Here is a 137697-nt window from a genome sequence, read left to right as displayed (position 1 = left end):
TTTTTGTGTCCGTACTCAATACTGTTAATTTTGATGGTTGAATGGTTCAGTAATCACTGAAACCAAGGTCTTTGGTTTAGTTAAAATGCATAAAAATAGCAATGCAAGACACTTTGTTCAAAAGCATTTGTCAAATGTAGTTGTAAATGTAATCCACATTTTTTGTTGTTGCATGTGTGCAGGTCAAGTTATAAAGAAAGTAAAATATATGTTATTACCTTTGTTAAACAGCTTGAATGTTATTCTGTAAAAAACACATGCACACATGTGCTAAAGTCATCTGCCTGTGCAGTGTCTTATCTGATTGTTGTCGTTGGAGAAACCCCTCCTCCTGCCTCCCCCTGAGCGGGGCCCCGAGCCAGCAGCAGCGCCGCAGAGTGTAGTTCACTTGGGAAGAGGAATCAAGAGGGGTGCGGAGCTCCTCCAGGACAAGAGCCGACAATAAACTGACTCGGGATGGATACTCACGACACATATTTACATCTCCGTAAGCCGCTGTCTTTCTTCATTTCCTTTTGCTGCTCTTGTGCGATATTATTTACGCAGCTGTCCGTGTAGTTTGCCTTAAATGTCCATGCCCTCGAAAGCGTTAAAACAACTTGGCTGATGAACTTCAGACATATTATAGCCCTATCAATCCGCGTGCTTTGACATCGGTCAGGTGTTCGCGCGGTTTACAGGCATGGTTGGCACTTTAATTGTGTTTATGTAATCGATCGCTCTCAGAGCATGGCTGTTGTGCCTGATTTGTTATTTATTGCTTTTGAGACGGTTTCCAGCCGAGTATAGCATGGACACTTAACATAGGAATGAGTATGGCTTGTATTTCAAAGCAAACTTTGTATTTGAACTCTTGCAACTTGTTACAGGAGTGAGTGCGAAAAACATTATTCTAAGCAAAGTAAGAAACAACTCTTAACAAGTTATAGTTTTATGGTGTTGAGTGGAAGTCATAAGACTCATGTAAAAAGTTGCCTATCTGTGACATATATTTAAATAGCTTGATGCTGTTAATTGAACTAACATTACATTTTAAGCCAAGTTGTAATGAATTTAATTATTTTGATTAAAAACTTGACTGGAAAACGATAGATAAACAGCACACTATTGCATGATAACCTAACCTTTGGGAATCTTAAGCTAATATGACCAATTGGTATAAGCTGGTCCAACATGGTATACCATTTTACACTAGCCAATGACCAGCTTGAAACTATCCACAGTTCCACATCTACTAGCTTAAGCTGGATTTTCCTGCAGAGCAAGAATTCAACCTACTGTACATATGCTTTAGAGGTAATATCAGATGTATCACTTATTGTCAATGAACAATATGTACCCAATACAATGTGTTCACTCCTGGTCAGTAGTTTTGTGCAAACACACACACACAAAAATAGAATGTTGTATTAAAGGGGTCATATGATGTGATAACAGTGTTACAAGCTTTTGGTGCATAAAGAAGATCTGTGAAGTTGCAAAGACTAAAGTCTCAAATCCAAGTAGATATTTTTTATAAAAGTTAAATGTCAGATACGCCCTCCTAAAATGTCTTGTTTAAATATGCCCCCACATGTCTATGTCATGATGTGGGAAGATTTGCGTAACACCACCCAAATGTTCACGCAAAGTGAAGTGACAGACACAGTGATGAAGCTTTTATGTGTTTGCAGTACACAAGCCACGGATGGTTAAGACTCCACTGACTCCAATGTGTGACCATCTCTCTCTCTCTCTCTCTCTCTCTCTCTCTCTCTCTCTCTCTTGCACACACACACACACACACACACACACACACACGTGCACTCGATGCGCAAAACTCTTCATTTGGACATTCAATAGCAAATACTTTAACTAATAACAAAATATACTTAAAGTAGCTGATTCAGAAGTGCCAGATTGTCGTAGCAAAGTCAGAATGTCCTCCTCTCCTAGGTTCATGAAACAGTCATCCATAAAATGCATTGCTGTTCTGTTGGAACAAGATTCCTTAAAGATTCCTAAATGCATCTATACTTTCAGAAGCACCAAATAAAGTGCTTTTGCTTTCGCCCAGATACACATAGCATCTCCCTGACATGGCTGCTTCAAAACTAACTGCGTTTATTGAAACCACCTTAAACTGCATAAACACATTACATCACACCATTTAGCAATGTCATATGACCCCTTTACTAAGTAGTGTTAAAGCTGTGAATAATATAAAGCTGTATTAATGCATGATGTAATAAAAATGTCAACTAACAATTAATAAATATAGACTTACTGTTAACATACGATTTATTCATGTGCCACCATGATGCCTGGGTTTCTTTAAGAACCAGAAAACACACTAAGAGTTTTGAACTTTGAACGTTAACCAGGTTAACAAGGTTAGATGAATCACAGTTAATCACGTTTTGCTTTCGTAGTGAACAGGTATACACATTCAATTCCTTTTTAATTGCATGCACAGTACACTAAAACTTTTGGCAGAAGTGACTTACATTGCATTTAAGGTATACATTTTATTCACGCATTTCCTAGGAATTGAATCCATGACATTGGTGTTGTTAGCACCATGCCCTACTGTTTAAATTACAGAAATCTTTTCAATGTCAGTGAAGGGGTCATTGAGTTCTTCGTTTTTGTATCTCTGAAAAGTGCCTATAGCTGACAACATTCCTCCACCTTTAACAATGCAAACTCACTCTGCAAGTCCAAAGACACAGAAAAAAAAAATGTATTACAGTCGTCAGGCAGGAGTGGCTGGGAGACCTTTGTTATTGCCAGCTGTACACATGCTTTCAAACAGCTCACAGTGTTTCTGTAGATTTCCGATATGTGCTTTAGGCTTTCAACATGTGACTCACTATGCAGCCTTGCCCTTACCATCACTTTCATGGCTAGGAGAATCAAAGAAGCTCAACCAGGAGAAACAGAGGATATGTAGTCCACGAGAAAAGAACGTATAGGAAGAGTGAGTGTATACTTTTTGCTAAAGTTAGCCTGTTAGTCATTAGATGGTCCAAGTTAAACCCTTTCAGGATGATACAAAAGCCACACAAAAATCGAATCTTATCTTTAATGGAATTAAAATGAAATGATTATTGAGATTAGACCATTTTAGCAGCAGTTTAACAAGTCTTACAAACTGTAATAACCCTGTATAGCTGCTGTAGATGAATGAACTAAAAGAGATGCTGTTCTGGCCTTCAGCTTCTGTTAGCTCCGTGTTCTGGATTTATAGTCCTTCTGGGGTAATATAATTCTGGGGTAAAGTAGACTGGAGCAAGGGTGGATATCTATTTTGATCTGTGGATGCGTTCATGCCCTGACTGCTTCCCAGAGGACATCCTGCTTTGAAATGTTAGATGTGGACCCTTATATCACAGTGGCGGGGTTGAACTGTGAACATTTCGTTTTTACGAGTCTGTAAGATTTTTTTAATATAAATAAATAAAAAATAATATTTTGTGTTCATCAAGACTGCATTTATGTGATCAAACTTGCAGCAAACAAGCAACAAACTGTTTTCTTTTTGAATATTTTAAAATATAATTGATTCCTTTGATGGCAAAGTTGAATTAGCAGCAATCATTACTCCAGTCTTCAGAACATTTATTTTATATAGAAATCCTTTGCAACAAAGACTTCACTTCTGGTTTTCTAAACCAGGGGTTCTCCAAACTCTCCATGAAGTACCCCCAGCACTGCATCTTTTGTATGTCTCTGAGAACCACTGTCCTAGACCTTTGAACAGCAATGTAGACATATTGAGGCTGAAGGCTTATTATAGATGACAGAAGATAATAATATTTAATGAATAATGTTTTAACCTTTACTGACACAGATTTTCTTAAAGGACACATGGTTAGGTTTATGGAAAGAATAAGTTACTGTAAGAGAGATATCAGTGATTGTTTTGTTAGCAAAAGAAATGCATGAAGATAGAAAACCCAATACAGCTGTTTTGGTAATGTGGCTCTTAATATTTCTTCAGGCAGCTCCAATTGTGTCAATCTTCTGTGATCGCATCTCTCGTTTCAGTCTAACTGATCCATGTGGGGCATTGCTTTTATAGGACGACATATTAAAGAGGCTTTTTTAGGTTCACCCTGAAGGCATTCTGTCATGAAGGCAGCTCTCTCTACTGCTTGGCTGTCTTTCAATGAAGCTGTAATGGCATCAGGATTGATATATTGTATATGATTTTAATGCATCACTATATTGAAATATCTCAAAGCTTCTTTTTAATCTTTTCTGCACGATTGATTTGGCTCAAAATCCCCTTTAGTGTGTGTGCATGTGTGAAAGAGAGCTGTTATTGCCACTACACTGCTTTAATAGAAGCACTGATGTGCCCATCATTCTGTGATATTATGGTCAGTTATAGAGTGTTCTTGATAATCAGATGTACTGTAGATTTTTTTAATCTAAACAAATAGCTTTTTTATATGTTGAACCTCATATTCACTGAAGTGCACTTCATCCCACTTCAACAGGTGGCTCGCCTGGGCTGATAGATTTAATGACACTCAGAGCCTCTGTCCGGGCAGACCGTGGCCTTTGCAGAAGGAGTTTTGTCAAAGGCGAGAGAGGCTGATCTTTGTGGCAGTAAACGGTTCCTGCTGGATTCAGTGGTTGATAATCCGAGTAATCCCATAAACCAGCAGACTCCTCCCTGCGGATCCTCCTCCTACGGCCGTCCTGTTTCACTCATATCCCATCTGTTCCATCAGCGGAGTGAGTCTTTGTGCTCTGCTGTGCCTGGTGAGGTTTGGTCGAGTGGTGCTCGCAGTCATGTGGCATCCGGCGGCGTTGCCTCTTCAGGGTCAGAGTCACGACAGAGAGGGTGGTCACTACAGCCACTGTGAGTATCTGATAAAAAGATACTCCTGTAATTCTTACTTCCTGTACGTTCCCAGGGACAGCATGGCTGGTGCATCGTAAGGGAAGATCAGACGATTGTGCTGTTGGAAACAGCTGGATAAAAAAATATTTGACTGATTTCAAAACTGTCCATACATATGTGCATTTTAGAGATGTGTTGGTGTGTCTTGTGGTTCATTGTCATGAGTAAAGAAGCTGTCATATCATGTCATATTATTTCTAAGCAAGGGAATACACAGCTCAAATTCTTAACTGGAATTCGTTCTGGAATTGTTTTCATATTTCCAAATGGAATTGGGAAAATTATTTTTAAACAGGTTTCCTGATTTTTTGGTCTGCAGTTGGTTTGACAAATGGATAGTCCCACCCCAAATTCATGCTGGAGACATGAGTATTTCTAACTGCCAAATCTAACCTATAAAAATACTTTTGAGTGGCATATCTAATAGTCAGGTTGATTCAATCATCTTTAATATTTTTTTCACAGTGCACATGGTGAAAGTTTACCAAGAATGCATTAATTATTTTGTAATTAAAAAAAAAATCAAATCAAATTTATTCCTGTGGTGTTAACATTGAATTTCCAGAAGCCAATACTCCAGTCTTCAGTTTAACATAATACTTCAGAAATCATTTGAATATCCTCTGTTTGTGCTTAAGACATATTCTTCTATTATTATTATCAGTGTTGAAAACAGTTAATATAAAACCTTATCTTTTTGTTGAAACTTTTTTTCCAGGATTTTGATAAATAGAGAGCTCAAAAGAACAGCAAGAAATAGAAATCATTTGCATCTTTATACATGTTTTTACTGTCACTTTGATGCATCCTTGCTTAAAAAAAAGATAAAAGTATTTATCTTTTTCCAAAAATGTCATATATGTTATGAAATCTATTTGTTGATTTGACACTTTAAACACTTGCTTTGCATGTCAATTGTAGCTTGTGTGTAATTAATGTGTACCCTCTGCTCTCAGCTGTTGGCAGTGAGAGTAATTGGCAAGGCTCTGTTCTCTAATGCTGTTCAGCTGTTATAGATCAGGGTAAGGTGGCACTGGAGAATTGCAGATATTTTAGGAAAGTCTGCTTGGATCAATCTATTTCAGTATATCCCTTTATATCTCACACACTCGGGGTACTTCACCCCCTCGCTTCTTTGCTTTTCTTCTGTTTCTCTGTGACAATAGTTCTGTCGAGGGACGTTTGTGTGTGTGGGTGTGTGTAAACTGACAAGGACAAACTCCCATTTGATCACACAATAGAAAGCGGTGACGGAAGTTGTCGCCGCCAATTGACAGTCACTATCTGTTGTTCTTTCTCTTTCTGTTTCTATCTTTCTTTAAGAGGTGTCAATGTAATGTTTAAAACTTTAATGCAATAATGACATAGCATGTGAGCCTGCATAGAAGTTTGCATGTGTGCCTCATTCTTCAAATTAATGTAACATATGATTACATTAATTAAGTTTGAAGTACATCTAGGTGTCTTTAATATACCATAATATGTTGTTTGGTAAATTACAGCTGAAATAAAAGTATTTAGACATGCTTTAACGGATTCATCAAGGCCTCTTAATTCTAGCGATGATAAATCTTAAAGGGATAGTTCACCCAAAAATTTGAATTCTGTCATAATTTACTCACTCTAATGTCTTTCTAAAGTTGTAAACCTTCCTTCTTCAGTAGAACACAAAAGAAACTGTATTTCACCATACTTTGAAAGTCAAAACAACACTAGACCACATTGACTTTAATTGTATGGACAAAAAAAAGAAGAATCTTTTTGGGATGAATTGAAACACTGACTCTGAGCTTGACTCTATCATCAGTACCTGACCTCACTGATGCTTGTGATTCCCTGTAGCTTCATTCCAAGGTATGTAAACACCTTTCCAGAAGAGTGGCAGCCGTTAGGGAGGACAAGTATTAATGCCTGGTTTTGTGATAAAGAAGCACATATGGGTGTGGTGTCTGGATGCCTTATTCAGTGTGTTTAATTTTTGTATTGGTAGTTATGCAAAACAATAGTCTGGGTTGTGATTGGCTGTAGGTTAGGGTTAAGTTCAGTATTAAGGAAAACATCTTTTTAGGGTCTTTGATCATTGCTGAGATTATCTGGATGGTCTTTCAACATTGTTCAATATATTTGATGTAAACACTAGAGACAGAGCCCTCTTCGTCTTAATTTTTCATCCTAATCCTTCCTTTTCCAGTTCTCTTTGATTTCTTTTCACCTTCCTCTTTTGCTGAAGTTACTTGAGGCTATGTGTAGGGCTGACTACACTGTGGTTTCTCACATGTCTTATGCTGCTAGATCCCATTTGTAACCTAACATCTAGTCTCCTTTGATAACATTTTTTATGTGTGTAGGCTGGTTGTTGCATTAAGGAACTTTAAAAACGATTTCTTTAACTTGTTAAATCAGTTTAAATGTTACCACATTTTAAGGGGGGGGGGGGTGGTGAAATGTTCATTTTCACTCAATTTCCTGTTAATCTTGAGTACCTATAGAGTAGTACTGCATTCTCCATATCTCCAAAAAGTCTTTAGTTTTATTATATTTATAAGAGAAAGATTGTCTGTACCGATTTTTTCCGGAAAAAACACGAGCGGCTGGAGGCGTGACGTGTGGGCGGAGCTAAAGAATCACGAGCGTGCGTAGGCTTTTGCGTTTAGAGCGTCTGGAAGCTGTGACATTTCCGTGAGGAAAAAAAACATGACATTACCTTGAGGAAAAAACCATCATCCAAAACAAACCATGGCTAACAGTCAGATTCAGCAGTACATTTATGATCCAGAATCAGATCCAGAGGCTGAAATTGAACAAGAGCAGCAGCAGCAACGACTACAGCAGGACGTCTCTTTGTAGTATGTAAGTTATTGAAACTGTATATATTTGCTTAGCGGTTTTGAAAAATGACAAAGTTCCACTTTATGTCATTTTTTTTTTTTTTTAAAGGTTTACATGTGGGAAGTGCAGTTTGATGCCAACTGAGGCGGAAAACGTTTGCTGCCAAGAAATAGAACCGGTTATACTTATGTCTTGAAATGCATTATGTGGCCAGCTAAACAAATGTTATTTAAATACACACACACCATACATAGCATGTTGTTTACTTGATATGCTTACGCGCCGATAGCGAAGTTAACAACACAGAGATATTTGAAGCAGTTTTACTCACCTCCTGGGGTTCCAGCACACGATCGTGACCCTTTTTCGTTGGGACTGCATCATCCTTAAGTAATAAACGATGTGCAAATCCGTCTGCAAACTGGGCCTTGTTTGTAAAACAAGCATCTTCGAAATGCAGGGAACAAACAAAAACACTTGCACAACTCCGTTGATGCTCTGTTAAAATAAACTCTGTCCACTGGTCCCTTAATGCTGTTTTTTTTGGTAATCTGTGCAGGGTTGTCTTGCCCTGGCAGCCGAAAACACACTTTGGTGACATTTCGCTCTCTCGCTCTGGTCAGTGAATGGCTCTGCTCTGCTCTACGGGTGCGCGCTTGCACTCTTCCGGGAGAAGTGCCCTTAGGACCCATATAAGGAAATTCCGCTCCATCTAACGTCACACAGACCCATACTCAAAAGAAACTTTCCGAAACTTGTGACAAACCGGAAGAGGTATTTTTGGAACAAAAAAACTCCTTCAAACGTACAACTTAATTTTTGAAACTTTGTCCATGTTTAGCATGGGAATCCAACTCTTTAACAGTGTAAAAAACTCAGTATGCATTTCACCCCCCCCCCCCCCCCCCCCTTTAAGGTTTCTCTTTTAAGAGGCCTCTCAGAGTAAAACAGAATGGATCAATTGTCTTATGTTTTGATTGATTTGGCTTCAAATATCCCAAGACAGCTTGTTTTCTAGGAAGTTTATTTTGAAAGTTGAGAGTGAGAGCTGTTCACGTGTATTGGGGTGGATGTTTGTGACTTTATCTGTTTCTGTTTCTCTCTTGACTCTCTCATGGGTCCTCTGTTAAACCCTCAAGCTTCGAACAAGTTCAGTTTCAGGAAATTTGGAACAGAAATGGATGTTGTCCTTGGTACATTGCTTGACTGTTAAGCTGGATAGTGTGATCCTTAATCAGTTTTCTGTATGATTTAAATGTATTTTTTTATGAAATTAGAACTTTTATTTAACAAGAATTTATTAAATTGACCCAAAGTTACAGTAAACACTTTTAAATTTGAAAAAATATTCATCATTTCCATAAAATTAAACTACTGTTTTCAATATTGATAATAATAAGAAATGCTTCTTGAGTAATGGCTGCTGAAAATTCAGCTTTGCCATCACTGGAATAAATTCAATTTTGAAATACATTCAAATAATATTTCACAGTAGTACTGTTTTCCCCTGCAAAGAAATTCAGCATTGATAAGCATAAGAGATTTCTTTTTCAAAAACACTTAAAAAATTTAGACCAACCAATCTTATACCAGTGAGTTCATCCAGTAAAAGACTGTTCATGCCCATTAAAAACTGACTTTAGTGGTCTTTTTGACCAATTTACATAAAGCACACTGGAAATATTTTTTTTTCTATTTTCCAAAAAAAAGTTTTAAAAAATTCTTAAATCAAAAAGGATTTTCTAGACAAGTAAAAATTATTGTCACGTTTCAGAAAAAACTAATCAAAATTAAGTGAGTTTTTACTTTATTTTTTTTACTTTAAGATTATTTTTTTCTGAAAACAAGACTTTTCTGAAAACAATAACTTTTCTTGTCTAGAAGATCCTTGTTGATTTAATTTTTTTTTTATATTTTGGCTGGAAACAAGGAGGGAAAAATTAGCTGGAAATTATTTTTCATTTGTCATTTAGTCATTTGTTCATAAATCTGCCGCATGTTGTAAGTATATTTTAGCAGCCAGTGAAGACAATGAATGGAGAGATGTGTTGTCTTTACAGCATCCAGCTGCTGCTTTTGAATAGTTTTCACACTAACTTAGGATTTAAAGTATTCAGAATCTGTTACTTTTAAGTTTATTTTGATAAACAAGATGTCTGGCTGAACACAGTTACTTCACAAACTCTTGTGCAATGTTCAGTGGAACAGTCCCTACTGATTTCTGATTGTGACATTAACTGTGGTCATCAAATGTAAAATGTCACAAACATTACTCAGATTTTTAAACAAGTTTATCCTCAGTGCTTCAGAATATCAGCTCTCATATGATATGACACGACACGACACATATGATATGAAACGATATGTTTGGATGTTTTGAAACTGATTAATGTTCTTTCATTTCCTGTGACATTTGTTTCCAAATATCAGCTTATCAACCCAGTCAGCATTTTTCTGACTAGTATTTAGTGTACAGTATCTGTCCTTATTTTACTTCACTTTTTTGTGTGACTAAAGCAATCGTCAGCAAAAGTTATTTTAAATGACTAATGCATGTGACAAAATGTGCTTGTATTGAACACAATAATAGAGAGGTTACTACAGGACACATTCAGAGTTCATTGACTTCATGCCTAGATGTCTCTTTACTTGATACTCTATTATATTCTTTAGTTTTCAGTTCACTCTTGCCTTTTCAAATACTGATGTTATTCACATACAGCAGCAGTTATAGGCCCTTTTGCAATAGAACCCACACATTTAAACCAAGCCCTACAAAAAACACTGTACATTTCATCATTAAAAATGCACTCAGTACTGCCATAAAATAAAATCTCAACATATCCCAGACCACCTGATGCCTGAGTCCAGCTCATTTTCACCTTTGTCAGCGATTCTAGGTACACGAGCATGAACGTAATGCTTTATTACAGCAGCTCTGATAAGAAAAACATGAGCTTGTGTGTTTTTTGTGTGCAGAATAATTCATGCTTATTTAGTTAAAGCATGGTGAATGAGGTGTTTAGGTAGTAAACATAATATTGTTGCCAACTACATCATTGAATTTAAGTGTTTGTAGGTTAATTATTCACATATAAACAACTTCATGTGCTGATAAACTAGTTTAAGATAGGGTTGATTAAGCGATGTTAGTAACTGAAGTGTGAGGTGTGTGTGTGTGTGTGTGTGTGTGCAGTCCTGGGCTTTGGAGGATTATGGACACATGGCGGTAATCAGGGTTGATTTAATGTCCTGCAGCTCTCTACGGCAGACTGGGATAGAGTGGGACAGTGTCCCATTTCTCCATCTCTTCTACCCCCTTCCATTTTTTTTGTGTCTGTTGTCCTCCCCACAACCCCTGTCTTCTTGACAGGTGGTTGAAAATATTTGTCAGTGATGAGCAGTGGGTATAGTGTCATTATTGATCAGATGTCAACTTCGTTTAGGACAGAATTAAGTGATTCAAGAGATTTATATTTAAAATTGGGGGTTGGAACCTGTTGTCGTAACCACTGTTTATTTCACGCAGTGGGTGTGTGTTTGTCTGTGTGGTTCCAGCCAATAATATGCTGCTAAATCTCCAAACCTACTTTTGGGAATATCCTGTTATTTAGTATTATACAATAACCAGCAAAGTCTAGTTTAATGCAAGTTTTGCAACTTTTTTGGACTGACATTCAAATGCTAAATGTTTCTTTTAGCAATAAGGCTTGCATTTTCTGTAGCTAAAATGTATGAATAATTCTAATAAATAATATGTTTTAATTGTAATTTCTCTTATTGTTTTTCTCAATTTCATGTTTTGCATTTGTTGGGTCACTGGAACAATATCAACAAATTATCAGTTAATAAACAGTGACAGAACATTTTAAATAATTACTGTATGCAAAACAAAAAATTATACAAGAAGTGTATTAAAATATCAAACAAAATAAACATTAAACAGTAGTTTGTGATCTTTCTATATCATGTCGTTTCAGTCAACATGTTTTACAAACTCGTGTGTGAGAGGCTTAATGAATTAGAGCCCTGCTGGAGACTCCACACCTCAGCTGACCAGTAATTAACAATTAAAAGATTTTAACTATCCCTCTCCAAATCCTGTTGTGTTCCAGCTCATGGAACTGATGTCACAGGTCTGCTGTTCATTGAAACTATACAACCCTTTCTTTGTTTTTAGTGTGTAGAGTATCTGTGAGGATCTTGATTACAGTTTGTTGTATCGAACATGCTGTGGTGGTTTATGCATGTGATTGTGCCCGCATTGACCTGGGTGATTTCATGTGGTCTCCACTGAACTTGATAGCATTCTACCAAAGGCTGCACTTTGGTCCCAGACAGCTGTACAAAGGTCATGGGCACTGCCGAGAGTCATTGTGAAATCCTGATGAATGTCTGGCACATGGACCATCTCAGAAGAATAAGATCTGAATTATCAGCTAAAGGTTAAAGCATCTAAACAAAGTTTTTTATAGACCTTATGAGATGTAAATCTGCAGAGATAGAGCTATAGCGACCTTGTTGTATATAGGGTGTCAATTATACTTGTTATACTTGTAGTCAACATAAAACTAAAACTTTGGAGTGAAAGGTTGAAAGCATATATTGTGGAGAAGCCTTTACGTCCTTCTCTACCTAAAAAAAACATTGATGTGGATTTTACCATGAAAATTAATGTGCAAAATTATGTTTTTTTTTTATCTCTGTTTAAAGATGCAGTACCAAAGCCTTAAAAATTCTGTGTGACGGCCTTGTTTTCAGCCTTAGGGAGTCTGTATTAAGCATTGGACTTCTATGGTCTGTTTTATATGTAATGGATCAGGTGGCTCATTTAAGGATAGGACGACATGCGGACCACAGTATGACCATGTTTCCGCCCTACCGAAGGCATCTTGGCCATCTGTCACCGAAATTCCCCCTTCTGCCCAGAGTCTGGGACATACACACATGCAACAAATGCAGTTTGGAAGAATAAAGCCATTGCAGATAACATACTACAGTGTTTAAGTGCTGAAATTGATGATTATGCCTGGTTAATAAACTAGAAATTGTGAATTTGGTAAATTTTAAGGAAAAGAAACAACAAGATAGAGATTTATATTACAAAAGAAGCTAATTCCAGACACTTGTAGTGTCTCCCTACAATAAGGTGCAAAACTGTAACTGGGTAAGTATGCATTAAAAAGGTACTAATATTTACAATTCAGGTATTAATATGTACTTTTCAGTACTAATATTTACCTTTAATGTAATGATATGTACCTACCTTCTCATTTAGCAAGTTTTATGCTATTACATTTCCCATCATTCTCAGCATTAAAATGATAAAAACCTGTATGACTTGAATTACAGATAATGATTTAATGTTTTTGTCTTTATCGTTGTATATTATGTTATTGTACTTTAGTTTTTAGCTCGACAGCCATTTAGTAAAATACAAGACCTAAAAAAACTATATTAATGGATTATTTGGACTGCAATTGCTAGGGTCTTGATCACCATGTCTAGGTTTATTTAGCAATATTACATTAGAAGTAGTTTATATTGAAATAACCTGCCAGAGATAAACCGTTACAGTCACCTTGTCAGAAGATCTGATCAAATCATTCATAAAGCTTTTTTGTGTTGCACATCTTGATAAAAGCAACTGCTTGAAGCTGTGTTCATGTTAATTTAGTCTTAGATAAATTTGATTTAATCTTCATCTTGATGAATGATGAAACAAGGTAATGGATTGCAACACCATCAGTATTGGCAAAAAAGGTGCAACCTTTGCCCTGTGTGTGTCCTTGTACTACGTTAGATAGATTATATGTGTTTGTGCCGGTACAAACTACCATTAAGAGGTACTCTTATGTAGCACTCCATCAGCTGTGCACTGAAGGGTTACAGCAGCAGGGCTTAATGGATTCTCGTAGTGAAGTGTCCTCTTACATTTATGTACTTAAACAACATGTTATTTCATTTTATGCCTTAATAAGAGGTAATTGATGTTCTGCAAAATCACATGTTTCCAAAAGTACTTAATGTTCCTTTGGGCATATATTTACCCTGTTCTCTGATGTCTGCACATGCTAAATAAAACAATATATATAGTATGTGTCATGATATATTTATAGAGACCTGTTACACTGACCAGTATGATTGTTTGGTTTATACATTACACGTCAAAGATTTGGAATAATTATGATTTTCAATTGTTTTTTAAAAACAAAGTCTCTTATGCTAGCCAATGCTGCAAAAATAGATTTGATAAAAAAATACCAAACATTAATATTATGAAATATTACAGTTAAAGAAAACTGTTTTCTAATTTAATATATTACAAAATGGAATTTATTCCTGTGATGCAAAGAAACATTTTCATTAGACATTACTCCTGTCTTTTTAATCCATAAATGCAGCCTTAAAGAGCATAAGAGACTTTATTCAAAAGCATTAAATATCTTAATCTTTTTATTTTTTACCAGAAGTGTGTCTTTATGATCAATAATGTCATCAGCAATCGTTTCAGTGCTACATTTGAATTGCTCTTGTCATGTCTAATATTAATTTCTCTTTTTGTCCCTTCACAGACACTAGTGCTCTTAATTCACCCCACTCTCAACCACCACCCCTGAGCCCCATGGTGGGTCATCCGTCTGTCATCAGTTCGTCCCGCCCTCTGCAGTCGCCCATGAACACCCTGGCCTCATCCATGAATGGCCTAGCCTCACCCTACTCGGTCATCTGCCCTTCTCTGGGTTCACCATCAATTTCCTTGCCCTCTACTCCCAGTATGGGCTTTAACACCCTCAGCAGCCCACAGGTAAGACTAGGGGCGTGAATTTTGTATAACAGTTGAGGGGGCACAATAAACATAAAAGCGATTTTTGAAAGGGACACAAATAATACATCTTAAATTGTACGTGTAAGGATATGTATACACAGATGAAATCCTTACTACTATTAGTGCAGCAGGGAGACCGTTCCCCCTCGAAACACGGTTAGTTTGGGCTAATTTTGGGTAGCAATTGGGAGGGTTTTGTTGTAAAAAACAAAAAACCCTGGCAACCCTTTTCATCAAGCATTTTTTTTTTTTTACAGTATTTCAATTATTTAAAGTATAATACACAGACTCATATTTTTAGGGTAATGTCCCCATCGACCCTCCCAGGATTTCTGCCCATGTGTAAGACGCTTATAATTCTGAACTCTCGCAGACTGACACCAACCAAAGACAATAAGATCTGTCCTGAAAAAACTGAAATGTTACCCTCTTTCATAAATTAAAATTTGCCTCTTGGCAGTAATACCCTATATGTACCATTTAGAGACACGTGAGCTACAAAGATGTACCTTTTAGCTTTTGTACTTTAAGGTGCAGATCCAGTGACAGCTTTGTCCCTTCATTTTCTGAGAGTGTATGGATGCCCTGGTGTTAAAAGAGGTCAGCTTATGTGCGTCTGGATGTGCGTCTCATTTGTCCCTGGAGGCCAGAGAAAGCCATTGACTTATACAAACGTTACAGGCTTTTAGTCCAATGAAAGGACATCAATAACTATGAACTTACAGTATATGGGATACGTAAGTGAGTGTGTGTTATAAATCATGATAGACATACAGGGTCTAAATGTACTTGAAATGATATTGAAATTAAAAGAAAATGTGTGTAGAATCCTGTAATGCTGGTAGCATGTGGCATTAATTGTGTGTGCATGGTGATTTTTATTCTGAAATCCTTCACATGGGTGTTTCTTTTTTTTTGCCCCAGGTGGATTTCAATCTTACCAAAATAAAGGCAAAATGTCCTCAAAATAAAATTAAGTTGTATTAGTCTTTATAAAACACTTGATCAAAGAGTGAAAAAAAATCACATTTATTGAGTGAAAATGGGTTTTTACTTGTTACAGCAGAAGGTAAAGAGAAAAACCAAATAATTTCAGACAGTTTTGTTGTATTATTATTATCCAACCAAGCTGTAATTTTGTCAAGTTATACAAAAGTGAGAAAGTTTAATTTTGAAAAGTGTTTAGAGTTCATAGGCTTTTAACTTTGAAATTTGTGTGAAAGTGAAATAAATTTATACAATATTTCAAATGTAATTTCCATCAGTATCATTTCTGTCAAAGAATGTTATCAAAACCATTATTTAATATAAAATGTATATGCTTGTTTACTATTACAGTATTTAATATTTTGAATTAGCTTTTTTCAGTTTTTATTTTAAAGTATATTTTGATGTGCTTTTGTCATTTTATTATATTTATTTATTTCTGAGTCATTTTAGTATTTCAACTTGTTTTCGTTAGTTACCAACTCAACATTTCTTATTTTCATTTAGGTTTAAAGTTTTCCATGTAATATTTGTACTGTCTGCATTCTTTTTTCAGCTTTATTTCAGTAAGCAAGTTTTAACTTTTTTTCATTTTTATTTTTTTAATTAGTAACTTTTTCAAAGTTTTAGTTTGTAAGTTTTAACAAAACACTGTAACCATCATTTATATGGTGGAAAAACAGTGTGAAAAGTAAGTTAATTTTTTTTTTACCCCACAAAAGGAGCAGCCATATACAAATACATAAATCGACAAACATTTATGCCAGTAATTCACTGAAAATAAGGCTCACTGAATCCTATTCCTGATTAGTCTTTCTTTCTGTATGCCTGTGGTATGGCCATGTACTGCCACCTACAGGCTCAATGCTGCAGTGCAGAAAGCAACATGTGATGGAAAAATAGTGAATTCTCCTGAGAGGGAGAGGACACAAATCTCCCCTCCCCTTTGAAATGTTATATCAGCGCTCTCACAGCTACTTGTGTAATGGCTTTGCAAGGGTGGAGTCTGTTTTGGTGCATTTGTGAGTGTTTTCTTGGGTTTTTGTGGTTTGTTTGTGTGTGTGTGTGTGTGTGTGTGTGTGTGTGTGTGTGTGTCTGCTGTGCTGAAGGGACACAAACAGTCTGCTGCTGTATTGTGACATAAAGTCTTTTCCTGATTACACTATATAAGCTGCTTCTGTCTCTCTTCACTTCTCTTCCTGTCTGACAGATGAACTGTTTAAATGTGACAAGCTCAGAAGACATCAAGCCTCCACCAGGATTGGCTCCGCTGAGCAACATGAGCAGCTATCAGTGCAGCAGCCCTGGATCGCTCTCCAAACACATCTGTGCCATTTGTGGGGACCGATCTTCAGGTACAACACAGGGATCGTTTAGGTGTTGCATTTTGTTTTGGTTTGGAAGTTAATGCAAGATGCATCTCTATCCCTTCTGAGGTTCAGCATGGTTGTGTTTGCAGGAAAGCACTATGGTGTTTACAGCTGTGAAGGTTGCAAAGGCTTCTTTAAGAGGACCATCAGAAAAGACCTGACCTACACGTGTCGAGACAGCAAAGAGTGCCTGATAGACAAACGCCAGCGCAATCGCTGCCAATATTGCCGCTACCAGAAGTGCCTGGCCATGGGCATGAAGCGGGAAGGTTTGTATTTGTAGGTTTTCTGTGCATAAATCAATGTTTTTTCAATTGCTTTTACATTTTGTTTTATTTTATTTATTTATTTATATTGTTTTGTTTCTGTTTGGTGTTTTTTTTTTTTTTTTTCAGTTTAGTGTTTTGTCTTGTTTTGTGCTTTTTGCAGCCTTTGTGGTCAGAATAGATTTTATTTTCTACACATTAATAACATACTTTAACATTATGCTAAATAACATAAATATTAGTACATACATATATATGTATATATATTATTATTATTTTATTTTATTTTTTTCTTCATAAAATTAAAGGCATTAATGTTTGCCTACAAAACCCCACTGACTCTGCACCCCTTCACCTAATTTCATTACTTCAGACTTATGTGCCTCAAGTGAACATTGCTTTATTCTGCCATCCCAAAGAGGCACAAAATCACTTTCACAGACTTTTAAATTAAATGTTCCCTCCTGGTGAAATGACCTGCCCAACTCAATCCAAAGAGTCCTTAGCCATCCCCAAGAATCGTCTAAAAACACATCTCTTCTATTTTTTTTTTATTTGACCCTCTAACTCTAGCACTCTCTTTTCTAATTGTATTCTTTAAAAAAAACGTCCTCTTTAGTCTTGTACTCTATTCATTTACAGCTTTAAAAACAAAACAAAAAACACCTGTTTTTCTAATCTTTTTGTATTCAATCCATTTGTTTTTATATAATAAAAAACTTGCTACGTGTAGGCCACTGTGTTAAGCTAACTGACACTTGTTATAGCACTTCCATATCATTGCTTTTTTGTTGATTTGATTGCTTTTCATTGTCCTCATTTGTAAATCGCTTTGGATTAAAGCATCTGTTAAATGACTAAATGTTATGTATATTATATCATATTTCTATATATTCTTACATTATATTGAATACATTATTTTGTACATTTGTTATCTTATAATATCTCAAATAAAATATCAAAAAAGTACAATATCTATTATTACAGATAAAAGTTTAAAAAAATTGGAGATTTCTTAAATTACTTTCGATGTCATAATCATTACCGGTAATTACAATGATTTATAATGTACTCCTTTCCTTGCTCTGCTGGACATCACAGCAGTCCAGGAAGAGAGGCAGCGTGGGAAGGAGAAAGGTGATAATGAGGTGGAATCAACCAGCAGCTTTAATGAAGACATGCCTGTGGATAAGATTCTGGATGCAGAACTCGCAGTAGAACCTAAGACTGAGACATACACAGAGAACAGTCCAGTCAACTCAGTAAGACAAAGATGTTTATATTTATTCATGTACAATTTGCACAGTACATACATGTATGGCTTAAGCATTCTTTGAGAAAGTAACAACTCAAATACTCTTTTTCTCTCTGCTTCGTTTTCATCTGGTCTCCTCCTTCAGACTAATGACCCAGTCACTAATATCTGCCATGCAGCTGACAAACAACTGTTTACTCTGGTGGAGTGGGCCAAGAGGATACCTCATTTCTCTGATCTGCCTTTGGATGATCAGGTTATTTTGCTTCGAGCAGGTATGTGACACTCATACACATGTATAAAACATATAGATATATATAAGTTGCTATTAACAAACAAGAACTCTATGACTACACTTTGTTTCTTCTGTTGCCCCTATAAGAGCTGTTTTTGATTAGCACTTCATTTGGACTTTCCGTCAAGGTTGTAGGATCTGGAAAAACGAGGGAATTGACACAAAATATGATACATTTTAATGATACATGTTCTTTAATGAACATGCAATGTTGGTGTGTTTGTATTATTTATGTACTATTGTTGTATTTATCAGCATTTTAAATTTTTCATTTTTCAAATGCTTTTCATTTTCATTTTAGTTTTGAGTTTTAGTAATTAATTTGCTTCTGTCATCTTTTATCTTTTATTATTTGTAAAAAAAAAAAAAAAAAAAAATCTGTAAAACTTTTTATTTTTATTGATGTTTTAGTACTTTTAATATTTGTCTTGAACCTAAAGGTCTTTTTTTCAGTTAGCTTCCAAGGTAGCAGTTATTATTTAAAAAGTATTTCAAGATGAAGGGTTTCATCTAATATCAACGTTTTATTTCATTTCAACTTAATTTCAAGCAATTTTTATTATTATTTTTTTTAGTTTTGTCTATAATAACTGTAGGTCAAAGGGTCAGACAGAACTGTGTTGGTTGTGTAAGTGGGAATGCTGCCCTCTGCTGGTCAAACACTTCACACGCATTCATGAAGTAGCCACCATAATGCATCACAAAGCCTTGCTAATGATGTTTTCTTCCTGCTATTCGTGTCATTTATTTTCTTCATGCAATCTTTTTTCTTACAGGATGGAATGAACTCCTCATTGCTTCATTCTCTCATCGCTCAATCACAGTTAAAGATGGCATCTTGCTGGGCACAGGCCTCCATGTCCACAGGAGCAGTGCTCACAGTGCAGGTGTCGGCTCCATTTTTAACAGGTGACTATTTCCACCTTCAACATTTTTGTTTGTTTAGAGAATGATCATAAAATATGCATCTTTATTTGAATTACAACTAATGAAAGCTTTGTGTGCTTGTGTGGCAGGGTATTGACAGAGCTGGTATCTAAAATGAAGGATATGCAGATGGATAAGACAGAACTAGGCTGCCTTAGAACCATTGTCCTCTTCAACCCTGGTGTGTCGCTCATTGCCATTTCTATACACTTGTCTACAGCACTGATAAACAAAGTTATTTTAAATTATGCCATTATTTACATTACATTGCAACCCCCCCCCCCCCCCCCCCCCACACACACACACATACATGTTATATAATATGTTTTATATTATAATAATAGATTAAGAGACATGTTTTACCCAAAAAATGTAATTCTGTCATTACGGACATTTTCTTTCTTTCGTGAAACACAAAAAAATACTGTAATTTTTTTTGTATGCCTTTATACACTGCAAAATGTAATTACAGTGAATAGGAACATTAATATATTTGATGTAAAGACGTGTAAGATGTTTTGATAGAGTGTATAGTTAATCATGCAGATTGTCTCTTCTCGTAGACGCCAAAGGCTTGTCTAACCCAGCGGAGGTAGAGGCACTGAGGGAGAAAGTTTACGCCTCACTGGAGACCTACACTAAACAGAAATACCCTGACCAGCCTGGCAGGTAAAGTCATATACATGTTTGTTCAGTAAATACTGATCATATCTGTTGCACATACTCTTTTTCACTCTATGTCTTCCTCCCTGCCTGGTTTACAGGTTTGCTAAACTTTTGTTGCGTCTTCCTGCCCTCCGATCCATCGGACTCAAGTGTTTGGAGCACCTATTTTTCTTCAAGCTGATTGGAGACACACCCATAGACACTTTCCTAATGGAGATGCTGGAAGCACCCCATCAGATCACGTGACACAAGTTCCAACAGACCATTTTTTTTGTACATATTCTTATGTAGCTAATATAATAACCAACTTGATTGAAGATATTGCAGTACACTGCATATTTTATACCAAGCACAAATTATTATTCTTTTTAAAAAATATGAGCACGTCTCAAAATATACAGATGAAATTAAGTTTACTGGTATGGTTTCGAGAAGAAATGTTTCTGTAAATAGCTAATGTCAGGTATTGTAAGGTTTTTAGAAGAATTGTTTCTGTAAATAGCTAATGTCAGGTATTCGTTGTGGCAATGCAATAAAGAAATTATATTTTATTCAAGGAATTTTTATCTACCCAAACAGTAATTTCTAAAACTAAATTTAGAATTCTGTTCAAATAAATATTTAAATATGATGTCCTTTTCTTTTGTGTGTGTGTGTGTGTGTGTTTTGTTGTTGTTGTTTTGTTTTGTTTTTGAGTAAAAGATAATGAGGCATTATTGTCTGTCCTTATTTTACTGGAGCATCCAACTTTTTTTCCCGGTAGAACCAAAAGCCTTTAAAGAGCAGGCCATTGTTTGAGATGTGGTGTTGTCCAATTTTAAATATCTCAATCTCAAATAAATGAGATTTTAGCAAAACACTGCATCATATACCTTATCTGGCGCAGTGTGTTCCGTCCGCTAGATGGCGCCACTTTACGAATCAAAACATCGTGTGGCTGTGGTGGCTTTCTCATTTCCAGCGCGGAAAGGGATCTGAACCTAAAACCAGTTTGAACTGTCATGTGGGAAAGTAGAGTATACGATTTTTTCCCCCCATTTTTTTTATATCTTAAAATCTTTTCTAAATATATTTTCTAAACTTAAAAAATAAGACCATTTCAAATGATATAATCTTTATGTAATCTGTGATCGTTGCAGGCTATATGGTCGGTTCTGGTCATGACACCATAATATGAACTCCAAACAAATGTTTAAGATTTTCTTTACTGGTTGTCTGTTTGGGTTGTATCACAGAGAACCAAATGATGCGCATGTAAAAACCATATTCATTTAGAAATAACCCTCTTTTTCAGACTATTTTAATATGTTTATTTGACTTAGCAAAAACAGTATAGCCGGAAAGTTATTATATAAGCTTAACCCCATTTTTTTGTCATATACTACATTTCAGAATGGCTATCCAGCATGCAGAAGAAATTGTGGAAAATGCAATAAATCTAAGTATACAATAAGCAGCATTGCACCCCATTGTGAATCTGTTAAATGTTTTTTTTTTTTAATTATGCACATTTCTATGGACCCCAAGCAGAATTAATGTAACTTTTTTAGGGCATGTTTGAACCGTCTTTATCTATAGTTTATCTATAATATATTGTATAAAAACAATAATAATTGTAATCACTGTTTAATCAGTAAGAGTTTTTTTTAGCAACTGAAATTGCCTTGGGGTCTCTTAAACCCAAACAGGGCATTATTGTTCAAAATTCATGTTTTTTTTTTGTTTTTTTTTATCTTATCTTATTAATTTTTTAGAGTTCATCACAAGTTGTAAAAAAAAAAGGGGGCTGTATACTTTGTACCTGATGGGAGGAGAGAGGTTTAAGTGTGTGTGTGTGTGTGTGTGTGTGAGAGAGAGAGAGAGAGAGAGAGAGAGAGTAAATGACGCACAGGTTTATTTTCATATGGAGCTTTTGTGTGCTTTTACAACTTAAGCATCTGTCGAAAGTTACTCGGAGCGACAAAAGGATATTTTCTCATCAATGGTAGGTGGATGTATGTCTAATCCTATCGCATTTTTTAAAGTTTTGGTAAAGTTTTGTCATGTACAGTATAATAGAAGGCCATAGTTACTGGTCTTGATAAATCTGCTGACATGTGACAGTAAATAATGCTATGCGCACTGACTGTTATTTTGATGTCGCAAGTCGTTTTATGTTTGCCTGAATAATTTTAGAAGTAAATATTTTAATGAAACTCGAAATCTCATTTGTTCTGTATTTCTGATGGTGCTTATAGTTTTCATTTTGTAATGCTCGTGGATGAAGTTTTTTTTTTTTTCAATATTTAGCCTATTTTTCTAATTTTAAATTACATTCAACTTTAATTTATTTTACTTTCACATCTTCTTGGGATAGTATAATTTTAAAAGGATGGCAGCTAAAACAATATACAATTTTGTAAATTACACTTAAGAATTAATATTTTTGTTTAAATACAGTCGCACTATAAATGTGCCTTTTTTGCAGACGTGGAGAAAGAGCGTGTGTGAAGGCTGTAATGAGCTCATCCGGGACAGGTACCTGCTCCGCGTGCAGGACGGACTGTGGCACGAGCGCTGCCTGCACTGCGCATCATGTCGCGAGCCTCTGAAAGACACCTGCTTCCTTCGCAACAAGACACTCTACTGCAAGCGAGACTACCAGAAGTAAGACTCTTATTATTACTGTTTGTCTCAACAATGATTTCGTTTAATTCAAACTTAATTACTATTAGAAGTTCAACGCGGGAAAGTGTGACGTGAGTCCAAGGTAATTATAAGCTTCTTCTAGTGAGATGAAACTAAACTTGGCTAGGTCTTCATATTAACTTAATTTCTTTATTGTTGTTTTTATTTATTTATTCATTGCTTTGCTATTTTCAAATATTTGTTTCTGTCTTCGCTTATATATATATATATATATATAAATAAACTGAATGCTTAAGAAAGAAAAATGGGACGAGATTATTGCGAGAAATATGTTCGACTTTCTCTGTGTATATAATTGACTGCTTGAATTTTTTTTAGAAATGCATTTGTGAGTGCGCTGGATTTTTTTCCCCCTTTGTTAACATTTAGAGCTTACAATGAATAACCTATAGCCTATCAGTTTTATTTCTCAACGAAATTGAGTTGACAGACCTATTTTGAAATAAGAGAAAAAATTAATTTATTATACTTTATTTAAGCACTGCAACAATCACTTACATTATTCTCGAAAGAACATTTTAATGACTTAATGACAGAAATAATCAATATGTAAATATTTCAGTGGATACATTGTAGATAAAGCCAGTAAAATTTTATTGTTAAGGTTTCAGTTCACATATCTAGCCACTGTCTAGTAATGATGCAGTAAATAACTTTAGATTTTTTTTTAAATTCCTGTTTATATGGTAGTGTTGTTTATTTAACTCTAAAGTTTGGATATGGAAGGCTGATTAATTTAATTTTGCAATGCATTACATCAGCATGCAGTTTAAAATTACACATGCACTATTCTGTTAGCACATAATTGTATACCTGTTTACACAAACAATATTTTTATATAGCCCATTTTATGAGTGTTGGTGTTTTTTGAGTGAGATAGAAACTGTGTGTATTGGGGAACTTGGCACAGAACTCCTGAAAGACAAGGTGACTGCAGGAGGAAGGGTCGCGGTGGGCCATGGAATGCGAGGAGGCTTTCACACACAAACACACACCATTAGATCAGGAGGACAGCACTACTGACACGCTGTCAAGATGTGTTAAATTAGCAGGACCCATCGGTGTGGCAACGGCAAGCTGGGGACAGCATATGGCCACACCGACACGGTGCATGGACCCCCTACTACCCCCAAAACTCACTCTGATTCTCATTCACACACTCATATGCACATTCTCACCTCCATATTAAAAAAAAAAGTGTGTGAAGTGACACAGCGCAATGACCCGGAAAATACAAACGAGTGCAGTTATGGACACTATTTGAGTTCTGATCACCATCTAAAGTTCTCAAGTTTAATTTAAATGGCTAATGTATCGTATCTGACAAAAAGTTTACATTTTCAATAAAAAAGCTCTGATTTCGCCAAACCCCATAATGAATACTCACATTTTGAGTCTATCAGCCGAAGTAACAATGATGGAGAAGTGACCACTGTGCTCTTAATAATAAAAAAGCTGAGGCTGTGTGGAGGATCGGGCCATATGTTCTGGGTAGAATATGAGTGTGTTTGTGTGTTGGGCAGGGGGTGTATGTAGAGGGGATCTCTGCGTGTGAAGTATGTCAAGGCATCTGGATAGGTTGGTGCCCAGTGGTGCCCCTGCTTGATGCCCGTCCGACCGTGAGATATCTGACCTGACCAATTAGCCACATACGCAGTGCTTGGCTGGCACTCCTACCCAGTAGCCCAGTGCTTAACTGTGGGCTCAGGGGTGGAGAGCACGCTGACCCAGCACTTACTGACCAGGTTAAGGAGCAGCTTTACTGTAAATGGGTCAGTGATCAATTTAATTTGGATTTAAAGTGATGCTTAGACTTATAGGAATAGTAAGTTAAGTAGTTATAATAGTGATCTCCAGACGAGAAGAGTGCATTTTTTTAGTGATTCTCGATTCCTTTATTACTCTCAAATATAATATGAGTTTAATTTGTTAAACATTTATACTGTTGTTCAAAAGTTTGGGGTTAGTAAGATTTTTTTTTAAAAGAAGGGTTGCTTAAAATAATAATAATAATAAAAAAAGTAAAAATAGAAATATTGGGAAGTATTCTTACAAGCTATTTTTTTATTTTAACATTATATTAATTCATGTAATTTATTCCTGTGATACCAAATCTGATTGGGTAAGCTAAATGGAAAGCAGCCACTATGAGAATAAAATATAACTTACAGTGACTTTTATTATTACTACCAAATGTTAAAATAATTCATTGAGTTTTTTATATAGATCATGTCACATTATCAAAGATAATTAAATTCTAGCATTAAAAATGCTCTTCTGTAAAACATTCCATTTGGTTTCATTTTAAAGAAAAGTTTGCCTTCAAAATGAAATAAAAACTCTTGTTAAAGGTAGAAAACACCTGTCAAATGTGTTTTTCAAAGAATTTTTTTTTGGTTTAAAAGGACATTATTTATAATTATGTAAATTGTGTTATCATTTTAATGATAATGTGAAATTATATAGATTACAACATATTACTTTTTCTAACTTAATGTCCAAAAAGGTTTGAGAAATAGATTCAAGCTTTGATTCAGCAAGTTGCAATAATATATCAACACAAATGCTTCCAGATCAAAATATTTTTTTTTATCTTGTCAATGCAACCATTAACTTAATTGTAACTATGTATACTTTATATTTATCTACTATATCTATAATACACAAACATGCAATTGGCATATTCTGCTATCTGCATTCACATACCACAGATGCTCTTGAGTTTATTGAGCAGCACTTTTTTCTGTCCCTCCTACTGAACCCTAAAGAACTCGCAGCAGTTTCCACAGCAACCCCAGGGCAACACTAATAGTTCTCAACAATGCAAGGCTTTGGGATGTTTCAATTCATACTTATCAGAGGAATTTTTGCTGTCTGCATGTGAACACACTGCAATGCTCCCATGCAACTAGTTGAGATACGCATACCAACAATAACACCCGCTGATCTCTAGCCAAAAGCTTATAATTGGTACAAATTGTAAAAAAGAAACACAGCCGAAAATTTAATGCGTGTACATACAGTAATCAGTATTTCAGTACTGTCTGTGCTTGAAATGGAAACCTCTTATCCTATGTAAATAAAAGTTACTTGACTTTTTAGCATGAAGACATCACAGGTAAACAGGGTAAAATGTTTTACAGATATCAACACTTTCCCCAGTTGATTGATCACAGTACAGAAGGAAGTTTTCTAAATTATTATGTCTAAATATATTTCAATTGATGTGTTATTTCATTTGATATGCACTAATTTGCATACATTTCCAGAACAAAAATCTGAGCATTTCAGTGGCGTTTTTAGAAATACAATCAGACAAATATTATATGAACAAACCTGTGAGAACCTACTAGAAAATTTTTTGTAGTGCTACTTTTTGGTGCATTTTAAGAAAACAACGTTGAAGATATGTATTGTAATTTAAATGTGAACTTTGAAAGTATAATAAATAATGTGTGCTTTTTCTAAAAAAAGATATAGAAGCAAAATAACCCTTAATATAAAAATTGACTGGTACATGAAAAACAGTTGTTTTGCCTCTAGTGTCTTCTATTAAGGAGTAGCCTGTCAGCCCAAGTCTGAAGCTGTCACACCTCTAGGGGTCATTCTCTCTAAGCCTCCCTGTCACGCTCACACCAAACCTTAAACTACAGCTCCACTCTCCACCCCCCCCTCCGGGCGCGGAAATCTCAGGCCAGTTTGACAAACAGAAAATGTGGTGTCTGCCAGGGCAGGACAATGGCAGCGAGGCTCTGGGCCAGCTCCCTCCTTTGTCTGGGTTTGGTTAAGTCGAGTTAAGATCATTCCCTGGACCAGCCTCGCCCACCGGGAGGCGTGATTCTTTCTCTCCGTCTGGAGCCATGGCCTGCCGAGCTCCTTTCTCCCCCCACCCCGGGAGTCCTGCCCCGGACACAGTCGTGGAGCCGGCCGCCTCTGTCTAACCCACTGAAACCCAGCTCTGGTTGCCAGGCGCTAAGATGCACACTCACCATGCTGGGGGTATGCGTCTGCATAGCTTTTTTTTTGGGTGTAGGGGACATGGCAAGTTCTTGTCTCACTTTTTGATGGACGGGGCGACTCAGCAACATTCTTGGAATCTCTGATGGTACATCAACATAAAACATCCCAGAAGAACAAAATCTTTCTTTGTACTCTTCATCAAAAGATTTTAAAGCAACTACGTGTCATTTTGTGTATTTTTGCCACCTTACAGTTCATATATTGTATATATAACACTGTCATAATTACAGCTGTACCAGAGATGGACTTCATCCGAAATCGCACACTCTCTGAGTAGGTTTTCTTTTAAATAAGTAAGTCATAAGTGACCATTAATAAGTATGTTCTTTATGGTATGAATGTGATCCGGATGTACTACATTAGTCATGTTGTCATTGTTATGTGACCTACTAGGGTCAGTTGCATTGGTTCACAGGAATTCACAAGTCCTCTCTCAGGGTGTCATGGGATAGAAAAGTGTCCATCAGATGTGCACTTCAGAATCTCGCAGGAAACAGTAATAGTTTGCCTACTGTTTTATGAATACTGTGAATTTGTACATACTCCTATGTTCACAAACAGTTTTTCACTTCTATATTTCAGATACAGCCATGGTCTTATTATTGGGAGATAACAAGGTCCATGGCTGTTCCATTGGATAATGTGTGCCTTGATAACACATCACAGCCTTGCTTTTCTGTCAGAGTTGTGTGAAGATCAAATATTGTTTGCAGATTCCTTAGAAATGAATGAGAGATCCCTTAACAAAATTGTTCATGTCTTCTCTTATAAAATCAATTGTTTTTTTTTTCAGTGTAGACACAAAAAATGTATCAATCCAAAACTATGTATAATGGCAAATTAGCCTATACGCTGTCGATTCATTAAACGATCTCAAAAGCAGTTTATTCTGTATAATGAAGTCTCTTTTTCAGTATATTAATTCCTTCTTTCTTTTCCTGTCAGGTTGTTTTTGGTACGGTGTAAGGGCTGTGCAGAGGTCATCTCTCCGGCCGAGCTGGTGATGCACGCAGGCACTGCGGTTTTCCACCTGCGGTGTTTCTGCTGCTGTGTGTGCGGCTGCAGGCTGCAGAAGGGAGACCGCTGTGTGCTCACAGGGGACAGGCTTTTCTGTGCCAGAGACTATCACAACCAACTGGCCAGCCTTACCACCTCCGATTCAGGTATTGTTTTAAAACAATCCAGGTCCTGGAGCACCACGGCACTGCTCATTTTGGATGTCTTCCTCATCTGATACATTGAGTAAATTCATGGTGCCTCTGCTAATGATCTGATTATATAAATCAGGTGCGTTAAATAAAAGAGACATCCAAAATGTGCAGTGCTGGAGTCCTTCAGTACCAGGATTTAACCCACTCCCACTGTTTTTACACACATTTCGGGTACACTATACACTCACTGGCGCTGCAGTGCTTACACTAGATTTAAGAATGAAGCATATGTATAAAAATAGTACTAGTAGTAATAAATACAAATATATTGTTAATAAATTATATGAATAAAGCAGAATATTATAATGCTATAAATTAACAAATAATATTAATATATCTGAATATATTGAGAGAGAGAAAGAGAGTAATATATAGAATATTTATATAAAATAGAAATCTTCTGTGACATTGCAAATGTCTTTACTGTCACTTTTGATAAATGTAATGCATACAGTAGTTGCTGATTACAAATATTAATTTATTTAAAGAAAATCCTACTGACCCCAAAGTTTTGAAAAGTAGTATAGATGCCTATTCATGAATCACTATTTTCAATGTATTTCTTACTGTAAGCCTGTTAAATAATTTTAACTGTTCAAACAGATATTGGTTGCTTAATTAGCTTAAGTTTTTATTATTGTTATTATTATTTCTAGTGAAGATCTGTTTGCTGTTAAGCATTACATACCTCTTTTTCTTTAACTACAGGTAAAAGTGAAGATGGTGAGGAGGACGATGACGAAGACAACATTAAGACCACAGGGGAGTCTAACGCAATAGGAGACATGGAACACAAGAGACCTAAAAGGCCTCGTACCATTCTCACAACACAGCAGAGACGTGCTTTCAAAGCTTCTTTTGAGGTCTCATCCAAACCATGTCGAAAGGTCCGCTATTTAAATAATAACGGAACGTAAAATATTTTACAAATATTACTACTTACTTTATAACTACGCTGACTTACTATAAAGTAAACTACTTTAGATACTGTCAATTTGTATTGTGTAATAGTTTAAGAATCTCATTAAAGCATCAAGCTTTGCTTTACTTCTATAGATTAATCTTTTGTTTTTTTAATGTTTCTTTTACTGTAAGATTTGTGAAGGAGGTTTTTGTGCAGCCGCAGCTGTTCTGGACTGCATTGCTGTATCTATCTTTGTTGATCTGATACTCCAGTGTGGGTCAGTTCATCAGTTAGCCTACATGACCCGTAGACCATGAAGGTCACACTATGTCTCTCTCTCTTTTGTAAGGTAAGGGAGACGCTGGCAGCAGAGACAGGATTGAGCGTACGAGTCGTTCAGGTCTGGTTCCAAAACCAAAGAGCCAAGGTAATGTGATGCCCACCGACACAGACAAACACACTCATTGAAAGAGCATCAACTTATGCAATTGATAACAGACCTCTTTCTGCAGTATATGAGCTTGCCAATAAGGAAACAAGCTGTGTTATTGCCTCGTGTAGGAAACTGATGACATATTATATATAGATCACCTTAGATTAGATTTGGATTTCCTTTCCTGTGTGTTTTCTGCCTTCCTTCGCATTATAAAGGGATATTTTCTCTTATTAGTTTTCTCATTACTATATGTGAACGTTTTTATTATGTCAATCTCTTGTCTTTGTAGATGAAAAAACTGGCAAGAAGACAACAGCAGCAGAAGCAAAATGTGTCCCCTCAGGAGAACAGGGATAGCCAATCACAACACACTGGTATATAAATTCATAAACGTTTTATGCTTTGCTTTGGTTAACTTCATTTTAAACACCACTTTTAAAAAAAATGTTTCATACTTGTAATTAGCAGCACTTTTAACCCTGGGTCATGTAATGCATCCAAGATTGTTACAGCCACAGTTACCAAACAACCGAATCTTAACAGTTCATGTTTTATTAAATATTCTTAAGCTTTGTACAGGGACAGAAATTTCCGCTATATTTTGTACCAACTTTCCCAGCTAACAAACACATTAACGTTGTAAGAACGTTTTTTAGGTTCCCATTTTAATGAATGTTAGATAAAAAGAATGGATGAAGGGGATGTTCAATTTTATAATTTTGCATTATAAACATTAGGCTACGTTTGGATGCTTTCTGAACATTCTGAAACGAGTAATAAGTAATGATTTTTAAAATGCGAGAGACTAATAACTCAAAGTTATTTTTTTTAATATGACCACAGCGCCCTCTTGTGGAAGTCTGCCTGCTGAGCTGGAGTGTGCAGGTTCATATTCACTTACCCAGCAGAATATCCGTCTAGACTCACAGGGCTTCAAGCTGGACCCCTTCAGACAAGGGCTCACCCCTCCTCAGATGCCTGGAGACCACATGCATCCCTATGGTACAAAACACACACTAGCCTCACAAAATACAGTAAAAATGCAGTGACATACTTTTTCTCATTCCATTTCTCTCTCTTTATATATAGGTTGTGACACACTCTATGACGATACAGACAGTGACCCTCTGTGTCATTTTGGAGACTGTATGTCATCCAGTGAACCCTCCCTTTTAACACCCATTGACCGGTTGTATTCAATGCAAGATTCATATTTTGCCTCTTGAGCATCATTCAGACAGCTTGGGAAAGATACTGTATGAGGAGAGTGTGTGTGTGTGTTTGTGTGTATATATGCTTGTGTGTGTTCTGCTTTTGCATGTTTTAGGGTAGAAATGGTGGTGGTGATTGTTCAACGAAAATGTACTGTGATAAAAATGTTCTTTGTGTAATTTGTATTTATTATTTTATGCGTGTAATATTTGTGTAACTGAATTACAATAAAAAGGTTACTGGCACAACACTTCTATTTTTAGGCACCTGGTATTTGAAATAGCCAAAGATCTGTCAAGATTGTTTCTTGATTAATTGTTTTTAACTTGAACTGCCATAGGCATAATTTTTACTACAGTGAAATTCCTGCCTTGCTCCAGTAAAATGTTAGTGATAGATCTTTATACTGTCAGTGATGTCAATGCAAAAAGATCTGAAACTCTTTGCTCACTTTGATTCTTTCGGACAGTTCACTCACACAGTGAATCTTTGCAGCAGTTTCTCACACCAAAATAGTAATTGGGCATTTTATAAGACAGAAAACACAAAGACCGCTGGATGAGATGGATATTTATCCATAATCTTCTGCAGAAAACAAACGTGGCAAATGTTTCCTTTTGTGTGTCAGACTCAGATTTAAACAACTCTGTAAGTAAATTTTATTTATTTCCTTTTACATCCAAAAAAGCATAAAAATAAGTGTATCAAATAGGCACACTTTTGTGATAGAGGTCCGACTCCTGACCCTCAATACAGATGAAAGGCTAAAAATGCCATTGTTTCTAATTGCAGCCCAATTTACATCTTTAATCTGAAATATTATATGAAAAAAATTTTTAAGTAAAATTTGGATTTATCTTGCAGTTTGTCCCTATGAGACTGTAACTTTTAATATCCACAAACAATCACACACTATATTGCAGTGTGGGTGAAGAATTTACATTTTCCAAACTCAAGGTCATACCTAGTCTAGGCTTTCATCACCTCGTATCATGATGCATATCTTTATGGCACTTTACCAGAGCCAGATGGTGGTCCACCACAGGGCATAGCATTGCCCAGATCTTTAGATTCACACTTCAGTATCAGAAATACCCATAAATATGCACCACATCTGGTCATGTTCTCTCATGAATAGTGATTTTTATTTAGTAATTTTATTAGATCAAGCCAACATAAATTCTTGTATTTTTATATGGGCTTGCATGTGACCACCCATAAAGCCATGAGGCTGACCTTCTGGAATGTACCCATGTTCCAGTTTGGTGTAGGCCTACTGTAGGGGTTGAGAATAATGTCAGGTGAAAATGTAAGGTATGCTGCAATGATAGAAAGCCCTTCATACTGTGCCTCTTTGCCCTAGCAATGAACCCTTTTCTGTCTGTACCAGGTTCACATTTCTTACTCTGCTATCAGACCTCCAGATGTAAGAGGCACAAGTCACTGGGCAGGAACAATTTAACTGTCTGTTCCTGTCATGTGGACCTGTCAGGAGAGGTTGCAGAGCAGAGATGAGATGAAAAATTTGTTTTCATAAGCAAATGTTCGTGTAACGGTTATTCTAATAACTGGAGGTGTAATATTTATTTAAAAATAATGTAATAGGGCTAAATAAAAATGTCCTCGTAGAACTAGTACTTATTCAGAAATTTGTTAATTTCCATTCGAGGAAACCTGTAGTAGGCTAACATATAATACTATTATATATATACTATTAAATACTACTATTCCTTGATTCAGGAACGAAAGTCTCGAATGGTGAGTGAAAACCGACTCCGACCATTATCGACAATATTTTGTCACATCAGTTGTTTCCTTCAGCTGAATTGTGAATTCAGAATTGTAACTAATTCGAATAGAATCACAGTAATAATCACTCTTTTAATCAAATCGGTTAAACGTTGTAGTCGAAAGTTCTGAAATTGTTAGCGATTCATTTGATTTGATTGATTCATTCGGACAATAGGCTATACTCAAACACTGAATTGTTTGCTGCGGTTAGTGGATTCTTCAGCTCTTTTTTGCGAATACAGCTTGTGAACAATTCTATAGGCCTAATTCAGGTAAATACAATCTCTATATGCATATTAGTAACGTATATAGTAACACTTTTTAATGGGGTGCTCCAGTAAAAGGCTAGAAACACCCATGACTCACTCTCATGATCTGGTTCCTGCTAATCACAGCGGCCACTGAAAAAAAACCGACTCACATATAGTAACACAGCAGTTAGACCTAACAGTGCACAAAACATTTGATGCAATCTGTAAATATTTAATAATAATAAAAAAAAAAAGGGCAACCGATGGGCAACGTGATGGGCAACGTTATCCGCAACTGCACGCGCATCTCCGTCCCTCATGTATTTATTGGCGCGAGACTGGCCTTTGGCAAGCCAAGCAGCCAAAGTAAATGAAAAATAATCAAACGGCTATCATACGGTCACAGCGGGTAGCAATAGTCTCGTTATTATTATGATAGCAGCCAGGAGGCATCCAGTCAGCTGATCAGTTATTTATTACGCATTTCGTGCCAGGATGGGCTGCAGACCCGCTTCCTCTTAAGCGATATAATTGGCGTCACGCTGCGTTAATGCCCGGACAGATGCGACTGGTTAGGCACCCGTGCATCTCTCTCCTTCCAGCTCCTTCTGTGCTTAAATGCTGAGCTCCTACTGACCAGCAATAGAAACAGACGGGCCCTGTTATGCATTACATTTGCACATTCAAATATTTCTTAATGTATGTGTGACCCTATATATATATAAGTAAGATCATTTTCCATTAAGATATTTGGAAAATTTGCTAAGTATTTCAGAACTTTTTTATTTGTAATATGCATTGCTAAGAAGGTGATTTTCACAAAAAAAAATTTCTTATGAACCCTCAGATTCCAGACTTTCAAATACTTGCATCTCAGCCAAATCTTATCCTATCCTAATAACCCATACATTCATGGAAATCTTATTTATCTTATTTATTCAGATTTCCAGTGATGTATAAATCTCAATGTTTTGGTTTTGTGATCCAGGGTCACATATTAACTAAAAAAAGGCTTTTATACATAGCTCATAAAAATGAGTTACTTTACATGTAAATGTAAAAAAAAAAACATTAGACATGTTTTGCCACTTATAGTAGAGACCATAGCTATAGAAACTGCTCATTAACTTCTGACCTCAAAGCCTCTTACATAGAAGGTGAAGGGGCAACTAAAGGCCAGAGTCTGGAATTTGGGCCTGGTTGACAGTGGGCACAGTGCCCAGAGGCAGCACATACTGACCTGGGTGTCTGTTCTGGAGCAGCACATAGGGCAATGCTTAACAGTGGGTGTGTGAGTGGGTGGAACAGGGTGTTTCTGGCAGTGTTCACACTGTCTCTCTCACACCTAGTGAGGGTGTCACAATCATAGGAATGGTCCTACTGATACTACATTATTAGTATATGACAATGCTGGAAACTATAAATGTATATTTATAATGTGCAAATAACTGCCCTACTGACGTGGATATTTCAACACACAACACATAGTTCAGTTCAGTTTTTTATTTATTGCAAGCACAAAACTAGATGGAAAATATCAGTTACTTTACTTAAATGTATATTTATTTTAACAGAATTCAAATGTTGGGTTCAAATTCTCTTCCCATCAAGAGTCAGTCAGACTGTAATTAGCTGCAGTGGAGAAGAATTCATTTAGGTAAGATAACTGAAAAATTCTGTCATACTTGCCCTCATGTTGTTCCAAATCTGTATGAATTTGTATTTTGAGAAATGTTGGTAAACATTTTGGTTAACATTGACTTATATTGTATGGACAAAAAGAACAATAAGAAGTATCGTCTTGTATGTTCCACAGAAGATATACTGTAAAGTCATACAGGTTTGGAACAACAGTTGAACAAGTACGTTTAGTGCTAAATTGTTCCTGGAAGTGATGGGACTGGTCCATGTTGCGATTTATTAGAATAGTACATGCTAAAGGTGGTTGGGGTGGTGTTGGTGCAGTGGATAAGACACATGCCTTTGGTGTGAGAGACCAGGGTTAGAAGAAACTTTACCCCTAGGTACTCCAGAGGCGTGCCACTTCTGACATAAATAGCAATTGTAAGTCGCTTTGGACAAAAGCGTCAGCTAAATGAATAAATGTACTAAAGCTAAACATTTAAACAGTTTGCAAGCACTAAATAAAGTATGTTGTTAAATGTAAAGTATATTGTTAAATACCAACCAACTAATTTAGTCAAATCCCAATAAATGACCATTTTTATTAGTATAAAAACGGTTGTTCCAAGGGTGGAACAGGATCAATCAGTTTTTTACTCTTTTTAAACAATTGGCGCATCAACAGAAACATTAGTCCTCCGAATAGAAGTAGACCAGCGGAAGAAGCAGCTCCCACAGCTGCATACATCAGCATGCCGGCACCCACTGACATCTCCTTTACTAAAACACATAATAGATGTTGTCTTAAAGTTTTGGTGGCCTTCCATTTTAAGTGCGATTAAAATTCAATATGTGCAATATTAAAGTGCAGTATTTTTCTGCTGAATTGATGCACAGATAATGATGGGTTTGAAAGAGTTTGCCTTACCAACACAACTTGGTGGAGAGTTGGTCCAGTACCCACTGGAGGTGCAGCTGAGCTGACTGGTTCCACTGAGCTTCTGGCTCTCAGCACACTGGAACGTACACTGAGATCCAAAGCTGAAGTTTCCATGGGGGTGAGAGCAGTTCATTGAGGGTGGAGTTCCCAGCTCCGGAAGATGAGAGAGTGAAAGGGGATCACAACGAACAGCTGCCATTTCAAAGAGAAACGTAAGGAGAATGTTTAGTGAAGAATGTTTCTTATTTATTTTTTTTTTACATCCCATGATTCTTAATAAGATCTGTCTTAAAGGTCTGATCAAGGCCTTTGTATTCATCAGTGTATAAATAACAGCTAGTTTTTTTTATTTTTTAGAACATTCTAAGAATGTTATTTAAAAAAAATAGAACCTAAAGAGAATATGCCTTGAATGGGTTCCCAAAAAAATAAACCAAATTCAGCATTTGCCAAGACCTAGATACCAGCACAATAGGGCATCTCCTGACTCCAGTTCCCAGAAGCAGAGCATTCCATGACTGGCACTCCTGTAATCTCAAAGCCAGTCTCACATCCCAGGAAGCATCGTGAACCATAGCTAAACGACGAGTGAGGATGAGAACAGTTCAACCAGCCATTTACTGGAGCGGCCAAATGGGGGCACTGTTGAGCTGTGGAAAATATAAATAAATGTCATCAGATAAAATGAACTTCCCTGTTTCATTTCAAAACAGGTTGTTTTAAATTCAATTTCGTTTTTTCTGATTCTCATATCATCAGGTGACAAATGAATATGAGATATCACATGTGTGAGGTGAAATAAGAACTCCCAAGAGCGATTACCTGAGCAGAAGGCTGGGGTGTCTGTCCACTTCCCCATCTCCGAGCACTCTATTTGGGGTGTCCCATGTAGTTTGAAGCCTTCCTGACAGCTCACATTACACACTGTACCGAAGCTGAACTGCCCATTAGGATGAGTGCAGGTTACAGTGCCATGAGAGGGTTTAATTAAGGGGCTGCATTGCCGTGCTATTGAACAGAGAATCAAAAGCTCTATGTCTTGCACTCTTTAAAAATAAATGAAAATAAATAATAATGAACTGATTTAATATATATATATATATATATATATATATATATATATATATATATTCCATGTTATTAAAATGTTCTTCAAACTAATTTTTCCATAAAAAAAAAATTGTTCCATTAAAGGGTTAGTTCGCCCCAAAATTAAAATTAGCCCATCAGTTACTCACCCTCAAGTCATTCTAGATGTATATGACTTTCATCTTTCAGACAAATCTATTCGGGGTTATATAAAAAATGTATTTGCTCTTTTAAGCTACTTAAAGGCACCCAGCTCGGGGGTGGGGGGGGGGGGGGGGGGATAAAGTCCTCCTGTAGCAAATCGATGCGTTTTTGTAAGAAAAATAACCATATTAAAACTTAATAATCAATTTAATCTAGCTTGTGCTCACTGTTGTACAAGGAAGCTGCATTAAAGTGATGATAACATTTTGAATATGGATAATTTTCCTACAAAAATGCATTGATTCGCTACAAGGAGCCCTTCATTCACCCCCCGGAGCCGTGTGAGACAATTTTTTATTATGGATGGGCAAATTTATTCAATTTATTTAACTTATTTTGGACTGATGCACTGCAACACCCGCTGAGTGCCATTAAATAGCTTGAAAGATCAAAGACCATTTGTAAAAATACTCCGACTGGATTCTTTTGAAAGAAGAAAGTCATATACACCTAGGATGACTTGAGGGTGAGTAATTTATGGGCTAATTTTCATTTTTGGAACTAACCCTTGAAAAATTATTTGGGGAACCTTCAATGGTCCCTTCAAAGGGCTCATAAACTAATCAAAATTCCCTTGATCTTCTGATATATAAAAGGTCATTGTAGCTACAGAAATCATAACTTTCTCAATATTCTAAAAATGGTTTATATTGAAGCTAGTCTGCCAAAAAGACAGGTTGTGGAATACACCACTCTATGATGTAATAGTGTGGCTAAACATGGCCTTTGCAGAAGAAGATCAATGCCTGCTTCTACATCACTGCCTGTTAAGCCCCGCCCACTGATTCGCACATGTAGTAGGCAAATGACTAAAGCGGCAAACGCAGGTCTACACAAAAACCAACAAGGCACAATTCAATGCAGGATTTTTGAAAGATTGAAACTAAAAGACGATGCTGTGCTGACTATATTGGATCTGACATCAATGTTGCAACACACAAGTGTGAGTAATTGTTTTTATTACGTGATCGCTTAGCTATCTGTTATCAGCTACTGAGTATTTATGCGGTTTTAAATTAAATCACAGCAGCGTCCATCTGTGAAGGATGTAGGCTGTGTTTGCTAGCCAGTCATAGTAGTGGGCCTTTACTTCCAAGTCTACAATCCGCCACAACCAATTTCAACTGAGCGTTCCAATGAAGGGTCAAAACAGGACAGAAAATAAACTATTACTTATAAATTATGTTTTTTTTAATGTAAAAACCTTGATTACATTATAAGTAAACCTCAGAGTACAGTACAAAATATTAATAAAATAATCAGTTCATGACCCCCTTAATGGCATTTCTGTGAAACCCCATTAATTTTGGAACCTTTATTTTAAGAGTGTACTGTCCATGATATTATACTACATAGTATATTATACTACAATATGTCAATTCTAAATCTTTGTCATTTATTTATGTTAGGACAGGTCTAGAAACTTTGTGATACAAATAACGTATCTATGGTCTCTTAAGTCAGACCTACTGTAGCATCAAAGGGTATTGAGAGTGTTAAGATACCTTGACAAACAGGAAATTCATGGCTCCATTTTCCTTGTGAGGTGCAGGAAGTAGAATTACTTCCATTTAAAGTAAATCCAGCTCCACACTCCAGCCAGCACAGGGTACCATAGCTGAATTTTCCCAGGTGGTCCTGACAGTGCAGAGAGCCATGCTGCCCAGACTCCAGAGCATCACATCTTATAACTGAGATGAAAACAGTGTATGAACAAAGAAAAATATGTTTGCACACACAAGAATTGTGCATTCCCATTTCTAGTTAATGTAGTGTACCTGTGTGCGTCACATTTTTGTCTGCATATTAAACTTTTAGTATCTGTGCAATATTAAAACTATCAGTTAAATGACTTTTTTTTCACTCAGTTCCATACTGTAAAATGTAAATGTAAAATGTGCACTGAACTGACAAAATTTAAGGATACAAACTGAAGAGTTAAACCTACCTTGGCATACAGGTGTTGGTGCTGACCAGCTGCCATCACTCAAACAAGTGAGTGTGGTTTCTCCTCTCAGTGTGTATCCCTCCTCACAAGTAGTGATACAAGAAGAACGAAAAGAGAACATTCCCAGTGGATCAGCACATGTCAGATGGCTCTTTGCAGGGGTCACGAGAGGGGCACAAGCCACAGCTTAAATTAAAATGAGATCAGTGAAGAATTTTTCATCTGTTCTTCTAAATCATTTAAAATATTCTGATGTTAATTATTATAATATTTCATATGTTTTAATGCTAGTAGGGCAACCAAAACTATATGAACTGATGCCAAACCTGTACAACTCGGGGTGCTGTGTGTCCAGTGCCCAGTATGATCACAGTGCGTGGAATTTGCACCTTTAAGCAAAAAACCCTCTTCACACTTAAACTCACAGCTGGAGTTGTAGCTGTTGGTGGAGAGAGGGTGTGTGCAGGTCATGCTTCCATAACTTGGTGCATCAGAGAGTGGCGGACACTGTATAGCTGTAGGAAAACCAGAGGCATCTCATAAACTGATTTTGTTGCTATAACTATAGTATGTACTGAAGATACAATATGTGTACGTAAATGTAAATGCATTAAAGATGCATGTTACCTTGGCAAACAGGAGGGATGTGACTCCACTTTCCCTCTTTGGTACAGTGAGTAGAATTTGTACTATTGTGGGCAAAACCAAAATCACATTTTAACCAGCAACTGGAGCCATAAGCAAACTCCACAGGGTCAGAACACTGCAGCGAGCCATGTGACACGGGCTTCAGTGGATCACACTTTACAACTGCCAAAATAAGAAGAGAGATTATAGACTTAGTAACTGAGTATGTTTGAGTGTAGAAAAGATTGTGTCACTTACATTGTGATGAAAATGTGTATTTAGCTACTCAGTATGACACTGAGAAATCATATAGAAATTCATGTACCTTCACACGCAGGTGTTGGTGCTGACCAAATGCCATCACTTAGACAAGTGAGTGTAGATTTTCCTCTAATTTTGTATCCCTCATCACAGGAAACATTACAAGAAGAACGAAAAGAGAATTTCCCCAAAGGATCAGCACATGTCAGATGACCATTTGCAGGAGCCAAGATTGCATTGCAGGTCACCACTGCGATGAATGCATAAAATATTGATTACTGTTTATTCAAACAGAAAATATAGCTTAAAACAGTGCTTTTTACAGTTTGTGCACTTCTAGGGTGTGCCCAGAAGTGTGTTAATGTTGGGTAGCACTGTTTCCCAACATTAAAATGTTTCTCAAGAAAGGAAGGGAAGTGCCCTATTCTTTTCGTTTGTTTTTTTAATGTAAAAATCTCGATAACATTATAAGTGAACCTCAGAGAACAGTACAAAATAATTTAAAAAGGCAGTTCATGACCCCCTTAATGGCATTTCTGTTAAACCCCATTATTTTTGGAACCTTTATTTTAACAGTGTACTGTCCGTGATATTATACTACACAGATGTCAATGCTAAATCTTTGTCATTTATTTATGTTTATTTAACATTGTGATACAAATAACGTATCTATGGTCTCTTAAGTCAGACCTACTGTAGCATCAAAGGGTATTGAGAGTGTTAAGATACCTTGACAAACAGGAAATTCATGGCTCCATTTTCCTTGTGAGGTGCAGGAAGTAGAATTTCTTCCATTTAATGTAAATCCAGCTCCACACTCCAGCCAGCACAGGGTACCATAGCTGAATTTTCCCAGGTGGTCCTGACAGTGCAGAGAGCCATGCTGCCCAGACTCCAGAGCATCACATCTTATAACTGAGATGAAAACAGTGTATGAACAAAGAAAAATATTTTTGCACACACAAGAATTGTGCATTCCCATTTCAAGTTTCAAGGGGAAGTCGTGGCCAAATGGTTAGAGAGTTTGACTCTTAACCCTATGGTTGTGGGTTCGACTCTCGGGCTGGCAATACCACCACAGAGGTGCCCTTGAGCAAGCCACTCAACCCCCAACTGCTCCCCAGGTGCTGCAGCATAAATGGCTGCCCACTGCTCTGGGTGTGTGTTCATGTTGTGTTTGTGTGCACTTTGGATGGGTTAAATGCAGAGCATGATTTCTAAGTATGGGTCATACTAGGCTGTATGTCACCTCACTTTCAAGTTTATGTAGTGTACCCGTGCACTTCACGTTTTTGTCTGCAAATTGAACTTTTAGTATCTGTGCAATATTAAAACTATCAGTTAAATGACTTTTTTCACTCAGTTCCATACTGTAAAATGTAAATGTAAAATGTGCACTGAACTGACAAAATTTAAGGATACAAACTGAAGAGTTAAACCTACCTTGGCATACAGGTGTTGGTGCTGACCAGCTGCCATCACTCAAACAAGTGAGTGTGGTTTCTCCTCTCAGTGTGTATCCCTCCTCACAAGTAGTGATACAAGAAGAACGAAAAGAGAACATTCCCAGTGGATCAGCACATGTCAGATGGCTCTTTGCAGGGGTCACGAGAGGGGCACAAGCCACAGCTTAAATTAAAATGAGATCAGTGAAGAATTTTTCATCTGTTCTTCTAAATCATTTAAAATATTCTGATGTTAATTATTATAATATTTCATATGTTTTAATGCTAGTAGGGCAACCAAAACTATATGAACTGATGCCAAACCTGTACAACTCGGGGTGCTGTGTGTCCAGTGCCCAGTATGATCACAGTGCGTGGAATTTGCACCTTTAAGCAAAAAACCCTCTTCACACTTAAACTCACAGCTGGAGTTGTAGCTGTTGGTGGAGAGAGGGTGTGTGCAGGTTATGCTTCCATAACTTGGTGCATCAGAGAGTGGCGGACACTGTATAGCTGTAGGAAAACCATAAGCATCTCATAAACTGATTTTGTTGCTATAACTATAGTATGACCTGAAGATGTACGTAAATGTAAATGCATTAAAGATGCATGTTACCTTGGCAAACAGGAGGGATATGACTCCACTTTCCCTCTTTGGTACAGTGAGTGGAATTTGTACTATTGTGGGCAAAACCAAAATCACATTTTAACCAGCAACTGGAGCCATAAGCAAACTCCACAGGGTCAGAACACTGCAGCGAGCCATGTGACACGGGCTTCAGTGGATCACACTTTACAACTGCCAAAATAAGAAGAGAGATTATAGACTTAGTAACTGAGTATGTTTTAGTGTAGAAAAGATTGTGTCACTTACATTGTGATGAAAATGTGTATTTAGCTACTCAGTATGACACTGAGAAATCATATAGAAATTCATGTACCTTCACACGCAAACAGAAAAATAGATTAAAACAGTGCTTTACAGATTATGCACTTCTTGGGTGTGTCTAGAAGTGTGTTAATGTTGGGTAGCACTGTTACCCAACATTTAAATCTTTCTCAAGAAATGAAGGGAAGTGTCCTATTCTTTTGTTCTCAGAACTATTAAAAGCATTCATTCACATTCAGTTCACTTGTATGAACCAGCAACTGCCTGATGATTTAATGAGGACTGTTCTGCAGACATGCAGTACCTTGGCAAGTGGGGGGTTTGTGTGTCCACTTCCCAGTCTGGTCACACCAGGTTGTATTTGAGCCCTTGAGCTCGAATCCTTCCTCACACTTGAAGTCACAACTTGAGTTGAAGCTATGAATGGAAAGAGGGTGAGTGCAGTTCATCCAACCACCAGGGACATCAATTATGGGCAGACACTGGACAGCTGTAAGGGTAAAATGTTTTTAAAACAAGTCTAAACATATCAGCAATCAATAATATATATTTTTTACTTTTTAGTTTATTAGGCAAACTTGAAAATGGTAACTTCATTACAAAATGCACACAATGAAGAATGAAGAAATATTTCAACTTGGATCAATTCTACAGCACCTTCCTCACAGCGTGGCCCCGTGAAACCTGGGAGACACTGACATTCGTAGCTCCCAATATTCTCCACACACTCAGCATGCTCACTGCAGGATTCTTTTGAGCAGGAGGCTGCAAACAAGAAAATAAGATGTTATGACCACAAAGGAAGGATAAGGTTTCAATTAGAGCTGGATACAATGTATACTTATTATTCAACAGTGGTTAATGTGCATTAAACAGCAAATAATCTCTCCAAATATACTGCATATACTTAAAAAGAACTGTTTTTAACTGTTTTAACTGACTGACTGAGACTGAGCTTTAATGACTAGATGTGGCCATATGTAATGTTTCTGCCATCATCCCCTTCCACTTATTTTAGCTGCACAAAAAAATTCTGTCACGATGCCTGATATTAAAAATTGGGTTTGTCTTATCATATTATTTTAATTTATTATCATATTCATAAACACACTGACAGCATATTGACAGAAAATAGCATTACTTTCGTGTTGCAAATTATTTATATATATTTAGTGTCTTCAACATTTTTTAGGTCAAGAACAGCACAAGTTTAAACTAAAGTTTATGTAAGCATGCATATGAAAATATCATATGCCATATGAAAAACATTTGCATTATTGTGGCAGTAAGACCATTAAAATAATCATTAACATTATCATATACATTTATATGTATTACACAAAACTGTATTATTTAAATAATTTCAAATGTATTTACAGTTAAACTTTACAATAATTCATGTTATAAAGTGTGTTCACCTAAATAACAGACAGTTGCTTTCTTTTTGCTGCACCTCTCATCATTCCACTTGGCTGTTTCTTTGGTCCTCTTAATGTAGATCTCTACACAGTCTTGTTCAGATCCCTTGTTATTTGGTTCATTTTCTGCCCAGTTTTCTGCTTCAGGGTCCAAGTTCTTTTTGGTCCCAACCCACATCCAGTTACCATTAATCTTCCTAATGCCAATCCAATAGTATCCTTTATTGAAAGGTAGAACTTGGTTGAGGTATTCAACTTCTGCATGGTTTTGGATGGCCACCATATCAGTGTAATGCTTCTGACACCACTGACGAGCTGTTGTCCAGTCCATATTAATGGTTATGTTGTAATGGTAAGTCCAGGCCTTAACTGTTAAACACAGTTGCATTGCATCAAAACTTTGTTTATTACAAAAAGATCCGTTTATGAAACATGTTGATTAATTGGCCAAAAATTCATACAATGTTATAGAGTAAATAAGTACATACCATTATAAATTCCAGTTACAAGGACAAGATATACAAATAGTCTAATATGCGCCAACAAAACCATCTGAAGGATGAGAAATGCATGTGCATGTTTATTAAGGCATTATTTGTATTCTCATTTATGCATGTCATCAAACCAAATGAGTCCAGAAAAACATATAATCTATAGATGTAAATATTTATATATAAAAAGTAATTCAGATGTTCATCTTACCGTAATTGTAACTACCAGTTTCATTTATTCTGAGAGGATCTCTGAAAAATCACATTCACAGTTGCACTGCATGGGAACTAAAATGAGATGGGAAGTTGTGCAACACTACCTCAGAGGCGGTTTCTTCTCACGCGTGAAAGGGCGACGCACTCACTAAAGTGTAAAAAGGAAGGGAGTTCACAGTGTGAAAGGGAAGAGTTCACCGTACTGAAAATGATAAAATGATAACAAAAGTTCAATCAGTGGTGCAGGAAGTGGTGGTGCTGAGGGTGCTGCAGCACCCCATGTTTTTTTCTGTGGGCAACTGTTTAAAGCTAATATCAGAACAAACGCTACTGAGGTGGGAATCCATTTACCAAGGATTTGACATAGTAAAACTACAGGAACAACTTCATTATGTAGGAAAGCAAACACTTCTTTAAAATTAAAAGAAAAGTATTAATTAACACTGGTAGATGGCTGCAGAGATGTACTTATAGGCCATTTCCACTGTCTAATATATGTGACCCTGGATCACAAAACCAGCCTTAAGACGCTGGGGTAGATTTTTTGCGATAGCTAAAAAAACTTAGTATGGGTCACAATTATAGATTTTCCTTTTTAATGCTAAAAATCATCAGGATATTAAGTAAAGATCATGTTTAGTAATATGCATTGCTAAGATTCAAAGTATTTATATTTTTTTACACCTCAGCCAAATATTGTCCGATCCCAATAAACCATACATCAATGAAAAGCTTATTTATTCAGTTTTCAGATGATGTAGAGATCTTAATTTTGAAAAATGGACACTTAAGATTGGTTTTGTGGTCCAGAGTCACACACACACACACACACACACACACACATATATATATATAAATATATATATATTTGTATTTATAGAATTATATTTGGACATTATGACAGTAAAAGTTAATTTGATCTGCATCTCAACTACCTAGAAAGCACAAGTACATCTGTAAGATGTCTGCTAAATATCTAGGAAACATCTATGTGTAATCTCATTTGTAAGTCACTTTGGCTAAGGGTGTCTGCTAAATGAATAAATGTAAATGTAATGTAATGTAAATGCAATCTGATAAACGTCTCAGAAGTAGTTTTGCATGCATTCTAATAAATTTCAATTTGGCATCTGACAGGAAACATCTTAGAGAAGTACTGCGGTTGAGTAAGCATTCTTATTAATACATCTTGCATATGTAAATGCAGACATCAAATTGATATTTCCAAGATTCACATGTGCGATAAGGCACTCACGCTTTACTGTCAGGTGCTGGGGCCACCTTCTGTAGAACTTAATGGCACTGGTGCTGGTTTTCCGCAAATGTTATTCTGGAGCCCTACAATGTTCCTCGAAGTCAGAAAAGTCACAATAGTGTTAGAAGAATGTTGTTTGTAGTATATTTTCATTGCCAAAACAATAAGAAATGTTGCAAATACCACTGGAAATTTTGAGAAAAGCCACAGCAAAATCTGTTATTTTAGAAAAACAGAAAACAGTTCTGTGAAATCCTGGGGGACTGGTTTAACACAAACACAACATTTATCCATTATTTTGATTTCAAATCCACGGGAGAGAACCACGAAAACGAGAAAGTGTCTGAAATGTTGATACACAGTTTTTAATAATCCATAGATAGAAAGCAGAAACACACATACACGTCGATGAGACCAGACAACCAAACACTGAACTAAATGCAACTTATAAGGGGAACATTAATGAGGGTAATTACAAGACACCTGAACATAATGACACAAACATTGGACACGGAACACATGGAGGGAAAACACAGCATAATGATTCCAGGGGCATTACTCCCCCCTCCCAGAAGGTGCGACCTCGCACCATTGAACAACAGAGGAGAACTGGGTGGGAACCAAGTTCTTTCTGGAGGGAGCCAGCAGACAAAGACCATGGAGGGAGGAGCCAGGTAGGAGAGAGGGAGGAGACAGGAGGAGCCAGATGGGACCATGGACACAGCCATGATGGCGGCCCACGGTGGACCTGACGGAGGGAGGAGCCATGGTGGAGGAAGAGCCCAAGGTGGTGATGGAGAGCTGATGAGCCAGGGCTACACCGGGGAACCGGAGGGCAAAGTGCAGGCGGAGTGAGCGAGGAATGAGCTGAGGCAAACCGTCCGGATTGTTCGGGAAGTGGGTATGGTTGGTGTTTCTGCTCCAGCAGGAGGAGGGAGATGGCAGGATTAAACATGAAGAATAGAAAAAAACATAAAAAATAAAATAAAACAAGAGGAACACGCAGCTTTACACCTTTTGTAAATGCCCTACACTCCTCTTATGATTAGCGGGACATCTGTGGAGAGGGTGAGCAGCTTTAAGTACCTTGGTGTAAACATCTCAAAATACCTGACCTGGACTTCACACATCCAAACAGGTTAATAAAGCCAGGCAAAGACTGTACCATCTGCGACAGCTGAGGAAATTCAGGGTCTCACCAGCAATCTTGAAAACGTTCTATTCAGGGGACATAGAAAGTGTATTGACTCAGTGTATATCATTGTGGCATGGGAACAGCTTGAGTCAGCACTGTAAAGCCCTGCAGAGAGTTGTGTACTAAGCTGAGCGCATCTCAGTGTCTGCTCTCCCCTCTCTGCAGGACATCTACCTCAAATGCTGCAAAAGCAGAGCTGTTAAAATCATCAAGGACTCCATCCATCCCAGTAACCATCTTTTCACTTTGCTGCCATCTGGTAAGCATTTCTGCAGCCTGATGGCAAAAACCAAGAGACTTAGGAGCTTCTTCCCCCAGGCCATCAGGCTCCTAAACTCAAACTCAGCCTCTTAACTTCACATGACCTCACTTAATTATCAGTAAGATACTGAATATACTGACATTGTCACCTGCACAAAGCATTTTTATACTTTTTTTTATTACTTCTATTGCTGCTATGTATAAACTATTACTATTGTACCCTGTACAACCTTTTGGACATTCTTCTCTTGTTCATCCCTGCTAATAATATTTAGTCTACAGTATAATGTCCTGCACATTTTATTTTATAAGCATTATTTTATTCTTTTTATCTTCATTTTTCCATTCTTTAATAATTGCACTGTTCATTTTGCCTCAAACAAGGCATTGTCTTTTGCACAAACGAATCACTCAATGTAACCGGATCTTCTTGAACCAGTTCACCAAATTGAACTGAATCGTTTAAAACGATTTGCGTCTCCAGTAAGCATTAATCCACTAAAGACTTAAGCTGTTAACTTTTTTAATGTGGCTGACACTCCGTCTGGTTCGGCTCAGTGTTCATCTTCAGTTCTCTCTTCACAGCCGTTCAGTCAGTGTACTGTTTGAGTACATGAATTACTCTGGGATATTGGTCTGTTTTAACTAAGAGGGAGTGTCAGCCACATTAAAAATACCATATCATACACTGCAGTGAACGCGCTCACAACAGACCAAGAAGAGAAGAAAATGCTGAATAAAGTCGTAGTTTTTGCTATTTTCGGACCAAAATGTATTTTCAACGCTTCAAAAAATTCTGACTGACCCTCTGATGTCACATGGACTACTTTGATGATGTTTCTCTTACCTTTCTGGACATGGACAGTATACCATACACACAGTTTCAATGGAGGGACTGAGAGCTCTCGTACTAAATCTAAAATATCTTAAACTGTGTTCCGAAGATAAATGGAGGTCTAACTGGTTTGGAATGACATGCGAGTGAGTTATTAATTACATAATTTACCCCATGTAGTTACCTTGTATTACCAGAACTTTCTTTAAGTACACTATAAGTACATGTTAGTACACGTACTGTAAAATAAAGTGGAACCGAAATGTCAAAAGATGACACTTTTTAGAAATTGATGATTAAATTATAACTTATATATGTTCTTTAATCTTGTCAAATCATTACTTGCACAAAGAGGATGATGCTGAGATGCATATAATGATTAGATGACTATGACTGAATGATTAATAAAGACTACACTAATCATAAAAAGAATACAAATAAATAAATGTGGGTAATTTATGACAAGGTTCATTCAGAAGACAGTTTGACCTCTGGAAGGTATTTCTAAAAAAGCAAACTCACTAAAATATATAATAAAACAAACTCGTGATGATTATTTACAGCTTGAAGGACAGTCCATCACAGGATGTATACAGATGAACATGCCCTGGGCTGAATTACTGTAATAGAACAAAACTTTTCAATGCAATAAGTGTGTTATGCACTTACAGTGTAGAGCGACCTCAATTCCAGCCTTTATTTAGGTGTTAAATCTGCGGTAGGGAACCTTTGACGCTCTAGCGGTTAATAAACAGAACTGCTTGCGTCTTGCGGAAGAACATCGTAGCCGGAACTACTTCTCCCTGTTTATGTCTATGAAGAATCACAAAGGTACTGGGTTACTCCGCCACGGTGCCCCCGAAGCAATCTAAAATAGTCCGAATATAATCACTTATTATAGGTGCACCCTAGTGATTCAGGACAAGCTAAAAACACGGTTTGGAAAATGGATTCATGGTGTACTCGCTTATTATATACATTTTTCTACATTTTGAACACAAACAAAGTTACGGACCGCAGCTCTGATTGGTTGATTTCTTACCGGGAGCGGTCTGTAACTGCAAATGGCAATAGGACCACTGGGAGGAGCCAGAGGAGCTTGATTTTTTCTGTCTCATATTCTACTGTCAGGACATAATGACAGGTTTAACAAATATGTAAAAAATATTTACAAAAGTTACTTACTGCAGCTTTAAGATTCAAATATACTGCTGAATGAATAAGATGGAAAGATCAGTCACATAAATATCTATTCATGCTTTGATGTTGAAAAAAATGCTAAATTAATGTTTTTCGTAAAGTTGTACACAAAGTTGAAAATGCACTGAAACACCCGAGTCATGAAATCATAACAGTCACATTATATTGGTTTACGTAAAAATAGTTTAATAGGACCAATACCATTTCAGAACAATAAATAGTACAAAAAGATGTGTATAATAATAGCATCAAAACAAGTTCATTTGTACAGTACAGAACAATATGTTCAGTGAAGTAAATCATAACAGCTTCCGTTGGGAAGTAAAAATCACATTCATCTAGGACTGTTGCCTAGTAACTGATAATGCCCATCAGACAGGATAGTATAAAAAAATATTCAAGTGCCTTAAATCATTTGTGATGACATAAAATTTTTTTATGTCCAGTGAGGCAGTTGTGTGTCCTGTGAAATTAATTGAGTGCTTCAATAAATTGTTCACTGGAATAAGTTACATCGCTATCATTACTCATACTGGCCTAAGGAATATGCAGTGTGTTCACCGTATATACTGTAAGTTATTTGATGCTACTTTGCTCTATATGAGACTGTCAATACTGTTCTTATAAATCTGTGGTGGATCCTCAATATCCAAGGTACTAAAAAGGAAACAGACAAAATCAGATATAGTCCTGTATGTACCAACAGCGATAAATAATAACAGTAATGATACAAGAAAAATATAACTTAAAAAAAAGAGACTCACCTGTTCAGATCAAATTTGTCAGCTGGAAACAAAAAGACATAATTTAGCATTTTAATTCATTTTCAACATATTATTAAAGAATAAGAACATGTTCAGAACATTCAGTAGACTGTTTGACTCACCTTTCCTCCTCAGTCTCTTCAGTATCCAGAGGACTAAGCCCAGACCGGACACGCTGATAGCGCCTGAAACACCAAGAGTCACTACTGTTTCTTTGAGGAGTGATTCAGAGGGATCCGGATGAGCTGAAAATACAAATAAAATGAAATAAGAATAGTATTACATAGAATGTATTTCTCACTTCATCAACCAAATGGCTTATCTGCATCTCACAGTCATTATCCGCTGTTTACCTTGACACACTGCTACTCCCCCTGACCAGCTCCCATTGTAGTTGCACATCACTGTCTCGTTACTGTGGTCTTCAAGTCGGTGGCCTTCATTACAGCTGAAGATGCAGAAGGTGCCAGAGGTGGGTTCTTCAGATGAGCAGTTTATATGCCCGTTGATTGGTTTAGAAAGTTGTGGGCAGAGCACTGCTACAGAGTTGAAAAAAGACAAAGTGTTTAGGATGATAAAATTCACTTAGGCTAACTTATTTTTTTAAATGCAATGAATGAACTTGTAAATTCATAAATTTGTCAAAAGTTTATTGATTACCTTCACAGCGAGGTGGTTCCAGACTCCACTTTGCTTCTTTTGTACAGCTGATTTCTGAAGCTCCCTGGAGGTGGAATCCTTCAGCACAACTGAAGCTGCATTTGCTCCCATATTTAAAGCTAGAAGTGCAGCTCAGCTCTCCACTAACAGGATGGTCAAGAGCTGGGCACTGAACAACTTTGAGGAAATGGGGAAATTTATGAACAGATCAGTTTTCATTAAAGTTTTTTTTAAAGGAGTGATTGTACAATATTCATCAGATGTATTTTTGTTTGCACAATATAAATGCTACTCACATTCACAGGTTGGTGGTTTGCTTGACCACTCTGTGGTAGAAGTGCATCTTGTCGCACTAGAACCCTTTAGTTCATAACCTTCTTCACAGGAGTATTCACACTGAGAGTCATATGAGTAATTCCCATAAGGATGAGAGCAGTTTACACTAGCATGATCTGGTGAGGGGATATCCTCTGCTTTGCATTTTATTACTGAAAATCAGAAAAAGGGGATCATCATTAAACTCCAAGAGCAGAGATTTTAAAGAGTACAGAGGAGAACTACTGCTGAACCATTGTAATAGAAGTTTTAAGTTAGACCCTTCTTACTTTCACAAGTGGGTTGTGTATCATTCCAGCGTCCCGTTGCCCCACAGATCAGTGAAGAGGAGTTGGAGTCTCGGAGCGTGTATCCTTCTTCACACATAAACTCACAGGTAGATTGGTAGCTGAACTGGCCAATAGGATTTTGGCAGTGCATTTTGCCATCCTGTGGTTCGATCAGCTCTGGACATTGAACAACTGTAAAAAGATTCACAGACATGTCAAAGGAGAGTGTAAATAATTTAAGCAGTTTTGAACAGCATCTATAAATGTTTCTCAGCGTAAACTGAACTCACATTCACAGGTTGGTGGTTTGCTTGACCACTCTTTGGTAGAAGTGCATCTTGTCGTATTGGAGCCCTTTAGTTCATAACCCTCAACACAGGAATATTCACACTGAGAGTCATATGAGAAATTTCCATGAGGATGAGAGCATAGCATGCTAGCATGATCTGGTGGGGCGACGTCCTCTCGTTTGCATTTTACAACTGAAAATCAGATAACATTTAAAATGGTTACATTTCACATGTTTAATTTTCAACAAAGATATATTAACAGTATCCAGAGAAATATTACCCACCATGTTCACATCGCTCTCCATAGAAACCCTCAAAGCATGAGCATTTATGGCTGTTTATGGTTTCGACACACTCTCCTTGACCATTGACACAGGAGTCGTCTTTGCAGGATGCTGAGAATGAAACATTTTATAATTACTTAAATTACATTATTGAATGTGTTTATTCAATGAATACAAGAGAATTATCGTTCTTTCAATTTAATAAAAAAATGCATAGGTTGGAACACATTACAACCCATTGCCATAGAGTCTACAAAATAATATTACGGCCATATGATTTCGACAATAGGGAAAATGTGGTCATAAAAAGGAATTGACTTTGTAATGCTGAATGTTATGGAATTGGGCGAAACATGGATGAATAAACAAAAAGCAGCATCATTTTTAAAGTAGAGCACCACTTTGAACTGACAAACAATTATGCTATAGTTAAATAGTTCTTAAAGTTATAAAATTAAAGTTGGTAAATTGTTGTTACATTAAAGTTTTATTATTACGTTTATGAAATCTTATCAAATCAAATATGATTTTTGATCACTACAGTTTAATTTAACCATTAAAGAAAAATTCTGAAAAATTAAAACAGAAAAAAAGTAATGTAGAAATTACTATGTCATCTAAGAGTGCAAATTGTGGTATGCATATTTAATCTCCCTTGTACGTGAACTCCTGCCTTGAAAAACTTTAGAATTGCATAAAGACTACCAACCTGTGTAGCAGAGTGCAGTTTTCCTCTTCAAGCAAGATTCATCATTCCATTTGCCTTCATCTTTCTCTCTTTTAATGTATATTTCCACACAGTCTTCATTATTCATTCCATTATTGGGCTCTTTATCTGCCCAGTTCTCAGCTTCCTCGGTAAGTGTCTTATTAGTTCCGACCCAGGTCCAACTGCCATTAATTTTACGAATGCCAATCCAGTAATATCCACGGACTTTTGGAAGGATACTGTTGAGGTAAGAAATCTCTTCTTTGTTCTGGATGGCTACCATGTCTGTGTAATGCTGCCTGCACCAGTGTCTGGCAGATTCCCAGTTCATAGTGTCCTTTTAGGAATGGTAAGACCAGCCTTCAGTGCCTCTCCATAAGTTTAACACTGCAGAATTAAACCATTGCAACTTTGAGTAAACTATGTTTAGAGGTCGTATATACTCAGTTGAGTTTTTACACTAGTATGGTTTGCTTTTTTCTTACCTGAAGAAATAAGAACAAAGGAAGCCAAGCATTGCAATGATACTTTGTTGAAGATACCCTGCAAAATTAAATAATTATATCAACTGTATGAACATAATAGTTATTATAATTATAGAAATACATAATTTAAATGCTTTACGTACCATTGTCAGTGATGTTATGAAATGGTCCTTAATGGTCGTCTCTGCACTTCTCTACTAATACGATGGTTCTGATTTGAGAATCTGGTCTGGTATTCACTCTGTTGGGGTATTTATTTAGGAGCTCAGCTATGGTTCAGAACTTCCCTTCCCGGATCCACTTGTGACATCAGCCAGTAAATGGAATGGAATTCTACTTTGTGGAAATACCCCTCTCTAACTCAAGGAGGAAACACTTTCTCTTTTTTACACTCTCAAGGCATTAGTTTGCAAGGAAGTGACCTCTCAGGAAATATTGTAGAGCTTTAGGTGCTGATATGACCACAGCCAGAAGAATGCATATTTTATTGATATATTAAGAAATAGAAATAACACTTTCATAACGATTTTACATTTTTGTGTATGCAATATGCAGGGAAATTTAAAGGCAGAAAAACTAACATTTCCTGAATATCTTTAGCTCTGTTTATAAAGGAAAAAGGGATACAATATAGGTCGAGAGGGGAATCAATAGCAATTGTTGCCAGTAATATTCAATTGGTGCCTTTACTGTATCTTCCCGGTTACTTGGAAATACAGTTAATGGTGACTTTTTCTACTCTGTGTTGTAAATGACATGAAAATATACCATAAAAGTCTAAGACAATTAATTAATTTTACAAACCGATATTATGCAAAAGTAATTGTAACAATAAAAAAACTCCATATACATCGGGAAGAAGGAGGCGGGAACCGGCGCACAATCAAAAATCACTTTAATTATTCAAAATAAACACAAAACGGCGCACCAGCCCCTCACGGACGACTGGTGCGCATAAATAAAAAGCAATCATAAAATAATGTCCCAGGCCTGGTCCTCTCTCGTCCTTCACTATAGTCGCTCCAGTTTTATATCCTTCCATCTCCTACGTGGGACTCGATACCGGCGGTGGGGCTCAGGTGCAGCTCATCTTCAATCATTACACCTGGCCTCACTCCTCGTTCCCACGCCTCTCGGCCCGCCCCACTCGCCACAGTAATAATAACAATAACACTTATTATAAATTATTACAAGGAAGTCCCATACGAATATTCACAATTAAGTTTAAAAATAAATATCAAAAGACAGGAATCTTTGTATGTGAAATTGAGAAATATTTGTTTAGTAATTAAAGTTATCAGGGCTGAAATTAGCTTAAAAGCTGTTATTGTACTTAAGATCCCCAGAGGTTTCCTGTTTTGAAGTTTGAGTTTTTTGCACCTAGATTTCTGTGTGACCTTGACCCTTTTTGGATGCCACAGTTTTGTACCAGCTTCCTTGTTACAGAAATAGATGTCATTAGGGCGCCAGGAAATTACTAGTGAGCAAAGAAGAGAAAAGAATAATAATAAATGTGTGTCAAAATAGTTAACGGTAGCACTTTATTTTACTGTCCTGTTCCTCATGTACATACTATGTACTTATTAGTACAATAACTATGCAATAACTAGGTACTAACCCTGAACCTACCCCTAAACCTAACCCAACACCATGTAGTTACTTTGTATTACCAGAATTTTCTTAGATAAATACACTGTAAGTACACTATAAGTACATGTAAGTACAAGTACTGTAAAATAAAGTACAACCGAGTTAACTTATCTAACTGATATAAAACTCATTCAAACATATCCATTTAAAAACAATTCTGATGTAAACCTCTTCAGTGAACGATGATTGTTTCTGTTCTTTTTATTCACTTGAATGATCAGGGTAGAATCATTTATTTACAATGATTTAGCTAGCAGAATTAATTAATCAAAAGTGGAAATGATGATATGGAAACATATTTGAAAAAAAGGGCTGACTTTCTATGTTTCAAAAGTACTAGGAAAAGCTTTACTATATAAAAAAAATTGTTATTCTACATATGATATTTATCATTTTATTTGGGAAAATGTATCTGATAGAAATGATGTCACAACTAAGGGACAGTTGTGAGTAAAAAAAACATTTTCACAATAAATATTTAAAAGGTTAATGATTGTGCTTTGGATTATCACAGTTTTTAAATTGTAGGCTAATAAACATTTTTATTACGATAATAGGCTTATGATAGATTCAGTAAAATGTTCAGTTTATGACTGAAAGTCTGGCTCATGGTTAAAACAATAAAATCTATACATAAAAGGCAATGGAAAAGTAGCAATAATTGTTAAACTGATAACATCAAAGTATTAATAACCGTCATATAACAATAACAAGGAATAAAAATCAAGCAAATCAGACAGACATTTTAGGTGTTGGTGAAAATGCACAACATCCTGGTTATTCCAAGATTATCCTCTTTCATTCATCTTTTATGGATTTTAGGGAAAATTTCCTAAAATAAGAAGCACAGGAATTAGGCCTACTAGGCTATTTTGATTAGATACAGTAACTTGCTGACGTGGGCCAAGAGGGAAAGTCCGCAGCTTTGTAAAAAGGAAGAGGTTGTGAGAGGGAGATAACAGGCACAATGTCACACCGACAAGCTCATTTTTTTCAAACTCCATTTAATTTGCTCCATTGATAGTTTCTGCCCCTTTCTTCAAAACATTTTCTTTTATTTTAAGTTTCTACTAATATTAATCCATTAATTCACTCATTAATTCTAAGTTACATTTTTCTTTGTGTTATTGTTATTGTTATTTTTTATTACGTATTTCCAGGTTTGGAGTCTTTTGATATCTGATATCTGTTCTTGGCGTTTTGAGTCAAAGCCTACTTTTAAAAGAGATTATCTCATGTTTCTTTTCTTTTTCTAGGGATATGAGAGGGCTGACCATGCTCTCACAATACAAAAAGCTCAAATCTGTCTTCAAAGACTATGAAATAAAATTAAAGTCTAAATTGATCACTCTAAATTAATGGGCATGAACATTTTGTGAAAACATACAGTTTGATAACGATTCAGCAATACCTCATTTACGTTTGGATAAAATTAAATTATTGTTCACTGGTCTGTCAGCTGTGTCAAAGTTGAGGTTAGATCGCTGACCCTGAGAGCAAGGTCTAACCTCACAGGAACTCTGCATGTGTTTTGCAGAGTGATAAACATATCCAGTCTCCTGTCTCCATCATGGAATGTGTCGGTGTAGAGATCAGGGACGTGTGTGTGTGATTCATGTCTAATTTGCTATTGGAATTCACTGAGAAATTTGGCATTGAGATAAAAGCATTCAGTTTATGGATTCATATTGGGTGAGAAAACATTTCACTTACTCAACTGCTGTTTTCATCATTACAATTAAATTAGTGTGATTTTCGGTAGAACCCTTAATGGATCTTTTTTTTTTATAGATGGCATGTCTTTTGAACATAAGTTATTTTCCCATCCTGTTTCTCAAGTTGAAACCTTTACCAGTTTCCTCTAGCCTACCCTGAGACCCTGAAAATGACCCTTATTGTCTATTAGCATAAAGAGGTTAAACGAGAGAGCTTGCACAGCAAGACTATTTTTTCACTAGATAGTGTATTAATTGTTCAGTTATCCTAAAAGGTGCCAGTGCCAAGTGTTTCGTTTTTTTTTTTAGCAGAGGCCTTCTCAAAAAGTAAAAAAGGTTTGATATCATTAATGTCAGTGCCACAGCGTTAGTCATTTAAATTCAAGATAAGTAGCCAATTATTTTTTATTAAGAACTAAATATTAAGGCTGAACAAGGTAAAGTGCTGTGATTAATTGAGTTTTATTGTCCCTGTAAAATTCCCAGTTTCCCATGACGTGTCTGTGTAGAGTCTATTTGAACATAATGGGACTGTGTTTGGAAGTTCCTGTCGATGTTATCGCCATCATAGTCAACTGTTAATAGGCTTTTGTTTCCCTTAACATGTGGCTGGCGCATGTGTCTTACACTTACCGTCAAGGATATTAAAAGAAAAATCTGAACCTGTTTCTTTGAAGTAGAAAGGTGTGGTGTATAGCTTAACACAATTTTGGCAGCCACTGTATGATCTCCAGACAGTATTCTGGTAATAACTTTGACGAGTTTGATGAGTCCCTGTTCCTGCACTCACTTACAGGAACCACTGGAGTATTGTCATTCATTTAAATGTAGTCAATCAGTCCTTATTAAAAAAAAAGATATGATTAAGAGCAACTTGAAAATGTACATCCACTCAAAGTAACTTTTTGTGGTGGTACCAAGAGCATATCAATATTTATGATACCTCTATCCCCAAGATAACTATCAAAAACATAGATCAAAAACTGTATATCTTAAAATAAAAGCAACAGAAGCACTAAAATGTTTACTCCGTTTTTTTATTTACATTTGCTTTGTTTTGGGGGTTTGATGAGTGAGCTTCTGCAGCTGAGGCATTGATTCTGAGATTAGGATGGTCCACAGAGCAATTGAGCTTGTTTCGATGTGGGCAGGGATAGTATTCATGACACTATAAAACAGTGCTATTACACCTCACTGCAGTGTGTTTAGGTTGTTAAGGTGCTTCAGCTAAGTATTGAGTTGATACTGATGCAATGTACTTATTTGAGTTTTGTTATTTATAATATGTTTATGAAGTTGTGACAGTTCTGCTTTGTCATTATTATGTATGGAGTGTAGATTGATGTGGGAAAAACAGAAACTCAGAGCATTTTTTATCATAAGGCTGCAGCATAAAATGTGAAAAAAATTAAGGGGTATGCATAATTTTTATAGGCTCTTGTGTGTGTGTGTGTGTGTGTGTGTGTGTATGTATATATATATATATATATATATATATATATATATATATATATATATATATATATATACAGTATATAAATATAGAAAGCATTCAATTTCTATATATATATATATATATATATACACACATTATAACATATATTATAAACATGAGAACATTTTTAATTGAGACACTTACATTTTTATTGATTTTTTAATGTATTTCATATATTTATCATTGAATGATTTTTTTTTATTTAAAAACTCATTCTTCCTCAAATCTGGTGAAGATTTTGTACTTTGCTTTATCAATCATTCTGTGCAGAACAATTCAAAAACCTTTTTTTTTTCAAATACAAAAGTGAACAGTTCTGCTGGAGAACTTTCTGCCCACGCAGCTTTGTGTAGAGATTTAATATGGTTCTCATCTGCTTGTCGGTATGAATCGTCAATTTTATATAAATATTTTATACATGTATATATATATATATATATACCCATATATATATATAATGTTACAATTAATGCCTTAAACTTGTAGACCATTTACAGTAAGCTAAATACATCATCTTTTCTAACATTGAATGCTTTCTATAAATAATATAAATATATTACTACTGTTTTTCGTTATAAAATAACCGTAATAATTGTTTGCAAAAAAAATTAAGAAAATTACACATGATTTTGCATCAAATAAGAGTTATTTTATAAAGTTAAGTTATTACACAATACATTTTCCTACACTCACCATAGTTTAAGCATGCTATCTGTAGTAAAACCGTTATAATACTAATTGTAATTAAAAATATATATATCTTTTTTTAAATTTAAATTATATACATCAGTGAACTGCCCCATTTCCATTCATTACTTTATTAATTTATATGCATTAAATGAATGTAAAATAACCTGCAACAATTTACATAACCTCAAAGCCGCAAGGATCATAATTTAAGATTAATACATTTTTGATGTGTGTTTTTGTATGGCTTCTGCCATCAGTGGTTGCATGGCATCACTCAAGGCAGATTCTCTTTAGAGAGAGAGAGAGAGAGAGAGAGAGAGAGAGAGAGAGAGAGAGAAAACCTTAATGAGAAAGTTATCGCTATTACAAAATGTGAAAAGTGTAAAAGTCACTTGTTTTTATAAAGTAACTGTCCAACAGCGACACCCGCTGGTAAAGTTAAAAAGAGCAGCTGAACATCAGTTGACAAATCAAATATTTGGTTTGTACTGTTACTGCATTTTGTTATTATTTTGGAATAAATGTAAAAATGCGTAAAAACACCAACTTGATGAGATTTTCTTTTCTCAAGTGCCCCTATTTCAGATATAAAAAACATACCCCGTTGCAGATTTCAGTCTCCTGCTCTTCTGGCACTTACAGTGAGGACATGTTTCCTGTGGGAAAAAAAAATGGTTATTTGTAGTCTGGACTGAGAAAAACGTAAGCGAGAAAAAGAGAATGGGGCACCATCATTTCAGTATTAGACGAAAATCAAACTGACAAATAAGAAAAAGCTAATATTAATATATCATCAAATGAATTAAGTCCCAATGATCTTTTCAAACAACAACTTACAGCTGTGAAATCAAAGGGCTTCTCAAGGACCATTTACTGTAGGCCTAATACAGAGGTCAAAAGAAAAAACTTTTGTTTATCCATTTTAACGAAAACAAAGTTATAATAGTATTTAATAGTAATTAATAAAGTCATATCCATATAGGTAACTGTCGAGAGCTACAACTGTAATTTGTAAACAATAAATGTACAACATTACAATAAATATATCAATAAAAAATATTTACATTTTTATTTAATTAAAGTTCTATTTTTACCCATATAGCAGGTTTTTTTAAATGAAATTTGAGGAAGTGGGGCACATCAATACAATCCTGCTTAGAGCAGCCATTTGCCCAGCAGCGGCCTTGATTGTACAGTACTGGTAAAACTTTTGGGGTTGGCAAGAATTTATTATTTTTCATTTAAAAAATGGTGCCTACTTAAATTGAGATTTAGTTTTCTCTAGGTGCAGCATTTTTGGCTCAAGTAAATAATGCAAGCAGATGGTCTGTGTTTGAGGCAGTGGTGCAGAGATTTCGGCAGTGTATGTTGGAGCGTGCCATGCCGGTGTGGTTGCTGGAGGTAATGCTGTGAGGGCAGGCTCTGGGTAGAGTCAGTCTGCACCAGCATATTGTCCTCTCTGTTTCCTTCTTTCAGGAATGGTCACTATTAGCCGCCGTATTGCAGGCAGAAAGACGGCTGTCTTGGCCACAAATGTCTGGTACTTCCTGGCATGGTAAGTGTAGATACACACCCATGAGTGTAGACCAGCGGACATCTATGACTACTACTTTCCAGAGCTGTCACACAGACGCCAAACATTAACAATTGGGACATTCCTGTTTTTTTATATTTTTAAGTATGCATTTCCAAAGTTTTGTCATTGGGGTTTAGGAGTCATTCAATACTTTCTAAAACCCCCTAAATAATATTTATAACCATGCTCTGCTTAGATATGTCTATACAAAATGGAAAAAATTTAAGAAAAATGTAGGAAAATATAAGAAAAACATGCATACATACAATCAGAGTTGTGTTCTTTCTGTCTCTCTTCAGGTATGGCACAGCCGAGTTGTGTTTTCATCATGTTCTCCTTATTGCTCACCTGGTGAGTGGAATGTGCTGGGATTGTGTCCTTTTTGTATGCTTGTGGTATCTGGGAAACTTGTCTGGAATGAGGGACCACAGGGGACCCTTTTTCTCTCTTACACGCTGACTGAGCTGACAATTGGTGTCAGAATGAGCATGGGGAAGAACACACCTCACAACACTTTTGTGCTATTTTTCTAGTGCTTGTTATTCTTGTAAATGTTATGTTGTTAATTATGAAAAGTGTTAATGAACAGCTTATTCTATAGTTTCTATACAGTATGTGCATTGATAAACACACACAAAAACACAAAGTCATTATATGCTTACCAGGTCTGCATTTATTTGATTAAAATTACGCTCAAAAAAATTATGTTCACTTAAAATTAGTTTTTTTTTTTTTTTTTTTTAAAGACATTTTAAGAGTTTTGGAAATTCTTGTGTTTGCCAAGGCTGCATTTATTTAATCAAACATCCAGTGCAACAGTAATGTAATATTTATAGAAGGACTTTTAAAAAAAATAAATTGCAAAGTATAATTTCCAGAAATTCCAGTATTCTTTTATGAATAGACAGTTCAAAAGAACAGCATTTATTTAAAATATAAATCTTTTTTACAGTTAGAAAAAGTATTCATTTCTTTAAAAAATAAAAAAATAAGTCTATATATTTTTGTGTTATCTTTACATTTGACAATTAGAGAAAGTCCAAAAACCTTTGTCTTCATTTAAACCATACAGCTGTTTTGCTTCAAGACTGTATTTGTTCTATTTTGTTTTCTTAAAATTAACTTTTTCTATTTTAAAGATGACTTTTGACTCATTGTAATTCATTTTTATTTTTATTTTTTTGGAGAGTGTTTAGAATTTCTTTGTTATCTTGGTTATATGTCTGAACTAAATGCAAGGAAATCTCAGGTTTTTAGTAATCCACTAATTGCTTCCATGACCTGTATTGTTGTTGTACTGTCTAGACAAGGTCATGTCCTGGTGAGGGTTATCAGTTGTTTCACTTGGCCCTGCTGCTTAGACGTCTGCTATAATGACGCCAAAACACCAGGTTAGTTTCTTTTTCTCTAGTCCAGATAAAGAAAATGAACACAACTCTGCAGAAAACAATTCCTCAGAACATTGAAGAGTTTGTAATATAGTTTATTTCTGTTCCCACAGTTGTTTTGGTTTTGTAAGTAGCAAAATGGTGCATTTTAGAAATGTGATGGAGTGTTTCTTGTAACAGGTGGAGTTTGTGTGGTGCTACCCTTCTACTCAGGAGGAGATCTTGTGTGTGTGGCGCCACACTCATATTTTCAGAATAACAGCTACAGAATGGGAGATGCAGTGACCCAGAGACTTGTGAGAGAATAAAATAACATTGGTGCCACTGAAATCATAAACTTGATTCTTAACTGGATGTTTGCCATCTTTTTGAATTACACAAGCCCTTGATTTTTTAAAAACATCAAAAATACTGACATATTATACAAACAACTTCAGCACTAACAGTTTATTACCCATGCCACAATTGGTTAATGAAGAGGAAACAGACAGACTTCGATCCACAATTAAGTTCCTAGACTATAAATGTGTTTTATGACTCAAATTCTGATGAGGACTGTTTTAGATTAAAGTTTCGATTATGGACACAAAACAAATCCATGCACTTAAACAGTTTGACCATGGGAAACTTTTTTTTATTATTATTGTTATTTAAACACATAAGATTGTATTGTGTTGCAGATTGATGCATCAGCAGTGTGTAAACTCTATCTGACATCCTGCCTTTAAAAACCAGATAGGCCTTGAGATAAATATCTTGCCCAGGCTTGGTTTTAACTTTGTTTCTCCTTGTGATTCAGAACCGGATACTAGGCTGTATGTGCTGATGTTGATGTGAGAAAGCAACCTGCAGGCTGGGTGTGTGATATCCTCTGATAATGTCATCTCTCAGTTGTGGAGCTGCTTGAGTAGATGATCAGATTTCACATACACCTAACTGTTCAAAATTTTGCAGTCAGTACAGGGGACATCAGATGCAAAATTGACTTTGAATGTTTGTATTTTATGCTGAAGATGCAGTGAATTGTTTTTGAAGGGAATCACCCAAGATATTTGTACAAAAGTTTAATTTTTTAATTTTTATTTTTTTTATATGGAAAAGAGTCAATAAAAAAAAACATTATTAATTTATTTATTAAACTTCATTAAAATGTTTTGTGGATTTATTGTAATTGGTGACTTGATTGTGATTGATTGACACTGATTACTGAAGTCTTAAGCACACGGTGACTGAATTGCTGTAATTTTAAGATTACGGTATATTCAATAATTACAGCCCTGGTTTTTCTGGACCTCTAACTTAATCTCGCAATTGTGGCAATTCTATCATGGCTGGAACACATTATATTTATGCCAATAAAGAAGTAGCATTACATTTTTGTGGGGTCATGCATGGAAATGAGAAAAGTATGGTGTTTTGATGAAACATAATGGTGCCAAAAAACAACAATTTACTTAAACATGAATTGTTCACAAGATGTATAAATTGCATTTACAAAAAAGATTGGATGAATTCTTATCTCATGCCAACTTAATAGATGTAATAATAAGGCCCAATTTTTATTTGATACGCAAATAAATGCAATAAAAAGACTAACTGCAGTTAATCCTTTAAATATTACAATGGCTTCATGTCTCCATTAGATTTTGAATTGTGAGCATGCTAATTCAAAGCTAATTCACACTGCACCAATAGACACCAGCAATTATCAGATTACATCAGAGTTTGTTAAAAATTCATACCATACTGTCCAGACATTCCTGACCTGACAAACACAGACCAATGGCAACAGACCAACAGACCTAACACACAGTTCTGAAATCCATCTAACGTGTCTGCTGGCCTCGGTTAGCGTCTGTTGATGCCGTGTGACCTAGCCTTAAGTCAATGGGAGAATTTTTATTTTTTTATTTTTTTATTTACCAAATTTCATATTAAATCAAAATTTCACCCAAAACAAATCAAAGCAGGTCAAATACCGTAAAACCATTTTATTTAGTCAGCAGCTGATAATACAAATAAATTATGTTGAGCTCTCACCCAATCTAATGAACAAATTAGAGTCTATAGATTTTTTCTCAAGTTGAGGCTGTCCTCTATGCCCCCACCCACCCCACAAAAAATAACTCTTTATGGCACAAATAAAAACTGACATTAGAAGTTGGATGTATTTCCAGGTTATGTAGGTGCAACATGACTGAAGGACTCCTTATAGGATCTGGCATGTTTAGGTCCATCATGCCATCTTGAAAAAGCGAAACAAGACCAAACCTTTTTCTGTAGCCAATCAATTTCTATGGCGACAGTAGACTGATTATCTCATTGGACTGGGTGGATGAATCTTAAAATACACACTACTCTCTTAAATCGTAGTTACTTCATTTTTCTGTTGGTCTTTAGTGATAATATCATGATGGCATATGTAACAGTGTTCTTGTATAGGAATCTCTGTCATATGGCTTTCTGTAGAGGACCACACTGATCACCAGGCGTTCTCATCTTCCCAGTTTAGGTCATCGCCCCATCCTTCTGCCTCCGTCTATTGAGGCCAAACAAAAGTACATTCAGTTCATCATACAATTATAAAGCCATGAAATGGATTGGCCGCATAGGTAAGCTTACCTCAGTCAAATCAGCAGCAAACTTTGTAGTGAGGCTCAGTGTATCTATTGATGGGTCTGAAGTGGTGTGTCCCGTGATGGGTTCTCTGACCGAGCTCTCCACGGGGGGCAGAAGAGATGAGGATGACAGCTTTATATCTGGGACCATGTCTGCAAAGAAGTCTAGTTCTGGATCTGGCTGTGGCTTCTTTTTCACTGCAATTGTGAACTCCTTCCCGAGACATCCTGCTTCAGAGCTTTTGATTGTGCTTTTCGGCTTGGACTCTAATGCTAAACTTGTTTCGCTGGGTTCGAGGGCGTCACTTGCCTGGTTCCAACCGGTGTCCCATGATGAGGTATGCTTATGATCTGGAACACTTTTGACACTAGAGTTCAGTTTGAGTGCTTTTGAGTACCTTTGAGATCCGGCGCTAGATTCAGATGGAGATAACACCGTGCTTTTTGTTGATCTCTTTGGTACAGATACTGGTAAAGGAGTTGAGGGAGAGTGGTCTGAGGTCACTTCTGAGTCTTCAAAATCATCCCAGGGTTCTTCGTTTTCATCCTTATTGTCAGCGGAGTTGCTCTGACCTGGGACATCTGCTGACCGAATGCTAATCTGAACTGACTGGGTCTTGTCCTTCTCTGCTTCTTCTGTGTCACTCCAGTTAGGCCAGTCTTCGTCGGATCTCACCGCTCCGTTAGTTTTCATGTTGTCTGCAGCATGTGTGCCCATTCTGTACCCATTCAACGGGAACGACATCTCACTGCTAAATACTAGAGAGATCACTTGATTCAGAAGGGTTGTACATCCCAACACCAAATAGGGACAAGCAAATTCAGTTCAAAATAACTTTTCAAATTATTGCTTCACAATAAGCAGTTCAGAAATGTTACTGTTAAGAGTGGCTTTAAAAATCAGTTGTGGCATACCTGCTCTCTCTGCTATGGTGTGCTGGGCGCCGGTCTTTTCAGTTGCTTGGAAGGAGTACATGTTTTCTTTGTCCTCTGAGCCCTTAGGGAATAGATTAAGGACCTTTGGTGGTTGTGAGACACGGGGATGGATTGGCCCAACAATATGCACAGGTGATGCTGCAGAGGAAAAGAGGTTTGGGATCAGTAAGGGTTTTTAACGGTGGGTTTTAATGGTTATTTGAAAAAATGGAAGTAATATTGCGAAATATTATAACAATTTGATATAACCTCTTTCTATTTTAATGTATTTTAAAATGCAATTTATTCCTGTGATGGCAAAGCTGAATATTCAGCAGCCATTACTCCAGTCTTCAGTGATCCAGACACATGATCCTTCAGAAATCATTCTAATATGCTGATTTGATGATCGAGAATAATTTGAATTGTTATCGAATGCTGAAATCAATTCTGCTGCTTAATATTTTTGTGAAAACTCTGGTCTATTATCCTCCTGGATCTTCTTTTTTTCTTTTTTTGATAAATAGAAATGTCGTTCAAAATAACTGCAATTATTTTAAACAGTAATCGATGTGTTAATACATGTCTTCATATTAGTAGAGGATTAGTAGACAAATAACTATTGAGTTCAATTTGTTTGTAGTCAGTGTGATTAGAATATTATATATTAGTACAGATTTACTTTCTTTCCCTAAAAGAGTAACTAAATGCACTAATAGAAAACCAATATATATATATCAATTGTAACCCTGGAGCACAAAACCAGTCATAAGTAGCATGGGTATATTTTGTAGCAATGATCGATTTTCTTTTATGACAATAATCATTAGGATTTTAAGGAAATATCATGTTCCATTAAGTTATTTTGTACATTTCCAAGGTAAAGATATCAAAACTTAATTCTTGGTTAGTAATACGTATTGCTAAGAACTTCATTTGGACAAATTTAAAGGTGATTTTCTCATTTTCATTTTTTTGCACCCTCAGATTTCAGATTTTCAAATAGTTGCATCTCTACCAAATATTGTCCTAACAAACCATACATCAATGGAAAGCTTAATTATTCAGCTTCCATATGATATATAAATCTCAATTTCAAAAAAGTGTCCCTTACAGTATGTCTGATTTTGTGCTCCAGGGTCACAACTGTATATAAAATGATGCAGCAGTGTCCTCCAGTGGCCTCAAAACATACATTCTTTTTAAGAAATAGAAATTATTCTTTATTTTAATTAGTGAAAGTCAATCAAGCTAACTTATTATGGTCATTAACATATTTAAATACGCAAAGAATTAGCAAACTCCCTCTCACGAAAGTGCATTAACAGACAGACAAGTGTCTTACTCTCTGGGGTGACCTCTGTGGACTTGGTGAAGTTTGGCGTAGTCCGTTTAAAGACTTTGGTTCTCTCCCCACCAACAACAACTTGGGCTCCCAGTAACGGAACAAGCACAGCCAAACTCTGTAGTGTCATAGCGACGAGTGAGTCATTTGTATCTCTCATTCCCCGCAAAACCTGCAAGATAAAAGTGCGGGAAATAACTGACACAATACCAGTATCAACTTGAAAACATCCTCACTTTACTCGAGAGAGTTCAGTATCACTAAGCTGTTGAAACAAACACAAACACGGTCACAGTACCTGAGGAAGAATGTGATTTTTCAGTTCTTCATGGGGAAGGAACTCAGCATAGATATGAATGTGGGAGAGAAGCACGATCCTGACATGTTCCTCATTCACCTTATAGAGCTTAAGAAGCTGAGGAACCACGTATCTCCGATACAAAGACAAAGATAGAAGACACTCCTCACCAGTGCTCACACTCGAGTCTGGACATCAGAAAACAGTCAGTCAACATCATAACTGAAACCAGTGCTACTAAACAAGCGTACACAAATCATCTCCTAAAGTTTTACTGACTAGTTCTACCTTGCTTAGGCCGTAAGAGGTGAGGAAGGAAGCTTTTGACAGCCATGGGCTCAGCAAACACCAAAGAATTTAGCAATTTAGGAGCCAGACGTGTAGCAATTAACTCCTCTGGGAGGTTCTGAACTTGATCCAAGAGAAACCTACAGAAACACTAGTTATTCAAGCACGTCACCCTTCTAGAGTAATAAAATCATGCATTTGAAAGGGAAACTTACTTGAAGAATTCATTCTTCTCCTCTTCATTTTTCAGGGTCAAGCTCTTTAGAAAATTCATGATATCTAAGAAGTCATTTCTATAAGAATTAAATATTGCAAAGTTTAGGTATTTAAATTATTGAATTATCTTACTTCAATAGAAGTGAAATTGATTTCACAAGACGACTATTGATCCAAAAACTATTTTGAAGGCGAACCTGAAGAGCTTGTGAGTCAGCATGCAGTTGAGAGATGGGCGAGACATGGGGTCAGGGGTCAAGAGGCTGGCCTGCAGCATGTTCTTTAGACTCTCCAATAAATCATCTGAGACTGAGACAGAAAGTTTGGGTGGAGGAGCACACAGGGTTTACAAAGATGGGGAGCGGACATGGAAAAATAAATAAATGCGTGGAAGAAACAGGGAATGGAAAAACATACCACAATTTAGTGAGTGAGACTAAAAGAAAAAAAAATAGATAGCACACAAACAACAGCGCATATGTTTTTAGTGAAGCCCTGTTCCAAAAAAACAACAACATAAAAGCCAAAAGGCTGCATCACCATTACAGTGCTCATGTGAATCATTTTGTTCTTTGAAGACTTCATAACATGCCTTGAATGGAAAACTTGTACCCGACATGTAAAAAAGTTTTGCACGCAGTTGTCAGTCCATTAACAATTATGTCACAATGTCTATGCAGCAAGGGCTTAGCAACTCCCACAACAGGATGAGTCCTAGACACACTCAGCCTGCTTTACATGTGTCTGTTGAATTAAGAGTGTTACTAACCATGTCCCGTCAGAAGTGGAAGAAGGGCCTCCACCATCACCCCGAATGAAAAAGCGTCTCGGGAGTGGGCATGCTTGTCGGGAAGAGTTTTGAATCCCTCAAGCTAAAAGTAAAAAAAATAACATTATTATATTGCTGAGACATAATGATCAGGACTGCGGTCAACGTTTAATTTTGTCCCAGGCCTTGTAAATTCTGGGAACAAAACTGAATATGATTATATATATATATATATATATATATATATATATATATATATATATATATATATATATATATATATATATATATATATATATATATATATATATATATACATACACACACACTATCATTAAATTAAGGTTTGGGGTAGGGAAGTTTTTATAATGTTCACCAAGGCTGCATTAATCTGATTAAAAATGCAGTAAAAACAGTAATATTGTGAAACATTATTACATGTATTTATTATATTTACACACCTGTTTTCTATTTTAAACTGTTATTTGTTTGTACAATGGCAAAGTTGAATTTTCATTCTAATATGTTGTTTTGGTACATAAGTAACATTTCTTCTTCTTATCAATGTTATTATAAAACGGTTATGCTGCTTTGTTGTACATTTGTTTTCTCATGACTCTTTGATAAATGGAATGTTTAAAAGATTAGCATTTATTTGAAACAGAAATCTTTGTAACATTGTAAATCTTTAAATGTCTTTACCGTCAATGCATCCTTGCCGAGTCAACGTTTTTATTTCTTTAAAAAAAAAATAATACAAATATGGTCCCTACCTTCTCCTCTGGAGGAATGGCACCATTTTCCCTTACATTCTGGACACTTCTGAGAAACTGGAGAGGAATCACACACAAATAGAGTTACAGTACTTCATTTTGTATATACTTGTTATTAAAGGTATTTAACCAAATAACCAAACCATGCCATTAAAAATGTAATTTCACTTCATCTTTTGAAACAAAAGAGAAATTGAGTCCCAGAGGGTAAATTTTTTTTTATAGTTATGCATTCACTTTAAAGTATGTATAAAGGCATAAATCAACACTTAAGGCCGCGATATACTTCAAACGAAATCAAAGAAAGAACTGATATGACGTCATTTTGAACAAAATCAGGCCATAACGAAGTTCCAAACAGCTGACCAAAGCGAACTTTCTGGGGGAATTCGTTTCGGCTCCCTTTTACACCTTTGAGCTTCTATTGGTCTGTGGCAGTTACGGAATCAGTGGGTGTGTTCTGAAACTACACCTTCTTTGAAGTGCGATTTTGTTTTTTTCCCAGTTTGTTTCTCATTCAACGGAGGTCAGGCAAGAGAGAACAACATCCCCTAGTCACTAGCAACATGAATACACTGGAGTGTCGAATATCTGAGCTGCCACAAATATATCCACATCTGTAAGATCGCTCGCAGAGAATAAAATAAAATAACAGACTGACTATTTCAGTCAAATTCAGTTATTTTTCAATATTTCTTTTTTTCCACATCACGCTAAAATTTTACAGACTATGAGACATTCACACTTCCCGTAAAGGACTGATTATGGTTCTTTTACATTGCAAACATGATACTTGACTCTGAACTGCTGCTTAACATTATTCTTTTGTCTATAATATTCTGACCATTGGTGCTCGTCTCACAAATAGATTGTCTACACTTCATTTCATCGTTGTTGTGTTTAGGGGATACGCGAGAGCGTCCTGAGTGTCGGAAGCAGCAGTAGGTGTTGGAATGTTTGGAAACAGTATACCATCGCTAAGCCTTTTCAAACTTCTTTTTTTCCCCCAAACAAAGAACGAAAATGAACTTCGTTTGAAGTATACCGGGCCTTTAAGAATTTACGGATGTCACCTCTGGTGTTGCCTCTGAAAACTTGCAGACAGTTTCCATCCCTCCAAGTTTCCAGTGGCCATCTTCACTAACAAACACTGAGGATATGCACACATTGTTGTGACTTGATTTGCCCTAAGTGACAAGAGGAAGAGAAATGATTTAGTTGAAGTGTCTAAATATTATTCAAAATATTTAAAACAATAATTAATTGTGTCTTACCCTATCATGTAGAAAGACGAGTGCTTGCAGCAGGTCATAGAGGCCTGCACAGATCTCCTCTGGACTAAGATCATCTAGCAGCCGTTTTAATGGTTGAATTGGTTCTGTCACTAAATGTATACCTCCGTCCTGCACTGAGCATGACAGGAACCGAAGAAGACATGGGTGCCTTAATGTCTTCAGATGCTGTAAAGGAATCAGGTAAATTAATGACAACGAACTGAGAGATTTGGAGATTTAAGAGTGGGTTTTATATATAATTTGTATTAAGTGACTTTACTATTATATACAGGTATAGAGAATTATGAGCAGGTGTTTCCAAACCTTTAACAGGCAATGTATGTCATTGGCGTGGTTACATATCAACTGTTTACTTTTACCTTGGCAGCTTTATTGACTTTATCTTCACTGTCCCGCTTGTGCACAAAGACGGAGGCAGGCTTGCCATCCCGAAGGAGGGCAGAGTATATGGTAAGACCAGATGGCAGTGTCAGCAAAGGCTCTTCCAGCACATAGCTTGGCAGGGCACTGCTCTCAGCACCCATCCTTACACTGAGGTGGTATGGTCTGCCTATCACACTGTCAGTGAAAAACATGAGTATCTGTCTATACTACAAAAAACACCCACATCTTGAATATCTTAGTTATGTATTCTGATGACAGACAATAACAATCAAGACAATGCAATAATCTTTCACTTCTGAAACTGGGTAACTTGAGTATTCATTGACATGCAACGATAAGCAACATGCAAATTGTCAAAAAGCAGCTGAATGTTACAATTTTAATTTGATGCTCTAACCTGGCTTTCAAGTACAATTAGAAAATAACATTCAGACTAAGATGTCACCGTTAATGATTGGCATATGGTTGCAATCACATGCAAGTTTTCTAATCAACGTGTCATTTTAGGGATTCTCGACAGAGCTGTATATACTGTTTATACTCTATCAACACTTCCAGAATCACACTGGACAAGCTCTCATCGTCATACATTAGACTGATTTGCTTCACTTGTTTTTACTCAGTATTCGGGAGAAATTTTTATTTTTTGTGCCAATCTATTCCTTATACAGGACAGATGTACAGCGAGCAGGATACCTGTATGCCGGTGTCACCTCGCAGGAAGCGAATTGCCTAATAAAACCACTTTTCCTTTCCAGCAAACACCATTATAGCAACAACAAAAAAAAAAAACAACTCAGCGTTTGCTTTCCGTTAACTTCGACCAAGTCTTTGAGCCGCAGACAAACACTTTGAATTCATTTTTTTTCTACAACAAATCAGTCTATTTGACAGACTGCGTCGATTATTGCCGACGCACAACTTCCTGTTCGAAAACGGTAAACACCGACTCTTCCTGTTATAGATTTGGACTAAACCATCTGGCTATACAGGGGTGGATATGTCTCTTAATAACGAAAGCGGAAACATCTTTTAAGACTGCTTTTTAGCTCAGGATCTTGCGCAATGATATTCATTTTTTAAATGTTTATTCCGCTCGCTTGCAAATGAAGTTGTGCACAGTATACATGTATTCGACTCGAAAATACTTTCCCGAAATACCGAAATACTGTCAATGGTTTTTCCCTCGGTGGTGTGAGACAACGCAGGTTGACCAAACCGGGCATGAGCGATTTTATTGCTCAATGGCAGCTAATGTTAATTTGATTATGTGAATATGTAATACCTCATGTTCTTGTGGGATCGAATTAATAAAGCATTAAAAAAAAAAAGATTGCTAAATGGTTTTTATTGGCCGAACTACTAAACGTATTATTTATAAGTAGTTGTAGTAGTAGTAATTATTATTAATTATTAATTATTAATTATTATTATTATTATTATTATTATTATTATTATTATTATTATTAATAATAATAAAACTGGACTGGAAGATAAATTAAGGAAAGAAATAGTAATAAATATATGTGTGCAATGGAAACACGGTAAAAAAAGTAAAAAATGTTAGGAAGGTTTATAAACAACTGAAAATACATAAATAAATAATAGTCTTTAAATGTGTTCATTCTGCCATTTCAATAATTTTGTTTACATATTTATTTCTGGAAAAAAGAAAACAAAAGAAAAGAAAAAAGATAGGGCTATATCAGCAGCAGTAGGGAAGAAAACGCGTTAAGGTTCCCCTGGACACGGACACTACATTGACAAAACATAAAAAGCCTAGTCTATCACCATCAATAGGCTATTTGCTATGTCGCAGAAAGCTTTGCTTAAAAGTATTTGAGATTATTTGGATGCTAGAGACGAAAAATGCACCCATAAAATCCTATTGACAGAAATGTATTTCCTTATATATATATATATATATATATATATATATATATATAAGATCTCCAACACTAGCTCGCTCTATTCTTTGTATTCAATCTGTTTTCTTTTTATTTATTATATTATTTAAAAGCCCTTGCTACGTACTGTAAGCTAACTGAGACTTGTTTTAGCACTTATATATCATTGCATTTTTGTTTTTGTTTTTGAGTGCTTCCACTGTCCTCATTTGTAAGTCGCTTTAGATAAAAGCGCCTGCTAAATGAATTAATGTAAACGTAAAAGTTTTTTCCCCATCTGGAAGTTGAAATGTTTTAATTGAAATAGTGTGTGTGATGTCACCCAGCGAACTTTGAGGGGAATGTGCAAGTCCGCTTGCCCAATATGTGAATCACCGCTCACCGTGCAAACGAGACGATTACTAATTCAGCACTGACTGTATAATTGGACCGACAGGGGAACACCAACGCACTCTGCCTCTCTATAAAGGTGAAGATCACTGCAGGTGAAAAAACAGAGGCTCTCTTACTGTTATTCCAACAGTGAACAACCGAGATGGCTACATATCTGTCCTTACTGCTGCTGTTTGCTTATGCCTCCACAGGCTCTTCAGATCCAAGTAAGTCAGCAAAATAGTGCTCAATATATACTGCCAATCAAATGTTTAGAATACATTTTTTGTTGTGTATAACATAATTAATAAAACATAATTATTCAAAACTTTGACCTACCTATCTTATCTATCTATCTATCTATCTATCTATCTATCTATCTATCTATCTATCTATCTATCTATCTTTTATTCTGTAAACATAACAGTTTTGCTCTAAAACATGAACTGATTTCTGTTGACTGTAAATGATTAACTCATTTTTTGTTGCATTTGTCTCTTTGTCTAAATGTGCATATGTGTTTCTAAGCACACTGAATTCTCAGTCAAAGTCTGTTCTCTCTAAACTAAACACTGTTCTCTGTCCAGGTAGCTGTAAGGGTCGTTGTGGAGCTGGCTACTACAGAGGAAGTTTGTGCCAGTGTGACTACGAGTGTCTGAGCTTAAATGAGTGCTGTTCGGACTTTACACAGTTTTGTACTACAAGTAGGGTTTCATATGCACTCTCTGGGGCTGTTTCTGTAATACTGGATTAGCATTTGATGTGAATGTCATAAGCACTGGTGTAGTCTATATTCTTTGTAACAGTTTGTAGAATAAATTTGGTAAAACTACATTGCTATTGCTACATTATTTCTGATCACAGGTGACTCTTGCAAAGGACGCTGTGGGGAGCCTTTTCATAGAAGCAATCCATGTCACTGTGATATTGACTGTGTCTCATACAAACAGTGCTGCCCTGATTATGAGAACATGTGCTTGGTGGAAGGTAATAATGTAAACTACAAAGTGTTTTTGTGTGTAGTAGATAAAGGACGTACAGCATATTTGAATCAAATAAATAAATGTTCACCGATAATGCTGCAAATGCATGTGTGGTTGTAAATAGGTTTGCAATAAATGAAACTAATTGTATGTTTTTGATGCAACTAACATACACTGATTGGCTGCAAAATCATTTAAACAGCATATCACACTTTGGGGTCAGATTGGATTTGTTTTTGAAAGAAATCTTTTATTCTCAAAATGACTTCATTTATTTGATCAAAATACAGTTAGAACAGTAATGTTATTAAATACTATTACAGTTAAAAAATTACTTTTTAAATACCAGCATTATTACTCTTCATGTTGCTGCTTAATATATATATATTTTTTGCATGCATCTAATCTTGCCCTGATTTTACGCTTATGTCTCTGTGACTGTCACAGATACTGCCTTAAAACCAAGAAAAACTGCCACCGCAGCTCAAAGGACTGCTAACTTATGCCTAAACATAAAGAATAAAAAGTCTACAGGTATAATTACTGTAGCTTTGTCACAAATAACCAAATAAAAGTGTACTGATCTTTTGCTTCATGTAACCTGATTTCATGGTAACAATACTCTTAAGGTATAGTTGTGATGTCTTTTTCTTTTTTTAGAAACCTCCAATGAGGACATGACCAATGATGAAGGGACTGGAGGTGAGTCTTTCTTTTTGACTCTCTTTTCCTGTAGGGCACTTGTTGAAAAAGTAATCATAAACTAGGTTACCTTGACATTTGATTATTTATGACAAAAGATAAAGCACATGACTATACAGCAGACAACATTTTTTATCTACTTGGTTTTCTTATGCCGAGGCAGAAACTTTAATAATCCCTAAAGATGAAAGTGAATCCATACCTTCTGAGGGCCTTGGTTGAGCAATAATAATCATAACCTTTATTTGTCAAATATGCAAAACACAGCAAAAAGCAAAATTTGTTCACAAAGATATGTTGATGATTAGAACCAACAGAAGGTCCTCCAAGCACAGAACCAACAGAAGATCCAGCAAGCCCAGAACCAACAGAAAGTCCTCCAAGCACAGAACCAACAGAAAGTCCTCCAAGCACAGAACCAACAGAAAGTCCTCCAAGCACAGAACCAACAGAAGTTCCATCAGGCACAGAACCAACAGAAGGTCCATCTGGTACTGAACCAACAGAATTTCCAACCGTGGAACCAATAGAAAGTCCATCAAGCACAGAACCAATAGAAGTTCCATCAAACGCAGAACCAACAGAAAGTCCATCAAGCACAGAACCAACAGAAGTTCCATCAAACGCAGAACCAACAGAAAGTCCATCAAGCACAGAACCAACAGAAGTTCCATCAACCGCAGAACCTACAGGAGGTCCTCCAAGCACAGCACCAACAGAAGTTTCATCAAGTGCAGAACCAACAGGAGGTCCTCCAAGCACAGCACCAACAGAAGTTTCTTCAAGTGCAGAACCAACAGGAGGTCCTCCAAGCACAGCACCAACAGAAATTTCTTCAAGTGCAGAACCAACAGGAGGTCCTCCAAGCATAGCACCAACAGAAATTTCTTCAAGTGCAGAACCAACAGGAGGTCCTCCAAGCACAGCACCAACAGAAGTTTCATCAAGTGCAGAACCAACAGGAGGTCCTCCAAGCACAGCACCAACAGATGTTTCTTCAAGTGCAGAACCAACAGGAGGTCCTCCAAGCATAGCACCAACAGAAATTCCATTAAGCGTAGAACCAACAGAAGCTCCTCTAAACACAGCACCAACAGAAGTTTCTTCAAGTGCAGAACCAACAGAATATTCTGTCAGTGAAATGACAACAAAGGCACAGAGTGAAGACCCAAAGGAATCGTCATCTCCCAGGGATCCTAGTGACATTATTCCAATCAAACCAACAGAAAAACCTCTTAAACCTATCTCAGAAAAGGATGGCAAAAAAGATAGTATTAAAGATTATCAAGCTGGTAAGAGCTTTCATGCTTTATAATTATTGTGTATTTATCGTTCATGCTTAATTATCAATTATTTTGTTTCCACTGAGAGCCTTCATGGTTTCCATCTGAACACTGTGCTGACGGGAACTAGTTATGTTTTTTATGTAATTTTAATACATCACTTCTTTTTTTTAAATTTTTTTTTTTTTTGCAGATGACTATGACTCTAACCTCTGCAGTGGGCGTCCAGTCAGTGGTTTGACTACTCTAAGAAATGGTACCATTGTGGTGTTCAGAGGTCAGTACCAGATGCACGCTTTATAGCAACACTATTTATTTTGGTTCAAAGCATTTAACCTTTTGAACAGAGTACAAAGAGAAAACAAAACAAAAAATTTAATTAAACAAAAAATTAAATGGAAAGTTCCAAAGTGTAGGGAACTGTGAACCCAGATGTTATTTGTGAATAAAATTCCACTTTCCCTTTCTTCTCTATAGGACATTATTTTTGGACACTGGACAAACAGAGAAATCCTGATCCTCCTCAGTTAATTACAAAGGTGTGGGGAATCCCATCTCCCATCGACTCGGTTTACACCCGCTGCAACTGCGAGGGCAAAACCTACTTCTTCAAGGTTGATGCATAGTCATTACGACAAAAGACTTAAACTCACTACAGACTGACAATCACAGAAAATTATAACTGAAGTGGTGCTTGACAACTCCTGATATGTCCTGTTTGTGCGTATTTCACAGGGAAGGAACTACTGGAGATTTGACAATGGTATGATGGATCCGGGCTTTCCCAAATCCATCAGCCAGGGCTTCGGACAGATTGGTCATATCACAGCTGCTTTATCTATACCTGAGTACAGAAGCAGAAAAGAGTCGGTAATCTTCTTCAGAAGAGGTAATAAATGGAAGAAAAATTTACATGTACATTGTGCAAGCACACTATGGGTGCCTGTTTTTATTAGGTTGGTGTAAGAGTCTGATGCTTCAAGAGTTTTAAATTGATTCCTGCAGGTGGAATGGCACAAAAGTACACATACCAGGTTACTCCAAACTGTGGAAAAGAGCCAAAATATCCTGCGTTTAGAGTGTGGACGAGAGCCAGACGACAAGCTGGTAAAGAATCACGTTTAAATTGAAAATAAGGCCATTTTTAAACAATACAGAATTACGTTGAATCACATTTAAAAAACAAAATATTTGTAAATTAGACAAAGGGAGAGGGGAAGGTTGTGTGCAGATAAGCATTTGTGCAAACATGTAGAAAAGTGAAAATACCATGTATAGTACTTCCTGGAACAGTTGTTTAAACAAGGCCTCAAACAGGGACATTTTGTTCCAGTTTAAGGCCCAACAGAGACCAGTTAAGTGACCTTAAACAGTTTAACGGAAACAGACCTTTGAGCTTTTTAGTTCATTTGAAGATTTCTTCTTTCCACAGTTTCAGCTCTGGGGCCAGTGATCAGTATCTCAAAGACCTGGAGAGGATTTCCGACCATAGTGACCTCAGCTGTGTCTGTTCCCTCAAGAGTGAAAGAGGGCTACAAGTATTACGTATTCTCTCAAAGTGAGTGTTATGTCATTCATTAAAACTGCTTCTGGACGCGATCCCAGCACGGTTTCAGGATACAGCTAATGAGTTCTCATGAGTTTTGTGGATGTCTGAATGTAGCTAAATTTGTCATGGATGGACAACTGAAAGCCAGGCTAATCACTTAACCAGTACTTTAGTATTATTTAGATTCTATTATAGTATTTATTAATATTCTGAATTAGCTTTTATGGATTTCCAAGTTTATACTTTAATATCTTTCAGTCGGTTGCAGCCAAAGCAAGGTTTCTAATTCTCTTAAATATTTCTTCTGATATTTGATATTTTTTTATTGATCAAAAACACTGCTCTAAATGTTGCATTTCTGTTCCTTTCTTTCACAGACAAGTATTACAGCATGAAAATGGAAAGAGAAAAACCAGTAATCCTAAAACCTGCTACTGGTCCAAAGGAAAACTTAGCAACCAGCTTCTTTAAATGCCCAGAAACCCAGAAAAACTGAATCATTCATGTTTTTCCCTCATGCCATATACTGTACATTTATATTTCTAGTGATGCACTTGTCTTAGGTGCAGTGGAAAACATTTCATGGCAAGACAGAATTATGGACAAAGAAAGATTTTCTTCAAAAAATGTTTATTATGGATGTACGGATGTAAAATCATTCAATTAATATTAATGGATTGCTCTGAGCATTAAACTAACAAACGAAGCTTAAAATACATAGCCTTAAAGCAGAACAAAGGTACGGTTGTGTTCTTTTGGAGAGAATGTGTTGCTCCAGAGCTGCTTCACCTGGCAAAACGTCCCCTCATACCTGTGACGCCATCTACAGCAAGCAAGGCAAGAAAAGCTGTTAAATCCACTGTATCATGGCTAAAAACTAAGTGTGTGAAAAAATAAAGATATCTGCCACAGTTGGAGAAAATTGTACATATTCTTACCTCTCCTTACAAAGCTCCTAGAACCACGACCAGCAGTCCACTGTCTCCCAGATCCCGTTCTGACTTTAGGAGGCTGAGAGCTGCTTGTGTCTGAGAGAGAGAAAAGACGTATTTGTGAAACCGATATGAGATATTGGAGGTTAGCATAATTTTAGTGTTTATTTTTACCTGCAGAACTAGATGAAGGTTCCTGGCTTGTGGAAGGCAGACTGGCCTCATCTGATGGCTGGGCTAGTTCCTCCGCCTCAGTCTGTGACACAGCCTCAAGTGAAGCCTCAGCACTGTAGAAATATTTATCAGGAGACAGTGATCTTAATATACACACACCTGCTACATTATGGAGTCAATGATCTTTCAATAAAATAACAAACGTCTTAAGGTACAACAATAGAAGTAAACTGTGATCCCAGTGTCTTGTGCGGGTTGATTTAAAGGCTCACGTTTACCTGTCTCCTGCGTCCATGAACATGTCGTCTCTCTCCTCCACTCCACTCGGGCCTGCAGGAGCACTAAGACTGGGTGTGGAGGTGCTCACCATGGGCACAGACTGAGAAGCATGCTCAATCGCTTCAGATGCCAAGGTTTCTGATAAAATTGTCACTGAATGGATAAAAAAAAAATAATATTATTTAACCAATTGTAAAATGGTAGAGGAGAATTAGGTATAAAATGGGGAAAATGTTTTTTTTTAATAGCTTGTCATCTCTCAGTTTGCCTCTGCCGCTAAATTCTCAGTAAATTAAACTGCACAAGTATCCACTGCATAATCCTGCACTTTTTTCCAAGATTGTTGTAAAATGATTTGGACTATTAGAATGCATGGGTTTGTTCGTACCTGGAGCGGAAATCTGTAGTGGGGTTGTGGGCACACTGCGGCCTCCTGACTCTTCCTCATGAGCTCCAAGGAAAACAGAACTGTCATACATGCCTAAACCTGCAGAACACACAGGAGGCAGCATTAAAAAGTGAACCAACCAACCAACATTTGACAGAAAGAGCAGTTCATGAACAGTCATTAGTCTGAAAAAGAATGTTAGGTAATGTGTGCTACCTTGTGACGCAAGCTGGCCGAGATCTGAGTGAGAGGAGCTGGTCTGTGGGAGATCATCCGAAGGACCAAAGCGAAATCGTGACACGCCTGCCACCTGTGGAGAACTTCATACAACAGAGAATACATCAGTCATTTGACTAAAAAAAATAAATACAACCACAGCAGAGTGTATAGGTAAAAACACATACTGGATAGCTTCAGCAAATCCGTCTGAGCGAGGAGGAGGAAGTGTAGGGGTACTAGGAACAATCCTGTCATCATCCTCATAGAAATGTTGCTGTTGGAAAGCCAAAGTAAAAAAAAAAAAAAAAAAAAGAATTTAAAAAAGGTTTAAAACCGCTCAGACACAAACGCACCACACAAACAAACCAAGAAAAAAAAGCAACTCACTGCACTACTGGCCATTCCAGAAGAAAGCTGGAGGCCTCGTCCCACTGACGGCCGTCGAACCGGGAGCCGCTACAGACACATGCAAGTTACTTTTTAAACACACATTCCTAGCAATGCCTAACAACAGAAAACTAAGAAAAAGCTCCTCAGGGTATGCCACTCAGTATACTGAGACCTGTGCACACACCTGGACTTGAGCAGGGGGTCCCAACTCTTGAGTAGGTGGGGCCAAGATGTTTAGACGAGGTGGAAGAGGATGCTGAGGTCTCCTGGGTGACTGGGGGTGAGGTCGAGGGGCAGAACTGGTGACAGGAGCTTCAAAAACATCCAATGTGCTAGTTTCAACTGAAACGTCACATACAGATGAAAGGAAATGAGAAAGTATTTTAAAACAACAAATTGACTTTATGAAACTTGACAACCTTAATACTGTTCACTGTAAATACATGGAAAGATCAACACAACGGACACAACCGTACGTCCTTTCAGACAGATGGTTAGGTCACGCTCACTTACAGCCTTGAGAATCTGCCATGCGTTGGGTGGAGTCGGTCGCTCCGAGACTTTCCTCTGTCTCAGTGCCTGGATCTGTGGGATCAGGGCCCTTGGAAAGGATGGTGTGGAAGAGAGGTAGAGCGGAAATTAGCAGGAAGAACATTTCTATTTAATTTCATGGGTATTTAATTTCGATTCATACATAAAAAGGGAACGTTTGTCTGAAGCAGAATGGATTTTAATGACGGTTATTCTCATAAATCATGTTTAAAGGCTGTTGAACCAGCTATTCATAAATACATTGCATAATGGCAAGTTGCGGTTGGATCATTAAAATGCCATGAGACAGCTCACATCGGAAACTTGTGCTTACATAAACATCTCTGATGTTCAGCCCAAATGTAGGTGCTTATGATGCACTAAAACCACTCACATCTACTAGGGTTGAGCAAATTGAATTAAAAGAACTGACTCAAAGGATGTTTAATTGGAATGATGGGAAAGAGAATTTACTGAACAACACTTTGATACTTTCTTTAGTCCAGCACAAGTATTGCAACAAAAACCATGCAGAGAAAATAATTTTAGACTAATTAAACAGTTCAAAACAATTTAAGGAAATTATATAATACTTTTATTCAATTCTTGATTAAAGTGAAAAAAGGATACAAAATATTTCTGTTCTTTTGATCGTTTTATTCAAAGAATTATAGTGTAACGATTTCATGACAGGAATAAATTACATACAGTAAAATAGAAAAGCTCTTAAAATTTTAATGTCTCACAATATTCCCATCTTCATTTAACAAATAAATGAAGACTTGGTGAACATACTTCATTAAAAAATAAATTAATGAATAACTTTTTTTTTACCAACCCAAACTTTTTAAATGATAATACGAATTTAAAACAATGTGTGCCATTTTAATAATTGATTAATAATAGGCCATCTAATGTTATGGGTAACAAAAAAAAATTAAAAAAACTAAGAATATATACATACAGCAGTTTTGTCTGATTTTACTCCTTAAAATTAAAATGATATCTTTTCATCCTGTCTGCTACCTTAATTTCAATTCAGAAATGTACATTCTCAGCTGAATTCTTATCGGTGCACATTTGTGGTGTGTACCTCGGTGTCATCCCCCTCGTAGGCCTCATTGCCATCTCTGCTTCCACTCCCTTCATTGCTCTCTTCTCCCTCTTCTCCAATACCGCCATCCTCCTCATCATCATCTTCCTCCTCTTCTTCCTCATCCTCATAATCCTAAAGTGGTAAACAGTTTATAATATGAAAGTATTAAACATCACTGAACTTCAGCTTCTGTGCAACTACATACCTGCTCCTCTTCCTCCTCCTCGTCCTCCTCCTCCTCCTCCTCAGATTCCTCTTCATGGTCTCCCTCACTATCAGTGTCACTAACAATGACTATGACGTGATGATCAGGCTCTTCCGGGCTTCGATGAGTTTCAGATGGATGGGGCAGAAGACGGTCTCCAGGGACAGACTGAGACGGTCCTGGTTCCTCATCCATATCTTCCAAAGTAGCGTAGCTCTCCAACTCCTTCACACAGATAGGCGCATATAAAGCACCCATTTCTATTGGTTTTACACTTATGCTGTCTGAATACAAGCAGGAAGTTCCTGTACACATCCTCTTGCCATTTCCATTACCTGTCCAGCGTCAGGAGCATCCTGGCTCTCACCCGGTACAACGCTCTCAGCCTCAGTGCTATCTTCAGCCAACATCTCTTCCTGCAATGTATAATTGTGTTTTATGTTGCGCACTGATTTAATTATTTAAAGCAACAACAACAAAAAGCAGTCTTGACTTACCTCTAGACCTACTCTATGAATGCGAACCCTCTTGCAAATGGGAGTGTCATTGGGCTCATCCTGAGACTGTGTGTCAGCAGACATGCTCTCTTGTTCCTCTTCACGAGGGCGTTTGCTCAAGGCACTACTAGAAGATGTGGACACTATAGGAGGAGTACACGTAAGAAATCATCTTTAGAGTGAGGTGCCGGAAACATGTTCAGCTAATTTGGTTGAGTATAAACAATATTACCTGCGCTGGCACTGCTTGTGCTAGCGGTGGCACTCCATATCCCTGTGGATGTAGAAAGAGGCCTGTCTAACTGCGAGTTTGGAAGCATTACAGCAGCTGGAGGTTCCTGATTGGATGGTTCAGCAGGGGGTTGGGTTTGTTGCTGGGTGGGCTGGATGAACGCAGTGGCCTGGCTCGGTTGTTGAACAGTCAGCAGAGGTTGAGCCAGGGTGGTCTGAACATTAGGGCTCGTGGACCGCACTGAACCACTGGCACTTCCATACACAGTCACATGCTCAAGCGGGCCCTCAGATGACTGCATTGCTGCAAGGTCAACGGGGAAAGAAAATTCATTTGTTTGCATAGTGTTATTGTTAAATAAGACTATTAAAACCATTTTTGTTAAATGAGACAAGTCAAATTAAACATGAAAATCTGATTTAGGATTTTTAACTAACAGAAACTGTTAAGTCACTTAAATTATTGAAATTAAAACTAAAGAAATATAATAATCTATTAACAATAATTAATATCTACTAAAAGACAATTGATGCAAAGCACATGAAATGGCCAAAAAAAATAAATAATCTAAAACTGAAAAAAGTGCTGGAATAAAAAGTTGGGTTACATTTTTTCATCACAAATATTTAATTTCAGTAAGTGTTTAATTAAAAAATGTGGGTAAAAAAATCCTCCAAGTCCAACACTTACGCTCTTGGCTCTCCTGCGTGGTGGGCATGACTGTGGCAGTGGGTGTAGGGGTGGGCACTGGGGCAGGAGTGATCATGGGTTTAATGCTGGCCCTTGGAGTGGATTTGTTTCCTGGAATGGCTGGAGGCTTGCTGGGGGTTGCTGCCAGTGGCGTGGGCTTTATGTTAGCAGTTGGGGGCTCTGAAGTGCTTGCACTATGAAAACAATGTAGAGAGCCCTGACTTGTAGAGAGGCTATTTTTGAATTTGCCAGACAATGATTACTAGTTAACTGGGTAGGTGAATGAAGCACCCCCTCTAAAAGCACTGTACCTTCCTCTTTCTGCCACTGGTGTGGACTTCAGAGAGATCTGTCGCTGTTCTGTTGTCCTTTGCGGTTCCTGAGTCTGAAAAGAGAAGAAAATCCATCAACACGTAAACATTTAAACTGATTCAGCTGTAAGTTTCCAATTGCATGACTATGTGTAACCTTGCTGGAGCCCTGCTCCGGAGGCTCATCTCTCTGTTCTCCATGTCTCTCCTGCTGCTCGCGGAGGTCACGCAGCTCCCTTTCCTGTCTGTTCAGACGGCCCTCATACTGAGACTTTAGTGCACTCACTCGCACTTCCAGTTCCTCTTTTTGTTGCTTCAGCTCCTCATTTTCTTTCTGGAGCTGACCTTTTACACCTGGGCGTAGAGGTCAGAGTGTCAAATAACAAAAGGAAAGAGCAAACCCGGACCACAAACCTCACTGTCAAAGTAACTAGTAGGGAAAAAACAGGGTCAATTCTTACCAGTAAGCTGGCTGATCTTCTGCTTAGCCATTACTATTGCCTTCTTGGTCCTCTCATCTCTTTCAGTCAGCTGCTGTTTGAGTCGCTCCTCCTGAGATGATTTCTCTTGAAGCTCCTGCCTGAGACGCATCAGCTCCACTTGTAGACGAGAGGCCTGTTCCTGGGCATTGTGTGCCTCTGTTTCCCGCTCTCCTACAGTCTGCAAACGACAAAAGAAAACTTACACCACAAGAATCATTTTTATAAAAAAGGATCATATAAAAACCTTAAACTAGGCACTAAACTTACTCTATTGAGATTCTCCAAATGGCCTTCCAGTTCTCTTGTCCTGTTCTCTGATTGGTTGAGTGACTCTTTGAGGGCCTGAAGTTCTTGAGCTGATGCCTGCTGTGCCTCTTGATCTTGAGCCGGTGCAGATGCTGCTGCAGCTACCAACTGCACAAAAACCCAATTAAATCAGACCTCCACTCAAAAACACACCTTTGTGATTAACAAACCACTTTCTTAGTCATAAACCCTGACGCACTTTGTCATATTCAACCTTGAGCTCTTCATACTGGGTTTTGTAACGTCGACCAATCTTTTTAACTTGTGTGATGGTTTTTAGTTTCTCCTGGATGTCCAGATTTTTGGCCTCCTGGTCTTTCTTCAGGTTGTCCCTCTCCGCCATCACCTTCCCCAAGTTCTCCCTTAGGTTCTGCACCTGAGACTGCATCGTAGTCAAAGAGGCACTGTTCCTGCAGAGAGCAAGAAAAAAAGCGACATTCATAAAATAGCCAAGACAAGAATGAAAAGATGTTTTTTGCCAGTGAAACTTTGGTGTATCCAGTGTAGGTAGGGAACTGCTTAAACCTGGAAGCTTCAGCTTTGAGCCGACTAGTCTCCTCGACGAGCTGCTGGATGCGTTTGAGATGCGCTTCCCTCTCAGAGTGCAGCCGCTTGTACTCTTCTGGGTCAGTATCCTTCTGCTGGCTCACCAGATGCTAAACACCATAAGAAAGTGATGACCCAGTAATTTTCACCAATGACAAATACATTGTTTTTGAAGACAACACCTCAAAATACACACAAACTTCAGACCTGAGTGCGAGCTTTCCAGCGTTTGATATCTTCTTCCAGAAGCTTCTTCTCTGCCTGTAGCATACCACTCTTCTCACTCAGCTCTGCATTGGACTCCTGCATGGGCAAGATGTCTGACTCCAGTTTACGCACCTTTGAAGCAAAACAGAGTATGTTATCCTCTTTAAGCAAATACATTACTTTTTATTCAATTTTTCAAGAGTATATAGTATATACATTTTTTACGTATTAAGTAGCATACATGCATAATTAAGCAGTAAAAGCAGTAAAATCAGTATTTCAGCTAGCAAATATAACTGTTGACTATTGTTTCGGTGGCTTGCCTTGGCTTGAGTATCCTGCAGCTCCTGTTCCAGTTTCTTTTTTTCCTCCCTCAGCATCTTATTAGTCTCCATTAGCACATTCATGGTCTCTGTTTTCTTCATCAGCTCATCATGCTGGGTCAGTGTCTTTGATGTCACCTTTAAAAAAAATAAACACAAGCTGAGTAACAGGTACAGGCAAAAGGAAAGTACAGGGCTAGTAACTAGTACAGTTGATCGGTAACAAAACGGTGTGCATCTGGGTTCTCCAAACCCACCTGCATCTTCTCTCTCTCTGCATTCAGACTCTCCTGCACATCCTTCAGTTCTCTCTCCAGATGTTCCACTCTCAGCCTGTGCCTCAAACTCTCACCCTGGACCACCTCAAACCGGGACTCTGCAATTTCCTTCTCCCGCCGCACAAATCTGAAAACCATGAAGAAATGAAAGACTGCCATGAAGAAAAAAAAAAACCCTCCTTGACAGATTTTCTTTGCAAAATTATAAAATCACTGAAATTGATAACATAAAGGGAGAAAAAAAAAAGACCTTAGGATCTCCAGGAGCTGCTCCTGAGACTTGCCCTCCTCTGTCAGAGAGACGTTGAGTGGACTCTCGCTGGTGGCTCGCTGCAGCTGACTGGCCATTTGTCCACTCAGAGTCTGTATCTGCTCATGAAGGAGTGTGTTCTGACTTTGCAGATCCTCACAGCGAGACTCTAACTTAGACTGCTCCTCCTGATGTGGAAAGAGAAACAAAAAGACTGAGAAAATGCTATTACTACTTCCATAAAAGCAGTTTGTTTAACGATTTTCTTTACCTTGAGAATCTTCTCTTGCTCCTCCCAAGAAACCCGAGCCTCTAGAAGCTGTGCACTGGTGCTCTGAACCTTCTCCTCCAGCTGCTGTCGGAGATGAGCTGCCTGCAGAGTCTGTGCTTTGGCAGCCTGCAGTGCTTCCACATCAGCTGCATGCAGCAACATCTCCCTCTCATACTTATCCTGTGCCTCGGATGCCATCTTAGCCTGCTCCCGACTGTCCAGGATGGCCTGCTGTTCCTGTGCAGTAGCAACAGCCGCTCTTTCCAGGACGCTCTGGTGCTCTGCCTGCAGGCTGCTTAGAGATTTCTTCAGCTCATTCAACTAGGATAAAGGATAAAGAAATACATCAAATTCTGCCTCTTAAAAAAAAAAAAAAAAAAAAAAAATTCACAATACTACTGTGTTAGAATTGATAAAAATAATTTATTATAGAAAGTGAACACCCATTCCCACCCTGGTAAACAACACTGAACTACTGTGATGTCTAGACTCTGTTTTCAATCTTTTAGATGCAGTGAAGCCCCAAATATGATCATCCTAATGCAATGGACCCCACCTTACAATTTAAAAAGCAGCCATTTATTTATACTTATAGCATAAAATCTTTTCTTTATTTTTTTGTACATTATATAACACTCACTATAATACTCTACTGTTCGATGCATTTTTTTTAATCAAAATTATTTCGAAAATTTTATTAGAGTAATCTTTGTTGGGAGTAATCAATTTTTGACTAAAATTGACCATGGAACCCCAAAACTCCTTTGAGACCCCCAAAGAACTAAGTTTGAAAACCCAAACAGTTCTAGTACGAGATACCTTGAATAACATTTGTGGACTTTGGGAAAAAGTAAAAGAAAAGAAAGTGTAGAATGTGCTCTTTAAATCAGAAAGGTTAAAGATCTAGTGAGTAGAGGGAATTCAATACCTCTTGCTCCACAGCAGCAACAGCTTTGCATTTCTCTTCTAGCAAACTCTGCTTCTCCTTGTCTGATTCCAGAAGTTTCTGCTCCAGCTGTTTATACTCTTCCTGAGCCGCCTCCACCTGGGTTTGCACCGATGATCGCACCTGCTCAGTTACCTAAAAGTGTAAAGAGAGAAGAATGTATTTTTTACCAAATAAAAACATCAAAATTAACTCAATTAAAATGTCCTCCATTCATGTTGATCTTTATTTTTATGGAATGTAATGGGTGTTACAGTGAAGCATATTATAGTGATTTTTATCATGCCACACACCTGTTTCTCTTTATCCAGGGACTCCTCTAAGCTAAGACTCATGGCCTTGTACTGTTCCATGCTTGCAGTAGTGTTCTTCAGTTGTTCAGCCAGCTCTTCTACCTTGCTCTCAGCCTGCTTGAGCTGAGCACGCAGAGCCTCCATATCACCTTCACTGCCCTGCAGACCTGGAGAGAAAGAACAGCAACAACTTCACAGATGGCCTTTTCCATCAACAATGCTCTGGCCTTTATAGCTAATGAGGTGGAGCAACTAAACATGAAGCAAAAACTAAATATTAGAAGAGCTATGATACGATAAGGGCTTAATCATGAGCAGTCTCTCACCTGAATGTACTGTGGGGGACACCAGCCGACTCTCCCTGCTACTCATCTGCAGCTTTAGATTGTTAAGCTCATGTTGGGCAGCACTAAGCTGCTCTCTTGTCCTGTGGTACTGGGAAATCTGTGTTTCCAGCTGCTTCTTAACATCCATCAGCTGTATCTATGATGCAAAAAAACATCAAAGGGAAATAAATGAGCCAAACAGGGGAAAATAAGAGCGAGAAGAGCAAAAAAAAAAAAAAATGTGGCCCTTACATCTTGATTGCGTGCCAGAAGGTGCTTCTGTTCCACCTCATTCTCAAGTCTCTTCTGGAGCTGAGCAATCTCTCTCTCCTGCTTCTCAATCTGAGCCGTCAGCCGCTGTCTGGTCTCGGTCTCAGAGCGCTCTAGAGTTGCCTAGAAAATTAATTTATAGACACACTAAGTTCTCAAAACATCCTTTTGGAGGCTTAGATTATTTGTTATTTCTTAAAAGCATTTGTCACCTGTATTGATTTGAGGTTGGTCAGCAGCATGTTTTGCCCAAGCTGTTGGGCCTGGAAGGACTCTTTCTCCTGGGTAAGTCTGATCTCCACCATCTTCAACATGTCTCTCTCTTTACGCAGGTTCACCGTTTCAGACTGAAATAGAGACACAGATGATTACTTCAATTTAGACTGAACTCTTGGACTGAACAGAGACACCTGCACTTGAGTGAATGAAACGATTAAGACACCTCAGCAATGGAGAGTTTCTCAGCTGCTGCTCGGAGGTCCTGGTTGAGGGTGTGTATGGTCTGTTCGCTCTGCTGAATTGCTGCAGCCTGTTTCTGACTCTTCTCATTCAGAGATGCAATCTCCTTACGGTAGCCCTCTACATTATCCTGGAGCATCTCATACCTGACAAACACCACATAAAATAAATTAAAGATTCTATATTTGAGAAAACCATGAGGACCAAAAGAACTGTATCCACACGGATACCGTTTGGAGGTGAACTCCAGCTGTGTGGAGATCTTGGTGTTTTCAGAGCGGAGTTCAGTCACTTGATCCTGGAGTTTCTCGCTTTGCTCAGTCAGGGCTTTTTCAGACTCTGTTTTTTCCTTTTTATAGGTCACAAAGATTTCCTGAAGCTGATCAAAACACAGGAATAATACACAAACATGAGTTATATTTAAAAAAAACATCTAATAGACAAAAGTAAAAAAAATTAAAATTCACACTTTTTTTTACTGCATTAACGAATTCTTAAAAGAAAAGCATTTTTATTAATGATGCTCTTAGTCTCAGTGTCACTGATGGAAAAAATGCTACGAGTGGATAGCCCGCTCCACCCTGCCAACCTGCTTCAGTGCAGCCTTGGCCTCTACTGACTCAGTGGATTCCATCACAGTGGCAACCAGTCCTGTAGGGGTGGCTGCAGTGGGTGTGACGGCTGGAGAACGACGGGGGGTGGAGGTCAGCATAAGCTCCTCATTACCAGCACCTGTCACAGTAAGTTTATTAAACTGTTCAATCATCATCATCGAAAAACCTAGCAATAAAGACTAGAACAACCAACTAAATATAATTACCCTGTGGGAAGGTGACTCCAGTGGCCTGGGTCAGAAGCATGCGGAACATATCCCTTTGTCGTGCCACAGCATCAACCTTCTGCAGATCCTGAGATCTCTTTTCCTTTAGCTGCTCCAACTCATGCTGAAGCTCCTCAAGATATTTCTCCACCTCACTCCGTCTAAACACACAATGAGAATTTTGCTTTCTCAGTCCATATTTAATATGATATTAACTTGACAGATCCACTTAAACCTCACACACACACACACACACACACACACACACACACACACACACACACTCACTTCATGGTGTCTCCGTCCATCTCATCCTTTTCCTTGTCCTCACTGAGATCTCTTAGTGCCACCAGGAGTCGCTGGTTCTGCTGCTGCAGCTCTTCAACGCTGCGGAAGGTGACCAGGTGTTGAGAAATCACCTCTGATGTGCTGCTCACATCCGCAGAACACACCTCATCCTCCTCACGCATCACATGGTTACCACGCGCTTCCTCCAGCTCAATAAGCAGGACTCGCACCTGAGATAGTTATGTTAAAAGAACATAATTTTTGATTAATTGTTTACTCTCCCGTAAGTGACTGAAGCCTCAGCTGTGCCATCAGGCCTCACCTGTTGAGACATGTCAGCCAGCTGCACCTCAAACCTCTGGTTATCTCTCTCCAACACAGATGCACGTTTGTTGCTTTCATCTGCTTCTTTCTGCAGGCGGTGGAGTTCCTGAAAAATCCAAGAATAATCATTTTTAGATTTGTTGTGTGTCATTAAGCAGCATTCACTGGCAGTGTGACGCGGAATAAGGTTTTGAATTTCTACAAGACTCTACGGTCCTCACCGTGACAGTTTGCTCTAATTTAGCAGAGAGACTGGAAACAGACTTTTGCAAGCGCTCATACTCCTCTCTCTGTCTCTTCAGGATGGGCGCCTTTGCTTCCATCTCCTGCACAATGTCATCCAGGTACTTGTGCAGTCGTTTGTTCTCCAGTTTCTCTCGTTGTAGCTGTTCTTGGGTCTCAACATAAGCTGTATATATCTACACAAAATAGCAGGTGGTATATTAAAACTGAAAAAGCTTCGTGAATAAGAACAATGCACTTACATCACAAATCAGAATGCAGGTCAGTACCTCTGTAAGTTTCATGCCTGGTTTGATGATTTTGGCTACTGCAGCTGCTGTGGGAGACATTGTGGTCACCTGCTCCTCTGAAAGAATTGAAGCAGTTCCTGGAAAGACAAAAAAGGCATCAAATTTACAAATACTAATTCACATGCTAGAGGTTAAGGAACTAATTGGCGATGCTAACCTCTGTGTTTGGCATCAGACAGCAGCTCATTTGCATTGTCCAGCTCTTTCTCTTGGCTGCTTATTTTCTCTTTCAGTTCAGTGATTTCTTTGTCCTTACAACTCTCCAGCTCTGCCATCTTCACTTCCAGAGCTTTATGTGCTGTTCAGAGCAGATAAGATGTTATCACAGAAATATGTAAAAACACAAAGCATCAGTGTTAGTTTTCTTAAACAGTACTCAAGGCTGTCAACATGCATGTCTCTGGCCAGGAGAGTGGCTTACCTTCTCCAGCCTCTTTAAGCAGCTTGTGAAGTTCATCAACAGCTCTGCTGAGCTCCTCACTCTTGGCCTCTGCATCAGCTGCAGCTCCCTGTGAATCATCAACAGAATTTAGAACTTACAAATATTACTTGGATGATTATTGTAATATTCTGATTTATGCTTTCCTTGAAATTATACATTTCAATTCATAAAGTAATAAAAACTTACCTTATACAAATTTGAGAGTTTGATGTTGGCATTGAGCTCATTACTGAACTTCTCCTCCAAACTGGCTTGCTGTTGCTTTGCCTAAAAGCACAACACAGATTATAAAGAATTGTGAAACACCATTCAGCGGATAACTTCAGCGATGGATTACAATGGCTAACCTCTCTCATCTTGGTGATCATCTCCTCTGCTTGCCTCTGAAGTTTCTCATTGGACGCCTTCAGACTGGTGACTTGATCTTGGAGGCGGGCGATCTACAAAAGGTACAGAGAAATTAGCACAGGGACTAAGAGCTTAAATAACACATTTCTAAGCAGATCACAGAATATTCATGAGGAATTAAAATACACACACACACACATATATATATATATATATATATATATATATATATATATATATATATATTTATTTATATATATGTATGAAAAAAAGGTTTTGGCAATACTTTATCCTCCTTGTTATTAAGGTTGATTTGGAGCTCCAGGATTTCACTGCCTTTCTGCCGGGAAAGAGACAGCAGCTCTTCACTCTTGGCCTTGAGCTCAGTATTCAGCCAGGTCACCTGATTCTGGAGTAGATCTTTCTCCTGCTCCATTCGTTTCTCTTTATACTGGAAAATTAACAGTGCCAGCATATCAAAAATCAGTGTTTAGGAGCCTGGTATAAAAACCAGAGATGCAAACAGGTACGAGGGGAAAAAGGTGAGAACCAGGTGCATGCTCCACATGGATATTTGTTTAAGATATTTGTTTTACATGCTCATTTGCAGTTACTTTAAGTTATTTGTAAAAATATTATCACCGGATACGTCACAAATGTAACATTTCACACAACAAAAAAATAACATCTTGTTGCAAAATAAAAAAAAAAAAAATTTAAATTGAATATATTTGGTCAAAATCCCATGTTATAAAAGATGAAGTGCTATGCAGGCCATTTAAGACAATATCGACTGATTTGACAGCAATGCTGACCTAAAATGCAAAATTTTACCTTCATCATTCCCACATATCAGACTTCAAATACATAACATATTTCCCTTTTTAGGCATGGTTTAGTAAAGAAAATACTATACAAAACTTACTAGCAGTTGCCAAGTGGCTATCAGCCAATTCCAATACAAATAAGACCAGTACACTTTTTCCTAAACTGAATATAAAAAGTTATGACCAGAGTTCAGCTGGCTCCAGTTTTTTTTATTTACCCTTGTAAGATCACAAGGTAAAGAGAATCTATGAAAAATGCAAGTGTGTTATAAATAAAAAACTGTGGATGACAAATGCATCAAGATAAAAGGTTCAATATTAAATTAAATTGTCAATATTGGTGAAGAAAATGATAAAGGTATCAGATCAATGCATTTGTATGAAAATATTTGATTTCATTAAATGTTACCTTGATTGAGACCTCAGTAGATTCTGATTCATCCAGCTTGAGCTGAAGCTGCATCTTCTCTGAACTGACTTCCACCAATCTATCATTAAGACGCTTTAGGTCCTCTATAAAAAATAAAAAAAGAAGAAATTTAAGAAATACAACTCCGACTTTATCAGAAGTGACAGGAATCACATTTCTGACAATACAAAAAATATATAGATTACAAATAAATTCTGTTTGATTTAACTTCCTTTTCAGCAAACACTGAAAAATGATTTTATGACAATATTTGGCAGCACAAATTTGTATTTTGGCCATTTGTCTTTTTTTACTGTATTTTTGTTAAAACAGTGTAGGTGAACAAAGCAAAACCTGCATATTCCAAATAATCTGTGAAAATGTTGCTATTAATTGTAATAAAAGAAAGCTTATTAAATACCGCTTTGCTGTTCCATCTCCTGGGATCTCCTTTCCAATGTCCGTACAAGCTCTCGTTTTTCGGCCTCGAGCTCATCTTTGGCTTTGGAAAGTTCATTCTGCACAAAGGCGGCACAATTTCACCTCTTCAATATCACAAAATTCAAGACACGACACAGATGTTCTCTATCAGACTGTTATATGCGCTCTCATTTAGGGGTGGGCGATATCTCGATATTTAAAATATATCGAGATATTTTTTAAACACGATATGGATTTTGACATATCGTATATATCGATATATTGTTTATATTCTGATTCCGCCACTTTGCTTGTTTGCCTTCCCTGTGCTGTGCTCGCCCCCGCTCGCTAGCCCCCCGCCTCTTTGCTTTTGTCCCTTCTCACCTCGCGTGTAGAGAACTAGTCAAAAAAAAAAGACAACTGGCTCCATTATATGGAGATACTTCAGTTTTAAGGCGTAGGGCGAACGGCAGGCAGATGTCTACTGTAGGGCCCAATGAAACGCGGACGGAATCGCGGAATCCAGTCATAAAAATGGAATTTACAGTTTAACGCGGAATGTCACGGAATTGGTCAAATTTTAAATGAATTAATCAAAAGTCGGTCATGCACTTACATCAAATCGCGAAATGGACTAATATCTGCAAATATTAACCCGGAAAAGTCTATTTAAATATGAATCCTGCATGTTCTGCGTGTCTGTGTCAACGAATGGAGCAGAAGCGCGTCTTCATTCATTAAACACGGAAGCTTGCATAACGCTCGCGCTGATTTCATTGTCTTTCCTCTCTCTAAATAAAGACGTGAACACATGAGGAACATCTCCAGAACTGCACAGAGTCACTTCATGAGCATCTGACCGTCTGATTTGAGTAAAACTACCCTCATATATCACATCATAGACTGTAGTATCACATACACAGAACTGTAAAGGTAAACCCGTCAAAATAAAAGTATTTGACAGAAATCTATCACTATTGTTCAGCAGAATGTACATAGCCCACTACTACTACTATTAAAATGAAACGAACATAATTTTATAAGGAATAATCACACAACATTTCTCCCATGTTTTATTTTTAATAGTAAATCCCCTTTGTTTACAAAAAAATAAAGTTTGCTTAATTTTAAATAATTAAAAGATAAATTAAATGAATGTTTTATGGCTTCATTTGATAATCAGAAAAATGTAAATACACAGAATTTCTGACGGGAAAAAAACATTTCACATAAGGCTATTTTAAGAATTGTTTTTAACTAATTAAGTTGTTTTTATGCATTTAAATAATTGCACATGCTAAAACACAGAATTAGGTAACAATAAAACATATGGTGAAGAAAAAAATAAAATGTTTCATAGGCCCCTTAACATGTAATATTTGCCATATTTGTTTTTGCAGTAGTTTTTTGGGGGTTATTTTTCCTGTAAAGATATCGAGATATATATCGTATATCGAGATATAGCAAAATATATCGAGATATATTTTTTGCTCCATATCGCCCAGCCCTACTCTCATTACCTGAAGTGATTCTAGTTTGGTGTATGAAGCCACTTTCTCATTATTTGTCTCTCGTAAGCATTTCAGCTCATCCTCTGTAAAAAGACAAGTACAAATACAACATTAAGTTTTCTATTTTTAATCAAATAAGAGCTGTTTGACTCCGACATCCTTACCCAGTTTGCAGTACTCTTCTTTCAGTTTCTGATGCTCTTGAGTCTGGGAGACAAACTGAGCCTGACTCTCTGCAAACTTCTTCTCGATGTCAAAATACTGTTGTTCTATATATGAGAGAGAGAGAGAGAGAGAGAGAGAGAGAGAGAGAGAGAGATTAAACTTAACAGAAAGCCTAAATATCCACACAAACATGTATATGGTAATATAAACAGAAAACGTTTTCTGTTAAAATGAATACGTATTCAGTAACTTAAAAAAAAATGAAAACCTATTCAGTAATTTGAAACAGTTTGCAGAACAATATGCTCAAGGGGAAATACAGTTTAAATACGATAATGAAACCCAGGCCTCCTTCGCGGCTATTCGCCGTTTACTAATTAAAACAGCAAACCTTACCATTATCCACACGATATTGCTCCTGTTGTGCCTTCAGACAATCAACTTCACATTGCTGTTCAGAAATATACTTCTCTAATTTAGACAAGACAGTTTTGGGGAGTTTTGATATCTCCGACCGCTCCAACATCTGCTGCAGCACATCCGCCATTTTTTCGTTGCAATAACTCCGCCTCCTCTGCGTCAAACGTAAACGTGCTTATTACCATTTCCTGTTGTCGAAAAAAACGCCCGTCAGGTGGCGCTCAGCAGCTTATCTTTTCTTTTACTGTCTATGGCTTATCCCAACCAAATCGCCAAGAACCGCTTTAGAAATTCAAGTAATTTAAAGAGATATTTGTACACTATAACATTATAATCATTTAAACGTCTTCAAATTCCAAAACGCGTGAAATACAAAAGAAAATTTATATTGTAGGTTCTAGCACGTTCTAATAATTACAAACGACTGTGATTGGTTGAGGCTGACTGGAGATGAAAAAAGTAACGCTGGATCGTTGACACTTGATTACTAATAAACAATAGATTATGTACATTCATAGAAACAAAACAAAGCTATTAAGTATGTACATTCATCAAGAGGCAGCTCGGTTCTTGCAAATAAGCGGACACAAGAGGGAGATGTGGTATCACACATGCACTGTCGACTCGATTCAGAGTGAGAGGGATGCCAAGACCGCGTTTTTACCACGGTTTTAAGCGACCCCCATAACGTGATATTTAGCCCCTAGAATGCAAATATTACCAGGAGATGCCCAGAAAAACAAAACTGTATTTTAAACCGCGAATTATTTGCGGGGATCCTCCTTAAAGCATGATTGGGCTTGTTTTGAGAAGCAATTGGGCGGGTTTTGTTGTGAAAACCTGGCAACCCTGATGGATGGTTGAATAAAAGTGTGACGTGGGCAATCTTTTTTGTAATGCGGTAAAATCTACATAAATGTGCTTAGATAAATTTTCTACTTTTAAAATTTAATTTTATTATCTTTTTATTTCTCAGTACTCTGCTCACTGTCCAAAAGTTTGGATGATTATCTCATTAAAACATTCCAGAAAAATCATTTCCAAAAGTAAAACTTTTTTCTTGTTTATTTATGGATTGATTTAAGGCAATAATAATAATGTGTACAGTTATAATTATTTTTTATTTGTAATACATAGTTTATTTGATTTAGTTTTTTTTATAATTTTTATTAATATGGCCTTATGTTACAGTTTTCCCTGTAAAAAATAAGTTGATGAGAGAAAACTGAAACATAGTTATATGTGTTGGTTTTACCTTTGTCTCATTTCTACTTGGCTCATATTATCCAGTACAGTCTTGGTATTCATTTGATGAACAGCATTACCCGCCTTTGCCTTCTCTTTTTTTTGCTTTTATTCTCTAGCAGCTTTCCATTCCTTAGACCAGTCATAACACATATAAATGTGACCACAGATTAATTATCAATATGGAATTTTCAATTGTAAGAAAAAACATATAACAGTTGTGAATGCCGTCAGCTCCCCCTCAGGCACTGGATATTATTTACAGTAAGACTGTCTGTATGGAGAGATAGTGTAACCTCCGGTAACCTCGCCTCTTTTGCTATGCAGCCTTAACCTTGAATCAGCCAAGCTATGCTCTCTCTTTCACCTCTTCCAAACGTCAACACACTCTAGAAAACAAAGACCCGTGGGAATGTCTCAAGAACTCGCACACCTCATTTCATGTTTTGAAAATGCTTTGTCTTTTTTTGTTACTTGCTCAGTCTATAGGGGTCAATGCATTAAAAATCACAACATAAAACAAATTAATGTAAAGTGCTGCTTTTTGATGATCAAATCAGTGTTTCAGAGCCATTGGTGGTTAAACACGGAGTATAGTTTCCCGTTTTCAACATTCAAAGAAGGCAATAATTGACCTTGAGTATATGCATTTGTGGTAAATGTACATTTTCATGTGTATGGAAATTTTATTCTGTGATTTATAATTTGTTTTATTCCCAAATCCTGGTTTCCATAGTGACATATGGGGAAAACACGCTTCATTACTACACCTTTGCGTGACAAAGCTACATAGAATGTTGAGTAAGTAGAGTGTAGGAGGTTTTAAAGTATGTGTTTGTGTGGGTGGGTGGGTGAATGCTTCTGTAATTTTCAACACAAAGCAGTGTTAAGAAGCCCTGTTACCTCATATCCCCTCCATTTCAACCCCGACCCCACCTCCATCCAGTCCTTCACCTATGGTCCCATTTACACTTGAAATTAACATCTATCATGTCTGTCCACCCACTAACTCATGTGTCCAACGTCACTCCCAGATGTCCTTTGCAACACATTATACTCAGAGCTCAGGAAACCCTTTAATGTACAGTCATTTAGTTGGTCTCTTTTTTTCTGGACAGTTTGGCTTATTTGAAACTGTATTATACTCTCTTCTATTATAATTCATGAAACATTTGTTTTCTTTCTGGCCCAATTCTACAATGTTTTGTTTTACTGTATTTGTTTCATTCACATGCACAATTCATTTTTTCGGAGGTTGCCATACAAACTATATATGTAAGTGTGTAAGATACTGTAGATATAAGTTATATCTCAGGCCAGTTGCCTCTACATTAAGACTGTGTCTTAAGAGCTAGACTGCCCAACTAACAGATGATGGAATAAAAGTTTTTATGTTTTTATGTTTTTACAGAAAAAAAAAAATGATGACCAGTCTTACAGACAGAAAAATAGATGTCTAACTTGTAAGACTTTTATGCAACCGACCACTGTTATAATCAAATTCTTTTTAACATTTTTATTATATTTTGTTTTTATATTTGAAGTTTTTTTTTTTTTATCTATCTGAGCTATGAACCCGTGACAGCATGTCTTAGGAATTAAGTCCAGGCGAGGACTTGGCTGTTTGGGCTACTCCTTCACACATGTAGAGAGGATGGAGGCAAATGTGGTATCAGGTGCAGATGTTGTCAGAACATGTTTGCGTGAAGCGCAGACGACTTCGTCGCACGATATAGCAAGAGCTCTGTGAGAGACACACAAAACATTACTACAAAATCACCAAACCCTTCAGGCCCTCAGTGGGTGTGCCTGCATGACTTGGCCCTCAAGAGAAAATATGTTACTCTCAAATTGGTTTGCATGTCTTTTTCAAATATGAACAGATGAAAAAATTCCTGCACGACCCCACAAGCTGATACAGTTTTTTGCAATTGCTGTTGAACTTGTTTTGAACTATGGTGAGATTAAAAACTTAGTGGGTGAGGTTACAATCAGGGCCAATTTATAGGATTCAAGAAGTAATATAGCCTGTATGTATCAGTACTGCATGTTCAAATTAAGTGGGTCATTTAAAATAGAAAAACACCAATTGTTGGATTAGAGCCAAAATATCCTGCATGAAGACAAAGGCTCCAGCAGGGACAGCCTGTATTTTGATACTGAACACTCAACAAGATCTTGGATTTAAATCCAGTAATAAGATTACAGACTAAGCTGATCAAAAAAAGATCACATACGCTGCTCATAAAAGCATGACAACATGGGGGTATAGCCACTTAATGCACTGATTAAGCTTACTGATGACATGATAGTGATATATTGTTTATTTATAACTGTATTTGACTCTACATTGAATTTCTAGATAATAGCAGATTTTAATCCACTCTAGCAAGAGGATATCACTGAAAAGCCCTAGTCAGGAACAGTAGCATGTCTTTTGTCTTTTGGACATGTTCTTCATAACCCATGGTTCATCAGGAGATCTAAATCTTGATCATTGCCCCATACTGTGCATCTCAACTCAAAGGAAGATTCTCATAAATACATAATTATAACATGTCAAGTTAAAGGAAAATTATTGGAAAATGAACAAATGTGTAATAAGTATCTATTCTTTTAAAGCAATGAAACTTTTGAACCCGCAGGTCACGGTAAAGTCAGATGCAGAGATTGCATTTAAACAAGTGCCGTCTTGCTTTTCAAACCACATTAAAGGAAGGTGGAAATTCTCTGGAATTTCACTTTATTACTCTCTTGATTGATTCTGTTCTTCAAATGCTTTCTTTAAGGGTGACATATAATTTGTGTGCAAGTGGAGCATGTGTTTAAATAATAGTTTTTTTTTTTTACTAAATGCAGACGGGAAATGTTCAGTGTTTCCATATGCATTTATTTGTGTATGCCTAAAAATACAGTTGACATAAAATATCCTGGTTTATGCAAAATTCCAGCCAAACTAATTTACAGTAAGACAGATTGTGCATGCAATCCAAAAATTAGGTTAAAATCCATCCCCACCACAAAATCAAATTTAACACAGGATGCTGCTTATCTTGAACCTCACAAAATTTCTATGCACCGAAAATCATAAAGGTGATCATGCACAGGTTTAAGGAATAGTTTACCCAAAAAAGAAAAACTTCTGAAATTGTACTCACCCTCAGGTCATCTAAGATGGAGAGGAGTCTGTTTCTTCAACAGAACAGATTTGGAGAAATTTAATTTAGCATGTCATCACTTGCTCACCAATGGATCCTCTGCAATGAATGGGTGCCATCAGAATGAGAGTCCAAACAGCTAAAAAGAACATAAAAATAATCCACACAACTCCAACAGTCCATCAATTAATGCCTTGTGAAGTAAAAACTGACATGTTTGTAATGAGCAAATCCATCATTAAGGCATTTTATCCTTATAATTGCTTTTTCAAGTAAAGAGTCATCTTTTATGAATCAGGAGAGAAATATTCTTAGATCAAGCACTGTTTATAAGCATAAACTGTCAAAAGAGTTCAAAACAAATGTGACTTATGATTATGATGATGTTTTGTGATTTTTGATGTGAAAACACAAGGGATGGATTTTTAAACTGAAGGATGCATTTTTATGGATTATCTATTTGTATTTTGGCTGGAAGCAATGGTTCAAAGTTAAAATGCCTTGATTTATTTCTTACAAACATGTAGCATTTTGCTTCAAAAGACACTAATTAACAGACTGCAGTAGTGTGAATTACTAGACTCTTGTGATGTTTTTATCAGCCGCTTGGACTCTCATTCTGACGGCACCCAATCACTGCAGAGGATTCATGTGTGAGCAAGTGATTAAATTATTCCAAATCTGTTCTAATAAAGAAACAAACTTCATCTTGGATGGCAAGAGGCTTAGTATATTTTCACTCATTTTTCATTTTGGGGTGAACTATTCATTTAAGAAGAATTGATCATGGACCATTCTCATTTGTATCATCTTTGGCTGCATACTATCACATGTACAATATGTGCATAAGTATTCCACATGACACTAATTCATTCTTGTCTATTTCATATTCATGCAGTTGTCTATTTGAGAAAACATGATAGTTGAATATCTCATTATCTTTCTCAGCTTTATTCCATTTTTTCGTTGTAATGTACAAAACAATTAGTAGTTTTCTCTACTGTGCTCAAAGAGATCTTTACCCTGAGCTGCATGTGCACATGGAAGCATCTCATCATGTTAGCTGGAAGAATAATGAAACTTATTCTTGTCATACTCAGAAAAACATTCCTCCCATTCATTTAATCCATTCTTACTCTCTGCCATCTTTCATCACTCCACATCTGCTTCATCCTCATCCGCTCCAGGGCCGCATTCCTTCTCTGGCAGCAGTCCATACTCATTGAGGAAGGCCTCTACATCGGTAGCAAAGAACTCCTCGCTGAAATGCTGCGTAACAGCCAGGAAGTTTCCCAGAAGCTCTCCAGCCTTGTACACTAACAAAGCGGGCAGCACGTCATCTGAGAAACGCTCACCAGCTCCAGTGGCGGCGGCACTAATGCGGCAGAATTTAACACTGGGATATTCTGTGGCCAGGCAATCCATGCAACTGTTAAGCACCTCGCACCCCTGCACTCCATCTTTAAAGATGTGCACCACCACCACTGTGAGCCGGTGCTCCTTCTCAATGACCTCCAGAAAGGCCTCGCCACTGTCTAGGTCATACACGCCCTCAAATTTGGGCCCGAAGCTCAGGCGCTCGTGCATCTCCTGCATGCATTGCTTGCGGTACTTACGCAGACTTTTCTCATCATCTTCTTTTATCAGCTCATACTCCTGAGCGCTCATCTGGGAAGTGAAAAAGAAGCAGGAAAATGAAAAGCTTTTAAGGCCAATATAGATTTTTGGGAGAGACAATGGCATTTAATTTTGGAAGTTAATCCATTAAATCATCTTTTGATGTCAAAGACCCGCCAAATATGATGACCTCTTTTGAGGAACCCCTAGAATAAAGTGTAAAAAACGATTTATACGTTGTGAGAAAAATATTATGCATGATGTAAAGAAAATACACTGGTTCTGAAATTAAACAACTGGTCTTTATATGGTCATTGTACTAAATATTGGATAAATATTTAAACGAATGCGATAAAAAAATAATATTTAATCACATTTTATACAAAATATTTTTTACCCCTATGTAGCCCATTGGGGATCCCTGAATCTCAGTTTGCAACCTCTAAATTCTTATGTACGTACAAATTACACAAATCAATTCATTAAAATGACTAACACAATAACTACAGTATAGCAATGTTTTAATATAGTTTGGTGTTACTGTAGTTACTTTTGACCATAGTATTATTATGCATATACTTCCTATCCATTTTTGGAATGCACATTTTACAGCCTGATTAAGAAAAGCATTGTTTTTCTTCAAAGAGCTCATTTTTATTTTGAAATTCTGGTCAAAAGAGGCAACCTTGCGATTGATTCCACCCACACAGGAGTCTCTGGGTTTGTGGGGGGATGACATCTGTCTTAGAAGCTCTCTCTTGTTGGGAGGCAGAGCCTCCTGGTCCATGCTCTCCAGTTTAAATTTACGCCAGTCATTGATGACACCCTTTGGTCCTGGAGATACCGTAAGTGAATGAATAGATGAGTGAATTACATCAATACATATACTGTAAAAACGTAATGCTGTTATTAATCAGAACTTAAAACAAGTAATGATGTTTTGTTTGAAGTTTGAAGTTTACTTAAAAATAAAAGTTCAGTTTAGTTTAGTTAAGTTGGATATTTAAGTTCAACAAATTTAATCGTAACAAATTTAAGCTGTTATAAATAATTGCAGCAAACAACCATAAGTCAAAAGACAATAGCCTACCGTAGTTAGTTAACTTTCAGCAGTGGATGATATCAGTTCAGGTCTGACATATTTTATAGAAATCTTATCTCTAATTTGACTCATATTGGGGAAATTAGCAAATGCCCAGACACTGATGTTGTTTCAAATTTTGTCCAATAATTAAAATTACAATCAGGCCTCAGAAGTTCAAGGTTGAATGTGTTTCCTTCATTTCTTCACAAGAACATCAAGTTGTTCACAATGGGAAGCTGGCAACTAATGTAAGGGTTCAGGCTTTTTTCTAGTAATTTTATAATTCAATTAATGAATTAATTGCTTTTTATAAATTTGCAAACTAGTTTGGGAAACCTTTCCGTCTTCATTCTGCATGTTCTTAATACATTAGATCACTTTCCTATATGACCCATTCATTTTACAGTCTCACAAAACAATAAGAACCATACTGACCTGTGTGAGTGACAGCCACTGGCTCCTCATCTGCGATTCTGTCAGACATTTTTATTTGTTGATTATCTGTTGAAAAAGGTCAAATCTTCATCTCATCTATAGATGTCAAAATAAATTCAATTCTCCCAATGGTTTCAGCAAAAGTAACAAAAGCTGTATATCTCTGAACGACTATCCAGTGTTAAACAAATTTAATTCGAACAAGGTATAACATCAAAACTTCATTGAAATGTTAGCACGTGGACAGTGTCTCTGTGTCGTCGTACCCAATCGCTCTCTCTTGGAAGATATTAGGTTTATTAAGAGTAAGAAGATCAGATTACACTTTGATCCAATTTATTTGCACAAGTGGCCGTCGCCGATATGATGTCATGGAATGACAAATGAACTGTCCTCAAATAATTTACAATAAGCATAAATTTCCATTTTAACGCAGACACTTTAATTTGGCTAAAGTCAGTTGAATTATCATTCTTTTTAATGCACATCTCTTTGATTCTATTTGATTCTACAAGCAATACCACTGCAATTGCATAAAACTTTATTATATATTATGTATCTTAATGCCAACTTTAAAATCAACAATGCAGAACATATTTGGTTGCATTAAACTGGTCTTTTTCATATGAGGTTGAGACTGAGATCAGATAAAGCTCATGCTGCAGCAGATTAGCAGTTTAATACCAGACCTCAGACTCTTCACTTTGCCCTGCTAGTCTCTGGCCTCAAACCTCCTTCATTGTACCTTTCACTGCTCTCAGTAAATCACTGACCGCTAATTGAGATTACAGCTATGATGCAATGCATCAGCTCAGATCGCAACCAGTTAAATCCTATATGACAACTTTGGAGGTTGCCTTAGTTTTCTTTGTTATTTCTTTAAAATGTTGATGTTTGGTTTGTGCACAGAGATTACTGTTACTGTACGCTTATTGTTTGAGAAAAAAATAATCTTTTAGCTCCTTTGAGTCTTTATTCGTTCATCAGTCTTTTTGAATGTTTTTCATTCAGTCTGATCTGAATCTTGAAGTCTTGTTGAATCATGCAAAATGATAAACATGGCATGAACTTTTGCATAGTTTTCTGAGATAAATACTGTATACCATAGACAACACTACTGCTATCTACAGTCTTAACAAACCACTTCAAGCTAAGCACAAACCAACTTAAAGGTTTAATTTTGTTTCATAGAAAAACAGGAATTATGCTTTCACTTTAGCATGCAAACAAGTCAAAGTAGACTTTGTTTCACGCAATCCATTCGTCTATAACATCACAGCTCATCAAAAGTATAATCAGTACATTAGTTAAATTAAACTAGTCAAATTAAATAGTAAATTAGTTAAATAACACTGTAACTCACTTAAAGCTGCAAAACAGAAAAAAAAAAAAAAAAAAAACAGGAAAAGATGCATCCAAGAATGGAGCTGAATAGACTTTAGGCTTTTGTTAAATAACATTGTGACTCACATAAAGTTGTAAAACAGAACAAACAGGAAAAGATGCATTTCTCTATTAAGTTGCCTGCTCACCTTTTTTAAAGGTCCGAATACGTTCCCTCAGTGAGCTGTTACGTTGTCACTACCACCATTAGCTTTGTCCTTCATGCTTTTTTGAGTGTGCATGGGGAGGGCGCAAAAAAGCTTTCTTAAGTCAAGACACATCGGGCAACTCTGTGCTCCTATGCAGAAATAGCACAAGGCACTTAAGAGGATTTAAGTGCAGTGATTAGACACTATTCAGAACACAACCAAAGACAAAGGTACCATAGCTTTGAGAGGAGAGTGGTATACAAGATACAGAGAACATGTGATGTGGGGAAGACGGGGATAATAGCTGAAAATGTATGCTAACATGGAAGAAAAAAGTTTTGGTTTCTGACAAGCTATATCAGATATCAATGCTTGCAGAACCATTTATGTGCAGAGATTTGTGCAGCGTTAAACTGGCTAACAGTAAACTAAATCTTTAGACTGTATGGCTAATGATTTTCTGTGCATAAATGTAAAGTTCAGACTGGGTCAGCGTGTAACTCAGCAGTTGGTAAAAACTTTTACACATTGCAGTTTTTATTGAAATATGCATTGTAGTTACTAAATCCAGATAGGGAGGGAGAGATGGAGAGATAAATTGAGAATCTGGGTAAGAGAAAGAGAGACGGAGACAGAAAGAGAAAGAATGGAGAGCGATGAGATAAAGCAGCGCTGATCGTTCTGGCTCAGTGAATGTAAATGCACAGATGGTACATACAGGATTGACCTCATTAGTGTGAAAACACTCATCTTTTCAGCCTAACTATTCCTCACTGTATCCTTCCTGCATATATCCTGACAACACAAACACAAATTATTTACTTAAATTAACCCATCACTGATATGACATCATTTTACAAACACTTACATTAAAAACCATTAATTTTCCTTATAAAAAAAAAACAAACAAGCAAGAAACAAAATATGATATGTACGTTTTCATATTTATGAATTCAGTAAAATACACAGATTGAATAAAACATGAAAATTGTGTTGAGGCACTATTTTGAAAAATGACAAGTCATGAATTTACATGTTGCTCAAAAATGTTAAACATTTCAGTCTGATACAGTTCAGTGATTTGGGCCATAAAAATCTTTCAAATGGGTGAAGCACTGTATATTTCTCATTAATTGGAACCTAATGCTGACTATCTAGGAAGCTAAAAGTTGAAGTTGTGGAAAGGTTTTTATTATGGTGTAGTAGCATGGCATAGCATTATGACTTCATACATTGTATTAGTCAAGCTTTGTTTTTATACAATTTGAATTTGAATTTAAACCATATAGTTTATTATAAAATATTTTTATTTCAGTTTTTGTACTGAATGTCACAATGTGAAGGTATAAGACTTGGAATAACTGTACGGCGTGAGTCAACAGAGAAATAAGATTCCGTTTTAATCAAAAATGGTGCAATGCAATGATACTATATGTTCTTGCCTTTCTGTATTTGCTTTTTTGTAGTGACATTACTGCTAATAGAAGAGTGGTTTGACAAACCTGAGGTGTGGGAGGTGAACTGTCAGTTATTAGTCATGTGAGGTAAAAGCGAATGTATTTTCCCTGCTCATGGATACACACCCATATCGGGATCACCAGCAGGTGAGTGTGCGCCTCTCAGTAGTTCAAACGGATTGTCATTGTAACTGGGTGTGGTGCAAATGTAGGTAAAACCCCATTAGGATTCCTATCAGGGATTGCCATAGCACCATCATAACAACACAGATTTGTGACCACAGGTTTCAGGTGATACTTGCATTATTTAGCAAAGCTATTCTAGGCTTCTGCTTTTGAAGAAACAAAACAAAAGAAAAAAAAAACGTAACATACAGTCTTTTCTACACAGCATAGAGACTGCATGAAGATTATCATGCTTTTGAGAGATAAATAAGATTGACAATTCCAGTCACTTTTTTATCTTAACAGGACTCTGGATTAAGAAATATACAAATGAATCTCAATATACAGCATGTTAATTACCACAAAAATATTATATTGTCTTGTCTCCCATGAACTTTTTTCCTTTTTGAGAGAACTATCCCTTTAAAAATGATTCAGTATGTGCTCTCTTTGAAACAATAGACAGGAAACACTCCCATAGCCCTTCTACACGTATTTACATGTAAACTAAAGTCAGTAAGCGCTTCAAAACATAGACTTGTTTTAAGAATATCAAGATTTTTGAAAACCACTGACTAAGAGCTTGATGACCACAGTGGAGTTTTTATTTTTTACAGAATCAAGCGTCATCACAATGACCCACAGATTTAGTTATACCTCTCTGTCCCATCGTAGACCTACACTTCCATTTACAGTGAACAGGAAGTATCTAAAAGTCAGAGATTACTTTGAAGTTAAGCAGCCAGAATTCACCAAGGGTCCGACTGACCGCAGGTCAGACTAAGATAACATTCATTTATGCATGCTAGTATGTGTTTGATAATATGCGTCTATAGCAGACCCATGCTGGCTGAACTGTTTTACAAATCTCAACTCTACCAGGAAATTATGTGCACTAACTCACCATCTCTCTATTAGCTTTCCATTTCTCATAGACAAGCAGAAAAATACTGATGAAGTGATGGAGAAACAACACAGAAAAGGTCAAAAGTGTAAAGAGACTTTTTTGTGCACTGGAAGGAGGTGCAGAAAATTTAGATATTACAACTGAAAGTGGTTTTTTTTTTCTTCTCTTTTTTCTGTCTGGGCCTAATTCAGGTTCCTCTAATTTTTCTGCATTATTGTGGTTACAACAAGAGGAAAATATGCATAACATTAACTTTTGAACCATATTTCAGATGTCATGTTTGAGCAGATGGTTTGAAGGACGTGATGCTCTGTGTACATTAAATATATATAATAATAAATAAAAATGATTTTTAATTAATTTGTCATCATTGTAGAAAAGAATTTCTTTGAATTTTACTCCATTTTAAATTTCCATTAAATTTAGGTATGACATTAATAATAAAAAGGCATTCTTTTTCAGACATTCAACTGTACGTTACACACAACATACAGCAAACATGATTTCTTGATTATGCCTTAAATTTTGTGCATATGCTGAAGGGGTCATATGATGCAATTTCAATTTATTCTTTCTCTTTGGAGTGTTACAAGCTCTTGGTTCAAGAAGATCCATAAAGCTGCAAAGACTAAAGTGTCAAATCCAAAGATATATTCTTTATAAAAGGTAAGAGTCAGCCACACCCCATTAAAACCGTTTATTCTAACACGCCCCACATCTCGAAGCCAAAATGTTCACACAAAGAAAGAAGCCGTAACTTTTATTTTCTCTATTACTGCTGCTGCCATGTTGTCTAGACGCTGTGTTTCATTGTGAAAGTGAAACTACTTTATTTGGCCTTCCAAAAGAGGACATGATTAGAAAGCAGTGGTTAAGTTGTATTTCAACACTGTTCCAGAAGAGTCCAACCCAAATGTTCCCAACCCCAACCCAAATATATGGAGGATTACTGGTTTCCTGAACCAGTAGCCTGCAATTTGTCTGTGGCACAACAGCTGTTTCTATAAAGTTGGGCAGTTCAAACTTTGCAAGGACAGTCTGGTGCTTCTGACTTACAACCTGTAAGTACGTTTTTCATATTTAAATAATTTGCCAATAATGATTCAAATGCGAGTTTTGACCAGTAGAGTAGGCTTGTTGTTTCTCAGATCACAAACGCAGACGTGGTTTTATGTTTTAGCAGTGCGATACGCGATGCAAAGCGTAAAAAGACAGCATAAGTCATTATAATCAGTAATTATGTTCCCACTGGATTCAACAAATGCCTCGTTTGTAATGGGCGTTATTGGTTTTGTCTCATCTAGTTATGTCCTGATTGCGAACAAATCTTTCTTCTTAGTGAAACTTTCGAACCAGTTCACTAAATTGAACTGAATCATTTAAAACAGTATGCACTAATACACATATTAGTTAAGTTATTCGATATATAAACGTGCCTTACTCCCTCTCTCTCTACATAAACCAACATCCCAAGTTACTCCTAACAGAACATTGACAACTGCTAAAAGGGAACCGATGACGGGATTTGCACAAACACAGCAGCTGAACTGAGTCTCGTGCTGCTAGCCTGCAAGATGCCATATTTTAAGGGGTGTAACATTTCCGTCACACGCTTGGGCCATTCGGCCAATCAAAACGCACTGGTTATCTGGCCAGAGCACACCTGGCTTTTTCAAAACGATGAGCTTTGTAAAAATCAACACTTTTCAGAAAGGCGGGGCATAGAGGAGAAACATGTCAAGGTGTCCGGTCTGTGTTTCCCTGGGTGTCCACTACTGGTCTCCCTTCCCCATAGACACCTCACCTCAGGCAGTCTGTTTTCTGTCTGTTTTATGGAGTCCTTACTTTCCGTCACCTGGTTTCCTCGCATTCCTAGTATTTCAAGTTCCTGTTCTTGTTTGTTTGTTTTTGGACTGATTTTTGGTTTTGACCCCTGCTTGTTTTGATTCTGATATTTGGATTACCCATTAAACTCACACTGCTCTTGGATCTCTCGTCTCCTGTGTCCCGATCGTTATAGAAGGACTCCATAACACAGACAAAAAACAGACCGGTATAAATAGGCAGGATAAAGAGTATGAAAGTGAAGACACCTGAGTGCAATTAACAGGTGTGCAACATAGACAGTAAAAGAAATGGACACAGCGACCCCATTGGAACTCAATTGAGACAAGTGAAGCCCATTTTTAGTGATTTTTACCACTTCAGTTTCTGACGCGCAGACTCAAACTAAGCTTGATGACGTCAGCAACCTGTCTGACAGATGTAAATCTTCTAGTAGCAAACTGCCATCGTTAATCTTGCAGAGACGGCGAGCTTGAGCGGGGAGTTCTTTGGCGTGAGTGAGCAGGAGTAAGTATTCTGATTAATTATTTTGTATAGTATTTTAAAATGTAACGCCAGTACGCCATATTAAGTTAATTGCCTGCGAGCTTCTCCTCCTGTCTGTACGGTAATGCGACAGAGAGTGGCGTGGTTATGACGCAATCGTTAGCCTATTTTTACAAAAACTGTTTCTATGGGGCCATAACGTAACATAGAAGGTAATGGAGCCCTTTATACATTGTCGTGTATCTTTAGAAATCAATAATTGACAAACAGAGTCTTTAAATGCCTCAGATGTAAAGTTATTCGCTGTCAAAGTGATGCCAAAATGAATGGGAGTCAATGGGAATGCTAACGCAAGTGAAGTTCTGCTACAAGATGGCGGCACTCGGCCGACTTCAACTTCCGGTTGACTTCCTTGCCGCCTGATGTGCAACTACTGTGATGAAGAGACAAGGCCTTGTGGGAATTGTAGTGCCTGAGGTGAGGTACCTATGGGGAAGTGAGCCCACTAGTGGACACCCGGGGAAACACAGACCAGACAACGTGACATTACAATAATGTACATTACATGGAAAATTATGTTTTTTGAACCTTAAATTGCATAAACACATTGCATTACACCAATTAAACAAAATAATGTTCTTTTTTAGCAGCATCATATGACCCCTTTAATTTCATACAGCATTCAGTAGATTGTTGTAATTCTTTTTTTATTTCACCTTTATCAAATAATTAAACAAACAAAAAGATTTTCATATGCTTATCCAAAATATTAAATGAATAAAAAACAGCTTTTACCTTCACTACTATATACAGTAATCTGACACCACTGTGGGTCTGATCACAACAGTGTATTTTCAGGCTAGAGCTATGTGCGTTTGTGCATGTGTGTGTATTGTGCAATCCTGACCTGTGCCTTAGTGGGTCTGTGTTTACGCATGGGAAGCGCTATATTCACTTCTTATAAAACGATTTCATTCATTTACTAAAATAGATTACTCATGCTCATTCATAAGGTTTATTTTCTCTGTAGCCCCCTTTCTCCCACTGTGAGAGAAACAATGACTCATGTAGGCTAGGTTTAAGTTACCTCACAACCACCAGCTGACAGTAAAAACACAGTAACAATTTCCTCTTTAATTCTACACTTAAGAACATAAATAATGACATGATAAGTAGTCATTTTCAGTTGTACGTGACATACAGTATGCTTATTAGAAAAATAAATACTGTCATTATCTAGCCACTCAGCATGACTTTGCTCCTAACTAGTACTAGGCTACTTAGTTTCTTTCGTACAACACGAAATCAAATGTTAAAGAATTTAATGTTTATCGCTACTTTTGTTAGAAGACTAATTTTAAGTTGTTATTCGCCGAAAATTAACAGATTGACATAAACTCTAAATCTCCTTGGCGACTTCACGAGAGAACTCTCATCCGATTCGTGTAGTTCGATTCTTTTAGTGAATCGCTTGATCCAGTTCACAAACAACTCTGAATGATTCAAGCAAATATGTGCTCATGTAATTGCGTTTTATAATCGAGCACCGTTTTCCTTGAGTCTTTTAAAGTAGGCTACATTAGTGATAGGAGAAATTAGAATTGCTTCGCACAAGGATTTACTTTAAATGCAAAGTGAACAGCCCAAACGTGCATAAAGTTAAGAGGCTTAGGGCTAATCTATAAATCATTAAATAGCCTACCATTTAATATGAAGAGTCTCATTTGTAATATAATTATTAATTTGTAGTGCTTGTTTTAATTTGTAGTGCGAGTTTTTAGATAAGACTTGGCTATTAGGCCAATTATAGGCTAAAGGAACTTTAAATTAATTAAAATGCAACCTAGATTATAAAACTACCATAACCTGAGAGCTATTAAAACCAGATACTGGTTCATAGGTTTACTAGATCAATGGCCATTTCAGCAACTAACCATTAAAAAGTATGATGTAAAGAAAACTCACTTGATTTTTTTTTGTTTGATTTATTTTGAAGATTCACAAAGGTTCCTAAGCATCATAAATCAGTGTTTCGAGAGTGAACATCACTACTTTATTAGACGTCCTTGTGGAAGATAAGTAAATACATTACAGTCATTACACAAAGCTATGGCTTTAGAAGGCATGTAATATTAACTGACAAGTCATATAGACCACTTATTTTGTACTTTTATGTTCCTTTTTGGTCTTTTAAACATGAATACTCCTTGTCCTTATTCATGAAATGAAAAAGAGCAATTTTTGGTGAACTATTCTTGAACTATTAGTGCTTGAGGGCACAATGGTGACACCTCACATCTCACCCTGCATGTGTGTTTCAAACCTACAACATTTTAGCTTCCAGCTTAGATCATTAACCAATACCATGCATTACTATAGCATCACTGTCATGAAAGTATGACAGCATTTCCAAAATGATGCATTTCAAAAACAGTTGTTTTTTACAGGTGTTTTATGCCTTATTTACCCTCTTCCACCACACCCTCAGGCCAGGGGAGACACGGGAAAATCCAGCAAATAGCTTGTCACAGCTGTCATCTACACATCTATAGCTATACAGTAATATTGAATCCCTAGCCATTAATTAATATCAACATTATGGCAAGGTATTACTGCAATTTTTAAAACCAACTAAATGAATAGCTGTAAGTAAAGAAAACCTACAAATTTTATATATATACAGTATATATATATATATATATATATATATATATATATATATATATATATATATGATTTTTTAAAGGGAAGATTGATCTTGAGCCACACCCAGTCACTTTCATTCGTTTATACTTAGTCTCTGATGATCTTAACTTGATAAGAAGAATCATATCACTAAATACAGTATGTCATGCTTGGATGAGAGCTGTGTGGCGTAGCTTCCAGTTTATGTGTACTTGTGTATACTGGAGCACAAATGTGTGTGTGTTGACCTTTAAGAAGTCTTCACAACATGTCATGCTGTTTTGGTGATTTGTGCATATCTTTGGTCGTGTTTGCAATGATAAATAAACCAAATAAATCAAATTAGGCCAACCGTTTGCTTCAACTTAACATGTCTTCACATCACCTGCTAAACATACTGCTATATCACCTTAAAGCGTCCTCATAATATTTATATAGTCAAAATTGGTTAGTCACCCTGTTTACATAGTGTAAACAAGTGTGTTTCCCTGATCATTCAGTTTTACAGACATATTAAACCAAAAATTACCAACATTTTCAAATAAAGTAAATATGAAATTAGTAGGCTAACTGAATATAACTATTATAAGGAGGAGAGCTTAACACCTGAACACACTTCAACACCTGATATTTGGAGAAGATGCCTGTTGTTGACATGCTTTTTTACGTGGATGCTCAAGGTAATGACTATGGTAGGATGGTATGTTAACCTGTGTATAAGAGTCATGGAAACATCCCCCCTTATACAAACAGAGGAAGTATCAAGGATGTTAGATCACTGGGTCTCAAACAAACCCTTTCTGGGTTTCCTCTTTTTATTAATAGGATATTGGTTGTGTCAGAGATGCAGTATGTGGGAAATCTCCCAAATTACTCGTTTAAAGTATTTGTGGCACTTTACAGAAGAGCGGACCAAACAGGGTGTGAAACATTTTTTTCCTTCAGAAATAGTCACTGAAATGAATTCAACCTTTAAATTTGTTGATAATCAACCTCATGAGGTTGAACTAAATTTTAGGGCAAATGCGTGTAAATGTAAAGTTGATTTTTAAGAAAGAGACGGGTTTATGTGGATTAAATGATTGGGGAAGTACAGCATACGTCACCAGAGAGAAGTCTGTCATTTTATCTAAAGATCAAGTTATGATATTTTGATTGGGAATTAAAAGATCAGAAAAAGCATCTATGATGTGCATTTAGAAAATATTATTTTATTTCATTCTGATTTGTGATGTTGTGCTTATGTAAGAAGAATATCACTTGTGGGTGCAAGTTTGAAACCAAATGTTGTTTTGTAGTTACAGTTACTGCATATTTCCCATAATTAATAAAACATCTTTGTATTGAGCTGTAGTTTTACAAAAGCTTGGTTGTGCAGAACTTTGTGTTGACCTAAAATGAATGTGACATGGTTGTTCTCCCAGTGACTTCTTTTCCAAATTGATCTATGAATGGGGATTTCCTTGTCTTTGTTTTAGTTTGGAGATCAAAAATTCCAGTTTCAGGTGACTGATCACAAAATTGGAGATACGAGCCAACCGTTAGCAATTAAACAGTCACAATCAGATCTGAGTATGTGTGTGTTGGGTGTGTGTATAATGGCTTGGATGGAAAACCCAGTACGTGAACATTTGAAACTTTAATTAAGTGATTTTTTTTTTTTTTTTTGTACAGACATCTAGGGTTCTGAGCTGATCTGCCAGATCTGTTCAGTTGCTCCATGAGAACAGACTGCTGACTGCTAGATGGGTTTAAAAAGACATAAATGATATAAAGGTCTAATAATGATCAGAAATAAGCAATTATGATGAAAGACTATTGTTTCATCATTACATGAAAATGACATGACATTAAATTAATTTTCCCAAGAAAGAGTATGAGGAAATGGAATGTCAATGACAACATTAACACTAATTGCAAAAGAAGCTAGACAGAAACCATCAAGTCAAGTCAAGAAGTTTCTCTTTGTAGTAATGCCTCGTATGGGCCTTAAATACTACAACACCTACACACACTCAGTGATGCATAGACCACACACACACTTAGTCACTTTACAAATATTTTACAGGTAGTGTTTAATGCCTAGAGGAAAAGAGGCCTTTGTTTTCTTTTTTATATAATTATTACTGTTAGAAATCGGAAGTCAGATGTCAGGGTTCATTCTAAAAGATATTCTATTTATTTAAGACTTAATGCCTTCCATTGAAAACGTTTCATAGCGGTGGTGAAAGGTGTTTGTGACTAATCAAACAGTCATTCAGTTACAGCTGTTAAAAGACAGTATGTGCCAACAATTCAATACTTCTGTGTACTACTAACAAATGACATAATTTCCTTATACATGCAAACAGACAAGTAAGACAATTCTACCTTCAGCCTTTTTGTAACCAAGATATTGTGACATTTCTCTTTCATACTATTAATAGACTTATCTTGATGTGACACAATGTGGATGTTGATACAAATGGCAAAAGTGGTTCCTCAACTGATGTTATACAAAGACTGCCTGGTCTAGAATAAGATACTGATCAGTTGCTCTAGCAGGAAATCTTGAATGGAGAGCTCCATCAGTAGTCTTGTATGGTTGTGGATGAACTTAGTGTTAAACTGGGGAGAGGAGGTCACGATGCTGATGCATCTGGATGTCATGCTTAAAGGGATACTTCACGCCAAAATGAAAATGTTGTCATTAATCACTTATTCCATATGTCGTTGCTAACCCGTAAAAGCTTTGTTCATCTTTGGAACACAATTTAACATATTTTGGATGAGAACCAGGAGGTTTTTTACAGTCCCATAGACTGTTAAAGTTCAGAAAAGTATGAAAGATGTCGTCAGAATAGTCCATCTGCCATCAGTGGTTCAACCGTAACATTATGAAGCGAGAAACGAGAATACTTTTTGTACACAAAGAAAACAAAAATAGCTTTATTCAACAATTCCTCTCCTCCTTCATTTTCCAAAGACGAACGAAGCTATTACGGGTTAGGAAAGACATGGAGGTAAGTGATTAATGACAACATTTTCATTTTGGGGCGGAGTATCCCTTTAAAAAGCTACATGGACTTTATGACCAGAATGTCTTCAAATGACTTATGGCATATGAAATCACAACTTGCATGGAAAACAATTTTCAACTATAGAGAAGTGTTTTTTTTTTGTTTTTTGTTTTTTTTACTAAGGAAGCCCTCATCTCATTCAAAGATTTTTATATATATATATATTTTGGCTGTTTTCCCTGTCTGACTCCAATATACTCATTCCTGCAATTTCTGACTAAGAAATGTTAATCAGATTTCGATTGCAGTGCTATTAAAAGCTTGTTTCAGATTAACATTCTGAGAATGAGTCACATACTATAAAAAAGGCCTTCAAAAAAAAAAAAAATCATGCAATAGCTTTGTGTAAGTAACTGACTCAAATTGTATTCATTTTTCACTAGAATCTTGCAATTTAAAACTTGCCACAGTTAGGAAACAATTTTTGTTTTTATTGATGTCAGTCTTACTTTCTTCAGGCAACAATTTCGCACATGCCCATGCAGAGGACAAGATTTTCAGATTAAAGGAGTGAATTTGACCATTTTTCCACTTTCAAGGAAAGCACCAGGAAAAAATAAAATTTATAAATGCAATTAAAATGCATTTGTATTTGGCTATGCAAAATGCCACTGCATTGTTTAATGTATTTAATTGATTTATTGTTTAATATATGTTCTTTGTAGAACATACCACTTATATATGACTGAAATGTCAATAAAGCGGAGTAAATTACACTTTGCATTGTTAGCTCAAGCATATTTCTGGAAGAAAAGACTCTGGATGAATGTGTTATATTCAATATCCTCTGTTGAGTGGAATGTCTATATGCTTTTAAGATTAAGTCTGTTATTTTGTAGGTCATTTACTGAATGCTGACTTCCTGCTGTACACAACTTTTACTTCTTTTTTTCAGTTGTATTAAGTTTATAGGTAACTGGACATTAATTGAGCAAAACACTTGTGCTCATTAAACCAAGGAATCTTGTTTCCAGATTTAAGACACAATTCTGATGGTTTTCTTGTAATTCTAAGTTTAAATCCAGTTTAAAAATAAATTTTAAAAAACTCTCACTGTTGCCTTTTAATTCCCCCCATGGGAATCAAATGTACATTATTCATATTTCTGTAAAATTAGACGGAATTAATCTGTAATGCACAGATGGGCTTGTGTGGCTCAGGTTGGCTGAATAATTGGAATTTCTTCCTTCTTCCTTCAAAGAAAGCAACATCATTTACAATTTGGGAGATAGCCATGTGCAGATACAGGAGCACTTTCCTATAAACACAAGGCATACAGGGAAGTTCGTATTCTTCACTGTCCTTTCCATTTGTAAACAGAGGTATTACAAATTCAAAACAGCAAAAGACAAACAGTGGTATCTTAACAGATGAGCTACATTTGTTACTCCTTTCATGGTATGAGAATGTTTGCAGCATTAAATGGAGGGTCAGACAGTGGGGCACAGTGTAGTTTCAGTATTGATAAGTCACCACTCTGTCATCTTGCTCCAGGACCCAACTGTAAGCGTTTTTTGTAAGCATTACCTCATGTGAGTCAAATGTTGACATGAAACACATAATGACAAGTAGTGACAGATTTATAGTTCTCCCCAAATATTTTTGTCTACTTTTACATTCCTTTTTTGCAATACGGCATGTGCATAGCCTACTAAAAATAGGCTATAATGAGATTCATTTCTGTCATAATTTAAAGCAAAATGAAAGCTTTTAATGTTGAAGTTATAGTTTCAAACTTATTCTTGTGGTACTGACGTCTGACAAGGTGACGGACTTCTGTTTCTTTCCCATGCTCAAATGCAAGCATCAGTTCAACGGTGCGTATCGACTGGCGCGGAGCAGGCAGAGCAGAGCGAGCATTTTCAAATATCAGGATCACCTTGGATTGGAATGATGCAAGATTTGTTTCCGAAAGCTGAGAGTAAAAATATACTGTCAGTTCTACTTTTGTAAATCCAGCTAGGTAGTATAATTATGATAATAACATCCAAACTGTACTATTTAACACACACACACACACATATGCCTACACACATATTTAGGGCTGTGGAACAGTTAGGGTAATCGTGATTAATCGCATCCAAATAAATGTTTGTGTTTAAATAATATATGTGTACTGTGTTACATATATATATATATATATATATATATATATATATGTGTGTGTGTGTGTGTGTGTGTGTGTGTGTGTGTGTGGCTGGAAGTGAAAAACTCCTTACATTAAGGAGAGCTGAGTTATTAGGGATGTTTTCTTTTAATGATAAAATGACCCTCACTTAATTAGAATAACATGATGAAGTATTGTGAAATACTGTATATTAAGACTAAGTCTTTATAGGCTTTATGGACATATATATATATATATATATATATATATATATATATATATATATATATATATATATATATATATATATATATATATGGGTGAAATTTACTAGTAATTATTTGATTGGAAATGATTTCTGCACAAACAGTGTAATTGTATTCAATGTTTAAATGACTGCTGAACAGTGATTTTTCCCTTGAATCTATTTCTCTCTGCCAAGTTCTCACACTGGAAAGTGACCAGGGATCGAGTCCAACTGCCCCTTATTTTCATCACTTGTCAGATTGCACGTATCTCCTCTTGAGGCTCACGCTCACAGCCAAACAGGCTTTCCCGGCGGCACGTCCCCTGGCCAGAAAAAAAAGAAAAAGCCTGTGTATACTATCAGTCACTGAAGAGACAGTGTGTGCTGAGGCATTGGAAACATGCTCCCCGCAATCTCCCCTTCTGGCTCGCGGTGCCAATTTCATGCCAATTTATCACAGAGAAAGGAAGACTGTCTTTTAGTCCGTCCACAGAAGTGAGCTAGTTGGAGCTCATACAGTAAAGCTTTAGAAAATCAAAGCCCCTGCGGGGTCACTGATGACCAGAAGCACAAATGCAAAGTCCTAATCACTCGCACAATTACAAGGACTAATCGGACGCTTCTCGTCAAAAGCTTTACTTATGGCCCTGATTTTGCCGATGCATCTCTTTACTTTGATGTGGTCCGTGGTTCGGTTTTATGAGACCTGACATCTACAGCTGTAGAAACAATGTGAAAAGGGCACTTACAAAGCATGGAACATGTAAAGTGTATTGATTATCTCCTAAAATGTTCATATGTTTATGTTCTTCATAAACAGATGAATATCACAAATTAAACCAAACCATGACCCCATAGTTTTGCTAAAAATATGCGGAAATGATCATATAAGTCCACAGGTTTTACACATTGAGATTTTTTTTTTTAGTATTATTATTATTTTTTTATCCTTTAGCATAACTGCTAACTGTTTGTTAAATTAAGTGAATTTGCATTACCTGGTTGTATTATCTGCTTGTTTTATGGACATATTTTAGAAAATAACGGGCCTTTTAGGCCTACTCTTGTAAAATTCATCTATCAATCTTTTTATCTTTTGCTGTAGTGAGGTTTGTTCCAACTGATTTACAAAAATGTAATAATGACTTGGAAATCACTTTAGTTCACTTTGAATTTGGACTATGTTGTAATTCACTCAATATATTTGCATTTTCCACTGTTTGAACAAGTCAGCACCGTCTAAAAATGTTGTTTCTACATGTTGGTTCTAACACATTTGTTTGAGAAGATTTCACTTCAAGCGATAAAACATTCTCCATAGACTAACAATAATATCATCTGTCATCATGAAGATTATTTTTTATTACCTGAATTTGCATGGATATTTTCATTATGTTTTATGTGCCCACAATTGAAACCAAATAAAATAGGATGATGTATTTTGATGCAACGTTATTACAAATCGTTTTTTTTTTTTTTTGGTTTAAAGGAGGTTATCAAGAATACACACAGAAACAAGGTAAAAGTATTATTGTGGTTTATTATTTGAAAAGGTCATGTTTAAAGTAAAACAAGAAAATATCAATACTTTTTTTTTTTTTAATAAAACATAAGTGTTCACAAAGATATTTCGTTAGAAAGAAAACTTTTGTTCAGAATTCCAAAATCTTGAGATGTTTCATTATAAAGATTGAAAGAAACATACAAAAAGGCAGACATAAAACAAACAACACAAGTTAAACCATTTTGACATTGTAAACGACTAGAAATGTGATTCAAGTAAAATCATGACAAACTATTCAGCATTATAGCAGTGCTAAAGTCTGAGTTCTAATGTAAACATTTTTACAATACAATGTACAATTGTAATAAATAGTTAGAAAATAAAGCATCAGATTTGTACATAGACTATTCAACAATACAAAAATATGAATTAAAACAATTTCCTCAGTACAATAAATAAAATAAATAACCTATAAATACTTAAATAATAAATAACTTTCTTACAGAATACATCTATCAGAGTTCAGATGTCCGTTCTTTCAGTAAAACTGTTGGGTTGACATTTTGATCTGAGTGGGAAGTGCTTGCATTAATGGTGGTTGGTACTGAATCTTTTACATTAGGCACGTAGAAGGACGCCATAGGGCAGGGCCCTTTGACATTATTGCAAACCAATTTCTGCAGAGAGGCAGTATTGACAATCTCAAAACCCACTTTGCCACCAAAGGTGCTCGGTTTCCAGTACTCGGGGGAACAGATGGGATTTCCCATAAGTCCTTTGAGGGAGTAGGGGGCACCCATTTCCACCATGGTCTCCCCAAAGATGGCGTTGGTCCTGGGCTTCTCAGTCAGCAGCCCAGCATAAAGCTCCACAGCATCCACATCTCCGTACATCTCTTCAAGTTCAGCAGCCATCTCCTTTTCTCCTAAAACATAAAACAAGCTCAGTCAACTCAAATAGTTGAAAACAGAAAATCTGCAAGGAAAGCTTTTAAAATATTACATGTGATATTGTAGAAAACATCCATGTTCAGACCTGATACATGGAAATATATTAACCCTCACCTGTCATTTCTTCGAATGATTTGTATGGCTTCATGTTGAAGCGTTTCCTGTAGGCATTGATAGATTGGTAGCGCATTTGCCTGCTGCCTTCAATTGACTTTATGGCCACCTTTAACACAGCTGGTGCAACGTTACGCCCTCCAGCCACCTGAAGTTATAGACAAGATTTATTATTCACCAAGGGCGGTACCTTGCAACAGTATCTACAACAGGCTAATGCAAAACAACTTATTTTTCTTGTCTTAGAATAATTGAACACTTACCCTTCCAGCAATCTGTTTGGTGAAGGACTCAACCAAGCTGTTGACGCCATGGTCTGTCAGTATAGATGTGTTGAAGAGAAACTGATTATAATTGTAGACTTCATCCTGGATGTGAAATTCATCAGGCATAAGGGGGTGCCAGTGGTAAAGAGTGTTGAACTCAGAAGAGATCCTGTTCTGGTACTGGAAACGCTCGTTGAAGAGAAGTTCAGGATCAAACTTGAGCTTAAAGTGGTATCCACTGAGATGTTGCACATAATCTTCAATGACAATTTTGATCGTCTCGCCTATAGAGTCAGAATATACAATGGTATTAATACATCCATGAACCCATTCTGAAAAATATCCAGTTTACACTATATACACTTGTCAACTTGCAGCCAATCAAAATTTCCTTTTGTAACGGGACACTCACCAATAAGGATGAGCCGTGAGGTCTGAAACAGCCTCTCGTCATCCCAGTCAGGATGCTCCTGCTTCAGTATGTCACACACTCTGTTGTGTTCACGCAGCCAGATGGTGGCATACATCATGAGTCCAGGAACCAGTCCAAAGGCCTCGTGACCAACGGCAAAGCGACGAGACTCAGGTACATGAGGAGGGTAGTGCATGACTACTTGAACCTCACTAACTGTCGGAGGATAAACCTCACCATCCACAACCTGGATAAGGTAATGAACATGAATTTTCAGACAAGTATGCTTGCAATATGAAAGAGGAACATGAGAAATGAGTAAGTAATAAGGCAGTCGAAATAGCAAAGTTGCCTAATGGGAAGGGAGGATGAGGTAACTTGGGAGTTCAGTGAACTGGAGGTTATTTTAGTTAATTTTGGGGTGGAGACATTCCTTACCTGATATCTCAGCTTGCCATCCTTGAAAAGTCTCAGCTTGTGTTGGCGTTCAAGGTCCTGTCCGTATATGTGTCCCAAGTCAACCTAAAAACATAGGGCAAAGTCAGTCAGATGCTACAGTGAATTTGAAAGGACCATTAATAAAGTTCATGTCACTTAAAATGTCCTATGAGATACATACCCCGTGATTTATGGCACTTGTGAAGGCTGGACCTTTCTTCATGTCTGTTTTGAAGAACTGGTGGGTAAAATGTTGGGCAAAGAAAGCGAACATAAGACTGGTGCGCTGAGGGTCTGGGATGAACTTCCTCCTGAGAAGCAGCTTCTCAGCCAGAAGCTTCACGTCTGGCAGCTCTTTTTTTCCTGCTCAAACAAAAGAAGAAATCATCAGAAAAAGACATCAATTATGAGGGTTAAACACTTACCCAAAACTGTTATAATAAAACAGAAGTTCAAGCATTCTGTGCAGTTTTAAGTTATTTTAGCCTCTAGCCTCAGTGACTTTACTTAATGCAGATGAATCTCTCAGCAATAATTCTGTAAGAACATCATATATTTATTTAAGCTTTTCTCATCCACACACCCAAAGCACGCAGGCAGGCAGGTTGCGTCTGCAAGCTGTGATTACAGAAATGTGAATGGTAAGAAATGTGAGAAAACAGGTCTGAGGACAAAGAGGCTCACCTGCGACTCCCATTGGTGTTGGGCAATCGTGCGGGACAGGAGGCAGTGTGCGAGTGTAGTAGGAGAGATTTGAGTAGGCTTCCCAGCTTTTGTAACCATAGTCTGCATTGAATATAGGGGGGCTCTCAATCAGATGGGCACGAGCTGGTTTAGGAGAAAAAATTAATAAATAAAGTCAGTTTTGCATTTATAGTTTACATTATTGCTGTAACAAAACTTTTAAAGTTACATTTTTAATAAAATTATTTAACAGCGTATGATAATGATATTTCAGGAAAGAAAAGCAAGGCCTATAACAACTTACATGTTAGCACGTATCTCATTATGGCGTTTCTCAAAAATGATATGTTGTTGACAATATTCCACAAGCTTTTAAAGTGTGTGAGAATATAATGCACCGTGTTGGGAGAAGGCTTCAGAGAAACTTTCACCCATGTGAGAAACTCAGCTGTAAAAACAACACCAAAGTAAACGGTTAGTCAAGTATTGACAGAGAACAGCAACCTAATTATTTCCCAGAAGTCAATGCAGTTTACACTTACGTGTTGTGCAGTTTTGACCTTGATATCCAGTGCGTGTACAGTCACATTCATAGGAGTCTGAGCCCAATGCCGTACAGACCCCTCGATTTTGACATGGCTGAGAGCAACAGGGGTTGGCTGCATGACCAAAAATATACATGTATATTTTAGTCAGCTTAACTTACATCGTTTTGATAATACTAAAGAATCCTAATAGATGTGAATACAAAAACGTATAAGTGAAGAAATGACTTACCTCCTTGGCAAACCACGAACCCCAGGTGCAAAAGAATAAATAATACCGAACTATTCATTCCAGTGGCGTATAGTAGTTGTATTGGGTCGTTCCTCGCCAGTTCAGATTAGAGAATGAATGAACTTTCGAGTGAGAGCGGCGCAGTTATAAGAGCAGCGTAATGACGCAACATGCGCGGCTCTCATAGCCTACTTGAAATGAATTCCAGTATGACTCGTCATCCGCCATAGACAATGATATAATCTACCTACTGATTATTATACGGATTATCGGATGTCATAAACTAATCTAATAATTCTGAAGGCTGTCGGGAGATAACATAACAGACTTGTAGTTTACGTATGTCTTGTCAATTTATCATTTGTAACAATAGGAAGCTAAATAAATCAATTTACTAATAAACTGTAATAATAATAATAATTTGATACACCCTCTGTGATCGCATTATTAATGGGTTTAGCCGGATTCTTTCTCACATATACAATACATTGTAAATAAATTTTATTTAATTCGAGTAAAATTCTGAATTAAAATAGCTACATTTAAATATTTTCCTTCTATTTTGGTGTAGGCTGTATATATAGCCTAATGGTGAAATCCGCAGACCGTAAAAAAGGGAAAATTCGATTAAATTAAATTTAAAGGAAAAAAAGACAAAGTTATCACAAGTCGATTGTAATACACTTTTTTTATTATTAATTCTTAAAACACAAAAGCAATACTTTTTAATAATTATCAATACTTCTTTAAACATTCAGTAGCCTAGATATGAAGAAATTATCGTTAATGCAATAAAAATATTTTAACCAACATTTAATAATAAACCAACAATCAATAACCAATTACATGTATATAAACGCAACATATGTGTTTTGAACAAGCCTTTTTAATTATTAATATTAAAATATTATATTAATAATATATTAATTATTATAATTTTTTCATTAATCTTCTCTGTCATCCACGTGTTTTTTTCCTTTACTTTTTTCCCTTTTTTTTTTTTTTGCGATCACCAGTTCAAGTTCATATCGCATATCAGGAACTGCTTATGGGATTAGAATCCCATATGCCTCCTTGTGGCAGAAATGAAGGCCTCGACCGCACAGTAGGTCCGCTATCAAGACAAACCTTTCATCGGGAAAACATCACTCTTTCTTTATGATTGTTAGGCATAATAACAACAATAATAATAATAACATTTGAAACATATAGAAAAAAAAAACATTTGCCTATGTAACTTTTTAAATCTGTATAATAATGCTTTGTAGTGCTTTATAATAGTGATTTTTATAGCCTGTATAACACATTTACTAATAAGGGACGATACTGCTGGACGACGATGAGATTTTATCATCATAGTAAGCCTATTGTAACGCTTCTTTTATTTATTTATTTATTTATTAATTAATTAATTAATTATAGTCCGAGAAGCGCACTCTCTGCACTGAACACGACTGATCAACACTCTTCCGGTTGGTGTGCACCCAGCCCAGGGTAAGATGAAAGGTGATTACTCAGTCTGTTAGCAGAGTTGTTTACTGCAGGCAGTCGTGCGGAGCTCGGGGTAAACATCAACTCTGTTTGTAACATGCTGTCAGTTTAAGGGAAACGGAATGTTTTAAAAAGTTTTCATAGTTTCAGAATACGCTGTTTAAATGTCAAAAGGACATCTCCGTTCATAGGACTTTGAAGTTAAACTGGGGCCGGTTGCACCAGTTAGACATAAAAAAAAATCTGGTTGTAAGCCTTAGCCTACTCTGGGTTTTGCAACGTCCTGCTTTATCATAAATATTTACACCTGTTGCACAAACTGAAACGACGCACTTACATAACTGATACGACTATTAATATAGAACTGAATTGCTCAAGACATAATATACACATTTTTTTTTAAGTCTTTCTAATTCTATATGTTTTTCTGCTGTCATGTCAGATGTAAGTACAACAATTTCGTCGTGTGTTTGCGCACCGGGCGAATAAAGCTGATTCTGATAAGTGAAGCCACCGCGCAATATGAATTGAGTAAACATTTCCAGCTGATAATTTATTTATTATATTTTTTTGCTGTTGTTGTTATTTTATTATTGTTATTTAAAGTAACAAAAGCACAAAACGTATTGTGATTAGGCTATTGGAAGTCAGGCACGCTACAATACTTCTAAGCATTTACACTGTCCTTCCAAGAAAGATGTCAAATGGTTCAGATTCTTTTAATAATGCCAGTTATATTTTACTGCATAATTATTACATTCTGTATTCAATTACTGTCGATACAGTGTGGCAGGCTATAGTCTACACCGAGCTTCGCGATTGATATCGCTTATCCTGCCGGATAAGAAATAAACGTTACAGTTCACCTCTGCAGTAATTAGCTAACAAACATGAATCCTAAAAATGAATAATGTCGGAGCAAATCATAACTTTTCGCTTTATACCTAACTCTGACTAGGCGTAATATTTAGTCTCAGACGTGGCACTACGCTGAGATGGTGCAATGTGTATATAGTAAATTCTTTGCACGATTTAAAGCGCATTTTACGTTCAGCCTAGTCTTACAACTGGATGTACGTCCAGCTGGTGCAACCGGCCCATGCATGTCTCTCACAGATCACATCTTTGTAAGTAGGAAAAACAGTTTCAGATTGTGGTCTCTGATAAAAAATAATAACAGTGTGGCTTTCAAGGTAGTAGGCTAAGCCGAAACATAAGGCATTTATCAGCAGATTGAGCAGAGATGTTTGCTGAATGGCCACTATTTTGGTTTTCCGAGAACTTCTTTTTTATTTCTTTTTTTTTAATATATTTTTAAAATTTACATCAAGAATGCTGATGTGCATTGGTGTGGATGTCATGTATCACTCATAGCCTTCCATGGACAGGTGATTGCGCTAGATTGGCCAATGCTGGCTTGAGCAAAAAACGAGCAGAAACAGAGAAAACATATAAGCAAACTTTGTTTTATGAAGTCAGGCTCTACATAAATAATTTTAAATATTAAATTTAAGAGATATATTTTTATGTTTCTGGCTAACCGACTCGAAGTGACAATGTATTGGTGTGAAGTTATGTTGCACCGACCTCCAAAAATGTACTTTATGGGCTTTGCCAATTTTATTGACATGTCCTTTTCCCCCTTTTTTAGTAAGGTGTAAATATTTTTTTTTAAAGATGTGTTCAAATTTTAAAAAGTAAAATGTTTATTAGTTATAAAGATTATAGTAACAGGCTTAGTATTAGGGGAAGCACCAGCAGCAGTAATGGTGGTGAGCTGAGTGTTCTGTGTATTTTTTAGGTTGAACTGCAAATCTCACAAAAACTCATAATAAAAGTGTTGTGGGCTGAAAATGTCACCAAGGGACCTCTTGGAAACCTGTGTTGAGTACTTATTTTCTATACTTTTTGTGTATGAAATTTAGGTACTTACAGAAGGAGGCATCGTACTTCACACTTTTAGCTACTAAGCTCAAATAGTTACAATAGATGGAAGCTCAAAATGATTGTTTCCAAACAGGTTTGCCCATGTTTACCATTGATGAATACATGTAGTTTATTGTAGCTTTAAACTCACAGTATGTCAGGTTATACCACAAAAAAACAGACCAATGTTCAACCTCAAAATGTCTCTTCATATTTAATATAGATTAATGTTTTTTTTAAACTTAATAAATTACACACTTCCTAATAGCAGTACATTGAACTATCATGCTGCTTTAATAAGGCCTTGCTATTTCCATCTCTGTGTAGTAATTTGAACCTTCCTTCAAATCTTTTATGTTGATTAGGCTTTTGGAACGCACTGTTCTTAGTAGTGTACGTACAGTCAGTGACATGGTTTCTGTCTCTGGTTTCCAGCTGACATTAGTGAATGCTAACTATGCTGTGGATACATTTGGACAAACAATACTGGTGTCATTTCTTATAGGAAAATTAAGTTTCGTCTATTTGAGGAGCACTTTCTCTTTAAGAAAGTTTTAAAAGGAAAATACATCCTATCATATTTACTTTTTATAGTACAATAACTTATACTGTATTTTGATTTATATATTATATTATTCTGTCATAATGTAAGAACTCTCCTCTTCTGCTGTTGTCACATTTGCTTACTATTTCTTCTCTCCCTGCCTTCTACGATTTCTGATGTGGATTGTGGTAATGTCTGTTATTGTCATTTCACATATGACCAACGTATACTTAGAACTTTCCTTGGAGGAGTGTTATGTATAATCACAATCAACAAAACTGGCTTCTGTGAGTTGTGTATAATAATATATATATTTTAGTTGAAGTGCCACAAATCCGACTTTTTCCACTGTTCTCAGCTGAGCAATATACCTGCAATTCAATCTGGATCTGTGCCCTAAAGAAAGGCTCTATAGACAACACCGGTATGACAGAGTCATTCTGGGCATCAAGAAATTGTTGCACACGGAGGAACCTTCCCACTTCACTTCCTCTCCTCAAGTACCACTCATTCATTGACTGCTTCCTCAGAATTCATTGACTGCAGCTCAGATTTCTAGATAACTTTAGGAAAGTCATCATCTACCAAATAAGAAAGCAACATTAAGTAGCCGTAACAAAATATAAGAAATATTTCAACATTAAAGCTTTTAATAATGGTTTTGTTTTTTTAATGTTCTCAGGTGGCCTGCATTACCAAGTTTCTGTTTTCTTTGGCACATTTCTTATGCCTTTACTGGTTCAGTATTGGCTCAAAGTGAAAATGGACAAGCTTCATATCTAAAGAGGAAATGTTAGTCAGAACTCATCAGCTCTTCTTCAACAGAACTCATAGGGCTTGTGCAGTACAGGATGATTTCATAATCAATCAGTGAATAAAAACATGAACCATAGGTGGGAAATGACAAAAGTTAAACTGCTTTTATGCATTTAAAGCATTAGTTCACTTCCAGAATAAAAATTTCCTGATAATTTACTCACCCCTATGTCATCCAATATGTTGAGGAAAACATTCCAGGATATTTCTCTTTATAGAGCATTTCAATAGGAGCCAACGGGTTGAAGGTCCAAACTGTTTCAGTGCAGCTTCAAAGGGCTCTACACAATCCCAGCCGAGGAATAAGTGTCTTATCTAGCCAATCATTTTGCCAGATAATGCACTTATTCCTCAACTGGGATTCTGTGGTCAAACAGTATATAAATTTTTTTTTTTTTTTTTTAGAAAATGACCATTCATTTAGCTAGATAAGACATTTATTCCTTGGCTGCGATTGTGTAGAGCCTTTAAAGCTGCATTGAAACTGCAGTTTGTACCTTCAATCCGTTGGCACCAATTGAAGTCCGCTATTGAGCAAATACCTGGAATGTTTCCCTCAAAAACATGTTGGGTTTTGCATGTAACCATGGTTCCCCGGAGAGGGAACGAGACACTGCATCCTCTAGTGGACACTTTTGGGGCTGCCACCAGCAGGGTCGGCGTCTGAAGCATTTGTGAAAATACTCCAATTCTATTGATCCATAGAGCCTGTGACATCATGGATGACTTTGGGAAAAGAAATGCGATGCCACGATACATGCCTGTGCGCCTGGTGGGAGAGCCCCAAGGAAGTGACAGACATACACCAAACCTTTCCTCAGAAAGGGGCCAAGCCACTGATGCCCAGGGCCAATCACATACAGTAGATGGCAGTAATGGGGAACCCAGTTTCAAATGAAAGCGGGACATCCAAACCAAGTTAGGAAAACAGCTATCCACAGCTATCCAGCTATATACCAATACCTTTCCCACAAAACTGCCCAGACCACAGAGAGTGGGCTATCTGCTTACAACCTTAACAGGGGAGATAGCACAGTCTAGGCAAAGGTTCAAGGAGACTGCTACTTAAAAACCCTAAGCTGGAATACATCTATCCTTGAATAGCAGTTTCCTAGGCAAGGATTCAGTGCTTACTTGAGAGAGCTTATGCCAAGGGAAGCCCCATTTAGTCACAGAAGCAAGGCAAGAACACATGTGCCCTTAGAACACTATAGTCCAGAGCAAAGTAAGATTGAGCTGGAGCATAACTTTTCACAGACAGCTTCACTCTGAGCAGGGGAAGTTTATTTATATCCCTGAAGAGGGGGACCGTCTATTCAGCCCAAACGTAATATGCAGGATTCAGAGGGACCACCCAATAAAACATACACAGAGACCTGGGGAGGCAGGCTCCTAAACCTAAATTGCTGAACACAGGTAGGGACATTGCCCTCATAATCAAGCTCGGAATACAACTGTCCTCAACTATGTTCCAAACTACAGTACAGACCAAAAGTTTGGACACACCTTCTCATTCAAAGAGTTTTATTTATTTTCATGGCTATGAAAATTGTATTCACACTGAAGGCATCAAAACTATGAATTAACACGTGGAATTATATATGGAATTATATACATAACAAAAAAGTGTGAAACAACTGAAAATATGTCATATTGTAGGTTCTTCAAAGTAGCCACCTTTTGCTTTGATCACTGCTTTGCACGCTCTTGGCATTCTCTTGATGAGCTTCAAGAGGTAGTCACCTGAAATGTTCTTCCAACAGTCTTGAAGGAGTTCCCCGAGAGATGCTTAGCACTTGTTGGCCCTTTTGCCTTCTGTCTGCGGTCCAGCTCACCCCTAAACCATCTCGATTGTGTCCAGGTCCGGTGACTGTGGAGGCCAGGTCATCTGGCGCAGCACCCCATCACTTTCCTTCTTGGTCAAATAGCCGTTGATGCCTTCAGTGTGACCCTACAATTTTCATAGTCATCAAAATAAAGAAAACTCTTTGAATGAGAAGGTGTCCAAACTTTTGGTCTGTACTGTATGTTTAGTCCTTCGGATGATACTATAAACAGACGTCCTGACTCTTTGTGGTCATTAAAAATCCTAGGATGTCATTCGAAAAAGAGTAGGGGTGTAACCCTGCATCCAGGACAAAATTTCTAATTGGCTTTTGACCCTCATGCCCTCCTAATTAACGTACACTGATAGGCTACATCACTCTGTCGCCTCTCCACCAATAAGTTCAGGGCGTTCTGGTGCAATATGGCTGCTGTTGCATCATCCAGGTGGATGCTGCACACTGGTGGTGGTTGAGGAGATTCCCCCTTTCATGTAAAGCACCTTGAGTACCCAAAAAAATGTTATATAAATTTAACCAATTATTATTATTATAAAATATATAATATAGGGCAGGGATTCTCAAATCTGGACCTCGAGATCCACTTTCCTGCAGAGTTTAGCTCTATCCCTAATCAAACGCACCTGAGCATGATAATCAATGCCAATCAATATCTTTGGGATCATTAGAAAATCACAGGCAGGCGACTTTGAGCAGGGTTGGAGCTAAACTCTGCAGGGCATTCAACCTCCAGGTCAAGATTTGAGGAGCCCTGATATAGGGTATGCAGCTCCCTCAGATCTGATAACCCAAAAGCCTCTCCACTAGAGGATGCAGTGCAAGCTCCCTAGAAGAGGAACTTTAATTCCTTTTTGACTGAAGAAAGAAAAACATGAACATCTTGGATGACACGGGGGTGAGTAAATTATCAGGAAACCAGTATTCTACAAGCGAATTAATCCTTTAAATGGAATGAGACAGGTCACTTAGTCAATACAGTTACACTGCAGTTAGAAATGCTAAGGATCTGGAGCACAAACTCAAAGAAACTTTGTTCACATCTTGTTAGCATAAATATGATTTTCTGAAAGTATTACCAGTGTTACCTGGTACACATTTTATGTTCTTAAAGACACAGTATAACAGAATTAGTGGCTTCTATGCTGTGACGCACATGATGTGAAACAAGTAAAAATGTAGTGCGCGATCTTTGTTCAGCCTCTCAGAACTTGCAGCCGATTGTAAGAAAAGGGGCGGGGTCTAAGTGATGTCCAGTATACATCAGCAGAGAGGAGTCCGTTGTTTAACTGGAAAGGTGATTTATAACTTATTTTAATTAAAAATTTAAAAAAGGAAAAGAATGCATGGATAAATCTTTTATAATCAGAAATATAACTGACTTTCCAAGAGCATGCAGAAGTGAAATAATTGAACTACACATTAAAACATTTTGATTACTTTTGAATAAACTTTAGACAAGTATTGTATTTTTATATTTGTCACATATTTGTGTCAAAATGTAATTATAACTTCAAGGATGGGTTATTATTTTCTTTATGACATCAAAAATCCATTTCTATTATGCCAACTAATTGTGTAGGGTAATACTATACCTTGGAAATATACAAAGACCATTATCAGCTACATTGTTGTCAGTGTGTTTACTGAATGAATAAAGGGGGATGCCATTTATAGTAGTCTGACTTGTTGAACTGTCTGGGGAGAACCCAACTGCGTCAGTAAATAAGCATAAAAATGTGAGCAAGTATGTATAATTTTTTTCAGTTCAAAGAATTTTTATTGTTCTTCTAAATCCCAGAGAAAGCCCTGAAGTGCCAAACATTTTAGTTGTTTAAAGGTTTGTCTGTCAGTCTGTAACTGAATATAGACCGCAGACATTCTCTTAATTATGTTGCAAATGACTGAACGGGTCATGCCTCGTGAGCTGTTGCTAGCTCTTTCTGGTTTGAGAAATAAAGAGTGGAATAATGTTCTATAGACCTTAAGTAAATAAATTAAGACTAAGAACAGATTTACATCACAAGTAAACCAATTTTAATGCTCATGGCTGTTTTAATAGACCCTAAATGGACCTATTTATTATTAGCAGTTTTTTCAGACATCACATTTGTCACAGGTATTTTGTTTTTGGTATATACATGCATCAGTGCAAGTGGTATAAATCAGTACAGTGAAGATTTTATTACTAAATCAAGCAAACTTCATTTTTCGCAAGAGCTCACAAATTTTCATAATTGCCGCAAATTTTCTGCAGAATTGGGGCTTAGATCCCATGACATCATCACAATGCACGTTCAGTCAGAGATAGGTTGTTTCTCAGTTCCACATGGAATGAACAGCCTTTCCAGATTATCTTACTATAGGCAGATGAGAGGGTCTGTATTACTGACTATTGGAGAAAGCGTAATGGCTAACTTGGATCATGTGTCCGCTCATTCAAAATTCAGTCAGAGCTATACGACACTCAATCACCTTTAACTGAAACCATAGGAATAAATGAGATTTGCCATAAGCTGAATCCCACCTGTCGCAGAAAGCCAGTGACTTCTCTTATGAAACTGCATTTTTTTTTGTGGTAAACTCTAAAGATAGTCCAATCGAGAAGTTTTATCTAGTGTAAAACATATTGAAGATTAGCAGATAAACTGTCGATTCATGAAAATGATAAGCCATTCCATCTAAAAAGCTGTTTATTCAGCGTAGTTACTCTGGTCTCCTTTTCCCACATACTGCCAGACCGGAAGCGTTAGCTTTAGCCGTTATGCTTTTTTGGCTAATGGTTGCAGGCTTGCCTTCTAGTGGCTTTGGCCTTACGTTCTCATCATGATCAATTTACAAGAGCTACATTGGAAAAATGGAAGCAGAACGAATATGTGCTATTTGTTTGGCCTAAGCAGCGCAGACGTCTGCTAGGGCCGGAGCCACGGGCTGATCTCGATCACGTGACACCGTTATACACAGTGCTGAGAGATACAGTGAAGAAAGTATTCCAATTCACTGCAGAATCAATAATATCTCTGTAAAATCTTGTGAGAAGCATTCAAATTTGGCACAGAATTATTTTAAAGCTACATATATATGAACAAACGTCACTGATGTGGAAACCAGAAAAAACATTGTTCAATTAACACAAATCACCACCATTCACCATGGATTTAAAAATACAGAGGATCAACTTGTGGCGGAAATGATCTAATGGTTTTGAGAGTTTTTAAATGCCACAACTTTTCCCAGCACTTCAAAGATTTAAGTATTATCAAATGTATGTATTGCCTCCATTTATAAAACTAAAAGTTTCATGATGTAGGAAAGCAAACACTTAAAATAAAAAAGACAATAAATAACCACTAGTAGATGGCAGCAGAGAAGTACTTATAGGCTTATTAGCCATTTTCACTCCCTAATATATATATATATTGTATTTATTAAATTATATTTAGACATTATGTATCACAGTAATAAAAGTTATCTCAACTACTTAGACAGCACAAGTCCATCTATAATATGTCTGCTAAATATCTGAGAAACATCTGCTTTGTAATCTGATAAATGTCTCAGAAGCAGTTTTACATGTATTCTAATAAATATCTATTTGACATCTGACAGGAAACATCTTAGAGATGTAATGCGCTTTAAAAAATACATCTTGCATATGTAAATGCTGACATCTCCAAGATTGGGGTGAGTGCTTTACTGTCAGGTGCTGGTGCCATCTTCTGTAGAACTTAATGGCACTAGTGTCCTCAAATGTTAGTCTGGAGCCCTACAATGGTTCTCGGAGTAAGAAAAGGCATAACAATGTTAGAAGAATGTTTTTTTGTGGTATATTTTCACTGCAAAACAATAAGAAGTAATTTTAGGCCCCAAAAATCAGTAAAGTTCCATGAAATCCTGGAGGGACTGATAAATGCAGCTGAATGAAAGCAACTATTCAGACACAGAGACATCAAGGGAATCACCCTCACATCACGTGTCATTGAAGTACTAAAATAATCCTAAGAGACAGAAAGAGATACAAACCACTCCTACATCAATAGACTAAAACTGTGGTAACTGTCTATACCTCAGACTTTGATTAATCATTTTTGTCTGAAAATGCATGTCAATTATATTCAGGCTCACTCACACAAAATAGCGTATGTACAGTATGTTTTGAGCAATTCGTTTAGTTGATTCATGCATCTGCCTTCGTCAAAAGTGACATGCATCAACATTCTCAGGAAGCTGAAATCTGAAACACTGCTTTCGCACATTGCCAGAAACTATTTGAAGTATGCAATGTCATTATGTTTCTTAGAACTTAGCGTTGGTCTGTTGTCCAAAATTATTAATAATCTCTATATAATTAACCTCCTGTTATTCTTGTTATTATTACTGTTTATTTGTTATCATGGGCATGTTTTGCTGATTTTTGTTGGTTGTGGATCCATTTCTTTTGTGGTTGTGTTTTGATTGGCGTGTTTTAACTGACAGATTGGGTGGAGTTCAGTCTGTATGAGATCAGAATGGCTAAATATGGACCCTGACCTTTAGGAAGCAAGCAATTCAGGTGTAATGTGGTCAAGAAGCATGAAGAGAACCCTCTTTACTTCTTTATGAGTACAGACTCTTTGTTTTCTGGATTTCTCTTAGTAGTAAGTAGAGAATCATGAGAAGAAAGTGTTCTTCTAGAAATAGTGACACCATATAGTTGGAATCTTCACAGTCAGAGTCATATCACCTGATTTAAGGGTGTTGGTTCAGTCATTTACAATAATCTCATCCTTACTATATTGCAATGCAAGAAAAATGTGTGTTGTAATTCAATAGCACACACTCAAAATGTAACTGTGACCGTAAAGAAACATTCTTTGAAAGGTGCACTGCCTAGATTAAGTTTCACAGCAGATTTAAAGGATATTTTTTACAACACTGACAAAGTTGTGAAGCCCACATCACATGCAAACATCCTGGCACACACATTCATACTGGGATGATCTGAATGATTGTGATATTCTCAGGTAGAGAAAAAATATAAAGGCAGGTACATATTTGCATGTGTAAAGTCATATTTGCATATAAAGAAAATGTACACTAAGAAAAAAAAAGTTTATGTATAAAATATTATTTGGAAAATATTACAATAATCATATCACATTTATTTTTATTAAATCATTTTTGTATATTGTAAATTTGAATAATTTTTTTTTAATATGTAGGCCAGCAGGATGCAGAGCATGGTTAGGTCTCTCTTCAGTGACTCTTTTTAAAACACGACCAGGTAGAGCAGGAAAAGTACACAACTTCATGTTGATCTTAAACCTCAACAATGCTGTGCCACTTTCCCATTTCACAGAGACTGCCAGTCCCATGGAGGATGAGGTTGATGTGGTCACAGGTAAAAGCTCATGTTTTTAAGTGTCATTTAAGTTTATCCTCAAGGATATTATTGTTATTTTGTTCCTTATTGTTCTTTTTTTAATTTTGGATGTTTTCAGACCCATTTGAGTTTGTCTGTATCTATGAGCCATTAGACATAAAGAGCAAGAAAATTCATGTGGTGGAGAGTGGCTTGACCCTTAGCCTTCCTTATCCTGATTCGAAAGACCTCATTATCTACTTAGACTTTTCTGCCTAACCGAGTGACTCTAGTCCTCTATTTAAGGTTAGTACTCGGGCTAGTGTTATCGATTTATAATGCGTAAAAAAAATAAAACTCAAGTAATTATCTGTATATCAATTTTGTAGCTTAAAGAACCTTTTACATGCACAGACAATATGCATGCCACATAGGTTTCGTAAATGATTGTTCCTTTACTTCTGCTAGCTGAAAAATGAGCATGAATGAACAACCTTCCATTGCCGAAGATCAACACAAAGGTGTTTGATTGGGAGGGAATGAAGGAGTGTTATGCATTTAAGCCCAAACAAGGAGAAAACAACTGCCCTATTATTATCAGTTTTGTCCTGGTCAACATTGAATTCAGGACGTTCAAAGCTCCAGGTGTGTGTTCTTTGTGTTTACGTCTGTGTACTTAGGGATTTTTTTTTAATGGAAAAAGTCAGCTCTGCAAATGCAGATTTATAGTCAATTCCAACAAATTCAGGGAATTTGGTTGTTTCTGGAGCGTCCTTATCTGTTTACACTGTGCTGTGATTTGCACATTTGTTGTGTAGTGAGGATTGCGTTTGACTCTTTATTGAGCTGGTTGATTTACATTCCTGTTTATGTAATGCATAAAGTGGGCATGATTCTATAAAGTATGAATCTCTACAGCTTTGAAAAGTTAATTTGGATGTTTTAATTATAAGATGTGAGTTCAGCTCAGATACTTTCTGATTTATGTTTTTTTTTATATTAGCACATAAATTAGATTGATAGTACTACTTCGCTCTCACAGTTTCAATGGTAAACAGTATTTTAAAGAATAACATTTGTATTGCATTAATATTTTTAGCTGATTTCAATTTTGTGTGGATTTGTTTGATTCAGTTTCTTTTGCTTCATGTTTAGGCTTGTTTATGCAAGTCAAGTTTTTAAATCCCTCATCATTGTTATTATCTTCATAAAAAGAAGGCATAGAGGACACTATCTTGAATATAGGAAGGAGACTCCATCTCGCTGCTCTGCCTCTCTTTCTCTCAGTCAAGTACAAAAAAAAAAAAAACTCCTGAAGAGGGTGTCCAAAAGACAAGCATGCCAATAAGTATGCGGAGTATGATGGCATTCTAGCCACAGGAAGTTGTCACACATCTCATCATGGAAACACTTTTTTAAACTGAAAAACAACTCCACAAACTGTGAAACCAGATGATCTGGTCTTCTAAAAATAGAAGTGGTGAGTGACACAATACAATGACCATTTACAGTCTAATTGTTGACATTAAGTTGTGCAGGTGCTTTAGTTTTTCTCTAAATTGTTCTGTGAACTTTTATTGAGATGCATAATGTCTATTTAAAGTGCAGATATTTACTACTTCTCGTTAGTTCAACCCCAAATACATTTTTGTTATCATTTACTCACCCTTATTTAGTACTTTTTTATTCTTCTGCAGAGCATAACCTATATTTCGAAGGTCATTGTAGTCCAAAAAACATTTTGACCTTCACTGTATAGACGAACAAACACTTTTCTAAATGTGTTATTTGGTGTTCTACAGAAGTCAGGTTTGGAACAACAGGGTGAGCAAATGACAACAGAAGTTTCATTTTTGGTTGAACTGTCCAATTCAATACAAAATTATCCTTTGATTATAATAACTAATTACCAATCCCAACAAAGGATGTGACCAAAAGCACCTTTGGGCTTTTGGTGTGGTTATGTTTTAATGGCAACTGCTAAAACAACATCATAAAAGTCCACTCCTGATTTATGTTTTATGAACCGAGGGAGTGCCTCAACAAAAGAGCAACATCCCGGGCTACAAAACAAAACATGAAACCATGGCAATGTCACTGCTATCTTGCTTCATTTGGTTATCGCTTGGATGGAGAGGTAATATTTATTTTGAGCTGTATCATTTCCCTTTACTGCCCATTTGTATGTGAGGAGTGAAAGGGACAACAAAAGTAGGTGCTAGTTAATCCTCAAACCAACACTTCAATATCAGGATGACATTATGCTCCTTTTTTTTCCCACACAGTACAATGGTAGATCATGAAGTATTTTATATAACAGTACAAACATAGTAAATATGCATTTTAGTGTCTAATCATGGCACAAAAATCATTCTTACTGCATATGTTAAGCATATGTTGTATAACTGAAACCACAGTATATCAGCACTTCAGCATACTGTTATAGTGACAAGTAGGCCATTATGGAACTCTGCAGTTAGTAAACTAAATTAACCAATCTAATGATTGCATGTCTGATAAACTGCACCTAAAAGGTTCTTCTGAAAGGTTCCATTGTTCCACACACACTCTTAAAATTCTCAAATAGTATGTGAGAATCTATTATACTCTTCACCATATTAAAATCTGCATTCTAATCTTGGGTTGTACCAAGAGTCAATGAAATTGTTGACATAAATCAATAGTGAGGTAATTAAAAGAGAGCAGATAAGGCAATTATGGGAACTAAATTACCCAATCTATGATTGTGTGTCTGATAAACTACATCTGAAAGGTTCCATTGTTCCATACACTCTTAAAATTCTCAAATAATGTGTGTTAATCTATTATACACTCCACCACATTAAAATCTGCATTCTTATCTTGGGTTGTACCAATAGTCGATGAAAGTGACTAAATTAAAAGACAGCAGATTTCCAACTTTTATAGCGTAACAGAACATGTAGATAAAATGAAGGTTGTTTATTTGGACTCATTATGTTTTTAAGGGTTTTCTTTTAATGAAGAACGTCATAGGGAATGCCTTGTGTTTATGTATGTCACGGGGATGAACATTTGTTATGAGAAGTGTGAACCTCCCATTTTAAACATCCGCTGCCTACACCGTCATTGCATCATAAACACATGACGTTCTTGTGTCACCTGCACTGAATATAATAGGACTCTAAAAAAAGAAACCACAATACACTGAATTCCTTGCGTCTTTCAGAAAATTTGTAAAGACGAGTCCCAGTATACGGATGAGTGCGTCTTCGAAAGCTTTTTAACCTTTTGTGTGCTTTCCAAAACAACATAGGCTATCCGATAAAGTGTTAACAATTGGGTTAAGCAACATTTCACACTTATAATTTTGAAAAGGGTCCACACTGCTTTTACCTTTGTATCAATTACAGTGTGAATTGTGATGTCGGAATGCTAAAACGAGTTCTTTAGCAACAGAGTAGACAAGCAATAACAAACTGCAGTGCTTACCTTACTACATGCCGTCTACGATTGCAGAAACATGTTTTCGCGCTGTTTAGTATTCAAAACTAAGAGAAACAGGTGAAAACAGTTAAAAACTGTTAAAAACAACACCAGTTCAAAAAGAGACATTATTATCATTATTTTAAGTTTCATAAGACATAATAATACCAGAGTGAATTTACTGATATTTTCAAACCGACCTGCAGTTATTAAAACAGGTCACTTATATGCCAATCAGGTATGGAGACGTATTCGTCCATTGAATATTATTCAACTAATAAATATGTAAATAAGAACGCAAACCCAGGGTTTACGTTAACAATGTGGAGTCTCAAAATAAGGTTTATTAACTGCAAACCGAGCAACAGTGTGAAACCTTGGATTACATTTATGTGTGGTTAATTTGAACAGGTTTAGTTCAAGTGTGAAAAGCGCCAAACGTTTGAGAAGTTTTAAGACAGCGAATTATGAAAGTGTTCTGTCGCCCTCTACCGTCACGTGATCACCACTACACATTAAAATACTCGAATCACATTACATAAATATATGTATTTTTATTTATTTTTTTACGTACAGAAGCAGAACATTTTTTTGATTCTCAAACTGTTTATTTATCCATTTTATGTTTTTTTTTTATCTTAAAAGGCCCGTTGAACAGTGTAAATAACCACAACCACAAGGACATTTGTTACTGTAGAAATGTCAATTTACTGCGTTTTTCAATAATATCAACAGATGTTTGTGGGCAAATTAAAATGAAATTTTAAATCGTCTGGCAGTCGCATTGGTTGTTTGCTGAGGCCCCCCAGTGGTTGAGAAGCTGCAGACTCGGAGCCTGCTGCATCTACAGTCCCGCATTCTCAGACCCCTTGCAACCCGATCTCACGGCAATTCGTACATATTTTAGGAGGTATAAAATGAATTTGTACGAATGACCTAAACCTAAATCCGCCCC

At 36.7% G+C, this 137697-nt stretch overlaps 8 protein-coding genes and 1 pseudogene across 55 annotated transcripts; 4 read left to right on the top strand and 5 right to left on the bottom strand.

Moving 5' to 3' along the window:
• Nucleotides 1-323: 323 nt before the first annotated feature.
• On the top strand, nucleotides 324-20949 carry rxrgb (retinoid X receptor, gamma b). 5 transcript variants are annotated; one of them, XR_008160511.1, is made up of 12 exons: nucleotides 374-487; nucleotides 4485-4852; nucleotides 14299-14531; nucleotides 16750-16894; nucleotides 16999-17178; nucleotides 18277-18437; nucleotides 18576-18705; nucleotides 19502-19634; nucleotides 19742-19833; nucleotides 20216-20321; nucleotides 20417-20781; nucleotides 20831-20949. XR_008160511.1 is itself a non-coding variant. In XM_052586284.1 (11 exons), exons 2-11 carry the CDS (start codon nucleotides 4783-4785, stop codon nucleotides 20562-20564), a joined length of 1395 nt encoding a protein of 464 aa, XP_052442244.1. In that variant the 5' UTR covers nucleotides 373-487; nucleotides 4485-4782; the 3' UTR covers nucleotides 20565-20949. The 5 variants fall into 5 exon arrangements, 4 of the variants coding, with proteins under 4 accessions (XP_052442245.1, XP_052442244.1, XP_052442243.1 ...); XM_052586284.1 differs by having other exon boundaries at nucleotides 373-487; nucleotides 18280-18437; nucleotides 20417-20949; XM_052586283.1 differs by having other exon boundaries at nucleotides 20417-20949.
• Nucleotides 20950-21069: 120 nt separating this feature from the next.
• On the top strand, nucleotides 21070-31037 carry lmx1a (LIM homeobox transcription factor 1, alpha). The gene is made up of 7 exons (XM_052586287.1): nucleotides 21070-22964; nucleotides 27972-28189; nucleotides 28946-29124; nucleotides 29491-29568; nucleotides 29867-29951; nucleotides 30421-30579; nucleotides 30667-31037. Exons 2-7 carry the CDS (start codon nucleotides 28030-28032, stop codon nucleotides 30801-30803), a joined length of 798 nt encoding a protein of 265 aa, XP_052442247.1. The 5' UTR covers nucleotides 21070-22964; nucleotides 27972-28029; the 3' UTR covers nucleotides 30804-31037.
• Nucleotides 31038-34319: 3282 nt separating this feature from the next.
• Nucleotides 34320-52386, bottom strand: selp (selectin P). The gene is made up of 29 exons (XM_052585712.1): nucleotides 52041-52386; nucleotides 51332-51442; nucleotides 51048-51239; nucleotides 50758-50949; nucleotides 50449-50640; nucleotides 50153-50329; nucleotides 49846-50031; nucleotides 49615-49737; nucleotides 49493-49514; nucleotides 49336-49385; nucleotides 45827-46052; nucleotides 45714-45720; nucleotides 43764-43827; nucleotides 43276-43644; nucleotides 42515-42622; nucleotides 42162-42347; nucleotides 41585-41767; nucleotides 41293-41481; nucleotides 40967-41152; nucleotides 40253-40438; nucleotides 39588-39773; nucleotides 39263-39445; nucleotides 38962-39150; nucleotides 38636-38821; nucleotides 38193-38378; nucleotides 36217-36402; nucleotides 35859-36044; nucleotides 35383-35586; nucleotides 34320-35234 (listed from the first exon to the last, which is right to left on the bottom strand). Exons 1-29 carry the CDS (start codon nucleotides 52369-52371, stop codon nucleotides 35059-35061), a joined length of 4962 nt encoding a protein of 1653 aa, XP_052441672.1. The 5' UTR covers nucleotides 52372-52386; the 3' UTR covers nucleotides 34320-35058.
• Nucleotides 52387-63015: 10629 nt separating this feature from the next.
• LOC127984398 (protein-associating with the carboxyl-terminal domain of ezrin) lies at nucleotides 63016-70884 on the bottom strand. The gene is made up of 14 exons (XM_052587037.1): nucleotides 70637-70884; nucleotides 69916-70114; nucleotides 69536-69721; nucleotides 69335-69448; nucleotides 68262-68318; nucleotides 67489-67591; nucleotides 66917-67028; nucleotides 66719-66796; nucleotides 66504-66643; nucleotides 66216-66403; nucleotides 65918-66089; nucleotides 64573-64731; nucleotides 63662-64416; nucleotides 63016-63578 (listed from the first exon to the last, which is right to left on the bottom strand). The coding sequence occupies exons 2-14, from the start codon at nucleotides 70078-70080 to the stop codon at nucleotides 63522-63524; spliced, it is 2286 nt and encodes a 761-aa protein (XP_052442997.1). The 5' UTR covers nucleotides 70081-70114; nucleotides 70637-70884; the 3' UTR covers nucleotides 63016-63521.
• A 1320-nt stretch (nucleotides 70885-72204) lies between these two features.
• Nucleotides 72205-77647, top strand: prg4b (proteoglycan 4b). Of its 43 annotated transcripts, none has more exons than XM_052586115.1 (15): nucleotides 72206-72446; nucleotides 72807-72923; nucleotides 73084-73206; nucleotides 73650-73736; nucleotides 73863-73904; nucleotides 74213-74491; nucleotides 74600-74653; nucleotides 74816-74869; nucleotides 74924-75196; nucleotides 75381-75464; nucleotides 75665-75801; nucleotides 75923-76076; nucleotides 76193-76294; nucleotides 76620-76745; nucleotides 77114-77647. In XM_052586115.1, the coding sequence occupies exons 1-15, from the start codon at nucleotides 72383-72385 to the stop codon at nucleotides 77230-77232; spliced, it is 1815 nt and encodes a 604-aa protein (XP_052442075.1). In that variant the 5' UTR covers nucleotides 72206-72382; the 3' UTR covers nucleotides 77233-77647. The 43 variants fall into 43 exon arrangements, with proteins under 43 accessions (XP_052442065.1, XP_052442046.1, XP_052442075.1 ...); XM_052586111.1 differs by having other exon boundaries at nucleotides 74213-74545; XM_052586103.1 differs by lacking the exon at nucleotides 74600-74653 and adding an exon at nucleotides 74654-74707 and having other exon boundaries at nucleotides 74213-74599.
• tprb (translocated promoter region b, nuclear basket protein) lies at nucleotides 77350-94302 on the bottom strand. Its single transcript, XM_052586073.1, has 50 exons — nucleotides 94121-94302; nucleotides 93724-93828; nucleotides 93569-93642; nucleotides 92050-92146; nucleotides 91629-91732; nucleotides 90679-90843; nucleotides 90392-90484; nucleotides 90231-90311; nucleotides 90024-90111; nucleotides 89760-89900; nucleotides 89582-89679; nucleotides 89291-89488; nucleotides 89068-89175; nucleotides 88746-88975; nucleotides 88458-88618; nucleotides 88227-88369; nucleotides 87868-88016; nucleotides 87621-87783; nucleotides 87391-87525; nucleotides 87161-87301; nucleotides 86909-87065; nucleotides 86583-86749; nucleotides 86272-86424; nucleotides 85344-85664; nucleotides 85073-85260; nucleotides 84802-84949; nucleotides 84545-84682; nucleotides 84222-84353; nucleotides 83994-84124; nucleotides 83668-83878; nucleotides 83430-83576; nucleotides 83142-83340; nucleotides 82838-83034; nucleotides 82681-82754; nucleotides 82370-82563; nucleotides 81680-81982; nucleotides 81448-81590; nucleotides 81286-81366; nucleotides 80951-81175; nucleotides 80743-80877; nucleotides 79632-79719; nucleotides 79303-79460; nucleotides 79116-79184; nucleotides 78914-79002; nucleotides 78726-78829; nucleotides 78510-78608; nucleotides 78121-78274; nucleotides 77843-77955; nucleotides 77675-77764; nucleotides 77350-77559 (listed from the first exon to the last, which is right to left on the bottom strand). The coding sequence occupies exons 1-50, from the start codon at nucleotides 94269-94271 to the stop codon at nucleotides 77522-77524; spliced, it is 7071 nt and encodes a 2356-aa protein (XP_052442033.1). The 5' UTR covers nucleotides 94272-94302; the 3' UTR covers nucleotides 77350-77521.
• A 3956-nt stretch (nucleotides 94303-98258) lies between these two features.
• On the bottom strand, nucleotides 98259-103346 carry LOC127983393 (phosducin-like). Of its 2 annotated transcripts, none has more exons than XM_052585569.1 (4): nucleotides 103216-103346; nucleotides 101684-101749; nucleotides 100850-100998; nucleotides 98259-100215 (listed from the first exon to the last, which is right to left on the bottom strand). In XM_052585569.1, the coding sequence occupies exons 2-4, from the start codon at nucleotides 101730-101732 to the stop codon at nucleotides 99700-99702; spliced, it is 714 nt and encodes a 237-aa protein (XP_052441529.1). In that variant the 5' UTR covers nucleotides 101733-101749; nucleotides 103216-103346; the 3' UTR covers nucleotides 98259-99699. The 2 variants fall into 2 exon arrangements, with proteins under 2 accessions (XP_052441529.1, XP_052441530.1); XM_052585570.1 differs by having other exon boundaries at nucleotides 100871-100998.
• Nucleotides 103347-117715: 14369 nt separating this feature from the next.
• LOC127983392 (prostaglandin G/H synthase 2-like) lies at nucleotides 117716-121448 on the bottom strand. Its single transcript, XM_052585568.1, has 10 exons — nucleotides 121319-121448; nucleotides 121084-121200; nucleotides 120846-120989; nucleotides 120542-120685; nucleotides 120039-120220; nucleotides 119858-119941; nucleotides 119420-119666; nucleotides 119005-119291; nucleotides 118742-118889; nucleotides 117716-118602 (listed from the first exon to the last, which is right to left on the bottom strand). The coding sequence occupies exons 1-10, from the start codon at nucleotides 121374-121376 to the stop codon at nucleotides 118193-118195; spliced, it is 1821 nt and encodes a 606-aa protein (XP_052441528.1). The 5' UTR covers nucleotides 121377-121448; the 3' UTR covers nucleotides 117716-118192.
• An 11698-nt stretch (nucleotides 121449-133146) lies between these two features.
• LOC127983512 (cytosolic phospholipase A2-like) lies at nucleotides 133147-133957 on the top strand (annotated as a pseudogene).
• Nucleotides 133958-137697: the final 3740 nt, after the last annotated feature.

This window comes from Carassius gibelio, chromosome B20 (genome assembly GCF_023724105.1).
Source record: "Carassius gibelio isolate Cgi1373 ecotype wild population from Czech Republic chromosome B20, carGib1.2-hapl.c, whole genome shotgun sequence".
Classification (NCBI taxonomy): Eukaryota; Metazoa; Chordata; class Actinopteri; order Cypriniformes; family Cyprinidae; genus Carassius; species Carassius gibelio.
Note: the sequence above shows the minus strand (reverse complement) of the source record. Positions and strands in the feature narration are given on the sequence as shown.

Bases quoted from the DNA above. Each gene is read 5' to 3' on its own strand.
- rxrgb (XM_052586283.1), top strand. From the start codon at position 4,783: ATGTGGCATCCGGCGGCGTTGCCTCTTCAGGGTCAGAGTCACGACAGA. The intron at 4,853-14,298 runs GTGAGTATCTGA...GTCCCTTCACAG, and splicing joins GGGTGGTCACTACAGCCACT to ACACTAGTGCTCTTAATTCA. The intron at 19,635-19,741 runs GTGACTATTTCC...CTTGTGTGGCAG, and splicing joins GTCGGCTCCATTTTTAACAG to GGTATTGACAGAGCTGGTAT.
- lmx1a (XM_052586287.1), top strand. From the start codon at position 28,030: ATGCACGCAGGCACTGCGGTTTTCCACCTGCGGTGTTTCTGCTGCTGT. The intron at 29,125-29,490 runs GTCCGCTATTTA...CTCTTTTGTAAG, and splicing joins CATCCAAACCATGTCGAAAG to GTAAGGGAGACGCTGGCAGC. The intron at 29,569-29,866 runs GTAATGTGATGC...TTGTCTTTGTAG, and splicing joins TCCAAAACCAAAGAGCCAAG to ATGAAAAAACTGGCAAGAAG.
- selp (XM_052585712.1), bottom strand. From the start codon at position 52,371: ATGAACTGGGAATCTGCCAGACACTGGTGCAGGCAGCATTACACAGAC. The intron at 39,446-39,587 runs GTACATGAATTT...TTATTTTGGCAG, and splicing joins ACCAACACCTGCGTGTGAAG to TTGTAAAGTGTGATCCACTG. The intron at 36,045-36,216 runs GTAATCGCTCTT...TATTTTCCACAG, and splicing joins CACCCCAGCCTTCTGCTCAG to CTCAACAGTGCCCCCATTTG.
- LOC127984398 (XM_052587037.1), bottom strand. From the start codon at position 70,080: ATGGGTGCTGAGAGCAGTGCCCTGCCAAGCTATGTGCTGGAAGAGCCT. The intron at 68,319-69,334 runs GTGACATCCGTA...ATTCCTCTCCAG, and splicing joins TTTCAGAGGCAACACCAGAG to TTTCTCAGAAGTGTCCAGAA. The intron at 66,404-66,503 runs GTAGAACTAGTC...TCTGATGTCCAG, and splicing joins CCTCTTACGGCCTAAGCAAG to ACTCGAGTGTGAGCACTGGT.
- prg4b (XM_052586074.1), top strand. From the start codon at position 72,383: ATGGCTACATATCTGTCCTTACTGCTGCTGTTTGCTTATGCCTCCACA. The intron at 72,447-72,806 runs GTAAGTCAGCAA...TTCTCTGTCCAG, and splicing joins CACAGGCTCTTCAGATCCAA to GTAGCTGTAAGGGTCGTTGT. The intron at 75,802-75,922 runs GTTGATGCATAG...CGTATTTCACAG, and splicing joins GCAAAACCTACTTCTTCAAG to GGAAGGAACTACTGGAGATT.
- tprb (XM_052586073.1), bottom strand. From the start codon at position 94,271: ATGGCGGATGTGCTGCAGCAGATGTTGGAGCGGTCGGAGATATCAAAA. The intron at 91,733-92,049 runs GTATTTAATAAG...TATTTTTTATAG, and splicing joins GGAGATGGAACAGCAAAGCG to AGGACCTAAAGCGTCTTAAT. The intron at 89,680-89,759 runs GTTAGCATCGCC...TTGTCTTTCCAG, and splicing joins GTCTGATGCCAAACACAGAG to GAACTGCTTCAATTCTTTCA.
- LOC127983393 (XM_052585569.1), bottom strand. From the start codon at position 101,732: ATGTCTGACAGAATCGCAGATGAGGAGCCAGTGGCTGTCACTCACACA. The intron at 100,999-101,683 runs GTCAGTATGGTT...CGGTATCTCCAG, and splicing joins AGTGGCTGTCACTCACACAG to GACCAAAGGGTGTCATCAAT. The intron at 100,216-100,849 runs GTTGCCTCTTTT...TTCACTTCCCAG, and splicing joins TGGGTGGAATCAATCGCAAG to ATGAGCGCTCAGGAGTATGA.
- LOC127983392 (XM_052585568.1), bottom strand. From the start codon at position 121,376: ATGAATAGTTCGGTATTATTTATTCTTTTGCACCTGGGGTTCGTGGTT. The intron at 121,201-121,318 runs GTAAGTCATTTC...TTGGTCATGCAG, and splicing joins GTTCGTGGTTTGCCAAGGAG to CCAACCCCTGTTGCTCTCAG. The intron at 119,942-120,038 runs GTATGTATCTCA...CTATGTTTTTAG, and splicing joins CAAGTGCCATAAATCACGGG to GTTGACTTGGGACACATATA.